Source organism: Schistocerca cancellata, chromosome 8 (genome assembly GCF_023864275.1).
Source record: "Schistocerca cancellata isolate TAMUIC-IGC-003103 chromosome 8, iqSchCanc2.1, whole genome shotgun sequence".
NCBI classification, from domain to species: domain Eukaryota; kingdom Metazoa; phylum Arthropoda; class Insecta; order Orthoptera; family Acrididae; genus Schistocerca; species Schistocerca cancellata.
The window spans coordinates 483354780-483485902 of NC_064633.1; the positions used below are offsets into that span (position 1 = coordinate 483354780).

Below are 131123 nucleotides of genomic sequence, written 5' to 3' on the forward strand. Positions count from 1 at the left end.
ACCTTCACTTACTTAAGGTTTTGCATGACTTTAGCCCCATCTGCGATCTTGCTGTTGTATACAAAACTTTTGGAAATCAGAATGTCATGTCTCTGAATTCCTCTAAACCTTGTGGTAACCTAGACAAGGCTTCTGCAATAACATTTTGTGTTCCTTTAATATAAATGATCTCGAAATTGAATTCTTGTAAATATCGAAACCACCTAGCTAATTTAAGGTGCCTGTTAAAAGAAATGACAGTGACTGATGGCCACAGTAAACTTTGGTGTTCTTACCCCACAAAAAATATTCAGACTTTTTAAATGCCCATACTACTGCTAAACTTCCCAATTCTGACACAGAGTAGGATATTTCTGCTTCTGATAATGTTCAACTAGCAAAAATGATGACCTTGGGTACTTCTTTACCTTCTTCTTCTTGCATCTGGGACAAACATGCCCCTTACCTCTGAGGGAAGGCATCTGTGCTTAGATAAAAATCCTTGGACATGTCAGGGTGGCTAAGAATGTCTGCATTGACTAATGCCTGCTTAATGTTATTAAAGTCCTCCTGACACTTATCAACGCATAACCAAGGCCAATTTTTTCATAGGAAGTTGAGTAATGCATCACTGTTCATCAGTTGCTCTGGTACGAATTTACAGAAAGACGATGCTAATTCTAAATAAGCTTTTAGTTGTTTTTTATTCCTTGGAGCTGTACAGATGCGTATGGCATCAATTTTTTTCGGATTGGGTAATATACCTTATTTTGACACAACATGTCCTAATAATTTGGCTTGTTACTTATCAAATCTAGACTTTTTTTAAACTGTCCATTATTCCATATTCTGCAAATCGTAGAAGTACTTGTTCAATCAGCCTGATATGTTCTAATCACATGGGTGTGGCTATTAACATGTCGTCTACATAAACAGTGACTCTGCTACGCAATTCTGGTCCTAAGACCTTGTCCAGTGCAGATGTAAACATGCCTGCGCTAATGTTCAGTCCAAAAGATAGCACATTGAATTCGAAACTTCTGCCACCACAAACAAATGCTGTATGTTTTCGACTTTCTTCATGGAGAGGACGCCTTGAAATCGAGTATTCTGAAGTATTTTGTATTGTAAAACTTTAAAAGCTGTTCATCCAAGTTGTCTGGTCTTATGTGTACTGGTACTAAAATCTTGTTGATACATCTAGCATTGAGAACTAATCTTACAGATCTGTCTGGTTTACTTACTGGTGATATAGGACAGCAACAGGTTGAAAATGAAGGTTGTGTAATTCCTCCTTTAATCATTTGATTGACCTCTTCCCTTACTGCCTCTAGTTTTGCCTATGGAATAGGATATGACATTACACAAAATGTTTCATGTGGATAAACTTCACATTTATATTTGTGAGTGTTGGAGAAACCAGTTCCTTTATTCCCACATATATTTAGCAATAACTGAACACTACATACATTAATGAATTGTGTAGACATGAACAACACGGAATAACTAACTAAAGCTAAGTCAAAGAATAACTATATCACTGCACGTAAATTAACACTTCATGGAATGTTTATGAAGCACTGTACACTTGTAGGGATCGATTGTCAGAAATAGGTCACTACATGACTCCCCCCTTTAATGGTAACGATACCGCAGATTGAATTTCACACGCCGTCCAACTCTTGTAACTACTTCTTTCTTGAAACCGGGTGGTGCATCACGTGTGCCAGTGGTTGTGTCAGGGAGTGGTGTAGTAGTTCTCGACGTTGGACTTGTTGTTGTAGTGACTGGTGTTCGCTGAGCGTTGTGGTGTTCATGGGGTACATCTTGTAGCTTCTCCTGTCTTCTCTGGTTTGTGTTCATCGGTAGCTGTGGTGTCTGTTGCGTCCAGAAATGCAGGCTTGATATGGTACACTGCAACTGTGGTGGGTGTACCGTTAATCATTATGCGGAAAGTATTGGTATCCCTACTGACTACCAGATATGGTCCGTCATATGGTGGGTGCAGTGGTTTACGCACAGTATCATTGCGTAAGAATACATGCGTGCACTTGTCTAGCTCCGCAAAAACGAACGAGTGTCTTCCAAGCTGGATTCTGGGCATTGTTGATCTCAATTGGCATATATGCTCTCTTTTCTTGTGGCGAATTCTGAGGCTGTGATTGTATCATCTGCCATGCTGTACAGAAATTCTCCAGGTAGGCGTTACGTTTGTCCATACACCAGTTCTGCTACTGTTGCTTCCAGATCACTTTTGAATGACGTTCGTAGACCCAAAAGTACGATAGGTAGTGTTGTAACGCCGGAAATGCATATCCTCCTATTTCCATCTATTGTACTATAAATTTGTTTTCCTTATTTTTGTTACCTGAATATATGACATTTCTGTGTCTTTACATATTGTAATTGTTTTACTGTTTGTATATATATATTTATGCTTTTATGTCGATGTATAATTGGTTTGTTTCGTAAATGTTATTGGTATTTTTACGCTGGGTCTTGCCTAGGGAAAACTGCTATCGAACGAATATGTCGATAGGTCGTGTGGAGAACCAGAGTATTTAGGATCTTTGGGAGTGTTAACTCTGCTGCGTGGGGCGCGGGCTGGGCAGAGGGAGTCTGGCTGGGGTAGGGCAGTGGAGCAGGTGTGTTGTATGAAGCTCCCGCGAGTTGCCGCACTTTCGGGGTTGGGCAGCATGTAATTGTGCTCGACTTGCGATGATAGTTTCTGACATGGTGTCGCGGACGGGAAGCATTAGCTGGCGCACATCAAGAGCCCGTTTCGTCTGGTGACCGTGTCGAGAAGAAGGCGCGCCAACATCCAGCTTCTGCAACAGCGACGGCCGACAATGAGTGACTGTCGCCACCTCCTCGATCGACGGCTTCAAACCTTCAATCAACCAACAAGGAAGACTGGAAGCACGTAAAGTTTTAGAACTGTATGTTAGACCTCAGCTTTTCAAACTTTTAAAATTGTTGCATCACAAAATTACAGCAACTTAGCATGAACGTTTGTTGCTCATTGTCCCAATTGCATTACCAAGCAGGGTCCCTTCCTTTTCCGAAATGAACCCGAGTGTCGTTGAAATTCAGACGCCAGCATTAAAGTACAATCATTCGATGTCACTGCTTTAATTTCAAAGTTCAGTTAAGGTATTCATAGCTGGCCACAATATTTAAATTACACAAGCACAAATTAAGAGTGCAAGTTTTGTTACCGTATTTTAGCTTACCTGTGACTGCAAAAAATGGCTCTGAGCTTTATGGGACTTAACATCTATGGTCATCAGTCCCCTAGAACTTATAACTACTTAAACCTAACTAACCTAAGGACAGCACACAACACCCAGCCGTCACGAGGCAGAGAACCTGTGACTGTAGCTCAGCTTGGTATGTACTAAATTTTACTATTGTTAATTGTTCAGAATCATTTAATTCAAGTTCAAAGTTAAATCTCTTATTTCTACATTGTGTAGATTCAAGTAGCTTTTGAAATGATTGTTGAGGTAGTCCAAGACTAACCGTATTTTACTGAATTTCGATGTGCTTCAGAAAGAAAGCTCACTATTAACTTCAGTCACTAAATTAACTTTCGATTTTCCGGTTTTATTAATCCTTTTGCTAAATTAACTCAGAGTGTAGCGAAATTTATTACTTCTGACAAACTTTCAGTTTTCACACTACACGTGTCAACCCACAGTTGCCACGCTTCTAGTGCTAATTATATGTGTAATAACCTTTCTTTTTCAGTTACTATAGTAATTGTCCTTAGGACTGGCGACCGTAATTTCCCCCAAATCTCAATATCTAATTACCGCTAGTTAATTGTTAACGTAACGGCTGCACATTTACTTTCTTTATTAAATTTACCCTTTTTCAAAATTAATTTCCACCAGTTTCATTAGCATTTTTCCTTTCATTTAGATGTAACCCTTTCCTCCCTCTTTACCGACAAATTAACTTCGGTGACGATTGCTTTTCCCAAATTTCCATTAGGTGCACATGGTTTAATTTTTCCCTGTCATTAAGGTCGATAAGTGAGGGGGAGGTTACAGTGTCTCTGTCCAATTCGGTGTTGCGTGACATCTCAGTGCTGCCTTTAACTGTCGATGAAGACGCTCAACCATGCCATTTGATGCGGGGTGGTATGCCGTGGTGCGTATGCGTTTCGTACCTAGTAACGTAGCCAATGCTTTGAAAACGTAGGCTTCAAATTGTCGTCCTTGATCAGTTGTAATTCTCAGTGGAACACCAAACCGGGCAATCCAACCACGAAAAAATGTTTGAGCTATAGTTTCTGCAGTGATGTCCTTCATTGGAAATGCCTCAGGCCACCTAGTAAATCTGTCAATCACCGTGAGGCAATAACTGTAGCCTTCCGATGCCGAGAGTGGGCCGATGATGTCAACATGCACATGGTCAAAACGCTGATTTGGTGGAAGAAATGTGCCTAATGGTGCCCTGACGTGCTGTGTGATTTTATTCCTCTGGCACGCCAAGCATTGCTTCACAAATTCTTTACAGTCTGTGTGCATACATGGCCATACAAATTTTTGTTTGACCAATCTGAGTGTGGCTCTTACTCCTGGGTGTGACAGATTGTGCATTGATGTAATTGCCTGTGTTCTGAATTGCTGTGGCACAAATGGACGTATCTTTCCTCTTGCTACGTCACAGTACAACTCAATGCTTGCTTCAGGAAATGTCACGAGCTGTAGCTTCAATCCTTTCTCTTGTTGCAATAGATCACGCAACTCACTATCACATTGTTGCGCATGCGCGAGGGCGTCATAATCAATGGCCTTTGTCACTGCTTCCACCTGTGCGATGTCATCTGCTACTGTGTACACTGCTTCTATGCGTGAAAGTGCATCAGCTGAAACATTTAGCTTCCCTTCCACATACACAATGCTGGTCGTGTACTGGCTGATATAATCTAAGCGTCACAGCTGCCTGGGCGATGCTTTCTCTGGCTTTACCTTAAAGGCATAGGTAAGCGTTTTATGATCTATGTAAATCGTGAACTGTCGCCCTTCTAATGCGTGTCTGAATTTTTTTACTGCCGCATAAGCGGCGTACAGCTCACGGTCATATGTTGCCCAACGTTGCTGAGACGGTGACAACTTATGACTATAAAATGCAATGGGCTGCCATAACTGATAAATTTGTTGCTGAAGTACGGCACCAATGGCAGTGGACGAAGCATCAACCATGAGAGCGAGTGGAGCATGCGAGACCGGGTGTGCTAATTGCGCGGCCTCTGCTATAGCTTTTATTATAGCGTGAAACGCGGTGTCCGCTTCGATGGTCCAATGCACTCTGTGGTTAGGTTTAGGTGCGCCTTTAACTAGTTCATTCAATGGTGCAGTTATCAGTGCATGATTGCGAATGAAGCGTTGGTAGAAATTCACTACTCCAATGAATCGTCGTAATTCTCTGACTGTGACAGGGCGGGGGTATTTGTTTATGGCCTCTACTTTACTGTGTGGCGGTCGAATACCCTGTACATTTACCAAATATCCTAGAAAGTGGACCTCTTTCTCACCAAAAACGCACTTGGAAGGATTAATTACTAGTCCATGTGTGCGTAGGCGGTCAAACACTTGTGCCAAATGCTGTAAGTGCTCCTCTTCCGACGCAGACATCACCAATAAATCATCTATATACACATAGCAAAAATCTAAATCTCTTGTAACCTCATCCATAAAACGTTGGAAGGTCTGGGCGGCATTACATAGTCCGAATGGCATTCGGGTGAATTCAAATAGACCATATGGTGTTGTCACCGCTGTTTTAGGAATGTCTTCTGCAGCTATAGGGATCTGATAGTAAGCTCGAACTAGATCAATGGTAGAAAATATAGTCTTACCGTGAAAATTTGCAGAAAAGTCTTCTATATGTGGAACTGGGTACCGGCCTGGAATGGTCCTTGCGTTGAGTTGGCGATAGTCACCGCAGAGGCGCCATCCATTCTTCTTTTTAGGCACGATGTGAATTGGGGGTGCCCAACTGCTACTAGAAACTCTGCAGATACCTTGTGACAGCATGCTGCGAAATTCCTGCTTTACCACTTTTCGCTTTTCGGCCGTTAAACGTCTAGGCCGAGCGTGAGTTGGCGGCCCTGGCATGGTCAAAATGTGGTGGACGGTTGTATGCTTGACTGGTGGGAGAGTAGGCGATTGCTGTGTGATCTCGGGGTATCCTTTCAGTAATCGTATATATGGTGTGTCGCCTGTGACTGTGCGTACCTCTACTGGTGTGATACAACGGGCTTTTCCTGTTATATGCAGACTAGTAGTCAAATCTATTAGTCGCTGGCGTCGCGGATATGGTAGTAAGTCGTAGAAGGACAAAAAATCTGCTCCGATAATAAGCTGTGATATATCTGCCACTGTAAATTGCCATTCAAACACACGGCGTAGCCCCAAATTAAGGAATAATGTTACTCGACTGTGTGTTCTAATTTTGGAGTCATTGGCGGCGTATAGATAACAGTCGTCGCAGCTCCGGCTTGATAGGCGGTTTGCTGGATATACGGACACTTCTGCGCCTGTATCGACGAGAAACTGTAGTTTTGTTTCGCGGTCTGTCACAAAAAGTCGGCGAGTGCTTGCACTGGAAGTTATCGCTGCTACGGTGTCTGCTTCATGTTTCCACTTGCAAGGTGGCGTACACTTTCGTGCATCATTACCAAATGTCTTGTGGTACCAGCATAAGTTCTGTAGTGATGGTGATCGAGTGCGACTTCGTGACCGCCGGCGGCGTGGCCGTTGGCGGTTGTGCGTTGTTTGTAATGCAGCTACCTGTGCGGTCAACTCTGCCAGTTGTGATTGTAGGGAGACTAGCGTCACTGTGGGCGAATTTTCTTGTTGCGGCGTTAATGTTGAGACACTTGTTGTGGGATACATTTCAGTTAACCTGTCGGCCGTTTGTGCCAGTGCGTTTAAATCGCCTGCACATACCGTGAGAACTTTTTGAGTATCTGACGGAAACCGAGACAACCATATATTTCGTAGCACATCATCAGTTACAGTGTTACTTGCCAGTGTGCGCAAACGTCGTAAGAGTTGTGATGGAGTGCGATCTCCGAGTTCTTCAGTGCGCAGTAGCTTCTCTAGCCATTTTGCCTCTGATTGTGACAAACGCGTTATTAATGCGTTTTTAATGGTTGCATAACGATCGGTATCCGGTGGCGCGGCTAGGATATCTTGTACTTCTGCTGCTAGATCTTCTGTAAGTGCTGCAACCACATAGCTGTACTTAAGTTTCGTCCGCTGATATTTGTGCGAGGACGAACTGGCTTTCTAACTGGGCAAACCACAGTAGACGATTATGTAACCAGAATGGTGGAGGTTTTATCGTCACTGTGTTAATTGCACTGCTGACTTCAGGTTGAATTGAGACTGGCGAATCGGTCATTATCGTGCTGAAAAGAGCGCGACGCGGCTGGCGCGGAAGTTACAAACGCGAATGTTGTGGAACTTCGTTAAACGCTGAAGCCGACGCGGATGTTACGTATTACGTCGGGGTCACCAATTGTGGGTGTTGGAGAAAACAGTTCCTTTATTCCCACATATATTTAGCAATAACTGAACACTACACACATGAATGAATTGTGTAGACATGAACAGCATGGACTAACTAACTAAAGCTAAGTCAAAGAATAACTATATCACTGCACGTAAATTAACACTTCACGGAATGTTTATGAAGCACTGTACACTTGTAGGGATCGATTGTCAGAAATAGGTCACTACATATTCATAGTCTTTGATTACTCCTGGCTCCTTAGTGAAAACACTTACACGCTTAAATGACAAATTGGAAAGTTCTTGTCTTTGCATATCATTTAGTATCTGTGATTCATTTAGTTTCTGTTCTAACATTTCGTAACTAACATCAGTGTTTGCTTCTTGTTCAGTATCAAAATTATTTGTGAAATATACAATTGGAAAGGAATATTGTACTATTACATTTGACTCTGGTTTGTTTTTGTTTCTTTTATCAGGTGTTTTGACTAAATCAATGGAAAAAAATCTGATCTTTAACATAAAAGTGGCATTTACCATTACCTATGTAATCTGTGTTTTGTATGTTCTAAACGTGTACATGCCAATACGAAAATTAACTATAAGTTTGTCAATTATAAGAAAATTGTACTTCACTGCAAAATGTTCAGTTTGTAATGGAATAAGTGCCTGATGTTTTACCAGTTTAGTGTTACTGCCTGTAGCAGTTTGTCCCTTGCAATTTTGGACAGGAAATGTTGGAAATATGCCTCTCTTCTTAATTCACAGAAAAATGCATTGGTCATAAGGTTGGTAGTTGGACCTGTATCTATAATTAACTGTGTGTCAATATTAAATATGCTCACCTTAATGATTGCCTGTATTTGTTCTTCCTGGAAATTATTCATTTTGTCTAGCTCATGCTGAAACAGATCATCCTTTACGTCACCTGGTTTGTAGTTTTTCTTTGCCCCCATTTCCTGAGAGGTCAGTAACCTGGGGCTTAACTACGACCAGTTGGAGTTTTCTGACAGCATAATGTGACTTAATTCATTACTTGGAGTAATTTCAGTTAGTTGCTCAGTGTGGGTACTTCGCCAATTTGTGTTGTTGGCTGCTTGTGTCATTCCTTCGCGAGTGCTCATGTTATTAATTAAAGCTGCTGCGCTGTTATTTTGCTGCCCATGCGTTGGCTGCAGTGCAACATAAGGCAGGGTATTGTTGCTGTGCATTGGCAACTGATGCGGCTGACTGTTTTTGTTTATGTTCAGCATATGGCCTTGTGATGGTGGATTGAAATTACTCCTGTTATTTTGAAAATTTCTTTTAAATCATTTGTTTTTTCTGTTCCCGTTCCCGTACTCGTTACTTCTGGGTATGCAACTTTGCTGTTGTGTGGACCATCCCTGCTGTGTGTTTAGATCACGTTTCACTGATTGGTTTACATAACTATGTTGTTGTTGTGCTTGATTTTCTGTTGTTCTATTCGGTACAGGTCTTGCTCATAGATTAACTCGATAGAATCAAGCACTCACAGAAGGTATTCAGTGTCGTAATCTGGCGTTGTGACAAATTTTTCTCTAATGTGTGATGGTAAACGACTTTTCAAAGTCACGTCTACCTGTGATATGGGTTCATCCAATAGCGTGTCTTGTTCAGGTATTTTTCAAAGTATGTGCGTAGACTATCATATTTGCCATTGAATGGTGCAGGGTTGAAAATCTCGCATCTGAGTCTTTCTTGTACTGCCGCCACAGACTGGTAATTGTCGAGGAAAGCACGTTAAAATTGTATATAAGTGTTGCAACATTCGGCCACTTCAGTTGCCCATAAAAGACGTCACCTAGCGCATATCCCACAAATCTGATTTTCTGTGCTACTGTCCAGTTGCATGGAAATAGTTGTCGAAAAGCAATGATAAATACTACTGGGTTCATTCTTTTACCTTCAGTAGTGAATATAGGAAACTGTCGATGTCTCAGCAAGTCCTCGTCTTAAAAAAAATGGTTGATAGACATGTGTCATTTTCTATTGTATTTATGTTGTTATTGGAGTTACCTGTAATTCCGGTTGGTATTTGCTCACGTATTGGAGTTGCGGGTGTGTTTACATTTTGCACTCTACAACTGTCACTGGTACCTACTGGAGGACCCATAACAATTTGTGAATAAATACTTACAGGTTGTGATTTGTTCACTGCAGCCTGTTTATGGTTTACATTCATATTTCGAGATCCGGTAATATTTTCCTCTAAACGATTGCGGATCCTATTTTCCATGGCTTGTAGATTAATGTTTACCTTGTTCACATTTCCTTTTCCTTTTTCTTAATAACTTTTTCTACTACAGCTGTGTATAACTGACAATCGGTTACTAAGTTCTCTGCAATGGTATTACTCTTATCTAATGTACCTGCTTCAGCTTGACTAATGATGTCACTTAGATTTTAATTGAACTTCTGTCTCTCCTTCTTATCACATGATGAGTCAACTTCTAACGTAAGCTCTTCTATAGCCAGAGGTACACCTTCATAGTTTTTGTTTAGTTTGTTAACGACAGTGGTTACCTTTTTTACTGTCGAACACAATTGATTCTGTGAGGCTTCAATGTTTGTGTTCACATCTGTGATTTTCTTTATCTGTTGCTCTGCTAGATCATGATAGTCGTTAAAAGAATCTACCTTCTGTTTTAACTACGTAATGTTACTGTTAACTTCAGAAAGTACTTCATGCTTTGCCTTGTTTTTTTTTCACATCATTAAGTTTTTCGTCAATTGCAGTGCAAAAATTTTTGGCTAAGTCATTGAACTTCGGTGAGACCATGCCTTGCAAATTTTTGAATACTTGTTTTTGTTCCTGTTTCATTGTATTTAGATCTTTTGTAACAGTGTTTTGTTTCTGTTTTACTGTGTTCATATCTTGTGTGATGGTGTTCAGATTCTGTGTCAAATTATCAATTTTAGTATTCATATCTTGTTTCATATCACTGAAATTAGTGTTCATATTTATCTAATTTCGTATTTATGTTAGTTAATAACTGCCATAGCGGTGCATCAGTTGTAATACTGTGGTTTCTGTTAGCTGTACATTCCAAGTTAATGTTTACTTTGTGAACAAGTGGTGTTTGTAACATGTTGTCAAGATTCATATTTGTATCACTCTCCAGTGTTTCACTCATAAGCGGTATACCGTTCTGGGAGATGCATGACTTTGTCTTGTTAATTGTAAACATTGTGTCATCAACATTATTATGCTGTGGCGCATCACTATCATTTGTCACATCTGTGACACTCATCTAACATACTTAAACATTCTGTGGTAGGCATACAATGCGCCTGAACTTCAATTGTTCAATCACGCAGTTCTACATCATTTTGGCTGATGGCGTTTTCGCTATTGCTATCGACAATGGACATATATTTTTCTGCATGTTGCATGAATATGCAAAAATAAAAAATTCAAAAAAATGGAAAAATTTTGTATGCTAATTATTACACTTGATGATTGTAATTTACGCGATGTCAAAGCCTGTTTTACATGTACTATGACACACAGACTATTGTATTGGAATTCTTTGTTTCACTGACAACATGTATCACATTGAAAAATTCCTGCAAAGTTTCTACATTAAAATTCACAGAAGGAATAATGAGAAAAAGGTTTCCATCTACATTAAAAGAGTCACTACGAAGCATAAACAAGCAAGCAGCTTGCGCAGCCATCCTACCTTTGCTGTGTCGAACAAAACAGTTTACTATGGAAAATTTTTACGTAACCTGTGACCAACTCTTATTTCTTTCCCCAAATTTCTCCTCAATTTTGGCCTTTTAGCTTTACTTGCTCCCCATTGTGATTAATGCATATATATAATACAGACAATTAGTTTTTATGACCAACAACAATGTCATAGAAATTTCTTAATATAACAATAGTTAACTAACCCTACTTACAACCAGTGTCCTAAAGTCGTGGCACTTAGGTCGCGAGATGCATTATAATAATAAGAAAATGGAGATATATAATAAAAGTTTCTCTTTTTCCTGTGTCGTCTTCTGAAAGCTTCTCCTTCATGTTTATCTTGCAAAAATATGACTGTGGACTTCCTTTCCTACATTTCAACTATATATGCTGGTAGCTGACTCAGGGAACACCAGTGCCTCTCAAGATGATATGATACATGAAGGAAAATCCTCCCAACTTGGCTCCACTTCACTTCAATAAAAATACAGAATCAAATATAATACAAAACACTCATAGCACGTCATACCCCAAGCAATACATCTTAACCATCCTTCTACATGAGAGAGAGTGAAACGAAATCATGTACAAAAAAGTGAATGATGTTTTTTGTTCATTTGTCTTTGCCTTACTGCGAATTCATAATTAATGTCTTTGCCGACACTTTTAGTCAGTGTTTTGATTCTGTCATTATTGCTGTTTTATTTTTTAATAAATTTTAACTTTACCATATCCGAGGGTCTTTCACCAAATATTTACACACTACACTTTGCGTAAGTGAGAACATAAACTGAAGTGTGAGTTTTCTTTAAATATCCTTTCTTGAAGAGAAAAAGATAGCTCTATTCAAGGAGAAAAATACAGATATTTGTGATATTATTTGGTGCATGCGGAAAACCAGAATGAATAATATACATAGGCTCTATGAATTCCCTTATAAATATTGTTTGATGTTTTTGCATATACATATTTTCGCCATCATAAGAATATCGGTGTTTTGAAATATAGTTTCACTTTCAGCAGATTGCCAAATAAAACTGATCGATAGTGCCTGTTATGAAGTTTGCATCAGTCATTAATAAACTTTATCATAATTACTTTCTTAATTCTGTTTCTGTATTCTGCCTTTTGCATCACAGATACTCTCTCATAATCACTTTCACCCTTCGGTACTGTGTGATGTGATGTGACATTAAGTGTACATTCCATGTAGTGTCAACACTCCAGCATTTGACATTAATGTCATTGAAAGCAAAGTTTCCACGGGCATGAATTTCTTACATGAGCATTCTCCCACCTCCATCTTTAAGCCATGTTCACACAGGCGACTATAGTACATTTAAAATTAGTTGCGACTTTTGACGTTTCGCTGACCAGAGGAGGACATAACACTATTGCCCAGGTAGCACCAATGGTAAGCTAGCTTTTCCTACCACACCACCAGTGGCTCTGCTGGTAAAGCACCCCTGTTGCCACACCATGAATAAGCAGTACCATGTGGTATCACGATTAGATGCAACAACTTTCGTCATCTCTAATTGTAAATTTGCATTTTCTGGCGTTGAAGTGTCTGTAGACGTCAGTTAACACTCTCTGTACCAGGCCTATTTTATGCACCCGTCCCTAGAAACCGGGCAATTTTACCAATATTAAAAAAATTACTGCATCAAATCTACTGTTTGGATTGTGGCAAATTTGGTACCATCTTGAAGCTGCACATTTCTACTTTAATTCTGAGTGAAAGAAACTACTTTACAATGCACAGCTTTAAGGTACAGTTATAGAAATCACTTAGATGTTTTAAGAATTTAGAAAAAGTCATACGAATAAGGGAATACAATTGTGATTTATTTTTAACCAAAATTGTGGCACTACATTACATGTTTCTGATAGTATACAGTATTACATATAAATTTCACACAGAATCATATTGTTTTTTAGTGTGGAAAATTTTAAAGCAAGGTTCCAGGCAGAGTGCAACGCCACACTGTTCACATTCGTATCGTGTCTCTTTGCGAGAAGCCTTGCCACTCTGTTTCTTGCTCCTGGAACTGCACACGTGACACACACGAGCAGCATACTTCTTAGTAGTTGCAGGTATGTGCTGCAAAAAATGTCTCTTTGTTAGCCGACCTACAGTTCCTTCATTTCTTGGAATGAATTCAAGTGTGTCGTCTTCAACAAGCTGAACTGCAAGCACTGTTATAAAGTCTGTTATTGTAATTTTCTTCCTGTGCACTGCATTGTACAGCCAAAATGCATTTGATACTCCCATAAGCAGCAAATGGAAATATAATTTTCGCCACCATTTCACAGTTCTGTGCTGGAACGGATTGTACTGCAGGCGTTGGTCTCCAATATCCACTCCAATTTTATTGAGGTTGTAATCAAGTACCTGAAGTGGTTTCAATACTACAGACCCATTTCTCTTAGTATGCGTACCAAATGTTGCTTGATGCCTTGTAGACAATGTATACACATCTCTCTTATCTTTCCACTTCATTGCCAATACATTATCTTTACGCCGAAAAGACATTTCGCCCTTTTTCAGCTTAGCAGATACTAAATCTTTAGGCAATCCTTTCCTGGATTTGTTCACAGTACCAACAGCTCCAGTGCCTTTCTCTGCCAGTTGCTGAAATAGCTCTGGACTGGAATAAAATCGATCTAAATACACAGTGTGGCCTTTGTTCAGCAAGCTGCTGTCAGACAACAATCGCAAAATAACCGCAGACGAAGAATTGTCAACAATATGCTTACCAGCATAAACTTCAAAATTTACAACATAGCCACTACTGGCTTCAGCAACAGCATATACTTTCAGTCCATACTTATGAGGCTTATTTTGCATGTAAACACGGAAACTCACACGACCTCGAAATGGGCAAATTCCTTCATCAATTGTCACTTTTTCTGAGGGACGATATGCCTGGATACATCGCTCCTTCAAATTATTATAATATGGCAAAACTTTGTAAAGTGGATGAAATCCATCTTCGCCTGGTTTTTTCTGATTTGAATTGTCAACAAGATGCAAGCATGACAGTATCTGAGTGAAACGCAAACGGCTCATGACATGGGGACAAAAGTTACAACTAAGAACAGGATTAGTGCTCCAATGGTCCGCAATTTTGGGCTTTTTCGAAACACACATGTGGAAAATAATACCCAAGAAACGCCTCATCTCACTTATAGTCACTGGCTTCCACGAACTCAAAACTGAATGGGGCTTCAGATTATTTCCTCTTCTTTTCTTCTGTATTGTCTGTGATGCATACAAATTTGTCTGTCTCTTGAGTTCATTTACGTCACTGTCAGTAAGGAACACTTTACTGCAATCCAGTACAGAACTCGACTCATCAATATCCACTAGTATCTGCCTGGGTGTCGTGTTGACAGGCAGAGGTCGGTAGGTGTCAACTGCAGTCCACTCACTGTCTTTCGGATACGGCACAGCTGCTGGATTTGAAGCAACACCTTCAACATCATTCTCGTCTTCATCTGAAGACAAACTGTCATCAATCTCGTCTTCTAAAAAGAATATCACATTATGTGTAACTACATACATCGTTTACACATGTTCAACAGATATGTGCGTACTGCACAATTACGTGGAAAATTCGGAAATACGTACCTTCAAACACACCATTGCATTCAGAATCGTCTGAATCACTCTCTACATTATCCAGAGTGTCGCTATGATTGATCAAATCCGCAATTTCTGCGTCTGATAAACCGCGCCGAAACATGATGACAAACAACTGAATGATATACAGACTGAGAACGCAAAGATAAGTTTTAACATGAATTACAGCGCTGCCGTGACATCTATGGACGCATTTTGTTAATAAACATCTGAAAAACGTATAGCGCTGGCCAAACCCGTAGAAATAACGTTGCAGTGTTTTGAATGAAATTAAATGTAGCGGCCCGTAAATTTTACGGGCTTGGTGATTTTCGCGCGATCCCAGGCCCGTAAATTTTACGGGCTTGGCGCTTAGAGTGTTAATGTGTGCAAGTGTTTTGTGTTGGCACTGCATTAATAATAACAGTGCAATATATCTAAATACTACATTTGCAATACAAGTGTCGTCCAAGAACACGTTCACTGACTGGGAAGATAACTTTATGCTAAAAAACATTTCCTGGAATCCGACAAGACTAATAGATGAAACGTCATACACTCAGTTGTGATGCATAAAGAGTCAACAATGCCATGGAGGAAAGTGGTTATTTGGTTCCAGGAGCAAAGAAATGTTCCATGAGATGAAGCTGAAGGTGAAGTTAATGGAACTTGTAGTGCTGCACAAATCAAAATTTCAAGCTACCATGTCGATGAACTGGATAATGTTTAAGGACATAGTTTAATCAGGTTTCCTCTGTATCACGCGCATTTAAATCCGATCTAGGCTATATGGTGACAAAAAACAACAAGAAGTTTACGCTCACTGAGGCTGATAAGAGAAGCCACATTGACAAAAGAAGCCACTGCTAATGTTACGCGACAGAAATAGTTGTGAGTTGTCAGCCATAAAAAGTAGGTAGTTGGAGGGACATTGATTCATGAAGGAGTGTGACACGCTTTGAGAAATACATAACTTCTTTTACCATGTTAAAATCCGATTCCTTTATCAAAACACAGCAGAGTTTGGAAATATTCATCTCACTAGTGTTCTAATGCAGCTGAAATTTCGACAGAATCCTGAATAGTGTGTTATCAACCTAACAGCTGAGTGCGAGTCAGGTCAAAACACTTTATGAAATGGCTCATTCTTGATATAAAAATAAACATGTAACTTCTTTACTGATATTGTTACAAAACCCACATCTGTTCCCAGTTCACCAGCTATCGATGGGCCTCAATAATTACGTTAATTCGTCGAAAAAAAATCTGTAGGAGCTTGAAAATCGTGGAAGCATGTATGTTTCGCATAATAATCATGTGGCAAAACACTGTCGTCTTTGAGCGCTATCATTTGCCAAAATCTGCTTTCGGTGTCTCAAACCATTTACGAGATACAAGGCATTTATGAATATTTCATTTTAGTTTTTTCATTAATGCACAAGTTCCTTATGGAGTGCTTTATATACATTCCATATTGTCGAGTTTGGAAACAGCGATATCGTTCCAAGTTTAAAGAATAACTCAATATATTATCTATATTTCATATGCAGCAACATGTAAGCTAACATGCACCAAACACAAATTCATAGCGACACTAGTTTTCACTGCATACTAAGAATTTCTTGCAGTAATTTACCTACTATCGAAATATCACAATAACTATGACCATTAACCAAGTAATATGCGATTCATCATGAAGCTGACGGATTAAACTTCAAGATGTTCGAGAGTGAGAGCATATTACCGAATGGTTTTTTCAGAATGGGTTGAGAAAGATCGCAGATTGGCCAGCTTGCTGTTCATGCATTCAGGTGATCCTGGCAGGTTTCACTGAGAGTAGGCCTTGCAGTACATTCTGCTCAAGTGTTGAGGCGCCCAGTACAGTACATGTTCACAACTACGCTCTCCTCCAGTGACTCCGTACTGAAGTGTCAATAGCCGCAACTTATTTTAAACGCACTGTAGTGTGGCTCCACAGCTCGTGGCTTTCTGTAATGGCATTGTGAACTACAGTTCACACAGGGGGCCACAAATTCTACATAGCTGCACAGCATTCAGTATGGCGTCAACTGAAATCCTGTGGGTGAGTATGAATTTTATAGTGCTGGTTATGGCGTTAGAGCTGTTACAAGAGTTAAATACAAGGAAGATGAAACCCAAATTTTGGATCCGAAAATAGATTTCGCACAGGGATAAGTCAGGAGCCACATCACATTTATAAAAGAAAAAACACTCGACGATGAAAACGCTGGTTGCAGTGACAAACTAACCAACTGGCCACGTCACACTAGGGAGCTTTTTCGTGCGTATAATCCACAATTTATAGAATGCTTTGTCTCACAAATCAAGAATTTTATATGACTCGCTTTTTTTGGTTACTTGCAATAGGTTTATTCATTTATTCATCCAAAAATCTTTTAAGATTGTCGGCTATGTCATTGGTTTGCAAATATTGCCCCCCCCCTTTCCCTCACACACTGCTGCAGAAAATCAAACATTGGGCTCTGTACTTGTAGTTACAGAAGCTGCGAAGATGTACCTCCTGACCACTGTTTTCACTTTTACGGTAATAAAATGAAAGCACACTGAGATGGTATGTGTACAGCAACAGTAACTGCGGCAGGATGCTTGTGTTTCGAAATATCGCCACTAGAGAGCAGTGGTGGAACTAAAGAAGCGCAACAAAGGGGTACAGCCAAGCTGAACTTTTTGTGGCATTACAAAATTTGCGTCTCTTAAATTGCGCCGCTAAAAACAGGGAGTTCACACATGCAACTGCATTGCAATTGTAGTATGCTATGAACTGTGGCAACACTTATGTTGCATGTGTGAACCTGACCTAAGAACCTCTCTCTTCGCACTTGAATTACTCTTCTTGAGGAAGGTAAGGAGGAGTCTGTTGTCATTAGACATTTACTGCACTTAGGATGGGTCGACGTATGCTGGGACGTTTGGAACTAAATGGATAGTTGTGTGTAGTAAGTACTGATGATTGCCGGTCAGAGACACGCAGTAGGCTACATGAATAACAGCGACACGTTGGCTAGGGGCCTTTTCTTGACTGGGCATGATGACGCCTAGGACTGCCAGTCAACGATTGACAGGGCGAGTGATTGATGATGATGATGAGATGATGATGGTGATAGGTGTCCATCACAGTAAGGAGGAGAGTCTGCTAAGTCCTCCTGGTGTCTGGGTGCTTGTTCTTGTCCTTCTTCTTCTTCTTGTATGTGTCTACTTGTGACACTTTGGCATCTGTCACGTCCTCCCAGCTGGCGGCTTCGGCGTCTTCAGCGGTCCTCGCCCCTTTTTCTTTGCTTGCATTCTCGCCTTGTTCTATCGAGGCAACGAGAACTTTCCACTCAACAGGAGTGAGCTGAGGGCGGGCGTTGTAGGACCTGAGAGTGTCCAAGTGGATGGACACTATCTTCTGCAGCTGCATCTTGGAGAGGGGGCAAGGAGCTTCCTCCATGATGACCTGGGTTGCCTTGGTCTTCGCCGCAACGGTTGTCTGTACGGTTGCGTCTTGTGTTACCACCCCTGTGGCTTCTATATTACTACAGGCTCCAGGGAGGTGACTGTCTGTGTATTGGCGACCTTCTTCTGTTCTTGATAGGGCTGGCTGGCCAGTGCATCACGGAGACTATGCACCATCTGCCGAGCCTCAGCTAGTTCGGCTTGGAGTGTTGCCCGTTCTTCCGCCATTGCGGCTTTGAGGGCAGCAATTTCTTCGTTGTCGGCGGCGCAGACCCTGGCACACGCCTCGCTGTCTGTGTCCGGAGGATCAGCCGCGTCATCGACCACCCCGGACGCAGCGGCCGCGGTTGTGTACACCTTCTTGCGTCTTCGACTTGTCTTCTCACCGCGACCCCAGCTCTTAATACAACTGCAGCCTCGGTAATTCGGTGCGTGAGCTCCGCCACAGGTGGCGCAGCAGCGTGTGGCGTCCTTCTTTGTACAGTGGCACGAATCGTGTGCTTGCGCACACCGAAGGCACGCCTCTGGATTCCAACAGTACTTGGCAACATGGCCAAGTTTTTGGCAGCGGTAACACTGCTTCTTCCGCTCCGTCGTCTTTTTGCGTCCCACATCAAGCATCATTGGCGGCAGCTTTGCCTCCCTTTCCGAGTCGTCCAAGCATCCTGGGGAGCGACAGCGTGGGTAGCAAGCGAGCGCTTAACGTGCAGCGATCCGACCACCTCCCGGCTTAAGAAATTAATGCTTGTGGGAACGTGGCTTGACGCTCTTTCCCGTTCCGCAGGCGTCTGCTATGAATAGCATACAATGGAAAGTATCTTCTGTCATGGGGTTTAAAGTCTTATGCAGAGTATAGATCTACCTAGGTGTTGATTCAGACATTTTTTTCCCAATCTGGACTGTGTACAATAGTGAGTACTGAAATATTATATTAATCTTGCATTAATACATCTAACATCTTTGAGAAACACAATTTCATCGCAGGATTTTAACATATCTGCCTTGGCGAGTTCTCTGTAATCTGTGTCGTTGTCGGCGTCATTTCGGAAGAGGTGCTGTGAAAGGTAATACAATATATCGAGTGTCTTTAGAACAGATAAGAGTAATGAAATCCGAACCTTCAAGTCCTAAACGAGACCGAGATAGGTAAGTGTTAAGAATGTCGGCTGTACGGTATATTCCTAGTGGAAAAATTTTGAACCGCGCTAAGTTGCTTAAAAATGGCGGCTAAACATGGCTTTCACGAGTATAGTTTTGGCGCGTTATACATGGTGAACCGTGGGTGGCGGCTTAAAATATGTAATTGTTGTTTTACTTTTTGTCGAGGTAAATGGAAATAAGTAGCCAAGTGGATGTTTAGTAAAATTATTTTACATTTTATATTGATTGCTTTGTGGCTAACCGCCCGGCGCGACTCCATTTTCAAACATGACTTGTTTTGTGGAAAAAAGTTGCGGTTTTCGCTGTTTGGTCATCATCATTCTTAACATTTTCGTTGTTTATGTCAATGAGGGCGCAGTCAGTAATTTCTGTTCCGAATATTTTTTTGTTGATCGCGAACAAAGAATTTCGGTACGATCGATCATTTTGAGGCTGTTTGTTGAACGTTAGAAACTCTTGAATTGCAGATAGGCCTACTCAAGTTTGTAATTCAATTTTTTTACGCAATCTCTTTCGTGTTTTGTGGTTATCGCCGAAGTGTGGCCGTCTCTTGTGTGGTTTCTCATTGTTTTGAAATAGATGACCGTTCGTGAAATTAACTTTCGACAATGGTTGACAAAGGTCAATGTTGCTTGTTGTCGAAGAAAAGTGTAGGAATAATAATTGTAATTTAATATTTAATTCGTTTGGCTGAGGTAACATAGTAACATTGAGCGCACAATTTTTCCATCGAGTTCATGTCCTAAGTTTTAATTTTCTGTAATAATGGTGTCTGGAAACATCAGAGTTCGTTGTTGAAATGTGGTTGGTAAATTATCATTAGACTCTGTACACAGTGAATAATCTACTCAAGAGTTCAAAGTTAAATCTGGGATTCATGTCTTAGGTATTAGTGTTGGCTAGTGAACTGTTAATTTGACATTAATTAAAAACAAAATTACAGGTACCGGAAATACTGTTAAAATTGTTTCAAATACCAAATATGTTAAAGCTAATTGTGCTATAAATATTCTGGTTATGTAATGTGATACTGGACAGGTGTGGGAAATTTGTGGAGTTCTCAGAGTAGAAATGTGTAATTTTTGTATTAGAAATTGATTTCAAGTAACCTAGACCTTGAGCTAGGCTACTGATCTGTAGCCAGAGTATTCATTCTGAAAATTACTGCCTGATTTATCCAAGAATGCTTTTAAGTTTGACAGTCAATTCAGTCAGCTATTTTCACTCTGCTGCCTCTAGTCTGTGGGCCTGAAAAAGTCAATATTGGTTAATGACAGTGCATTTCTGATGATTCTGGTGGTCCTGTCAACTAAGTCGCAAAAAATTATGAAACACCCTTATGTACAAGCCCTCTCAAATTCCTTGATTTTGAGTGTGTCATGTAAGTGCGTACTGATTTTAAAGATGGTTGCATGAATCTCACTGCTAGTATCTTCTGTTTATCTGGAGTTACAAATGGAAATCTTTATTAAAAAATATTCATTCATCACGTTTTATGTGAATTCGACTAGGAAAAAGGCTTTTTGTCACTCACCTAAGGTTTTGATGAAACTAGGCATTTTTGGTTTCCTTATAAAGGTTAATAACCATACCAAATTTTAGCATCCTGTTTCCATTTTATTGTGCTTAAAAGTTTTGAAGTTGTCCTTTTTTTATATTGATAGCACACATTTTTTCTAACCCCTCACATGTGCGCACAAGTATGCCCCTTTGCACGCTAGTGCACAGGGCTAATGGGCTATCATACCAAGAAAGGTTAACAGTGAAGTTTCAGCAATTATAGACAATTTTCTAGGAGGGTAGTTATACTGTTGTGTGAATTGAGCAATAAAATTGAAGGAACATTGGCTACAGCTTGCAGAGGAAGAAGACAAACCTGTTGATGGCATTTGTTCCTGATGTTGGTAACAAATCTATGAAGATTTGCAGAGTACTCTGGAAACATAATGTCTGATGGGTGTTTTGCTAGACAACCCATACAATAACATTGTTGGAGTTCTGTTAAGGAAGGCCTTGGACTTTGTAAACTAAGGCTGCCATTGTCAGAGCAAAGGTGTCACACAGATAACAACCAAGTCAGCAGTGGTGGATCACTGCCTCTCTTCAGTGGACATGAATTATAATGGCACCCTGGCTACATGAGCTGGTAAATAGACAGGGTTCCAGTCTAAGAAGGCTTGGGGCCCAAATACAATCTGTACTGAAATATGATCATTTATCCTAGTGAACATACCCCTGTGGTGGCAACACACACTGAGCACTGCAATCTGTTCCCGCAGTCGTGTGGCCTGTTCTTACCAGTGGAGCCACCCATGATAACCATGGGCCTGAGCTTCTACATCTACATCCATACTCCGCAAGCCACCTGACGGTGTGAGGCGGAGGGTACCTTCAGTACCTCTATCGGTTCTCCCTTCTATTCCAGTCTCGTATTGTTCGTGGAAAGAAGGATTGTCGGTATGCCTCTGTGTGGGCTCTAATCTCTCTGATTTTATCCTCATGGTCTCTTCGCGAGATATACGTAGGAGGGAGCAATATACTGCTTGACTCTTCGGTGAAGGTATGTTCTCGAAACTTTGACAAAAGCCCGTACCGAGCTACTGAGCGTCTCTCCTGCAGAGTCTTCCACTGGAGTTTATCTATCATCTCCGTAACGCTTTCGCGATTACTAAATGATCCTGTAACGAAGCGCGCTGCTCTCCGTTGGATCTTCTCTATGTCTTGTATCAACCCTATCTGGTACGGATCCCACATTGCTGAGCAGTATTCAAGCAGTGGGCGAACAAGCGTACTGTAACCTACTTCCTTTGTTTTCGGATTGCATTTCCTTAGGATTCTTCCAATGAATCTGTCTGGCATCTGCTTTACCGACAATCAACATTATATGATCATTCCATTTTAAATCACTCCTAATGCGTAGTCCCAGATAATTTATGGTATTAACTGCTTCCAGTTGCTGACCTGCTATTTTGTAGCTAAATGATAAAGGATCTATCTTTCTGTGTATTCGCAGCACATTACACTTGTCTACATTGAGATTCAGTTGCCATTCCCTGCACCATGCGTCAATTAGCTGCAGATCCTCCTGCATTTCAGTACAATTTTCCATTGTTACAACCTCTCGATACACCACAGCATCATCTGCAAAAAGCCTCAGTGAACTTCCAATGTCATCCACCAGGTCATTTATGTATATTGTGAATAGCAACGGTCTTATGACACTCCCCTGCGGCACACCTGAAATTACTCTTACTTCGGAAGACTTCTCTCCATTGAGAATAACATGCTGCGTCCTGTTATCTAGGAACTCCTCAATCCAATCACACAATTGGTCTGATAGTCCATATGCTCTTACTTTGTTCAATAAACGACTGTGGGGAACTGTATCGAACGCCTTGCGGAAGTCAAGAAACACGGCATCTACCTGTGAACCCGTGTCTATGGCCCTCTGAGTCTCGTGGACGAATAGCGCGAGCTGGGTTTCACATGACCGTCTTTTTCGAAACCCATGCTGATTCCTACAGAGTAGATTTCTAGTCTCCAGAAAAGTCATTATACTCGAACACAATACGTGTTCCAAAATACTACAACTGATCGACGTTAGAGATATAGGTCTATAGTTCTGCACATCTGTTCGACGTCCCTTCTTGAAAACGGGGATGACCTATGCCCTTTTCCAATCCTTTGGAACGCTACTCTCTTCTAGAGACCTACGGTACACCGCTGCAAGAAGGGGGGCAAGTTCCTTCGCGTACTCTGTGTAAAATTGAACTGGTATCCCATCAGGTCCAGAGGCCTTTCCTCTTTTGAGCGATTTTAATTGTTTCTCTATCCCTCTGTCGTCTATTTCGATATCTACCATTTTGTCATCTGTGCGACAATCTAGAGAAGGAACTACAGTGCAATCTTCCTCTGTGAAACAACTTTGGAAAAAGACAGTTAGTATTTCGGCCTTTAGTCTGTCATCCTATGTTTCAGTACCATTTTGGTCACAGTGTCTGGACATTTTGTTTTGATCCACCTACCGCTTTGACATAAGACCAAAATTTCTTAGGATTTTCTGCCAAGTCAGTACATAGAACTTTACTTTCGAATTCATTGAACGCCTCTCGCATAGCTCTCTTCACACTACATTTCGCTTCGCGTAATTTTTGTTTGTCTGCAAGGCTTTGGCTATGTTTATGCTTGCTGTGAAGTTCCCTTTGCTTCCGCAGCAGTTTTCTAACTCGGTTGTTGAACCACGGTGGCTCTTTTCCATCTCTTACGATCTTGCTTGGCACATACTCATCTAACGCATATTGTACGATGGTTTTGAACTTTGTCCACTGATCCTCAACACTATCAGTACTTGAGACAAAACTTTTGTGTTGAGCCAACAGGTACTCTGAAATCTGCTTTTTGTCACTTTTTCTAAACAGAAAAATCTTCCTACCCTTTTTAATATTCCTATTTACGGCTGAAATCATCGATGCCGTAACCATGGTGGGAGGGATGGGGTATGTAAAATTGTGCCTAGTATAAGACAAATGGGTTATCAGGACTGCTGGAAGATGGAAACAAGTCGGATTACTAAAATATTGCATCATTTGGACAATGCCAGCTGGGTTAATGCTTGTTTGTCGGCGGTTGCATCTGGATTAAAGCTTATTTGTCTGAAGTTACCTCTCGATCCTCTACACCAGCATAATTCAGTGAACCCTAATGTGGCAAAATACCTGTAGTCCTAGGATGGTAGTCAGTGCTCCATGACTGGAGGCAAGAATGTGGCCAATACAAACTGTAAGCTGCCTCAAAGGTGACATTTTTCATTATGGTTGGTTAAAACTGCTGGTCAGCTGACTTAATGCAGAAAATGGAAAGTATGGAAAGAAAACATTTTAGACCTTCATAGAGACAAACAAAACTAGGCTCCCCTTGTTATTGAAGTGGGCTCTCACACTTGGAGCTCAATCCTAACTGTGTGTTCCTGTTTGTACAAAAATGTTCAATAAGGGATATAAAAAGTGTTGAAAAATGTTGCTGACAATAAACATGCTTAGGTGTTTGCTGTAGTTCTGCATTGAGCAGAGGTTATTTAGTAATAAAGTTCTGAGAGTGCACTTTCCAAGAGAATTTGGGCAACAGTTGCTGTACTCCCATATATATCTTCCCCATTGACCATTCGAAAATCAGAAATTAAGAGCTTATTCTTCCTTTGTGCGTTCATGAGCGAGTGGAATGGGGGGGGGGGGGATTTTACCCTGATTTGTTAATGCTGTCCAGAAGGAAATGAAGTGGCTGAACACTACTCGAGAGTCTAGAAGCTGCATTATTTCGTTGATGGATGTGCTGCTCAATATAAAATAGAAAAAAGCTATAAGCTTGTGTGAACACAAATTTTTCCATTGATATTGAACGTTCTCTTTTTTGCTGTTAGCCACTATAAATCTGTGTGATGGATTAGAAGGAACTGTAAAACTAATTGCGAAAAGTTTTATTACGAAAATCTAATCAATGAGACGATGATGTACAAATAACAGCATCTGGTGTTTACTACTTCTGCAAGGCTAATATTAACAATTTTTTTTTTCCATTTCATAGAGAAAATCCCACAGAAGAAACTCAAAGAGCAGATTTTTGACAAACTGCACAATACCTGGTACCAGCAATTTTCACAATAACAAACCATTTCCCCGTGATTCATTAGAAAAGGAACTTGTTCTGGAAAGCCTTCCTTGATTTTCTCTTTCAATGAAAATGTGCCGCAGTGGGCATGTACCTCTCAAGAGAGGTGGCAGCTGTCTATTATGACAGGTGGTGTGTGATGCAGATGTTGATCTGATTTTTCTCCACCCACCTGGACTGTCAGTGTCATTCTTGTGATTCTTTTGGCCTGTGAAGGAAGATTTGTTTTGTGCCTAACATTTTATGTACTGTTGGTGTACCTGAATGAAGCACATTAAGAAGAATGTATTACTTTTATGAAAAACCTATAAAGGTAACGGAATCTAAATTCTGACAGTGGATTCAAAACATACAGTTATTAAAACTTTTCATTGGAGAACTGCAAGAATCTTTCGTGCAGACTTTTTCAGTTATAGTTACAACTTTTGGTTTTGTATTTCTATTGTTTTAACAAAACAGACATTAAAGCTTAGCAGTCTACAGAACGTGTGACCTGAACAATGTCACAAATACTTAATACATATAAATAAAAAACTGATCTGATAATTACCAGAAGTTGAGTGGAGTTATTAAATATTTTCTGGTGAAGACACAATCTTTTCCTGGTATCTGGTTAAATGATAGTGATGTTGAAAATTAGCTAAGGACTGTTTTTTTTTTTTTCCCCTCAAAGTAATGCAATTCAAATGGAAAGCTTCAGACACAGTGTGCAAGCTGTTTGAAAACTTTACAGTAGTCTCCTTCAAAAATGTATGAAATACATGAAAGAAATTTTGCATTGGTTATTACTGCCTTGAAGAACTTACTAGGAATTACCTATGTTTTGTGTGTCCATTTAAAGAAAACACATTACTATTTTTATTTTATTAGAATGTCTACGACCTTGAGTATTATTTAAGACCAAAACTGTGTTCTCAGTAGATTGGAGAAACGTGTGTTTTTAATGTCCTTGTAATTTTTGAAGAAAATTTAAAGTGGCCTGCACTATTTTTTAAATTTCTTCTGTAATTTTATGGCTTCAGAAATCCACTCTTGTTAATGGTATGCCTCTCTTAACTTCGGAAAGTGCTTCAGATTGAAAGTTTAATGTGCACTTGAGTCAAGAGTATTTCTGTAAATAAGTACCACTTTGCATGGACCTTCTTAAAGAGTCAAATTATCATAGTCACTATATTGGAAATTCAATATGAAGAAGTTTGTCTGGGGCATAAATAATTTCCAAAGTTCTTACATTATAGGTATAAACAAATTTACAAAGATTTCATGAAATTCTGAGATGGTGAGTGATATGACCTGGGTGATTTGATGATACTGGTACTCCGCACATTGATCCACTGTAGGTGATTAGTTGCATTCTCTTATTTTTTCATATTGCTCCAACCAGGACTTCCCATTATTGTTATACATTGCCCTTTGTAAAAGTTGCTTACATTAGTGGTTTGTGTATTTTTGGCTTACATCTGTGCTAGAATGATTTGCCCCAAGTGCTGATTGACTGAACTTTTACATACTAAACATAAATGTTGATCATTATATGTACAGTGTGGTTTGTTTTTCCAGCTATTGATGTTGTACAGAAACAAATTATCTGCAGCTTCATTTCAGAGGTCAATCAGACTTAGCGAAACTTAAGATAAGTAGAAGTAGCTTGAGTGGTTCTGGACACGCGAGTAGGTGAATAATTGAAAATGGGAAGTCTGTTGAATGTATTTATTATTTATTGAGAGTAAAACAAGACTTGCATATGAAAGTCTTCGATTTCTCACTTCAGTGATGGTGGGAAATCTTAAAAGGGTGCCAAAGTTTTTTTATAGGATATGTAAAATGAGTGTCACATTTTTAAGAATAATAATATTAATTTGAGTTCGCACACGCACATGTGCACTAGGGAGAGGGGTGGCTGCAATTAGCATGTATCTATCTGTATCTATGTATATTTCCTTTCCAGGTCTCCATTTGGGCTAGACATGGACAGGAATGAAGAAAATGACAAAGATCGTAACAAGGAAAGAGATCGTGACAGAGCTCGTCGTGGAGACAGGCCGACCAGATTTGGCCCACGTAGTAGCAGTACAACACGGGACAGAGAACGTGAACGTGGAAGGAAATCCACTTCTGATAGACGAATCTATGTTTCCAACATAGCTTATGAGTACAAATGGCAAGAATTAAAAGATTTATTCAGACAAGAAGGTGAGCCTTAGTTCAGTCCGTAAACAATGCTTTGTAAGTACAGGGCTATTACAAATGATTGAAGCGATTTCATAAATTCACTGTAGCTCCATTCATTGACATATGGTCACGACACACTACAGATACGTAGAAAAACTCATAAAGTTTTGTTCGGCTGTAGCTGCACTTCAGGTTTCTGCCGCCAGAGCGCTCGAGAGTGCAGTGAGACAAAATGGCGACAGGAGCCGAGAAAGCGTGTGTCGTGCTTGAAATGCACTCACATCAGTCAGTCATAACAGTGCAACGACACTTCAGGACGAAGTTCAACAAAGATCCACCAACTGCTAGCTCCATTCGGCGATGGTATGCGCAGTTTAAAGCTTCTGGATGCCTCTGTGAGGGGAAATCAACGGGTTGGCCTGCAGTGAGCGAAGAAACGGTTGAACGCGTGCGGGCAAGTTTCACGCGTAGCCCGTGGAAGTCGACGAATAAAGCAAGCAGGGAGCTAAACGTACCACAGCCGACGGTTTGGAAAATCTTACGGAAAAGGCTAAAGCAGAAGCCTTACCGTTTACAATTGCTACAAGCCCTGACACCCGATGACAAAGACAAACGCTTTGAATTTTCGGCGCGGTTGCAACAGCTCATGGTAGAGGATGCGTTCAGTGCGAAACTTGTTTTCAGTGATTTTGAAGCAACATTTTTACTTAATGGTGAAGTGAACAGACACAATGTGCGAATGTGGGCGGTAGAGAAACCTCACGCATTCGTGCAGCAAATTCGCAATTCACCAAAAGTTAACGTGTTTTGTGTAATCTCACGGTTTAAAGTTTACGGCCCCTTTTTCTTCTGCGAAAAAAACGTTACAGGACATGTGTATCTGGACATGCCGGAAAATTGGCTCATGCCACAACTGGAGACCGACAGCGCCGACTTCATCTTTCAACAGGATGGTGCTCCACCGCACTTCCATCATGATGTTCGGCATTTCTTAAACAGGAGATTGGAAAACCGATGGATCGGTTGTGGTGGAGATCATGATCAGCAATTCATGTCATGGCCTCCACGCTCTCCCGACTTAACCCCATGCGATTTCTTTCTGTGGGGTTACGTGAAAGATTCAGTGTTTAAACCTCCTCTACCAAGAAACGTGCCAGAATTGCTAGCTCGCATCAACGATGCTTTCGAACTCATTGATGGGGACATGCTGCGCCGAGGGTGGGGGGGGAACTTGATTATCGGCTTGATGTCTGCCGAATCACTAAAGGGGCACATATCGAACATTTGTGAATGCCTAAAAAACTTTTTGAGTTTTTGTATGTGTGTGCAAAGCATTGTGAAAATATCTCAAATAATAAAGTTATTGTAGAGCTGTGAAATCGCTTCAGTCATTTGTAATAACCCTGTATCTTTCGTGTGTGTGTGTGTGTGTGTGTGTGTGTGTGTGTGTGTGTGTGTGTCCTGGGGAAGGGCCTCCCATTATTCACTGTTGTCAGTGACATGTTCTTCAATATTTGGTAGTTTATATTTAATGTTGCAGAAAATGTTTAATATTGCAAGAAATGATATTTTGCTGATAATTTTGAGAGTAAATTTTAATGTTGTTAACAGTGTAACTAACCTCAAATCTTATTCAGAACATTTGTTGACATTTTTATTACTAATCATCATTTGCATTTTTATTTACTGTGATAAGTCACAAGTGATAACGCTTGCACAGTCTTGTCAGAAGTACGTAATGGTTAAATGTATGTTGCCTGATCTTGTACTAACTCTACATTGATTTTGCTCACTGTCTGTCATGCGTAGTTACAACTTGTCTCAGTATTCTTGAGCAGTCTTAGAATCCTGCACTTTTTATGTCATAGTAGAGGAAAAGGTATAAACATGGAAACCCATGTTTGTGTCATTAAGGTACCTTCTTTTGTAAAAATTCTACATTTTATATCTTCACGAACAACTATAACAAGTTTAAGAATTAATAAGAGGCAAAATAATTATCCATCATTCCTATTCGAAAACATTTATAAAAAGCTTGTAAAATGGAACATAAAAAAGTGGTGGGTGCAAATATGGGCATCCACAAGAAGGTGCAAGAAATCTTTTGAAATATTTTAATGAAATGGGTTAAAGCAATACAAAGTGGTACACTACTCTACAAAAAGCAACTTTTGTACTTTTATACATGAATTCTGAAATTAACAGTGAACACAAGTAGCTCCTTTAGTGTTTGTACAGTCTTAAGTGTAAGCAGATGGCAGTTACAAGAGTCGAGGGGTATGAAAGGCAAGCAGTCGTTGGGAAGGGAGTGAGACAGGGTTGTAGCCTATCCCCGATGTTATTCAATTTGCATATTGAGCAAGCAATAAAGGAAACAAAAGTAAAGTTCGGAGTAGGTATTAAAATCCATGGAGAAGAAATAAAAACTTTGAGGTTCGCCGATGACATTGTAACTCTGTCAGAGACAGCAAAGGACTTGGAAGAGCAGTTGAACGGAATGGACAGTGTCTTGAAAAGAGGGTAAAAGATGATCATCAACAAAAGCAAAACAAGGATAATGGAATGAAGTCGAATTAAGTCGGGTGATGCTGAGGGAATTAGATTAGGAAATGAGACACTTAAAGTAGTAAAGGAGTTTTGCTATTTGGGGAGCAAAATAACTGATGATGGTCGAAGTAGAGAGGATATAAAATGTAGACTGGCAATGGGAAGGAAAGCGTTTCCGAAGAAGAATAGATTTAAATGTCGGGAAGTCGTTTCTGAAAGTATTTGTATGGAGTGTAGCCATGTATGGAAGTGAAACGTGGACGATAAATAGTTTAGACAAGAAGAGAATAGAAGCTTTTGAAATGTGGTGCTGCAAAAGAATGCTGAAGATTAGATGGGTCGATCACATAACTAATGAGGAGGTATTGAATAGAATTGGGGAAAAGAGGAGCTTGTAGCACAACTTGACTAGAAGGGATCGGTTGGAGGGACATGTTCTGAGATATCGAGGGATCACCAATTTAGTATTGGAGGGCAGTGTGGAGGGTAAAATTTGTAGAGGGAGACCAAGAGATGAATACACTAATCAGATTCAGATCAGGCTGCAGTAGGTACTGGGAGATGAAGCAACTTGCACAGGATAGAGTAGCATGGAGAGCTGCATCAAACCAGTATCAGGACTGAAGACCACAACAACAGCAACAAGTGTGCCCATGTTTGGCACAAAATACATTTAATCCACACCTCTCCTGTCTTGAGAACTTATTAATCAAAGAAGATGCAACTTGCTTCGCTTGAGTCTGGTGTATCGCCATCGTTCACATCAAGGTCGTTATTGCTGTCCACAAGGTGAGGGCTGCAGGAGCCTTTGGATTTTGCACCTCTGTCCACTGGGCTGCCTCTATCCCCAAAGAAATTCAACCGACCTGCTCTTGATAGTACTTCGTCAAGTGACTTTCTCAACTGATCTTTGTATAATAATCCTGTGATGTGGCAGGTGGTTGCTGATGTGGCAGGTGGTTGCTGCTTTTTGTCCCCGCATTGTTTTTCCCTTAATATGTTGAATGGTGAAACTGCATTTGTTGAAGTCCCTCGAACTTCCTGTTTTTGTGGCTTCATCAACTGGCATAGCTAGAGCTTGATTTGACTGTAGATGAGGATAGTTCAAAGAAGTAGATGTCAGTTGATTCAGAGATGAGGAAGTAAAGGAGCATGTGATTCAGAAAATTAGGTTTTTTTTGCAACCAACGTACCTGTTATGAAATCAGTGTTGGCTAAGTTGTAACGGTTCCTAGGGTATAACCCAGTTACTTTGAATCTGTTTATTGCTATTTCAGCAGATTGGGTGTGAAGGTAGGCTTGGCCAAAAACCTCCATGACGTAAGGTGTGGGAAGGTGCCCATTGTGATGCAGCCATACTCAGTGCCTCTCTGTAGTATGTTTTCAGAGGTCCCATGAATGTCTTCGTGCAATGTCAAGGAAGTGAGATAAGTCGTGGTGTTCTTTCACAAAGTTGATCACATCGGGATTTCAAACATTGCTATAATGACCATCCAAAATAAGACCTTTGTTCAGTTGGACATGTTTTCTCAATGAATTGAATGAACCATCTGATGAACAAATTGTTTTGAATGCATCCTGAAGGATGGGCCTTACCAATTGCACCAGGGGGGGGGGGGGCAGCTGCTTATTAGAGCTTGGGACAAGTCGGTTCTAGGGAAAATTATCATTGGCAGAACATAATGTCATGAAGCACTAATGCATGCGATACCTGTGCTTGTAGCCGCTCTTTCTGCAGATGTTAGAGCTAAAATTTGTTTCTTCCCTTTCATCCCTACCACTTTGCAATTTTGCTTTGGGCAGTGGACAGGCCTGTCTTGTCTACATTACACACTCGGTCTGCTGGATACGAGTGTTTGTTGAAAGTGTCTGACAATAAATCAAAGAAAACAATCACATTCTCTTTATTGAAGCCTAAGGGCCTGGCATGTGAAGTCCCACAACATTGTGAATGGACATAAATGTTCTTGGAGCACCTTTCACAGAAGCCTCCTATACTTTCACAGCTGCCATGGCACATACCATTTGAGATTCATACCACTGATGCCTCTGGTTCTTACATTTGTAGTACTCCTTCGTTTTCGGCATGCAAGGGTGAACAAAAGCATTAGGGTCTATTATCACAGTTTGAAGATTCTATTTTGATTGTTGCTGTGTGAGTTGTGTATATGAACTTCAAACAAAATTTGACTAACCACATCCCCATAAAATTATTTAAATGTCCTACGTTGTTTAAGAGAAGAGATGGTGTAATTATGGGATTTCCTTAAATAGGGGCCCATTTTTACACCAACCATTCTTAAGCAGCATGGCCACTATCACGTCTAACCTAAAAGCGTGTGTAATGTAAAATGTGCTTCTAATAGTAGCTTAGGACTCTGTTTCGGATATCACTGAGAAATTGTTTTAAAGTAATCAGAAGGATATAAAAAGAAAAAGATTTCACATACCTACCAAACATTTGCAGTCCTGAACAAATACCAGTTCACAAAATACCTGACACTGTAACTACACTGCTTGAAGTGATTCTTCCAACTGTTCACTGCTACCATCTGTCAACAACAGGCACTGTTTTCAGTCCTTTCTGTCAGACTGCAGTACTTCCCATACTCTTAGTAAAGGGTGCCCATTTTTACACCTTTCCTCTATGTAATGTAGGAACTGAACTTTCTTCAACAACTTTAATGTCATTCAGTAAATGATCGAGCCACACTAATTCACTTCTCTTAACTTGCAGCAACAAATTGGGTTTCTGTTGATGTGTATGCCTTAAATTTTTGTCTGTAACACATTAGCTTTCTAATCATTTCTATAACCCTCAAAGTACAATGTACATATGTATTTTGAGCTCCATTTAGAGATGTCATTCACAACTCTGTAACATAACTCTTCAAATGTTCTTGAGTATTGTCTCCTTGAATTTCACATCTTGGCTGACAATGACTGAAGGCGTTCGTGGAAGGTGAGCACAATAGCCGGACACCAAGGCCAACTACATAACTTCTGCAATGTTCTGCTGGTTCTTTACTGTGATACTGGCTGTTAGCCTGATGCATAACCAAGAATTATTTAATCTTGCTCACCTTATTTCAGCACTCTGTTATTGCTGGAAATTAATCCAACATTGTCTGTAAAATATAACAATGGAAATAATAAATATTATTGGATAGATAAATATACTCTCCAAGTGGTGGCAGGAAAACAAAACATGAAAAAGGTCTTACATATGTAACCTATTAGAGCCAGTGGCTCCTCCTTCCGGCAGAGGAGTAGAGGGGGAAGGAAGAGGGTTGAGGGAAAAGGGCTAGATAGATTTAGGAAAAGGAGTAGAGTTTGGAGAAGTCGCCCAGAACCCCCGGTCAGAGGAGACTTGCTGGAGGGGATGAGAAGGAGAGTGTGATTGGGGAATGCATCAGACAAGGTTTGAAAACCTGAAACCTTAAAGACGGAGCACTGCCTTCAACATCATGCATGAGTTATAGAGTGAATAGCTAAGTGCATTGTGTGTAGCAGAGGTGGGAGTAACTACTACTTTCATAATTTCATGTCAGTTTTCCACATCTCTCATTTTCTGACCTGTCTATTTTTCGCTGTCCTCCCTCACACCTCTGTTTTATACAATGCACTTACATTCTTAACTCTTACTAACTTATGCACGATGTTCTAACAGTAATCTAACATATTACCTGTTTTCCACCTTCAAAGCTCTTGTCCAGTTCAGTCCCCAACATGTCTCTCCTTCTCATTCTATCCTTAAGTCTTCCTGACCTGGGGTTCTGGGGGACTTTTCTAAAGTCTATCCCTTTTCCCAAACTCCTTAACTCCTTGAGTCCTTTCCGTTCGCCCTCTTCCTTTCCCTTAAACCCTTCTGCTGGAACTTCTTCCGAAAGCTTGCAGAAGTAAAACCTTTGTGCGTGTGCTCTGCTGCTGCTGCTGCTTGGTGAGTAGGTTTTTTGTTCGTACAATCACATTATATTGTGAAACAAGTACGATACTTATGATAAAAAGGTGTATTGTATACTGTGCTCGTGTGATTAGGTGATATAAATGTGCTGTATCATGTGGAACACCACATACATTGATGTTGACTAAAAGTGAAAAAGTCTTTTTTACAGATTACAATTGACTTGGAGTATAACAAGTTTTCTCTTGTCCCCATGACATTACAGGCATTGTCACTCTTCCCTATGGTACTCACCATAACTCCCAGGCAGGAACCAATGACACGTACAAATTTCTCGACCAGCAGGTACTGCCGATCTTGTATGATGAGTGTAGTCCTGGCTTCCAGATGTAGTGCATCAATGTTTCATGATACATGTGCATAAATGAAACACATCCAAACCTTAGAGTACCTCAATCCTTACAACTTTGTAGTGCTGACCATGTTCAAAAATGCTTGTCCAACACATCACTTCAAGAATAAAGGAATGTTAACCGTACACTTCCAAACAACTGACATTGAACCAATTCCATTTGTCATGGAATCCATACAGAACATAATCCCAAATACTTCCAGATGATCAAACTTAACTCCTTTAAAAATATTGTTTCTTTGTGTTATACTTAATGGCTCATTTTTGTTAAGAGTATGAATGGTAGCAGGTATAGCTTCAGCTTACAATGCTTCGGGAATGCGTGTTGCTGATGAAGCCATAAACATATCATCTAACAGATAATCCTGTTCTCTCATTCAGAAACTCCATTTAATTTTAGTGGCTGTAGTACAGTGAGAGAATTTTTCTTTTTTTCTACCCAGTGTGTGTGCGTTTACATTGGTTATCTTCTTCGCCATCATGTTTGTAATTCTTCAGTGCTCACTTGTGCCTGAGTTCCCACCAACTCAATAAATATTGGTAACTTCTGTTTAACTCCATGTTTTTACTTTTATGTGTGTCATTCCAAAATCAGAAAAATGGGAAGTAAAAACGAGAAATTACCAATAACCAGCCAAATCTGTTCATTTCATTGGATAGAATTCGTAAGTGAAGACTAATTCACTTGGGATAGTTGGCTTATCAACTCTGTTGTCTAAAGCCAGATGGTAATTACCTAGCATACAACTTGCACAAAATTTGCATTAACCTACACGTAAATGTAGAGCTGTCAAGAACAATTGTACATGGTATTTATTGTAGTGTTCAAATCTTTTGTCACATTTGAAGTGTCGGTAGCTTCTTTTACAGCAAAAGACTTTCCATGTTAAATCAGTGCAATTGCCAGATGATAAAGTTCGTACTTGATTTCAGATAAAGAAACAGCAGTTGGCAAGTTGTCTCCGTAAAACTCGCATTTTACTAACATTTTTGATATGTTGATCAGTACTTCTCTCTCCAGCCTTTTCTAACAGAAAATAAATTACAGGCACCATATGGACAGTACCACCTAACTTCAAAATATCATCTAATCAATCTTTTTCCATAAAAAGTTTCAACATGGGCATGACCACTTCCAAATGCTTCGAAGTGTTCATTATTATTAGCGTTGTCCTACTTCTTCGGTACATGAAAAGGATTGTATGAAACGTGTCAGTCTAGATTATTTGTTACATTGATGTGCAGCATAACTATCAATGTATCACATGTAATACACTAATAAATTCAAAATTGCAATTGAATCAGATCTGTCTTTCTGGAATTACATCTGTCGATGTTTTCACATCTGATAACACTGTACAACCATCACGGTTAGAAGAGGTGTTGAGTATAAATCTGTTTTGCAGTCTTCTGAAATGTACCACAAGAAAAATGTTTCTTCACATTGTGGTTGCTTAACTTTGTCGTTTTTGAGGGTCTATGATTCTGCAGCAGTGTAGAAAATTGAAGCTTCTACATCAATGGAATCAAAAGATCAGCTTTTTGTGTGACATATTTTGATACAAACTTATCAGAGACGATAACAAATGTGAAATTAAACAAAAAAAATTGAACTTAAAATTATAACCTTGGAAATCTTGGAGTTACTTGGTCTGATACTCCGTGTGTATGGACATAAAAAATTGGCAAAATATGTTGACATTCCAGACTCCGGGTTGGGTTAACTATGTATGTGCATAATTAAGTTTGTACGGAATCCTCAGCATGTGAGTCTGACTTGCACTTGGCCAATTTTTCTTCTTCTTGTGGTAGTTCGTATCGAGTCATGTAAATGCGATCAAATTCGTTAGGCAATGTCTGAAGTGAATGTTTACAAACCAGCTTCTATTGTTTTATTGAACATGGACATCTTTGTTTGAACTTCATCAAAGTTTGCCAAATGATCTCCTGCACTGTCTGACCATTCCCACTCCATATTATGAAACTTAATGTTGCAACAAGTCATTATTTTCTGGAGATTGTCTATTGTAAATGCAGTACAACTTTTCCCGTACACCTTATTGCAGTTTCACATGTGGCAGGTTGAAGTAACTGTTTTGTGTCTACTGATAAGATGTTTCTCACTTTTTAATTTGCTTTCATCAAAGTAGGTAGTTGTCAGATACTCAAATTTGCTACTTGTTTGATTAAAATGCCACTTAAGTTATATACTGTCACATTCCAAAGTAACCTTCATGAGGATATACTATCTTGGCCAATTCTCCTCACCAATTTTTGATTTTTCTTCAGTCTCAGTGTTTTTTGTGGTTGGCAAATGTCAGTTGGACTCTACACAAACGTGTTAAATTACTTCATTTGTTGTCCACAACAATGTTATTGTGTCAAAGGCTTCTGTTTGAATTTGTTCCTCAGATCAGTGTTTAGCAGAACCACAGATCTCTGCTACCATGCCGAGAATAAAATATTAATGATTAGGCTGCTTAAACAGATTTATTCAGTGCTTCAAAACACGTTATTCTTAGCAACAAACTCAGCTCTCTTGAGAACTAAGGTGTTCCACAACAACACAGATGTTATGTATATAATAAAATATGAAATTGTGATTTATACAGTCCTTCGCACGTTCATTTCAGTGGGATAACAGTACAAACTTCAAATTTTTATCCTCATTCATCAGTGCTCTAATTTTTGTGTGGGTTCAATTAACAGTAATTACAGGGATGTGCATAATATTAAGAAAGTCAGTCCCCCCCCAGGGGGTCCACATCTCATGTGGATACATGCGTGGTGAGCACGTGGCCCCGAGCTAGTGCAGTTCTCCTTCCTTTCTGGGCTGCCCTTTCCCATTCCTCTTTGCCCCAATCCTTTCCCCTCCCCCTCCTTACCTACCTTCACACTCCCTCTTCTTGGGGTAATGTATCGAGCCTTTGTCCGGAGACAGACTTTTGAACACTCCAGGATCCTGTTTCCTTTGTTTTTTCCCAGGTCTTATGCTTTCTTCCTCTATTGGTCTTTCCCTACGTTCACTCTTCTACTTGCTTTCACGCCCTTACTTCTGTCTCTGCCTCATGCTCATTGCCCTATTCTCCTTGTCTTCTTTTCCTTGTCCTATTCTCCGCTTCGGCGTTTGAGACTTTCCTCTATCCCTCTCTCTTTCCTCTCTTCTCTCCTCCCTGTGCGTGTCTGAAGGTCGAACCACGTGTTCGCATGCATAGCCGGTGACGGGGTAACTCGTATTTCCTCGCCCTGGGTCGACAAGTAAGGCACGCACGCACCCCCTGGTAAACGCCAGGCCCAGGGAGGGGTGATTGCCTGAGCTGTTACCTTCTGAACGTCCCGATTGGTCCCTCCGTTCGTTTCTTGGGAGGTATGACCTGAGGTGTGGACAAACACCTAAGGCGGGAGTGCCCTCTGCCCTCTGAAGGGGGGGGGGGGGGGGGCACAAGGATGGAGCACGCCATCAGAGACGCTGGCAATCATGGGGATTCATCTGAATTCGATTTCTCCTTATCTTCTTCTCCTTCTTCTTCCCTGTCTTTTACCCAGAAAAGAAAGTCAGCTGAAATTCCTGTTCAGAAAATTCTACCACCACCACTTAAGTTTCTTGTTGTCACAAAGTCTGACGGTCACGATTTTTCAACAGTCGACCCTTAACGTCATTCAGAAGGGTGTAGATGCGATTGCAGGACAAGTGAAGCCTTGTACTCAGTTGAGCTACGGTACCTTGCTGTTGGGAACAAAGTGCCCCCTCCTTGGTCCCTCCCTCGCTTGCGACTTTGCTTGCATTTTTCCTGCAGCTCCAAGTCCTCCGTTCCACCTGCCGGTCTTCGTCAACAATTCCTGGCTCTTCTTGCCTTGTTTCACAATGCAGGTGTAGTCTACATCGATGGTTCTGTGGTCAATGGATGCACTGGGTTTGCTTTCATCCATGGCGACTACGTTGAGCAGCATTCCCTGCCTTGTGGGAGCAGTGTTTCCATTGCGGAGCTGGTTGTTCTTTATCGTGCACTCGCTCACCTTTCCTCCTGCCCTGGGGAGTCATTTGTCATATGCAGTGACTCCCTGAGTAGATAGCAAGCACTCGACCAGTGTTTTTCTCTGGACCCTTTGGTGCGCGGTATTCAAGATGCTATTTTTGCTCTCGCCGAGTGTGGTCACTCAGTGACGCTTGTGTGGACCCCAGGCCACATAGACATTCCAGGAAATGAATGTGTCGATTGGTTGGCCAAGCAGGCCACCACTTCGCCGCCCCTGGAGCTTGGTCTCGTGGAAAGAGACTTCCGGTCAGCCCTACATCGCAAGGTCCGCGATGTTTGGAGCTCTGAATGGTCTGTCTTGAACAAGCTCCGCATGGTCAAGTCGTCCACGTTCGTATGGAACTCATCCTTGAGGGGCATGCGTAGGGACTCAGTTCTCTGCCGTCTCTGAATTGGACATACGCGGTTAACCTACAGCTATCTCCTTCATCGTGAGAACCCGTGCAGGGCTGACAGTGGTCCATCTTCTGATTGACTGCCCCCTTTTAGCCCCCTTGCAGCAGTCCTTTAATTTACGAGCTGCACTTCCTTTAATTCTTGGTGATGATGCCTCTATAGCTGACTCAGTTCTACGTTTTATCCGTACAGCTGGGTTTTATCACCCGTTCCGGTGTGGGCGCTCTCGCATGATTTCTCAGGCTACACCCAATCCAGCGACTTTTAATTGTGACATGGATACCAAAATAGTGTCTTCTGTGGTAACAAGTTGTGTTGGTACCTCTTATCAAAGCTTTCCAGCTCGAGGTTCTTTGTTTGTAGTTGAGTGGTTGACCTTTTACCTAATCCATCAACTACTGTAGTCTGTTTACTCTTGTGAAGTATTTGCTCTGCTCCTTCTTTTCAAGTGTACTCTATTTTGTGTTATTGCGGTGTTTTAGCTCTGTACCCCTTGGTGTTCCCTCCCTCTGGATGCAGAGGTTACGCTTTTACTGTATAGGCCTTTTGCAATTATGTCTGTTTGGAACGGGGGACTGATGACCTTGATGTTTAGCCCCCATCAAACCCCAAAACCAACCAACCAACCAACCAACCAACCGAGTGCCCGTTCCAGGCCCAAAAATTACTTAGAGCCACTCTTACACACACTCCCTGTACGGGTGGAGGCCCATTGCACCTTGAATTCGTCGCATGGCGAGGTGTATACCAGGCCACTCGATGGACTAACTGATTAGGAGACCCTGTCTTTTCTCTCTGATCAGGGAGTTGCGGCTGTCCATCGGGTCATGAAAAGGGTCGACAAGGACATCATACCGACCTGAACCATATTCCTGTCATTCGACAACGTGCAATTGCCTTCATTAATTAAAGCGGGTTATGAGACATTCCTGTTCGGCCGTATGTATCTCGCCCTACAAGGTGTTACCAATGTCAGCGGTTTAACCATAGATGGCAGTCTTGTTAAAGTGTGGCTAAATGCGTTACCTGTGGCAGGGACGCTCATGAGGGCGACTGTCCACCTCCGTCCCCTCGTTGCGTCAACTGCATGGGCGACCGTGCTGCCTCCTCTCGCGACTGCCCTGTCTACAAAGATGAGAAAGATGTACAGGAAATAAGAGTGAAAGAGAAGATGGCGACCTCGGCTGCTCGCAAGTTATTCAATAGCAGAAAGCCCACTGTGCTTCCGGCAGGGATATACAGTATCGTTCTCGCCTCTCCTCGGCCTACCAGGGAGGTAGCTACACAGCCATGCGATCTAACGTTTAGCAGATTCGGTCATCTGATCGGCCAGTGCCAAGATCACCCAATCAATGTCTCCTCTTCCTCCCACCTACCCTAAGGCTCAATCATCCTCATCTACTACTGCTAAGACGAGGTCCTCTAAATCAGATGCTTGAACCTTCAAAAAAGAACATACGCAAAGATTTCTTGCGTACCCGAACTTCACAGCTGTCAACTGTTCTTTCGATCAAATGTAATTCTTCAAAGAAGGCTCATAGTAAAAAGAGTTCTCCATCTCCACCGAAGTGCGTTTCTTCTCCTGTGCCGCCCAGCGGTTGCCGTCCCTGGCCATCTTCAGTTTCGCTAGGCCACACCGCTGGTAGCTGATGCATCTGGCCTTTCACCGGCGGAGGAGGCTGCCCCTCCTGAACAGCTCAGGAAGGTGGCAGACACAACTATTGAGTTGATGGACTGTAACTCACCACCTATAGATTGCAGCAGCAGTGCTCCCTCGAAGCCAGGCCCTCAGCGTCAATCGAGGTGACCATTTCTTGTTTCTTTTTTCTTTTTTTTCCTCGTTTTCATAATGGCACTTCTTCAATGGAATATTCGTGGCATTCAGTCCAACTGAGAGTAACTAAAATTGCTCCTCTGAGAGGAACTAAAATTGCTCCTTCGAATGCACTATCCGCTTGTCGTAGGTCTCTAAGAATTGAAGTTACGTCCATGCGATTGTATTGACCTGGCACACTATACCTCTGTGCATTCTGACCTACCCTCTGTGGCAGGTATTCCGGCTCATGGAGGGGTCATATTGCTGGTTCGGGATGATGTCTACTACGATCCAATCATATTGCACACAGATCTGCTGGCAGTTGCCGTCCGAATTACTCTCCCCACTTTCACATTTTCCATTCGTACTGTTTACACTCAATCGTCTGCCTTTACTAGGGCAGACATGATACAACTGATTGCTCAGCTTCCTACACCATTTTTGTTGGTTAGAGACTTTAATGCCCACCATCCCCTTTGGGGCTCTCCAGCATCCTGCCCGAAACGCTCCCTCTTGGCAGACCTTTTCAACCACTTCAATCTAGTCTGCTTAAATACCGGTGCACCTACCTTCCTTTCGGATGCAATGCATACCTATTCCCACTTGGATCTCTCATTATCCACTATCCCATTTGCATGTCGGTTTGAGTGGTGTGCTCTGTCTGACACTTGGGCAACCATTTCCCCTGCGTAATCCATCTCCTGCATCACACCCCTTCTCCACGTTCCACTAGCTGGAACACATCCAAAGCCGACTGGGGGCTTTTCACCTTCCTGGTGACCTTCCACGAACCTGACTTCTCCAGCTGCGATAGTCAGGTCACACACCTCACGGACGTTATTCTCACTGCTGCTGAATATTCCATCACTTGTACTTCATCTTCTTCTCGTCAAGTCCCAGTCCCCTGGTGGACTATGGCATGCAGCGACGCTATTTGTGCTCGGCAACGTGCTTTACACACCTTCCACCGCCACCCTACAATGGCGAACTGTATCAGTTACAAACGACTCTGTGCACAATGTCGTCGTGTTATCAAGAAAGCAAAAAGGCTTGCTGGGTGGATTTCAGCAGCTCATTCAACAGTTTTTCTCCTCCTCTAGTTGTCTGGGGTGGCCTGTGGCGGTTATCTGACACCAAGGTCCACTCCCCAACTTGTGGCCAGACTGTAGTGAATGACGTTCTTGCGGATCCTGAGGATGCCTCAAATGCCTCTAGCCGCTTTTTCGAAGAGGTTTCGAGCTCTGCCCATTACCACCCTGCTTTGCTCCCCCAGAAACAAGCAGTGGTACGGCCACCTTCTTTCCAGTCTTTGAATCGTGCCACCTTCACCGTGCGGGAACTCGAAAGTGCACTCAACCGGTCCCAATCTGCACCGGGGCCCGATGGTATCCATATTCAGATGCTGAAGAACCTTTCTCGTGCAGGTAAAGGCTTTCTTCTTCGTGCCTGTAATCGCATCTGGGCTGAAGGTCATGTTCCCACACACTGGCGTGAAGCAATTGTTGTTCCCATACCCAAACCAGGAAAGGACAAACACCTTCCTTCCAGTTATCACCCCATCTCCCTTACCAGCTGTGTCTGCAAGGTGATGGAGTGCATGGTAAATTTTAGATTGGTTTGGCTCGTTGAATCTCGATGCTTCCTTACCAATGTTGCTTTCGTAGGTGCCGTTCTGCTGTTTGACCACCTAGTTACATTGTCGACCTTCATTATGAACAACTTTTTGCGTAAGGGCCAGACGGTGGCTGTGGTCTTTGATTTGGAGAAGGCTTAAGACACCCCGCACTATGCATGCTTGGGGCCTTCGCAGCTGCCTCCCTCTTTTTGTTAATGCATTTTTAATGGAGCGAATGTTCAGGGTACGTGTGGGTTCTGTTTTGTCAGATGCCTTTTGCCAGGAGAATGGGATGCCCAGGGCTCTGTTTTGAGTGTGGCCCTTTATGCCATAGCTATCAATCCAATAATGGATTGCCTTCCTGTTGACGTTTCAGGCTCCCTTTTCGTGGACGACTTTACGATCTACTGTAGTGCTCAGAGAACATGTCTTTTGGAGTGCAGTCTTCAGCGTTGTCTAGACCGTCTATATTCCTGGAGTGTCGTTAACGGTTTCCGTTTTTCTGGCGAGAAAATGGTCTATATGAACTTCTGGTGTTACAAACCATTTCTTCCACCATCTTTACATCTCGGTCCCGTTGCTCTCCCATTCGTGGAGACAACAAAATTTTTAGGTCTTACATTTGACAGGAAACTTTGCTGGTCTCCACGTCTTACTTGGCTGCTCGTTGTACCCGTTCCCTAAATGTCCTCAGTGTTCTCAGTGAAACGTCATGGGGAGCAGATCGGTCCATTCTCTGATCAAAGCTTCATTATGGGAGCTTTGTCTACTCTTCCGTCCATCTTACGCCGTCTAAACTCAATCCACCATCAGGGGTTACATCTGGTGACTGATGCTTTCTACACCAGCCCTTTTGAGTCTGTATGCCGAAGCTGCCGAATTACCGCTAAACTACCGACGTGATATGTTGGTTTGTCGGTATGCCTGCCGACTGATGTCAATGCCCGACCACCCGTCATATTTCTCTTTCTTTGAAGACTCTCTTGACAGCCAATACGGGCTGTAAGTCTCTGCCCTGTTACCTCCTATAGTTCGCTATCATCGCCTGCTTCAGCAACTTGATTTTACCCTCCCTACGACTTTTCGAGTGGGTGAGAGCCCGACACCACCTTGGCTCCAGGCTCAGGTTCGCGTTCACCTTGAACTCGGCTCGTGACTGCGGATTCGATATACCGCTCGGGGTTTGTCGAATTTCGTTAGAGACTCGCTAATAACGTCTTTATTTACACGGATGGCTCAAAGACTACTGCTGGCGCCGGATGTGCCTGTGTCGTTGGAGATGATACCTTTCAGTATCGGCTCCTTGACCCGTGTTCAAGCTTTACAGCTGAGCTTTTTGTTCTCTATCAGGCTGTTCAGTATATCCGCCACCACAGTCATTCTCTCTATGCCATCTGCTCGGATTCTTTGAGTGCCATTCAGAGTCTGCTTGATCCATATTTGGACCACCCTCTCATGCAACGAATTAAACGGTCCCTTCAGTCGCTAGCTGATACCAGCGCTCGTGTCCTCTTTTTTGTGGATTCCTGGCCACATTCGTGTGCCTGGGAACGAAGCTGCTGATGCTGCAGCCAAGGCTGCTGTCCTCTTGCCCCGGGCAGCTTCCTTTTGTGTCCCATCAACTGCCGCTATCATCGCCTGCTTCAGCAACTTGATTTTACCCTCCCTACGACTTTTTGAGTGGGTGAGAGCCAGACGCCACCTTGGCTCCAGGCTCAGGTTCAGGTTTGTTGGCACGTTTCATCATTGTGGCATGAGGCTTAGTCCTCTCCTTGAAAATAAGCTTAGGGCCATCAAACTGATCCTGACGGCTTGGACGACCTTCCCACACCCATCCCGGCGAGAGTAGGTCATTTTGGCCAGGTTGCGTATTGTGCATTGCCGATTTAGCCACTGCTACCTGTTGTCTGGTGACCCTGCCCCGCAGTGCCCCTGTGGTCATCGATTGACGGTGCACCATGTTTTATTGTCACGGTGCACCATGTTTTATTGTCCTGTCCCTGTTTTATTCACTCTCGTCTAGATCTGCCGTCTACCTTACAGGAACTTTTAGCTGATGACGCTCGAGCAGCTGCTCGTGTCCTTCGTTTTATTACACTGACGGACTTGTCCAAAGAGATCTAACTCTTTTATTTTGTTTCTCTGCGTCCTTGTAAGTACTTTCTGATGTTGCCCCCTTACGTTTTTCTACGGCGTTAGTGCACTAATGTTTGTGATGGGTGCTAATGACCTTAGTAGTTGCTAAACAAAGATCAGTACATGATACAGTTTATAAAATTTGGAGTATGAAACAGTTTCATAGTGTGAATATTGAGAAGATCGGTTGTTAAGGAGAGTCTTTAGTTTTTTAAACACTTCAGTGCTCTCTTGTATTGGTTGTTATGGCAATTTCTTTTATTCAGTGGATGTTAATGGTTTTACAGGAGAGGTGATGGTCTGCTTCAAAAGGTTTTTGTAAAGATTGAATGGTATCAATTTTGTTGTTTGTATCTAAATTAGGTACAGCGAGGGTATTTTACTGTTGTTTTGTCATACAAAGATTAACTGAAGACATTCACTCAAGTATACAGCATTGTTGTTCAGTAAAGGGTAATCATGATATGGTAACCAGGGACATTTACGTTCTCAAGTCATAAGTTAAGTCAAATAAGTTTGACTGTCAGACGGAACCAGTTTTGGGGAGAAACTGATTAGGAAATTAATTTTCCTCTGGATCTTTGTGACATTAAAGAAGCGATAGAAAACTCCTCTGACATTTGGAAACTTGTAAGATCTAATGAGGTACAGACAGCTTGTGATAAGGCATTGTACTAGATGTATTTGGATACCATATTTACTCGAATCCAAGCCACACTTTTTTCCGGTTTTTTGTAATCCAAAAAACCGCCTGCGGCTTAAAATAGTGCAAAGTAAGCGGAAGTTCTGAAAAAATGTTGGTAGGTGGCGCCACAACTAACATTTGCCGTCGAATATATGTAGCGCTGCACAGACATGCTTTACAGGCACAAAGATAAATACCGACGCCAAAACCTCTGCGTCAGTAAACAAATTTTAAAAATAGGTGGAAGACGAGCTTTTTTTTCACCGCCCCGAGTTTTGACCACTGCGTTTTCATACATTATCCAACGAAGTAAATGCAGATTCCGTAATGTTCATCTTCGAATGTAGCAGCATTTCAATGTACTACGAAAATCCGACTGGCAAGACTGTTTGGGATGTTTGTCAATATGGCCAACTCTACGTTCTGAATTTTTTCCTACCTGCGAGAAGAGATAGTTGCTAATAGGTTATGAACTGTGAATCACATGAAGTATTCTCTTCACCATAGGAAAAATACGAATATAAACATTTTGCCGTGTATTCTTTTGTCTTTGCTGCTATCTCATTTCAATCCTGTCTGCCTAATAAACTACGAAACTAAGTGAGACAACAGCAAACGCGGAAGAATATACATATCATGTCATGTTTATATTCGTATTATTCTTATGACTAATAGTGATACAGTCAAAATGAAGCACGGCAATTGACTAGATTTTTAAATCTAAGATGATTCTAATTTCTGTGCAGAATGTTATGTACTAAAGAGGTGTCTGCAAGGATTTTCAAACTGAGAAAAATTTTCACTAAACTCTTGTTCAGAACTTCTATCATATGCAGTATATTATTTAGTTCTTGTTGATCATTATCAAAGTAAGCAGCAGTGTAAGAAACAACAAATAGCAGTTTCTTGCCATTATTTCGCTAATGAGACTTCTTTTTTTTAAAAAAAGAAATTGTAAGAGACGGTAGCATGCACAAAAGCAAGCCATGGCAAGAGCGGCGACAGGCCGTAAACACTCAGTATCAGAATACGACAAACATTGCATGACACAGTATAGTAATGCATTTTCAGCTTAGAGTGACGTAAAAACCTATAACTAAGAGAACGGCGCTTATCATATCAAAGAAAAATAAACAATCAATTCAAACCAGACGAAGTACGTGAAAAAGTAAAGGTACCCATATAAATAAGGATGGAGCGCCTGACGCATAGCAATGGCTACCTGGTAAAGCTTAACTGCGAAGCTTAAGACTCGAACTAAACTACTGTAGCTGTATCGTCATTCATTCGACCTAAATTGTGTCTCATATTACAATGGACCAACTTTGTTTCGATTTGGAGGTGCGGCCTAAAACTTTTCTCTCTCCTTGAATTTAGAGTCTCAAATTTCAGGTGTGGCATAGAATCGGGAAAAATTTTTTTCCTTGATTTCGAGTCTCATTTTCTAGGTGCGGCTTAGATTCGAGTGCGGCTTAGATTCGAGTAAATAACGGTATTTGTTTCCCTGTATACTCTCATTGACTCAAGTGTTCAGTTATGGCATACCACTGGGAAGTGATGGAAAACCCCACTAGGTCTCTTGAAAAACTTACTTACGAAATACGAGCAAAAGTTAGATACTGCACTTCTAATATGTCTAGTGGTCAGTCATGTCTGTGTTCAGCCATCTAAGTGCAAGTGTGTGTGTGTGTGTGTGTGTGTGTGTGTGTGTGTGTGTGTGTGTGTGTGTGTGTGTGTGTGTGTGTGTGTTCAAAGTAACAGTTCTGAAAAACCAAGAAGTGATTTTTGATACTGAAGTTAGTAAGGTATTTGCCACTGTGCAGCTATTTTTTGTAACACTGAGCTGCTTGAATGCTCTGTAAACAGGAGTGGATCATGATGTATTACATGTCATGATTTCTAGAAATTATATGGAATTATATTAATTACTAGAGAAAAAGGTGCTATCCAAATGTAAGTTAATGAGTATTTGTATCTATTTCAGTTGGAGAAGTTTCATACGTTGAACTCTTCATGGATGAAAATGACAAACCGCGGGGCTGTGGAATAGTAGAATTTGAATCGCCAGAGTCTGTGAAAAAAGCTGTGGAAAAAATGCACCGGTTTGATCTTAAAGGCAGAAAGCTGGTTGTTAAAGAGGTATCTCATTCTATACTGTTTAAAGTGGTTGCAAAAAACATATTTTAGATTTAAATCACACTTTTTCTTTAGGAAGTTAATGGACATAGCTGAACCACATTTGCTTCTGTGCTTAAATTTTCTGGGATAGAATGTGTTAAAAATGTGTCAAGTGTGTGAATGTTTCATTGATGTACATTGGCAGTAGTGGCTGTAGTGCATTCTCCATTTTGTCATTATTTCACGTTTCATTTTGGACCAATTCATATCTCTCTCTCTCTCTCTCTCTCTCTCTCTCTCTCTCTCTCTCTCTCTCTCTCTCTCTCTGTTCACTTCATTGCCACTTAACATTCTATACTTCAAACAGGGCTATGTTTTGTGATATTACAGTTAGGGTTAAGTTTTTTCACATTATTCTGTGTTCTAATCTCGTCACATGAACACAGTTGGTTATATCAAATACTGCTTTGATCATTACACAAAAGAAAACATTGGAGACACACATTAAAAGCAGGACTCACGTATAACTTTCCTTAATGTTTCAGGACTTTGGTGTTGACAGAGACAAATATGGTCGTCCAATTAAAGGTGGTGGTGGCGGTGGTGGTGGCGGTGCTGCTGGTGGAGTAGGTGGTGGTGGCACTGCAGGCATGGGCCAGGGAGCAGGTAATTTAGCTCGAGGGAGAGATGATGTCCGTGCCAAGTGGGATCATCCTGCTCCACCACTACCATTGCAGACAGCATTTCCAGCATTGGGGTCTCAGCAGGCTGCAAATGCTGCTGCAGCTGCTGCTGCAAGTAGCAAGTGGGGAAATACATATGGACTTAGTCCGGAATTTCTGGAGTCTCTCTGGATAACTGGCCCTTTGAACACGAGAGTTTTTGTTGCCAATGTAAGTAGCGCAAATAATTTTGTGGCATTAAAATAATGGATTTTGTTGCATTTAATTAAATTTTGTGTGATTAAAATTACTTATTAGAAATTTCACACTTTGAAACTGATTTGTTCCAGTCAGGACTAATACCACATACTTACTCCATGTGACACTAACAAAGAATCAGTTTGCTTTCAATCTGCAAAACCTGCTGCTCTTTGTCCAGGACAAATTTGAAATACCTCCATTTACTCAGATAAGGATACTGTAAAGGTGGTATAATGGATAGTGTGCAGAGACCCTGGTACATCCTCAATCTCTGTGCTCTGCTCATCATAGAGTAAACCTGATGTAAACATTACGCCATGTAATCTTCTGCGTTTGCTTGAATCTCATTGGGTTTCGTTTAATGTGGAGTGGAATCCAAGCTGTGACCAGTACAGTGAAGTATGATCATAAATATAAGTTTTATGTCGCGTTACATGCACATAGACTGCGATAATGTGGGACAACAGCTTTACTGGCGCATTAAATTTGGACAGCACTGGCCAGCCAGCAGTCCAACTAACTCAAATTACGTGAGCAGTTGCAGTTCAGATGTAAAGGGACAAGCAATAAAACAATATGGCTTTGAACGTCATTTAATTTCTAAAGAGAATGAAATAATGTTTGGAGAAATTCCAGTACTACTGACCAGACAGAAAGCATAAAATGCACTTGTTCTCACCTGACACAGTATTCTAATTACAAACTAGAGTGATGAAAATTCCGAACTTAAACATAGGGTAATTTTTCTGAGTTAGCTGTGTGTAATGCCAAAGTGTACTACAGGGATTTTACTGTACTGTTGAACACTGAAGCCACTGAAGGTATTGATTACAGTTCTTGCTTATGCGATTCTGAGAAATACATTTTATTCTGGAAGTGTCACCTGCTACGTTGATAAGGAGCCTATCAACAACAGAATCCATGAAGCCAACCAGGCACTGCGTTTTCTCATCTTTTATGATGAGTCGTTCTATATCCTGCCAGCGTTCAGCAGTGACTTGTGAAAAACCTATTTGCCTTAGTTCCAGTTGGTCTGGCGGCTTAACTTCTCTGGTCAAATCCCACAACTTGGCTCCAGATCGGTTGTGGTGGGTTCATATTGCAATGGTACAATAGCAAATGTTAAAATGCAGCATTTGTATGATGTGCTCGTTGCTGTGGGAAAGATGAAGTTCATGTTTATACAGTACTTACCTACCTCTGTAATAAAAAAGATGGACATAGTCCAAATAACGAGGATTTGTTTCCCATTTTTGCCTTAAAAAATTAAATTGTGTGTTCTCAATCAACACAACTATTATGAACAGTCTTTCGTAAAACATCGATAATTAAGAATGTGTATTTGAAGTGAAAACAGGAATTCCATGTCCAATACATAATTAGAAACAAGAAGTCGTGCATAATTCATAAAAAGTGATGAGTTTTATGATTAAGAGATGTAGATATTTCGAATCGAACAAAAAAAATCATACTGGAGAGTATTGAACCAACGAACTGTTAACTCTTCTTTGTTAACATTACATTATGCTCCCAACTGCACTACACATATGGTGTGGGGTTATGTATCAACTGTGTTTCATGCAGTGGCTGGGAAAACTTCAAAGCCGATTATCTCTGTAAATTTATGAAAAACATTAAGAACAGCCTATTTCTCGGCACTTTTAAAATAAAAACTATGTAGCTAAAGTGTGATTAAGAGAAAATTGATGGCTGTTAACACATTTGAATATTGGTTTCACTTAAGGGAAGTTGGAACGCCCTATCCCGACAATGTTAAATTTGTGATTTGGTTTCCCTGTATTTCAGGAACCACTGTAGCCATTGAAATGAAACTTTTACAGGACATAAAACTGTTTGTTCTGAGTCTGCTGAAGTACAATAATTGCATTTTTTAATTACATGGTTAAAATTTTGTGTACTTTTATGAACATTATCCTAAATGATTTCAATTGTGCACAGACATGTTCTTTTAGTTCAGTAGACTCAGGATATGTATGTTAAAATTTGAATACTATAGTCGAAGTGGTTTCTGAGATTTAAGGAAAAATGAAACAGAAAACGTAAATTTTCAGGAACAGCTTCTGAAGTTTCAAAAGACTGCAACTCACTTAATATGTGCTTACCGTATTTACTCGAATCTAAGCCGCACTTTTTTTCCGGTTTTCGTAATCCGAAAAACCGCCTGCGGCTTAGAATCTAGTGCAAAGCAAGCGGAAGTTATGAAAAATGTTGGTACGTGCCGCCACAACTAACTTCTGCCGTCGAATATATGTAGCGCTACGCAGGCATGCTTTGTAGGGACAAAGATAAATACTGGCGCCAAAACCTCTGCGTCAGTAAATAAATAAAAAAAAAATAGTGGAAGACGAGCTTTTTTCTCCGCCGCGAGTTTCGACCACTGCATTTTCATACATTATCCAACGAAGTAAATACAAATTCCGTATTGTTCATCTTCGAATGTAGCACAATTTCAGTGTACTACGAAAATCTGACTGGCAAGACTGTTTGGGATGTTTGTCAATATGGCCAACTCTACGTTCCGAATTTTTTCCTATCTGTGAGAAGAGATGGTTGCTAATAGGAACCTGATGAAATTTGAATCACATACAGTATTCTCTTCACCATAAGAATAGTATGAATATAAACATTTTGCCATGTATTCTTTCGTGTTTGCTGTTATCTCATTTAAGTCCTGTCTGCCTAAAATTACGAAACTAGAGTGAGACAACAGCAAACGCGGAAGAATATACGTATCGTGTCGTGTTTATATTCGTATTATTCTTATGTCTAATAGTGATAGTCAGAAATGAAGCACGGCAAGTGACTAGATTTTTAAATCTAAGATGACTCTAATTTCTGTGCAGAATTTGATGTAATAAAGAAGCGGCCGCAAAGATTTTCAAACAGAGAAAATTTTTCGCCTAACTCTCGTTCAGAACATGTTCTATCATACGGAGTCTATTATTTGATTCTTGTTGAACATTATCAAAGAAAGCAGCTGTGTAAGTAACAACAAATAGCAGTCTCTTGCCATTGTTTCGCTAATGAGATGATTTCTCTCTCTCTCTCTCTCTCTCTCTCTCTCTCTCTCTCTCTCTCTCTCTCTCTCTCCCTCTCTCTCTTCTTTCTCTCTCTCTCTCTCTCTTTTTTTTTTTAATAATGCGACAAACAATGCATGACACAGTGCAGTAATGCATTTTCATCTTAAGAGTGATGCAAACACCTATAACAAAGAAAACGGCACTTATCAGATCAAAGCAAAATAAGCAATCGATTCAAACCAGACGAAGCACGTGAAAAAGGAAGGGTACCCGTATAAATACGGACAGAGTGCCTGACGCATAGCAATGGCTACGTGGTAAAGCTTAACTGCTAAGCTTACGACTCGAACCAAACTACTGTAGCTGTATCGTCATTCGTTTGACCTAAATTGTGTCTCATATTACAATGGACCAACTTTGTTTCGATTTGGAGGTGCGGCCTAAAACTTTTCTCTCCCCTTGAATTTAGAGTCTCAAGTTTCATGTGCGGCTTAGATTCGGGGAAATTTTTTTTTCCTTTATTTCGAGTCTCATTTTTCAGGTGTGGCTTAGATTCGAGTGCGGCTTAGATTCGAGTAAATACGGTAACTTTTTTTTTAGTCACTCGAAGCACCCAACACCACACTGTACATCTTGATCTTATCCAAGTTTTTTCTTCTTACTGGACTCGTTAGTGGCTAACTATGCTATCTGCTTCATCAATGCAAACCTTGTCCATTCGTTAAAGTTCTCTGATGCAGTTTACTCCAGGATTAATTGCCATATGCTGTAGCACTTTCACCCTACCAGTGTTGCGATCATCAAAAGCATCACTGATGCCCCACTTCAGTGTTTTCATTCCAACAAAAAAAAGAAAAAAATTTGGTGAGTGAGTTCGTATAAAATTATAGAAAGACTCATTGGGATTTTGAGTCTGACCATGCAGACACTTCATTAGTAATTCAGGACACGCCAGGTCTCCCTAAATAGGTTTTATGATACCCATTGTAACACGCCCGGGAGTACAAATGGGTGGGGTGGCTACTTTTAAACTGTTTGTCGTTTCGGATTGCTGCTTTGGTTGACCGTGCGCCCCGTCCACACCATGTACCTGATAATCCCGCAGCGGTCGTATTGTCCTGCTCCACACTGCTGTTGGCTTGCCTGAAATTATCTATCGAAATACGGGTTTAGGGGAGCCACTCGACGTTAAAACACAATACTGTCTGACATCTGGTATGAGCAAATATATTCTGAGACGATAAAAGAAAGTTACAGATTGCAGTGTTTACATTCCAAGTTGTACATGTTTATCCCAATTAACAATCTTGATGATTATCTGTGCACAATATCTCTCAAGACGAGCATACGCGTAACTGACACGACGCGGGTGATTGTTGTGATGATGCTGAAGCCGAATGATCAAATGAAAGTTTTTACGCTCGTCACACATTCAGTTATCTTGGTAATAGTCCTCCTTGACACTAGTAATGATATAACACTGTAAAGTTAACTTTTTAGTCTCTTAGCTTTCACTTGTACAAGTGTGTGCGTAACCATCGCGGCGCGGCTGATTGTTGACAATGCGGAACGCGATGACCGAATGCATGTCCTCACGCTCGCTACAAGACACTGGCACCTGACTGCACTCTTCTATGGTAACTAATTTTTACTGATTCACGTTCTTTAATTACGGGAGACCGAACACTGCGCGGATGGTCGATGCTGTGTGACACGCAACGAGAGGATACATAAATACATTATTGACAGCACTGCTTATTTTCAATTACTTCCTGACGCACTTTTCCTCTGAACCATTTCCATAGATCATCACACAGAGCTACACCCTACACAACATATCAGTTCCGTGTCCCACACTCGACTCTGCAGACACGGCTGCTTGCAAAGATAGTCTCCAACAAAGCCAGCGATATGACAATACGCTTACACCATGACTGCTGCTGGGATGGAATTTTATGGCTGTATGAACTGTATGAGTACTGGGCATTGCGATAATTGCACCATGAATCGGTCCGGGAGGGCAATGGTGGTGTATTGGCTTCTCATCAGTTGACAGTCGGTGGAAGAAGGTAGCCCATACTGCCTGCTGCATTTTCAACAAATCCTCAGTATTATTTCTAACGGCTGTCCCATAATAGTGCTGTAGTTCCATCAATCATTTCGCCTGTCAGCCTGCCTCTTACTACGGTTTTACAATCAGTTTGTTTCTCGAGCTCTGTTTCAACTTCCTCAACCTGGTGCCCATCCTCCTACCAATACAAACATGTAATGTAACCTTTATAACAATACAGCAATGCACTGCCTTCTATATAAAAAATAACCGATTTTATGAGATCTTGAAGTGATGCATGTAGGTGTAGGGTATACTCAAAAACTAAAATACTTTTTATGAAAAAAATTTCCGGTTTTTACTCCCCCTATCGTAACTTAGTAATAATATATCTAATACATAAATAGGACCTACTTCAAAGAGTGTAGCTCCAGTGTATGTGTGCTATGGCTTTTTTGACCATTCATTGTTTTTTATTTACCTCAGGTTTATTCGTATGATAAACGGATTGTAGTTTTATAATCCCTCTCCATACTTCACAGTAGGGCAGACGTAGTCAGCATGATGATATTTTGCCGACATACCCAAATTCAAACATATACATTGGCCAATAATAATGCACTTATTTGTCTCATCACACAACAGTCCTGTTGTTTAATTTGCATCCTCACAGGATCAATTTTGTTGTTCCCAGGCACTGTCTTGTGTAATCAGTGGATTGGAAGTAGACATTTTACTGTAAATGTGTACATGCTGTTGCTGAATAGTTGTTCGTAACCACATCATTTGATCATATATTCATCAGTTGATGTAGTATGTGGGTTGTTTTCTCTAGCTTTGATGAGTTTCAAAACCCTTTCCTCTGTTATCTGACTTTCACCTTTGCTGTGGTAGGTAAACCCCAATTGCACGACACATTCTAAGTAGGAATGAGCAAAGAAAAATGCAGTGGAACTTTAAAAAAAATGCTGTCTGGTGATAAAAATGTTGAATTAAGTTTGGAGTTTTAAATAGGAACATCTCATGCCAGAATTTAAAGTTCAGAATGGTTCCACACACTGAAATGAAGTCTTTCGCTGTACTATCATACAGTGAAAAGTGTACGTGTCTGAAATTCAGTGTTAGATTGTAATTTTAAGTCCTGAGGTATTTACAATGCCCAGAAGTCTACATTCAGAAATGTTTGCACTGACACATGCGTACAGATTGTTACAGGTTCTGTGCTGTTTGTCAGTTGTGCTACTGTACTGGATCACCCCTGGCCTTCTCATCACATTCCAGTCTCTCAAATCGTGACCAGTGAATAAAAAGTTTTAATCTAAAATTTCTAAGTTATTTCAGCTAGTGCTGGTCCATACCTACAAATGTCACTCTACAGCCTTACATTTGTATCTTATCTCTGACAGATATCACTGGACATACAATTTAGTAGATAAATCAAACTTTGAAAGATACATAAATTATACAAAGAAAACTTTGTATTGCAGTAAAAACCATTTTTACCATTTCCAAATGACTTGAAAATAATGGTGTAATACATGGGAAACAAATTTTGTAAGTTGTACAGATTACATACAGTGCCCTCCTTAGAATTTATTAGTTTCATTTAATGTCAATGGGCATCAAAAATACTAACAAAGGCCTTGTTTATTATCTAATAAAAGTTACTGGAGTTTAGTGTTGAAAATCTAAACTGCATCCTGCAAAAGTGACTTGAGCAGGTGTATACAGTAGCCTAGATTTATGTAGCTGTTCTACACTTTGTTAAGAAAACTGTGTGAAATACTGTTAAAGTGCATTAAATATGGCAATACACCACAGATAGATAAGTCACTGCTGTCTTTATAACACTCTCACTGTCTTCGTAAACTAGCAACCAAGTTGCAACTTTCAAATCAACCGAGACGTGCAGGTACGGTACAATTTGGTCTGTATCCCCAGTCAAGATTACAGGGGAGGGTACCATATTAAATTTTAGCCTTTTAACAAACATTTTAGTAAAACAGTAAAAATTGTTTTTATACTGACCTTTAGTTTCGGGTTTTAACATAAATGTGTTATGAATAAATGGGTACAGTAGTTACTACTTTTAACAAAGAAATCCAAAATTGTTCGTTATTTTAATTTTTTAGTGAATTTCCTGTGTGGTTAAGTTCGTAAACACAGTGGAAAGAGTTGTCATAGACATCTGCAGCAGGAATATAATTTCTAAAGTACACACTTTGGAGAAGTCTGTTTTTGCCAGCCTCCTTCAAACCTTCTGCACAATTGATTTCCTGTAGTCTTCGAAGCCATGGGTAAACCCAAATCCAACGGCTGTAAGTTGGTCATGAAGTTTTATCAGCAGAAACTACAATTGCACTTATGTAAACTTAATTTTTTTTAATATGCAGGGCAACTATCTACTAATGAGAAATTTCCTGTTGGGGGTTCAAATTCTTCCATCAAGCCAATGTAATTGCTTCTAGAAAAATTCTGATGTCAACCACACTGGTGCTGTAGTCTGTTGGCAGTGTTCTTACCTCTTTAAAATAATGTTGTTTTTTTGATTTGTCAGTCACAAATGGTTTAATTTTTCTGTGGGCATCAGCATTTCAGCAGTGAACTTTGCCTTTGTGGCAGTTTTCACCTTTGAAGGCAAAAGTTTTGTTTGGCAGGATGCCAAAAGAGATACCAGCATCATTAATTTTATAAATTTTATTAATAATTGATTGTTTCTTTGGTTTATATTGCTTCATTTGCTCTTATAATCTGCCATTCTGCCACTCACTGTTTCCTTTGCCACATAGTTTTGTACATAACATTGTACAGGTTCTTAAACCTACCAGTACACCCATTAGACGTGCTGAAGCGCTTGATCTCGAGCACGTTGGTGGCTTTTAGTGCATTTTTGTGTTAGATCACACTGTTCACTGTAATGTTCAAACGCTGTCTGAAACCAGTTCTTCATAATTCCTTCTAGTTATGCATATTACGACTAACTGGCATATTTCATTGTTTGAAGTTTGGCCCAGTTGTGCTTGTACTTGCCAAAATAATGTGTTTTCAGTGATTTTGTTCAGCTTATACACAGGTATTCCTGTAGTCACTGCTAATGCCATGATGAACTTTAATTTTTATGAAAATTTTTCTTTCTTTCCATTGAAAGTGTCTCTCTTTTGGTAACACCCGTATTTTCTAAATTAAAACAAGGAAAGAAAAAAAAAAACTTAAAAGGAGGAACTAGACACACTTCAGTCACTTAATATAAGGCTACAGACATGCTACACACACTAAATGCATAGCATGTCAGTTAAGGAGGGTAGCTCTGTTGATCAAAATTGACTCACCTCATATGTAGTAGTAGTAGTAGTAGTAGTAGTAGTAGTAGTAGTAGTAGTTTTGTCAGTGCTGCCAATGATGTCCGCCTTAGCTAGCAGACAACACTGTTCAGTGCATATACGAACCATAAAGGAAACTGCCATATATTATCAAGTGACAGATACTGGGAAGTAGATGTCCTCTGCATACAATCATTATCACAGGGTGAAGTTAACACTGATACAATATGGTTACAGTACAGGAGTAGGTTTAATAATGAATAAAAAAAATAGGAGTAAGCTACTACAAACAGCATACTGAACGCATTATTGTGGCCAAGATAGACACAAAGTCCACGCCTACTACAGTAGTACAAGTTCATATGCCAACTAGCTCTGCAGATGATGAATAAATTGATTAAATGTATGGTGAGATAAAAGAAATTATTCAGGTAGTGAAGGGAGACAAAAATTTAAGTCATGGGTGACTGGAATTAGAGAGTAGGAAAAGGGAGAGAAGGTAACATAGTAGGTGAATATGGATTGGGGCTAAGAAATGAGAGGAACCCACCTGATAGTTTTGCACAGAGCATAACTTAATCACTTGCACTCGGTTCAAGAATCATGAAAGAAGGTTGTATACATGGAAGAATCCTGGAGATATTAGAAGGTATCAGATAAATTATATAATCGTAAGACAGAGATTTAGGCACCAGGTTTTAAATTGTAAGACATTTCCAGGGGCAGATGTGGACTCTGACCACAATCTATTGGTTATGAACTGTAGATTAAAACAGAAGAAACTGCAAAAAGGTGGGAATTTAAGAAGATGGGACCTGGACAAACTGAAAGAACCAGAGGTTGTACAGAGTTTCAGGGAGAGCATAAGGGAACAATTGACAGAAATGGGGGAAAGAAGTACAGTAGAAGAATGGGTAGCTCTGAGGGATGAAGTAGTGAAGGCAGCAGAGGATCAAGTAGGTAAAAAGAAGAGGGCTAGAAGAACACCTTGGGTAAAAGAAGAAATATTGAACTTAATTGACGAAAGGAGAAAATATAAAAATGCAGTAAATGAAGCAGGCAAAAAGGAATACAGGCATCTCAAAAATGAGATTGACAGGAAGTGCAAAATGGCTAAGCAGGGATGGCTAGAGGACAGAGGCTTCTCACTATGGGTAAGATAGATACTGCCCACAGGAATATTAGAGACCTTTGGAGAAAAGAGAACCACTTACATGGATATCAAGAGCTCAGATGGAAACCCAGTTCTAAGCAAAGAAGGGAAAGCAGAAAGGTGGAAGGAGTATACAGAGGGTCTATACAAGGGTGGTGTACTTGAGGACAATATTATGGAAATGGAAGAGGATGTAGATGAAGATAAAATGGGAGTTAGAATACTGTGTGAAGAGTTTGACAGAGCACTGAAAAACCTGAGTCGAAACAAGGCCCTGGGAGTAGACAACATTCCATTACAACTACTGATGGCCTTGGGAGAGCCAGTCCTGACAAAACTCTATCAATTGGTGAGTAGGATGTATGAGACAGCTGAAATACCCTCGGACTTCAAGAAGAACATAATAATTCCAATCCCAAAGAAAGCAGGCATTGACAGATGTGAAAATTACCAAACTAAGAGTTTAATAAGTCACGGCTGCAAAATACTAATGCAAATTTTTCACAGATGAATGGGAAAAACTGGTATAAGCATTCCTTGGGGAAGATCAGTTTGGATTCCATAGAAATATGGGAACACGTGAGGCAATACTGGACGCTAAGACTTATCTTAGAAGCTAGATTAAGGAAAGGCAAACCTACATTTCTAGCATTTGTAGACTTGGAGAAGCTTTTGACAATGTTTACTGGAATTCTCTCGTTCAAATTCTGAAGGTGCAGGGGTAAAATACAGGGAGCGAAAGGCTAGTTACAATTTGTACAGAAACCGGATAGCAGTTAAGTGTCGAGGGGCATGAAAAGGGAAGCAGTGGTTGGGAAGGGAGTGAGACAGGGTTGTAGCCTTTCCCCGATGTTATTCGATCTGTATATTGAGCAAGCAGTAAAGGAAACAAAGGAAAAATTTGGAGTAGGTATTAAAATCCACGGAGAAGAGCTAAAAACTTGAAGGTTCGCTGATGACATTGTAATTGTCAGAGACAACAAAGGACTTGGAAGAGCAGTTGAACGGAATGGAGAGTCTTCAAGGGCGAATAAAAGATGAACATAACCAAAAGCAAAATGAGGATAATGGAATGTAGTTGAATTAAGTCGGGTGATGCTGAGGGAATTAGATTAGGAAATGTAAAGGAGTTTTGCTATTTGGGGAGCAAAATAATCGACGGTGGTCGAAGTAGAGAGGATATAAAATGTAGACTGGCAATGGCAAGGAAAGCGTTTCTGAAGAAGAGAAATTTGTTAACATAAGAGTATAGATTTAAGTGTCAGGAAGTCATTTCTGAAAGTATTTGTATGGAGTGTAGCCATGTATGGAAGTGAAACATGGACAATAAATAGTTTAGACAAGAAGAGAATAGGAGCTTTCGAAATGTGGTGCCACAGCAGAATGCTGAAGATTTGATGGGTAGATCATATAACTAATGAGAGGTGGTATTGAATAGGATTGGGAGAAGAGTAGTTTGTGGCACAACTTGACTGGAAGAAGGGATCGCTTGGTAGGACATGTTCTGAGGCATCAAGGGATCACCAATTTAGTATTGGAGGGCAGTGTGGAGGGTAAAAATCATAGAGGGAGAGCAAGAGATGAATACACTAAGCAGATTCAGAAGTATGTAGGCTGCAGTAGGTACTGGGAGATGAAGCTTGCACAGGATAGAGCAGCATGGAGAGCTGCATCAAATGAGTCTCAGGACTGAAGATCACAACAACAGATGCAAGTTGCAGTTGGAAGAGTTGTCGGATTCTTTAGATCTTTAGAAGTTCTTTAGAAATCATTAGACATGCGCTCGGTCTTCAAACTCCTCAGAGGGATGTTCGTTGTGCAACAGAGCAGAGCCAGTTGGTTTTGTTGTAATTTTCACCACATTCAGTGCATATCTTCTTTCTTTTTGAAGTATTTCTCTAACAATTTTTCTCATGTCTTACCATCTGTAACCTCCAAAGGCTACTCACCAATGGCAGGTGGAGGGAAGTTCATGCACTTACTGTAATTACTAAATTGTTGAAATTTTTGACCAGGTAACCAAAGGTAAGTGGATGTCTTAACTAAATTGTGCTTGACCAGTAACGTTTTATTTCCTATGTGACTTAGTTAGCTATGAATCTGAACATAATTTGCCAGTGGCTTTTGTATACGTTCCAAGTGTTGGCACTTCCTTTAGGATGTAGAAGACAGCATCTAGTTGTAATAAAGTCAGTCAGTTATTCCACTAAGAAGATCATTAGAAATTTTTCAGCACTTCCTTAAATCACAAGACAAAGGTTAGAGCAGCAGTTCTGTTTGTGGTACATAAAGGGATCAAAATTACCTCATTTTAATGTGATATTGCAGGATCATATGAATTGCAAGTGCAGAAAACCTCTGTCCGTTTTCAAAAATGTGGTTAGAACATTATTATTTCTTCTGATATTTCAGGAGCCACTTAGACAGTGGCATAAATGTTTTTGGCCTGAATACAGGGGTTGGAACTTTAATAGTGACAACTAATTATTTACAGCTTGGAAAAAATACACACTTCTTTCAAAGTTTTACTGACCTTCAAAGTAGTCACCAGCATTGTGTATAACCTGTTGCAAGCAATGTGGAAATTGTAGGATACTCTTAGCAGTGCTGGTTGTGTTGACAGTTTGAGCAGGGCAGTCTATTGCCTCCTGAATTTGTAGCAGTTCCGAAGTGAATACCGTCAAGTGTTTCCTTCAGTTTAGAAATAGAGTTTAACTCAAGAGGACTTAAGTCAGGGGAGTGCAGTAGGTGGTGTAGCGCTTAAGAGACCCATCAGTCAAACAAATAAGTAACAGGTTCCACTGTACATGATTGAGCATTGTCCTGCAAATGATCAGATCCTGCAGAAAGTGTCATCGCTTCTGTCTTTAAGCTGGTCGTAGGTTGTGTTCCAAAAATGAACAGAATAGAGACAGAAGTAATGCCACTTCCTGCATGACTGGACCATCATTTTGCAGGACAATGCTCAAGCACGTACAGTGGAAGCTGTTACTTGTTTGACTGATGGGGCTACTAAGTGCTATACCATCTACTGCACTCCCCTGACTTACATCCTCATGAATTCAACTCGATTTCTAAACTGAAGGAAACACTTCACGGCATTCGCTTCAGAACTGCTACAAATTCAGTAGGCAATAACTGCGCTGCTCGAACTGTCAACACAACCGGCACTGCTGAGAGTATCCTAAGACTTCCACATTGCTTGCAACAGGTTATACACAATGCTGGTGACTACTTTGGAGTCAGTAAAACTTTGAAACAAGTATCTTATTTTGTATGAGCTGTAAATAAATAGTTGCCAATTTTAAAGTTCCAACCTTGTATTACAAGAAATATGGATATCACAGATGTGCGCTCAAAATTTGATGGATATTTGATCGAAAAGAATCAAGAGCATTTTTTGCTCTTTATTTTAAATGATCAAGAATGAAAGTTACGTTTCATTAAGAAGTCTCAGATATGCCCATATTGGCATAGTATGTGAACAGTTTAGAACTATTTTTGTGTATTCCTGTACTTTGAATGTTACAAGAATTTAATTTTTATTTCTGCTAGAGTCTTTCCCTTGCATTTAAATGTGTTTTTTCCTTTTTCAGCTGGACTACAAAGTAGACGAAAAGAAGCTAAAAGAAGTATTTAAACTGGCCGGAAAAGTGGTCAGTGCAGAAATTAGTACTGATAAAGAAGGCAAGAGTAGGGGATTTGGTGTTGTTGAATATGAACATCCAGTGGAAGCTGTTCAAGCTATTTGTATCCTTCCGTATTTCTATTGTGCCTTTGTGTGTTCATGTATATCTGGACATCAATCTGGTCTTTTGTGCGCTAAATGTTTATTTGGCAACTGTTAGGAAAGCAGGACAAATCTCTAATTTTAGAGGCAGTTACTGTACTGGCTAGAATTATTCTAATAGGATGCCACATCCAGACATTCCATGTATTCACTTTAATTAAATTCATATTTTCTCTGGAGTTTTAAATGTAGAGAAAATGTAAGTGCAAAATATGTAACAGGTGAACATTAAGGAATTAAGACGTTTCTCTCTTGTGCAAGCATCATTAAATTAATAGTGACCTACTCAGCTTTGAAAGAGAGAATAATATAACAGGATTGAATATTTCATCTCTTATGTTTAGATGTGACACATTTACAACATTATGTACAGTGGACAGTTAATGAAATTTCTTTAAATGGCATGCACATACCAGCAGAGTACTTTCAATTATTTGTCAAAGAATGAGCCAGCACAGATGCATGTGGCAAAATTAAAATACTGAAAAAATTAGTATCTCTAAAACACGTAGAATAGTGCACCATTCAGTGAAGATTTTGGAAGGGCTTAGATAGCTTGAAGTCATTGCCAATCTGCTGTTTCTAAATCTCGGTTTAGTTTGTCTTTAATTCATGGTGTATTTCTCATAATAGTTGTATAATTTCCTTAATGATTTCTCCAGCTATGTTGCATAATCAGATGTTGTACGACAGGAAAATCACTGTAAGGATGGATCGCATAGAACACAAACAAGAAGGACCATTGAAACTTCCTGAAGGTTTGAGAGGCCTAGGAATGGGGCTTGGTGCTGGTGGAGCTCCGCTTCAGGATGTTGCAAGTATGGAAAATTGATTATTTTTTTTAATGTGTTACAGATTGAAGTGACAGTGTGTAATTCATGTTACTAATATACATGGAAGTACAAGGTATGCCTTTCCATTTGTCAGTTAGGGACTTAAAAGTGTAGAATCTATTTTGGACAAAAGTTGGACCCACATTTTTGTTTATAAATAATCAAATATAATTATATGAATGTGTGGTGTCGGTTTCAACAAATGATCATTTCTGTTGAGAAATGCATAAACATTTTACCCCATCAGTCAACAAAGTGCTTGTCTGATTAGTGTTTTTTGACACTGTCTCTTTTTCCACTCAGTTCAATAATTACAGAATTTGCAGAATATTAATGTTTTTCGGAGCATTCATAGCCATGCAACCCGTACTTGACAATACAACAGGTTGAACCGACAAGGCACCTATTCATAGAATTAGAAATTAAAATAACTGTTTGGATGTTAGGGGAAGAACTTTGAAGTACTCAATATGTTGACAGGTTTTGTTTTCGTTTTGGTGTGGACACAGTAAATAGTTATGTCATGAGTGTGAATGAACTAGACTTAAGACTGCCAGAGAGGGAGGACTGGTGTGGGGAAATGAGCCTGTGCCTTGTCCAAGCAGGGCAGCAGTCTGCACAAAGCATTTCCGCCACAGCAGAACTAACACATCATAGAGATTGCCATCCCTTCTGGTGTTGAGTTTTAATGAGCTCTGTGATGACTGGGATTGGTCTCTCCAGTTAGTTCAAAGCACAACACAACATTCAGTAACAGCTACCATGCAAGTTGGTAGAGCCGTAAACAGGGTAACTAGACCCAACCTCTACTGTTATTTGACGCAACTACAGTTAAAAAGCTGCTACTGGAAACTACCATGTTAAAAGCAAGTTGGTTGGAATGTAAGTGACTATTGTACCAGCTTTCAAACATAAGCATTCCTTTGTTAATACTAGGTCCTGTTGCAGATTTGTTACATGGTGTATATCTTGGAGGCTATTCTACAGTCAACAATTTGCGTGGCACTTGAACATAGTGCACTGATGCATTGTTGCATTTGTGCACTTTTATTTTGCAAGCATGTTCTCGCGCGTGTTCTTTCCAAATTTGAGTTCGCCAGATGCCCAATATTAGTAGTTGTAAAATTGGTTACATATGCAATATTTGTAGAAGAAAATAAGGCTATTTAAACTGATTAAATGTTCATCTGGATGAAACTTATGATATAGGGTCTGTTAGGTAACACCATTTCTGCATTATGAGACTGAATTTGCATCTGTATTTGCATTGATTGAAATGAAAAGTTTTTTCAGGTTCCTAGTTGTAATAGAACGTACCTTAACATTAATGTCAAGAAGTTTCTTATTCTCAAACTGCAGATTTGTCTATCTTCTTTCCTGGCAGATTGTAGTCAGTCAGTTTGAAATTGTAGCTAAGTGGTATTTTTCATCTTCAAAGATATCAATTTGATTGCGGATCAGTAAAAAAATTGAATTTTGTAGTGTTTTTATACTAATGTAAATTGTCTGTGGCTCGTGGTCTAGTGGCTAGCATTACTGCCTCTGGATCACGGGGTCCCAGTTAGATTCCCGGCTGGGTTGGGGTTTTGTGCCCGGGGACTGTTAGTGTTAAGTGTTGTCCTCGTCATTCCGTCATTTGTGAATGTTGACGAGATTGGTTTGTCAATGTAGGGACTTCGTATGGGCACTGATAACTGCGCAGTTGGGTGCCCCACAAACCAATCATCGTCTAATATAAAGTCTGTTTTTCTGAGTAAGGTTGGTTGTGCTAGAGTGGAGGTAACCGTATACAGATTGTTTATTTTTCTAAGCAAGTCTTCTTTGCAACAAATTGGGTAAAATAGCAAACGGAAAAACACAAACTTATACCCTCTAACTCCTTTCTGGTACATAATTCATTAGGAAACAAATGACTTGTGTGTTGATTACTGAAGAAAGTGCATCCCCTTTTGTAGAATGTTTAAGTGGAGCAGTTACTGTGCCTTTAAGTGGACAGGAGGTAACAATTTAAGAAAGTTTACCTGAGTCCACTTCTTATGGTCATAAGACAAATAATGTATAGTCTTGGTGCTCAAAAAAACTTAAAAATTTTAAGGGAAATGTGATCTACATCTACATCTACATCCATACTCCGCAAGCCATCTGACGGTGTGTGGCGGAGGGTACTTTAAGTACCTCTATCGGTTCTCCCTTCTATTCCAGTCTCGTACTGTTCGTGGAAAGAAAAATTGTCGGTATGCCTCTGTGTGGGCTCCTAATCTCTCTGATTTTATCCTCATGGTCTCCTCACGAGATATATGTAGGAGGGAGCAATATACTGCTTGACTCCCCACCAGACCTTTGATTTGATTTTGGCTGCGGATGTCTTGCAGCACAGCATGGACATTCCTTGGCCATGAAGTTGCAGTGGCTGAAATCTTTCCACGAAAATACAATATATGGCTCAAATTGTATTTATCAAACTTTCCACTTTATTTTTAAAGAGGTTATCCAGATCAGAAAACGTGGAGGAGACTGATTCTTTTTCCAAGAACTTTTCACATTGCGAGAATATGCAAATGACCAATGTTGTGGCTTGTTGCTGTGACCAAGGTCGAAAAGTTGACTATTGTGTTAATTAGGTAGGCTGCACAGTTGTGATGGTAAAGCCCATCTCACACAGTAAGATTCTGTGCAAGTTTGCTAGATGATGCGCATGGCTGCTGGCAAGCAGTTGGGGGTGATGGCCACCTTGCAAGCTGAACCTCTTACACGGTTATGATTTGGTGTGGAAGCTAGCTGGTGGCTTGACACCGTGAAGGGCAGGGGGCATGGGTCGGCCAAACTGTAATCTTTCTCAGTTGATTGTAAAGAAACTACTCAGTATAATAATTTGCATATCTTATAGCTTTGCACATCAGCTTAATGATGAATTGCTTGTAATTTGGTTAATTATCATATTTCTTGTGATATTTTAGGATTAAGTAAATTACTGCAAGAATTTCGTAAGGTTTGCAGTGAAATAGATGCTGCTTTGAAATTACGTTCAGTGCATGTTAGTTCATGTTGCTGCATACCAAATGTAGCTAAATTTTTCTTCAATTTTTGAAGAATATCCCTATTACCAGGCTTGAAAAAATGGATCATATATAACGTACTTCGTCCTGAACTCGTGCATTAGTAAAAAAGTTAGATTAAAGTATTCACAAAATTCCTCCTATCTTGTAAACGGTTTGACATTGTAACAATATTTTGGCAAATACTAATATACAAAGAGGAGAGTATTTAGTCATCTGATTAGTTTGTGGAACTTCCATATTTACCGTTCTATTAAAGTGACCACAGATTTTTCAATTAAATGATTTAATACTTCATAGCACTATCAACAGCTGTTGAAATGAGTTACTATGGGTTTGGAACAACAGACATGAGGAAGTTTAACTTTTTTATGCTAATGATGGGTAATTTCATGAACTACTGACGTGTCTTAAATGATGCTGCAATTTCAACTGAATTAGAATCTTAGTGGCATAAATATTTACAAACTGTGCTGTGTTTTGGCAGGAGAAGCATATTTGAACGTGGCAACAAGGGAACTTAAGTATTACTTACAACTTGCCACTCATAATGTTTCTCTGAAGAAAATTAAAGGCAATAAGAAATCTTGCGAAAATAAATTGATAATTTTGTTGAAACTTGAAAAAACAGGCCCCGAGTAGACTGCTTGCCAATTATACAGGGTTATTACAAATGATTGAAGCGATTTCACAGCTCTACAATAACTTTATTATTTGAGATATTTTCACAATGCTTTGCGCACACACACATACAAAAACTCAGTTTTTTTTAGGCATTCACAAATGTTCGATATGTGCCCCATTAGTGATTCGGCAGACATCAAGCCGATAATCAAGTTCCTCCCACACTCGGCGCAGCATGTCCCCATCAAATGAGTTCGAAAGCATCCTTGATGCGAGCTCGTGGTTCTGGCATGTTTCTTGGTAGAGGAGGTCTAAACACTGAATCTTTCACGTAACCCCACAGAAAGAAATCGCATGGGGTTAAGTCGGGAGAGCGTGGAGGCCATGACATGAATTGCTGATCATGATCTCCACCACGACCGATCCATCGGTTTTCCAATCACCTGTTTAAGAAATGCCGAACATCATGATGGAAGTGCGGTGGAGCACCATCCTGCTGACTGTCGGCTGTGGTACGTTTAGCTCCCTGCTTGCTTTATTCGTCGACTTCCGCGGGCTACGCGTGAAACTTGCCCGCACGCGTTCAACCGTTTCTTCGCTCACTGCAGTCCGACCCGTTGATTTCCCCTTACAGAGGCATCCAGAAGCTTTAAACTGCGCATACCATCGCCGAATGGAGTTAGCAGTTGGTGGATCTTTGTTGAACTTCGTCCTGAAGTGTCGTTGCACTGTTATGACTGATGTGAGTGCATTTCAAGCACGACATACGCTTTCTCGGCTCCTGTCGCCATTTTGTCTCACTGTGCTCTCGAGCGCTCTGGCGGCAGAAACCTGAAGTGCGGCTTCAGCCGAACAAAACTTTGAGTTTTTCTACGTATCTGTAGTGTGTCGTGACCATATGTCAATGAATGGAGCTATAGTGAATTTATGAAATCGCTTCAATCATTTGTAATAGCCCTGTACATGATTTGTTGACCACTACGAGCAGAATAGACACGTAATAATTAGGCAGTAAAGAAATAACTAATCAGCTAATTCAAACTACTACTTTGAAACAATAGATGACGATTGGTTGGCGACATTGAGCAGTCTAGTACTCAGGGATGATTTTTTGTGCACCAGCCTGTACTGCTGAAATAATATTGTAGAAGTTACTGTATTTTCTTTACAAAATGACATCAGACACTACATTATGGGGTGCGGGCTTCATTTGGTTGTAAGTAGGTCTGCCTTCCGTAACAATGAACATGCTATCTTACCTTGGATCAAAAAAGACAGAAAATGACACTCATGTGTGCTGTGCTGGCTTCCTTTGCATGTGGAATAATAGAAAAACTTGCCTTTTTATAAGTATGTCTTCTGCTGTTATCTGAAAAGATGCGTGTATTACATATCATGTAACTTTTATGTAATTTACATAATTATAAAAGACATTGTCATTACCGGTTGTGGACACTTGAATGGAATACGAAAAGAACAGAAGTCCAGAGTTCAAAAAAGGTTCGAAACATCCAGAATGGGCGTGCGCAGCGAATGAAACGAACAGCTTGATACTGAACTAACTATGAGCAGTCAGCAGTGGAACTGCTACGAGTGGCTATGCAAAGGAAGAGTCCGGCTGAGGTAAGACTGAGACAGAGGCAGACGGGAACGGGACCAATGCTGGAATGAGACCGGCCAATGTTGAAGGAACGAGGCAGACTGTTTCCCGTTCGTGGGAACTATAAGTAGAAAGCCACAACCAAAGTGAACTATGAAAGACTGTTCTTAGAATTCGTTCCTTGCTCCTTCCTTTCGGCTTGGTGAACAGTTCCTTTGGACCCTTCAGTTCGTGAACAACCTATCTCTACTGATGAAGCTGTGGTGTATGGGAAGGTGGTGTTGACTGTGGAAGGATAAAATTTGACGTAGACAAAATTTGTTGTTGGTTTGATGAATGGCAGCTAGCCTTACATGTAGAAAAATGTGCAGATAAATTAGAAAAAAAATCCTGATGATTTTCAAATAAAGTGTGCTGCTTGACAGTGTCAGGTAGATTAAATGTCTGGGTTTTTAATGTTGCAGAGCAATATGAAATGGAATGAGCAAAGGATAGTAGCAGGGAAGGTGAATGGTAAACTTTAGTTTGTGGGGTGAATTTTTGAGAGATGTGGGTAATCTGTAAAGGAGACCTCATATGGTTGAATATCTTATTGTGTTTGAAATCTGAACCAGGTTGGATTGAAGGAAGACAACATAGCAACCCTGAGGTTGGCTGTTAGATTTGTTACTGGCAGGTTCGAACAACACACGTGTTAGAGATGCGTTGGGAAATTAAATGGGAATTGCTGGAGTGGAGGTGATGTTCTTTTCATGAGCCCCATAGAGAAAATTTTGAGAACAGACTTCAGAGTGTGATTGTACAGCCACCAATGTACATTTTATGTAGGGACCACGAAGGTAAGAGATACTAGACCTTGTACAGATGCATGTAGACAGTCGTTTTTTCCCTCGCTCTGCAAATGGAACAGGTAAGGAAATAGAGGTACAGGGTACCTTCTGCCACACACCATTCTGTGGTTTGCGGAGCATTTATGTAGATGTAGATTACTGTTGTTTTAAAGTATACCTTACTATTGTTTTAAAGTGTACCTTACATAATATAAAACTTCATAATGCCTATTTATCTTCCACTTTGGAGTGATAATGAAATGCAGAGTTAGACAGTAGTATTGCCCTACATAATACTTCCAGCACTGCCAAGAGAAGTGACACAGGTATTAGTGTTGGTGTTCACGAACAGCTGAAATTGCTAAATTCAACAAAGTTTCAGCACCTGATGGAATGCCTATCAGTCTCTAGCAGATTTTAAGTCTGGGTTAGACCTCTTTCTACCATAATATGTAGCACTGGTCACACTTAACTACCAGAAGTGAACTACAAAACTTGTGTGCAATATCTTTAACATCAATTTCTTATATAAACTTCAAACATATTGTGATCCCAGATGTAATACAGTATATCGCTCATGCTAACCAGCATGGTTTCTAGAAGCATCTATTTGGTGAAATCTGACTTGCAGTTTTTTCAGGTGATGTCCTGAAACCCATGTACCAATGCAGTCAGGTACAGTATTTTTCAATTTCTGAAAGGCGCTCGAGTTAGTACCACATCTGCACTTACTACCAAAAGTGATTGTTTTGGGTATCAAGGAAATTTGTGACTGAATTGATTTTTTGCTAGTGAGGATGCAGCAAGTCAACTTGAATGGTCAGTCATCTACAGATGTAGAATGTACAGTGGGAAGTGCTGCCTGCCATGCACTTACCAGTATTTTTGTTTTGCACAGTATGGGTGTTGATGTAGAATTCTTGTTGCAAAGAAAATTGTTTTTGATTCACGTATGGAGGGAGCAGACATGTAGTGTTAGGAGGGGAGGTAAAACTGTAGATACTACAGTTCTTGTTACAGCCTCTCCAGTCTAGTATGTAAAGTAAGTGTCCCCTTGGTGCTACTAGCTGCTGGTCAGTTCTTGGATCATTCCTCTCCCCCCCCCCCCCCCCCCCCTTTATTTCCTAACATCCTTCTACAAACAGATGTTAAATTTTTAGCATTTTTGTTTCCATGTTGTTTAAATTTTTTGCAAATGTGGGTGACTACAGAACATGAAAACAAAATTATATTCTGTCTCTGTGAAGTGCAGTGTGCTAAAAGTTGAACACTTTTATTAGTCACAAAAGACAAATATAACTTACTTACAGAAATTGCATCTTTGCTAGTCTGTGATTGTAAAAGAGATTAGTTGGTTCCTGAAGAGACATTACCAGCTAAAGTACACAATCTCACGAAGCCTGTGAAAGTTTACTCCTTAGAGCGTGTGGTGTTTATTACTGAGAGTGCAGACGGTATTGTCTGGCAGACCGTACATGTGATAGTCAGACCGAACGTCTATAACTCCGCTATTTGGAAACATTGGTGGAAGCTGGACATGCATTAGATACCTGGCCTAAAACTGCATTCCATAACTCTTGTATCACAAAGGCTATCATTTCCTGGTAGAACATAAATTAAAGTTATAGAGATGAAAATGTCTGGGGCTTCAGTTCTGCCTTTAGGAACATCAAAAGCTATGCCTGCTGCAGACGAAGTTGAAATTCTCTTCTCCATATCCCCTAAACAAAATGTCTATGTAATAATGATAAACACAGCTTGTGATACTTTTACAAAAGTTTGAAGATATCATTATTGATTGAATTTCCAGGAAATTTACCAAGTGTAAGTGACCATGTGGGTGGTCTGGTTGGAGCTGTTGCAGGAGGTGCAGCAGGATTGGGAACTGGAATAGGTAAGTTCCCAGTGTCATTTGCAAAACATACTGTTGATGTGCTGGCTGATAATTGAGCTTAGGGTCGGGTACAAACCATTTATCAGAATGGTGCCGCTTGTCTATAATTTTGCAGTGTTTGCAATGAAAATTGTTTTGTTAATTTTCCAAAAGATAAGCAAACTGATTCCTTAAGACGATAGTGCAAATTGAAATATGAAAATTATATTTAAATTTTGAGTGGTGGTGACAGAGGAGTAGTAGGATGACGACTCATAGGTGCTAGTAGGTACAAAAAGAACACTACACGTGTGTGTGTGTGTGTGTGTGTGTGTGTGTGTGTGTGTGTGTGTGTGTGTGTGTTTCCATGTTTCCATTGATGCTATTCATTACAGTGGCATGGTAGTTCTGCTGCAAGTCCCTATTAGATCTAAAAACTCGGGAACATTTGTAAATTTGCTCCAATGGTGTGTTAGAGTGAAATGTGGTAGATGTCCCTCATCACAAATCCCTGTTTAATGTTTAACTGGCAAAAGTTTGTGTGTCTGTTATTGAGTAGAATGTTGTTGCACAGTTTGAATTTAGAGATGAGAGTTAGAGGAGCAATGAGAATGTGTCACATTTTGTGTGAAACTCAAGAAAACCTTAACAGAGACACACCAAATGATGAAGCAAGCCTACAGTGCCGAGTGATTTAGCTGTAATGTTAAGTGGTTCACACAGTTTAAAAATTGCCAGACACAAGCTAAAAGCAGACACTTGTTCAGGACGCCCTTTGATGCCTACTGACAATGCTCATGTCAGGAACTTCAACAAAATTGTGCATGTCAGTTCAAGGCTGACTGTCTGGGATTGCAGAAGAATGTAACATTTCAGCTGGACCATGTCATTTAATGCTTACATAGCATCTTGGAATGTATCGAGTTGCCACAAAGTTCGTCCCGTGGCTCATGAGTAAAGACCAGAAAGATCTTTGCCTCACAATGTGCGAATAGCTTCCAGATTGCACAAATGAGAATGAGATGTTCCTTAAGAGAATCATAACTGGTGACAAGACACGGCTGTTATGGTTATGATGTTTAGACCAAGGTTGTCTTCACAAAGTCTGAGATTTGGTGAAAGTAGACGGAAAAACGAGCCAAAAGGGTATTATGCCATTCTTCAACAATACACTCAGGTATCTGGTTTGCGTCTGACTGGAAAAGGGATCTTCTTGCAGAAAAACAGCACGAAACATACAGCCAACTTGTCACAGCTGTCACTTCTGTAGAGCTTCAGAAAGTTTTGAATGGCCTCCCCTGTCCCCAATAGTAACCCAATCAAGCTACTGTGGGTGAATTGGACTGGATGATCTGAAAATGGGAATCATGAGAGGGACACACTTGTGGAACTCAAAAATGAAATTTACGTAAGGGCCGTGCAGTTAAGGTGTTACATTGTTTTTGCTACCAGTTGCGGCAGTTCATTATGTGACCTTCAGGCTGCATATGCACCTCAAAAAAATAAGACATTGGCATACTGGGGCCATATGTTTCTGCATGGCCCCAGTAAGCCAATGTCAATTAAGTTTGAGGTGCATAGGGGCCAGAAGATGCAATTATGAATTGCCAAAACTGGTGGTGAACAAAATCACAATTGCATGGCTGTTTGGTGAATTTCATTGTTAAATATTTGACCAGCCTATGTACCATGTCCACAGTGGGTAAACATACACTTCTGGCAGAGGCCCTGCAGCAAGAATGGAGACTAATTTCAACCAAAACCCTAGCGAAATCAACCTATCACAGGCTGAGATTATGCGAGGCAATGGTGAAAGCAGAGTAGCTGTTTTGAGGTAGCTGTTTTGAGGTAGCTGTTTTGAGGTAGCTGTTTTGAGGTAGCTGTTTTGAGGTAGCTGTTTTGAGGTAGCTGTTTTGAGGTAGCTGTTTTGAGGTAGCTGTTTTGAGGTAGCTGTTTTGAGGTAGCTGTTTTGAGGTAGCTGTTTTGAGGTAGCTGTTTTGAGGTAGCTGTTTTGAGGTAGCTGTTTTGAGGTAGCTGTTTTGAGGTAGCTGTTTTGAGGTAGCTGTTTTGAGGTAGCTGTTTTGAGGTAGCTGTTTTGAGGTAGCTGTTTTGAGGTAGCTGTTTTGAGGTAGCTGTTTTGAGGTAGCTGTTTTGAGGTAGCTGTTTTGAGGTAGCGAGTACCCACAGCATGTAAAACCTGACGATTTTCACTAGCCGTAGAGGGGTTTCATGGCATTTTGCAACAATCTTAGAATAGCTGCATGGGCTGGTAGAGGTATCAGAGCTACTTTAAATGCTATGGTCTTTGCAACACCTATGCAGATAGTCCTCCAGTTGAGGCTGCAGCTCTGTATACCATGGCCCCAGTATCTTGGTCTGCTATCAGATCATCAGTAAACTAGTCAGTCATTTCAGTGGTATTATGGTTCTGTATTTCATTGCTCACTACTTCCTATGGTTCTATAGAAAGATTTGTTGAAGAAGCTGGTTGTTATTGTATAGTCAGTTCGCATTTCCCCAAACATTGCTATACTTGTGTTACTGCTGTATTCTGCATATGCTAAATATTTTCAGCTTATGTAACTGTGTACCAGTGCTGCTGCCTCCATTGTAACCGAAAGATATAAGGGGGCACATGTCCAGCATAGTCTCCAACCCTGAAATCTTGAATAAGAACATTGCATTTTTATTGTGGATTGGGAATTATGGAGTAAAAAGTATGAAACTTTGGTGACACTTTCTTTGCTATGCTGCAGGTGGTGCTGTAATTCATGAGTAACATAATTTAATTCCAGAACAGTATAATCTTGTGAAAAATGAATTGGATAAAAAAATCCACAAGTGTTCAGTAATTTTGAAGAAAAATTGAGTTGTTGCCTCTCACTAATTGGTGCTTGTTTGTTACAATTATTTCACAGTAAGTGCTCAAAAATTCTTAGACAATCTTCCTGTATTGTTTGGAGACCTTTACTTGGATTTGTAACAGACAATATGGTTTCCACTTGATGGTTGTCCACACACTCCACACACAATTTGTAGCAGCATGGGAAGTATTAAAGCATTTGCACAATTGTCAGTGGACTGGAGGGCATTTGCACAATTGTCAGTGGACTGGAGAATGCAGTCCAATGTCTTGGCTTGCAAGATTGCAGTATCTTTCTTGCCTGCCTGACTTCAGTTTGTGGGGTTACTTGAAGAATGAAATTTATAATGAAGTGCAACAATGCATGATAATGTGGTTCAGATTACATTGGAAACACGTTTCAGTTGTGTTGAATAATTCCATGTGTGGATAAATAAGTGCATTGAAATGGCTAGTTACTGTGAAATAATTCGTACAAACGAGCAGCCTGTTGGTGAGATTGGAGAGGACACACCTCAAACAAGCCTCTTTCACAATAAAACTGAACACATTTGTTTTTCTTATTTTTATGCAATACATTTTTCTCTAGATATCACCATTTTGGAACTCAAATGCATTATGTCACTTACAGTGCCATCTATCAGAGAACAACAAAAGTGTTACATACAGAAGTTCTGTATTTTTCCAATTGAATCTGAATCTACATTAAAAATGGGATGTTCCTATTTGATGCTGAGGTTGTCCCCAGGGTATTGAGTAGGGTATCAGTGTACATATCGTCAGATAGCATTTTTGAAAATGTTGAACATGTAATTTTCTGTTTCTTAATTGTATGTGTAGTTCTCGGGATATTTTTCTATCTCAACCTGTAATATCTTCACTGTACTATTGGCTTTCATTAGTGCCTCTGGAGTCTGGTATTTCAGGATGATGACCCTCCGTTGTTACGTAAAAAAATCTAATGTTATAAATGTGAATGCAATTTTCCATAACACCCATTGCCTAAGGGGGAGGTACTTCATGCCCACCATAAACAAATAAATATTGTCAATTGTTATTGAATTGTATTAACAACATACTTTTTGGAACTGATGTGTAAGTGCGTGTCTGAACATGAAAATACATTTCAGCACACATAGTAATATCAGTGATTTTCAGTAATGTGTGCTACCAATTTTGAGCACCAAAAAATATTTAAAAAATGAAAATTTTAAGTGTTGTCCTCTCATCTTAACATACATACATGAGAGTGTGTGGAGGGACCTGAAACTGGTAATACAGAATATGACGTTCAGTGGGGAAATATTAAACTATTAACTAGACTTCTAGTTAAGGCAGAATGGTACAATAGCCCCAGTTACGAAATAATTCATTGTTGCACCTAGCACATTTGTGAATTTGTTCTGAAGTGTGGAAATGTGGCTTGTACTATATATTCTAGTTCCTTCAATAATTGACGCTATCAGTCCAAAGACTCGTCTCCCAGGCTGAGGTGACATGTCATTGGGATAGCTCCATATGTGTCAGATCTTGTTTTGCCCTGTGTAATGCAACAACTCAGCATGGCACGGACTCGACAAATTGTTTGAAATCCCCAGCAGAAAAACTGAGCCATGCTGGCTCTCTAGCTGCCCGTAATTTCAAAAGCGTGGCTAGTGCAAGATTTTGTACATGAGCTAACCTCCTGATTGTCACACAAATGTTCAATGGGATTCACGTTGGGCGATTTGGGTAGCCGAACCACTCTCAAATTGTGCAGAAAATTCTTCAAATCAGTTGCAAATAATTGTGACTTGGTGATGTGCATTGTTGCCCTTAAAAATTCCATTGTTTGGGATCATGAAGTCCATGAATGGCAGCAAATGCAAATGATCTCAAAGTAGCTGAACATAGCAATTTCCAGTCAATGATCAGTTCAGGTGGACTAGAGGACCCTGTCCATTCCTTGTACACACAGCTCACACCATTATGGAGCCACCAACTGCTTGCACAGTGTCTTGTTGACAGCTTGGTCCCACAGCTTTGTGGCATGGTGGTGATGCTTTTGGAAAATCTTGAAATTCTCAGGGAATTACATTGTAGCTTGAAAAAGCTGGGAAATTTCAAATATTTCGACAGATTTCATAAAGTCTGTGAATTCTGTTTTTCGAACCTAGCATTAGAATTTAATTTTATTGAATTTTGTGTGTCACAAATTTTGAAATATTTAAGTATTTTAAAGAGAGAATTCTATTAGTATTATTGCATATAAATTATCAATGTTTAAAAACTGCAGTGAAAGTAGAGCTTGTGGCTAGAAAATATCAGCTGAGCAGAAAGAAAAGTCGTTAATTGAGTCCTCCCCTTGCACTTCATTAATCCATCTGGAACTTCTATCATCATCTTGCTATCCATACCTGAAATTCTCAGGGAATTTTTTTTCCCCAAATTTGAGTAGCCACCTTGTGCAGGGTTTGTGCCACAATTAAGTTATCCAACAAAGCTGTGGTTTTGAAGTAGTGTCCAACTGATTTGGTCACAAGCACAGGAGAGGCTGTGCAGGAGAAGTTGTGCATTTAGCAAAGGCACTTGCATTGTTGTCAGCTGTCAGTCCATTAATGCCGTACCAGGTATGGGGAGAAGGCAGGAGCATTATTTTGTGTGTTCAAAATGACGCTCAGAAGCAGTCAAATGGTGTCGGTGCCACCGAACTGTTGACTGAACTACAGCTGCCATTGTTTCCGATGTGATAGGATCATAGGATGGCTTGATAGTTTCTCGTAGCTCATTCAGTGTAGACTGATTCTGTTGGTAAACTTCATTTTTCAGGGTCCCCATAGGCAGAAGTAGAGACGTTTGGGGACCCTGGTGGGTACTCAGCAGCTACTCTTCGATTTGCCCTTTCTCAGGGTAGAGTTTCATCAAAGGATGATCTGACATGGGAGTGAGGCAGAACACTGTTTTGTTGTTGGTGAAAAATCTTTCATTTCCAAAAACCTCTCAGATTGCAGTTAAAGTTCATGTTTGTAGCATATGAAGATACCTCACAAGTTATGGTACATTCAAAGAAGAATGGTTCAATCAAACTGTGTAATGACAGACAGCACCACACATTACTATTCAGTAGATTAACATGTTTGTCCATGTGAACATAACTATTTTCATTTGTGGTGGTTTACAGTACTGTTCAGTCTGAGTTGCGCCTCGTCGCACCAAATAACCATTCCTGCAAACTGTTCCTGCTCGTGAAACACGCCTTCAAACCACTCGCTGTACTACATGCTGTGATTTGGCTCATTCTCATTCAGAGAATTCAGTGATCTTGGAATGTATATTTTTCACATCGGGCCTTCAGAATTAGTCTTACACTCTATTGGCTTATCCCACTTTCACATGCACCCTGCTTCATGGGTATTTTTAGGTGATGTAGTAAAATGTTGCAATGCAGCAGTGCTAGAAGCAGGACTGGTTGAGGTTTTTGGTTGGCCACACCTTCCCTTAAGCACTTGCTGAACAGTACTATTGGCTTCAGATTTATCCTGATTACTGTGTTGTTTGAACATGTTGGTGGCTGAGTTACATAACCATCACGCAATTGTCGTTGCAACTCCTCCATGTTTTTGTACTTCTCGTACCACTTCAATATGGCCTTGGGTTGCTCAGATAAATAATCGTAGTTGATTCATTGCTGCGCTCTCATCTGCTGGCAAACACACACAGAGATCTGTAGAGTGTCCGATGGACTAAGGTACTGTGCAAAATTGCAAGGTTTTTGATACTCTGGAGTCATCCTTAGATGGAACATTGAACACGACATCCTTAGATGGAACATTGAACACGATTGTGGAGTGTTAAAATGTTTTCATACTCAAGAATTTCATAGTGTGCAGAGTTTACAGTAGTGAACAAGTTAGGTACGTGCCACGTTGTCGACACATGCTGTCGAGCATTAAACAGTGTGATGCCTGATAGCTTTTTGCATCACAGGATGAACTCTGCAAACAACATACTGTAATCAGTCTTTGTGTGAGGACACTTGAGTAATTTTAACTTGATGCAGATACTCAAAACTTGATTCTAATTGTTCAGATCTGCTGAGACACTTTGTCTGGGAGGAAATATATTATTTTTTAAATTCTATGTTGACCAGGTTTTAACATTGACTTGTTCTTTGTGGATGTCCTACACTTGCTTCCTTAATTAGTAATAAAGGTTTAAGCAACTGTTACATGTGTGTCCCTTTTTGAAAGCCCCAAAAAATTGTTTTTGAGCCATGATCATCTGTTGTTTCCATTTTGTTTGAAGACAGCTTTAGAAAACAGTTGTAGAATTACTGTTTGCATGAATCTGATCACTGTAGGCCTTAAAATAAATTTAAGAACAAAATTGCGCATCTTCACACATGTAAGCTCAAATTTGTGAAATACATGATTTTCCTCCTTTACATTTAGATCTGGATAATTTGGAGGCCTTGTGTGAATAGTATTGATGGTTGTTTTACGTTCATGTGCATTAAGTGTTAACTCCAAGAAAATTTGTGATCTCTGTGCCAACATGCATGATCTAGCTTGTGCAAAATGAACCAGATGCAGTTGGTTCAAAACAGTCTTAACATGTGGAATTGGCTGAAAAAATTCTAGTATTTGTAATTTGGTCGGGAAAGCACAATTTGAGAACATGAAGGATATTGATATTTACTGATCCTGTAAAACCCGATATTAACAATCCTGTCTGTAAAGAATTCCCACTTTTAATGGATATATTTGTTCCAGTGAAATTGCAAGAATGTCACGGGAGTGTGGTTTAATGGACCTTGCTTTAAGAAAGTCAGTCAGTTGTTAGTTTGCAAACTGATATGGTGATTTCCAGACATGTTTGAAAATTTCCACTATTCTTCATTTCTGATAGTTACATCAAATTGCTGATAAAGTAGTCAGTAATTCATAATCAGTTGTTATTGCCAATAGGTTGTTTTTAGTTGATATTTCTGGACACACATTTTCACATGTAGGTCACCTGATCTGACATAACCAAAAATAATTGTAGAGTGAACAAGTTGATTTGATTGTACATTGTGGAAGTTAGGTTATGAGCAGCAAAAGAAAGAAAGCCAACATTTTTTGGAATGCTAAACTTGCTGACAAAGCAAAGAATGAGATTTGGCTCTTCCTCCTTTGTGTGGTATGTACTCAGGGTGTATACAATCTGGGAAAAACCCGGGAATTTTTAATTGTTTTCAGTTAAATTTTTGTGATTTTGACTGGTAAGAACCGATACTGTAACAAAGAATATTACTGTATCCCGCTACTGCAGAATAATATTTCAGCAATAAAACATGAACAAGTGGAAAAAACGAAAATAAAACTTAAACTGCAAAGTAAATGCGCCTTATACAGCAACAAAACAGTGCTCATACAAGCATCTTTAAACAGCAAAACTTGTCAAAGGCTTTAGGAAGAATATGCAATGATTCATAACAACAGATTGCCTCCGATGAGCGTGACGTCACAACTTTTTACATTAGATTCGTTTTAGCAGTTACAAGTGGAATCATGCGCATTCGCAGTTGAGTAGTAACTCCTCCCGCTTCTGGCTACAGAAGTGTGGCTGTTGGCTGTGTAAGCAGCAGGTTCGAATGTCTTGTTTCTTTTATGACCTAATGTAAGATCTTTTAATGTTTTACACGTACGAACATACGGCTCCCTAGACATCGTAGCTGCGCAAGCGTGGTGATGCCTGTCATCTGGTGCTTTCTGGCAACTGCAGAAACGCACCTATTTCTAACAGGTTGCGGGAAAATATTCAGAATGGTGGTTTGAAAAACGTTACTATCAAAGAAAATTTCCTTTTACTCAAGTTGAACTACGTACGAGAATGTACGTTGAATTTCTTAAATCAAAGAAAGTTTGACTCTCATTTAAAAATAAACTCTTTGATGACGAGCCATTTAGATGAATTTAGAGTCCAGAAGAACAGACATTTATGTCGTTATTAAAAATTTTAATGGCACATTTGTGTGATATATCTTAAATTGTAATACGCGCATAGAACACCCAACATTATATGCGAAAGCTTAGCTTCTCTTCCAGCATATTAATCTTATAGACCAATATTATAAGTGAAAGCTTTACTTTTCTTGTAGCAACACTGTGTGTATTAATTTAAAACATTAACTTTTCTGTTTGTGTGTTCGCACTACTTAACAGTGATGTTGCTATTGGCTGACTTCATCACGTGTCATAAGCTCTCAATACCTGGTATAATCGGCTGGTGAAAATCACGTCACATGAGCTATGACTGGCTTATAAAAGCGCATCGCAATCTCGATTTCAATGCATCGGAAAGTAACATGTGCTGTTTGGAATTTGAATTTATACTTTCATAATACGAAAATATGCAGCGTACATGTTACTGCCCATCAAAGATCTTTCCAAAATGTTCTTTTTCCCCTGTGTTTCGTTTTCTAAAGTGCCGGAAATTCTACGCTCGTGTATAAAACTGTAACCATTCTAAGGATGGATAGGTTAAACAGTTTAGAGAGAAAATTTACTGTCAGGTAACAGGGGAAAAGTACATTTTCACCCAGGAGAAAATGTATTTTTAACTGGGAAATCCGGGAATTTTTTTCTTTGTCCGCGTATACACCCTGGTACTGAAAAATTAAGGGGACATTCCTGAATGCTGAAACTAGTATCCCTGTGGCATTGGAAAGGGAAAAGTTTCAGCTTCATTCATTCAAATTTAATTGCCCATTCACTTCAAAATCCTTGTTACCTGAATTGAGGGTGTGTTCACTGCATTTAGTAATGGCCCCCTCCCCAGTTTCTCTCTGTTGTGGCTTTCTGTGCAGGGTTTGATACTGTGACAATAGGAGGCAGAAAAGAGTTGCAGTTGTTTCTTTAATTTTTCGTGCAGAGGAAGTGAGGTTAATTTTCCTTCACTACACAATCATGAGTCATGTCAGACCCCCAGAAAGTTTATTATATTAATACATTGTAGATGGCTACTTTCTAACATCGTTATGTTCAGATGACAGGTGAAAAGGAGACTGAAAACTGTACAGTTGCCCGAGGGACCTGCCCATAGATGAAATTTGCAGTTATCTCCTATAATAGTACAGTTGAAGCTTAGATATGACATTGCACCGATTGGCTCTGGAGCTAAACTGAGAGACGGTAGGTGCCATACAGAATTGGAGACCACCCTCTTACTAACAAAATGATTTTATGAAATGAGAAATGGAGACATTCCTGTAGGTGAAAATTTATTGACAAAGGTTTCAAAAATTTCCAGAGATTGGGATAGAAGATTCAAGTGCATAGTGGCTGAGAAGACTGACTGGAAAAAGAAAGATGTAACTTCTCCTACCAAAATTTATATAGAGAAAGTAAGGCATTAGACATGAAAAGAATCTAATGTTAAAATTTTGACACAGTTGATAACTATTATGAGCCTAGAAACATTTTTGATGATGGTGGGAGTGGGGTCTTCCATACTTCATTCCCAGAACAACAGGATGCCAAGGAGAATAGATGATTTTAGTGTGTGTTACTAGTGATGCCACTAATAATAAAAAATTGACGTACTGCGGGATATAAAAAAATGCTACTGTGTACCTAAAATTCCGTTAGCAGTACCTCGCTGTCTGCTGAAATAAGTTTCTTAGTTGAAATATGGAGATGGATTCAGTAAGAAGAAAGATAATTCTTATTGTTGACACATCTTCTGCACATGAAAAGGTGATATGTCGGGAACATGTGTGTTGCTTCTTGCTAAATGAACACTCCACCTGCAGCCTGTAGACGTGGGTATAATTCGGTGTGTGAACTCTAAATACAGAACAGATTTTGCATGGAGATCATTATCTTTGGGAAAGGACAGTGAAAATATTCTACAGATGACGCATGTGGAATGTTTTATCCCAGTGTGTGTTAAAAATTCTGGCTGTGGGTCAGTATCAGTTACTGAAGAATAGGAGTATTATTTCCCTGTTCGGCATTTAAGTGCTTTGCTGGGATGACAACCTGACTTCTGCATACATTGGATAGGTGAGACTTCTATCAAAGGGGTGGGGGTGGAGGGTTCCGCTGGACTAAGTTTCATTGTGGATGCTATTTCCTTATTCAGTGCAGATGAGTTGGTTTTAGCCTCAGCTGTGCCAAGTTTCATTGTGGATGCTATAAACTACTTTTCCTTATTCAGTGCAGATGAGTTGGTTGTAGCCAATATCAAACTGCTGGTGTGGTAAAACTTCTCAGTACAATATGCTGGCAGAAAATGTCAAAGCACAAATCCCCCAAAAGGAATGTTTTTTTCCCTTTCTGTGTAACGATAGTTACCTATGGTGTAACTCAAATAACCCAAGTTCCAAATATAAATAATTTGTTATTCATGCTGGATGCTTTATTTAAATTGACACCCATTCGTGGTTTTACATGAGACTACAAATTAATGCTTATTGTGTTCATGGACAGAGAGTGGCAATATGTTGCTGGGGTTGAGTTGTGTGCATTTGTGATACAGCCTGAAAACTTCCAGATTTCTGATTACAGATAACTTTGTTAGCAAATGACCTGAAATCCTATTGAAGGAAAAAATATTTGTCTGTAGACATTGTTATTTTACTGTATTTTGTTGATTGCGAAATATGTACTTCAGAAATTTATTTATTTATTTTTTTTTTTTTTTTACAGGAGCGGCATCAGCACTGTCTAATGTTGTTGGTCCAGCATCTTTGGGTAACTATTTTTCTTAACTTTACCGGAAGAAACTAAACTTAGCAAGACATGTGTACCAGTATAACAACGTGGAATGAAATTTGCCTGTAATGTCAACATTTTTTTTTCCTTGGACATATGTAAAAAGTGAATTTCATTGGTTTTATTACTTTGAAGTATGATACATTGTCTGGGATTCGCTATTGAACTCGGTGAATGAGTTAAAATTCAACCAGGTGTTACCAAGAAGACACGTTCAGTATTTGGAGCACATCTGTGTGTGTCTGTGTGTCTGTGAGTTGAGTTGCATGTGAGTAATTTGGGAAGAGGCCTCTTTGGCCAAAAGCTTAGTTATGGAAGAAACCTACAGGTCTCATATTTACATTGATCTCTGTTCATAAACCTAACTTTCTGATTCAGTGTTTTGGTATCTTCATATTTTGTACAGTTTAGTTTATGGTGAAATAATTACTAGTTTTTGTCATTTGCTCATTACCAAGGCAATTTTCTCTATGTTCTTCTGGAAAGGATTAATACGTTCTTCTCATGAAATTCTTTGAATTTTTAATCTTGTTATTTTTGCTGTTGTCTAAAGTTTGACAATTTTGTTGTTGTTGGACTTGACTCACTCACCTTGCCCACTTCCGTAAATATTGATGTCATTTATTAGATTCTAAAGATTCTCGTTTAGGTCCTCTAAGCCCATTAGAATGTAAATATGTTGAATCATTGATTTAAGTGATTACCATGGAACGTGTAAGAGGTCTGCAGCCCCCTACAAAAAGATAAATGTAGTTTTGCCTCGCACAGCTTGAGGTAGGCTACATATAAGTAGTAAAGCACCAGAGAGATACAGCTGTTGTTAGTGGAATGCAGGCAGTGTGCGGTGCAGAAGTTGCTGAGAGCACTAGTGTGCAGGACGTGGTGTAATGGCAGAAGATCGCCCATAATACATATTGTCGACTCTGTGTCCTTGACTCTGTTAAGCAGTTTACCAGTTGTGACGAAAGTTTATTTTGAAGTGTCGTACCGTGACTACATGTTCTACATCAACCGTGTGGGTCACCTACTTTCGGAATACAGTGAGGATTGTGGGGTGTTTGTGCTAATTAATGCCATAGTGTAAAGATATAAAGAGTGACCTCTGATAAGTATAATCATCATTAAGTTCTAAGGTGAAGGGATTAACTGCCTCACATTTGTGTAAAATTCAAAAATATAACATTTAATTACAGCAGAACGCCGTAGTGACTGTTATGCAGTAGGACTCTATTGATATGTTAATTCATTATTCAGCAGCACCTCCCACAGCAGTATTAGCTTTTCAGCCCCTTATCCTTAGGACACATCAATTTCTTTTATTAGGGTCTCAGTGATTAATAATGCCCAAAGCAGTCGGGAGTGTCTTAAATCTCATTTTGTTGGGAATGTCATTTTTGAAACATCTCATCCTACAGTCATTCATATATATAAAACATTGTTGCAGAACAAAGTTCTCCTTAGTTTCTGTTCTGCTCTGTTCTTCCATTGTGACACACATGCCCTGATTTTAATTAAATTTTGTCTTCCCTTCCTTTCTCCCCCCCCCCCCCCCCCCCCCTCATTTTCTGCTCTTTTGGTGTAAATCATCAGATTTGTTGGTAGTTAACTTGTCTATCTCCACTAACTTGTCTTCAGATCCAAGAGTTCTGCAATTCCCTCAAGTTCATGCAACAAGGTACTTCTGTAGTAGTAGCAGCTAGAAGTGCCCCATGGTTGATTCACTGCTGTATTGCCCTTGATACATCACTGGCAGTATCTAATTCGATGTGAAACCAGTACACCCATGAAATCACGTGTTTCAGTAAGGTTTCTGACAACCCTGCCCATGATACATATCTGTGCCTGGTTTGGGGGGTGATGTGAATATTGTGAAACCTTGGTGGAGGTACTCTCACAGGAGTCTGTCCTGGTTGGAGTGTGTGTAATTGGAGCCTGTAATCAACTTCGCAAGTTCATGTTGCGCATCATCCCAGTATTGTTCATAAAAACATTTTCTTAGACACAGTATGTTAAGTCTGAAAGAGTTGCAGGTATTGCTTCATTACACCACACGCAATATAGGGTGTTCAGCAGCCAGTCCATAATTTTCCCACAAAGAGACACTTCAGGTTCTTTATCTTGTGGCTGCTAAAGTGATGAATTTTGAGTAACACCTGCATTCCTTTTGTTGCTGTGTTAAAATTTGCTTCTTTTGCCAAAACACTTGGTTACATAATGTCACCTTACTGACATGTGCAGGCATAATTGCAACAATCCTGAAACAATGATGTATTTAGTTTACTACATGAGAAACTGAGGACAAGTAAGGTCAGTAGCTTATTTAAAAGCATATCCTCAGTGCAAAAATAGATGTGTAATGTTTTCATTTCCATTGTTCCCAAACCTACAGCAATTCTTGTTTCGCCAGATATCAAAGGCCCTTAAAAAGTACATAGTTTCTTTAAAAACGTCTATTACTTATACGGTAAATAACGAAGTTCTGTGTGTTTACAATATGGCAAAATACTACTCTCTTTGCGTGCTGTTATTTACCGAAATCGCATTTCAGTATATCAAACTGTTAGTGGTAAGTGAGGAATGTTGTGGACATATCATTCTAGCCTTACTGCTGGTGCATGTGATACAAGCAGCGACATATGATGTAATATGCACCAAACGCAAAGTCATAGAAATCCATATTTTTCGTTGCTTTTTTGAAATTTGCATAGTGTCGTAATTAAACAGAAATATCACAATAACTATGATTGTTAATGAAGTGGACACTTCATTGTGAAGCTACTAGGAACACATAAGCAATTCTTTTTAGCAAATAGTTTCAGGAAAATTGTTTCAGAAAGATTGCAGGGCGTGCACCTCAATTCTGTCAAAACAGCACATCACCAACTGGTGGAAAGCTGAAAAACAATAGTGGCCTCCTCCGAACAAACGAATGAACTCACCCAGTGCTTAGTATAAAAAGTTGTTACTGTGCACTAGCCACCATATCCTGCACGGGCTTGCTGCCTGGAGGCAGAATGTTTAATATTGCCAATAGATGTACATCAGTGAATGCACTTCTATTTCTGTGCATTCATACTAAACATTCTGCTTATGTCCACCAACGTAGCTGAATGGACAGCGTGTTGGCATGCCATGCTGGGGACCGAGGTGCAATTACGTCTGGGTTGGATATATTCTCCACTCAGAGAATGGGTGTTTGTGCAGTCTTCATCATTATTTCATCCTCATTGATGCGTAAATCACCGAAGTGGTGTCACGTCAAGACTTGCACTAGGCAATCAGGTCTACCCACTGGGAGGCCCTTGCCATGCCACGCTTCATTTCATTCTGTGTCTTGAAAGCGAGTTCTGGCTAGCAAATGTCGCATAAATAACTACTGTCAGGACAGCATGTCATGTACAATACAATAAAGATAAGTATGCATCTGGAAATAAATGGGAATGGTATACTGCACAGAGCAAAAGTTTTTCATTCGACTTATATATATATTAATTTTTTAATGTGTTCTGTGCTTAATGGGAGTTATTTTTCTTTTACAGGTTTGAGTAACAATGCAGCTTTGCCTGCCAGTTTAACTGGTGTGGGTGGCTTAGGAGCTGCTGCAGCAGGTGGCCTTATGGGAGCTGGAGGTGGTGATATTGGTTTAGGAGGAGGAATTGGGGCAGGTGGTGCATTTGGGGGAAGCAATTTAGGTGCAGGATTAGGTGCTGGGGGAGCAGGACTAGGTGTTGGTTTGGGTGGAGGAGGAGGATCATTTGGAGGAAATATTGGCACTGGAGGTGGCAGTTCATTTATGGGTGGCGGTGCTGGAGGTGCCTTCGGTGGTGGAGCAGCAGGCTTAGTGGGTAATAGTGCATACGGAGGCGGTGGACGTGATTTTGATTCTCTTAACTCTAGTCTTGGGGGTGGTGGAGGAGGAGGTGGTTATGGCTCTGGTTTAGGGGAAAGAGATTTTAGAGGGGCAGCGGATGGTGGATTTGCCAATGGACCATCAAGAGGAATTGGAATGGGAGGTGCAGCAGTTCCAGGTCATAGAGGTTCAGATACTATCCTGATCAAAAATGTGAGTTGACTACTGTTCATTTTATGTGAGTTGACTACTGTTCATTTTATGTGAGTTGACTACTGTTCATTTTATGTGAGTTGACTACTGTTCATTTTATGTGAGTTGACTACTGTTCATTTTATGTGAGTTGACTACTGTTCATTTTATGTGTAATGCAATCCAGAATAATCTTTTGTATTAAAATCAAATCACATCATTGTTGGCTTGGTGGCATCTGTAACATGATTCCACTTTGACTAATTATTGATTACATAATATTGCTTTCCCTCATTCAATAGTGGGAAGTTAACCTTATGATCAAATAAGGTTCAGATCCTTGACTTCCATATTGCTTATGTGATGTATTTGTCAGGTACTGAATTGCATGATCGATTGCATGAGATATGCTTGGCTGTAAATGAGCAGTAACTTAATTAAGAAATTTATAGCAAATGTAAAATGTGTTGTAGGAATTCCCACTCCTACCTGAATTGTCTTCAGTGGACTGGCCAAAGTTCTGACAATTGTTCTCATAAAAATTAAAGTACAAAAACAGTACCTATGAAGATGTACTATCACTTAATGGTTTAGTAGTTACAGTGATGTTGAATTATATTATTGTATTTGTTAGTAACAGGCTTTATGAAAAAGTTCCATATTATTTCATTTTCACACTATTTGTCTTTTCCACCTTTGTTACTAAGTTATTAATGGTCTCTCTTTCCAGCTTCCTCCTTCTGCAACATGGCAGATGCTTCGGGATAAATATGGGGAGATCGGAGATGTCAAATTTGCAGAGATTAGGGGTAAAGAGATTGGCTTAGTGCGTTTCAGCTCTGAATTGGAGGCCGAGCGTGCAGTCCGTATCCTTTATTAACCAATATGACTTACTCGCTGTGGAAATAATTTCTAATAAAAGTTGTGAATGTAATAATTTTGTTGCATGATAATATTAGGCATGCAGTTCCTTAGTTAACAGCAAGGAAAGATATTACCTTTGCTGTGGTTACTTCAGTACTTAAATATTCTGTTCTCGTGTTACACAGAGGGGTAGTTCATTGCCTTTTTAATGTTTCGTTCATGGGTGGTGTGGGAAGAAAGAAAACGTTTAAGTGAAGGTGCCTTTTACTCTCATATGATTGAAATTTAAATTAATCTTTCCCCTACATTTTTACCATACTAATACAAATTTTCAGTTGTAAAGAGGTTCGTATTGTACCTTCGTACATTATATTTAGTGTAATAGAGTTAATTTCTTTTGTAGTTTATCTACATAAAAATATCCCAAGTAAGGATACGGAAAGTACCAACAGTTTGATTTCTTGATGAAATAGAACGGAGAGGCTTGCACAAAAAGTTGATTCCCGACTCGTTACGGGCGGAGCAAAATGGTGAATAAGAAAACAGTTGTGAACTGTGTTTCTTGATGTAGTAAGTAAAAATTGACTTGAAAGAATGAATGGGTTGGGCCAAAAATTGAAACGCTAGAGAAAAGAAACACATCTAGAATGTCATCATACAGTTAAGCTTTCTCAACAAGGGTGAGATAGTAAGATTGAAAGAGTACAGGCTTGGCAGAGTGTCAGTATGAGTGAGAACAGGTTTGTCCACTTCGCATAGATCAGGGATGCACAGACCTCTTGCTGTATCAATTTTTTTAGCTCATCATCTTTCTTCCACTCCTAAAAGGGAGTCTCTTCTTCAGTGAGAGCCCATGAAAGTTCTTGTAGAGTCAGTTATGTAACAGGACAACCATGAAGACATCTGTCAAACATGTCCCATATATGAACAGTGGGGTTTATGTAGGGACTCGAATACGGGCCATTCTGTAACTTCAATTTCAGGCTTTATAAGACATTTCTGCTGAAGTCCACCACTTAGGGCGGTGGTGCCCGTAACGCCACATTGCAGAGATAGCCAGATACTTGTCTTCATGTGGGGTTCCAGTGCATCGACGGACTTTCTCAACTCCCCTTTTGTACTGCCTTGTCTCCCTGTAGTATGTTGACAACGTCTGTATGATACATGGACACTACATTGCATATACTTGGTTGAATACAACATCCACAAATGACAAATGCTGTTTGTGTACCTCACTAGAAAACACTTAAGACACTGGTACTCTCATCCTCCTGATTAGTTACCTGACACTGTAAAGCATAACAGATGACCTCAGCAGTTTGGTCCCATAGGAACTTGCCATAAACTTCCAAAAGAGCCAATAAATGGCAAATGATTTTAACTCTTTTCTGCATCGAACCGGAATATTTAAAATGATGTAATAAGACCATAGGTACCCTTCTATCAAAATAGTCAACATACACGTGTTCCCCTAATTCAACTACTTTTCATATCTAGCGTGTGACTATAATGGACTGACAGTGTTGAGTGCTGCAGTGTGGGCTGTATCACAGGATGCTGAAACATCATAGGTGTGTTCATTAATTGGTGTGCTTGCAGTGTATGCCAAAAAAAGCTCCACTTTCTGCCACAAGGTTAAAATATGGTGCTGTAAGCAGTCAGAATGTGGTGGGAATGTAGGAAAAAGGGGATGACGACGAAACACATGATACTGGTGTTTCTAGCATATTGGTTAGGATATGATCAGAAGTTACATCATCTGTTCAGTGTGTTCTCCCGTGTCGGTAACATGCAGCATACGTAACATGACATGGTAGACAGTTGTTCGCAGCATATAAAGTGTAAGGGGATCGATACGTCATCAAAAGCTACCTTTCAGATTAGAACAATCCTAATACATCCCTGATGCAACACAATCTTTCAGATATCCCCACAGTCTAGTCACATGAATCTGGAAGCCACACCCCTTGAAATTACCTAGAGCTGATGCAGTTTTTACCAAAGGTTTCCAGCGCTAATCTTTCACATGGCAAGTGACGTGTTGCCCTGTCTGGTGTAAAAATATACAGAGGGAGAAATGGAAAGTTGCTACTCACCATATAGCGGAGATGCATAGCTTTCGGCCATTAAGGCCTTTGTCAGCAGTAGACACACACGCATACGCGCTTCTGCAGTCTCTGGATGGGGGTAAGGAGGTGGCTGGGGAGGGGAGGGATAGTATGGTGGGAGTGGCGGACAGTGAAATGTTGCAGTGTAGATGGAGGGTAGGAGAGAAGGTGCGGAGGGGGAGGGGTAAGTAGCGGAAAGGAGAGAAATAAAAAATAAAAGAAATTAAGACTGGGTGTGGCAGTGAAATGATGGCTGTGTAGTGCTGGAATGGGAACAGGGAGGGTGCTGGATGGGTGAGGACAGTGACTAACGAAGGTTGAGGCCAGGAGGGTTATGGGAACGTAGGATTTATTGCAGGGAAAGTTCTCACCTTGACAATTCAGAAAAGTTGGTGTTGGTGGGAAGGATTTATATGGCACAGGCTGTGAAGCAGTCATTAAGATGGGGGTATCATGTTTGGCAGCGTGTTAAGCTACAGGGTGGTCCACTTGTCTTTTGGCCACAGCTTGTTGGTTGTCGCGTCTGCATAGAATGCAGCACAGTGGTTGCAGCTTAGCTTGTAGATCACATGACTGGTTTCACAGGTAGCCCTGCCTTTGATGTGATAGGTAATGTTGGTGACTGGACTGGAGTAGGTGGTGGTAGGATGATGTATGGGACAGGTCTTCCATCTAGGCCTGTTACAGGGGTACGAGCCATGAGGTAAGGGATTGGGAACAGGTTGTGTAAGGATGGACGAGTATATTGTGTACATTCAGTGGACGGCAGAATACCATGGTAGGAAGGGTGGGAAGGATAGCGGGTAGGAAATTTCTCATTTCAGGGCACGACGAGAGGTAATCGAAATCCTGGCGGAGAATGTAATTCAGTTGCTCCAGTCCTGGATGGTGCTGAGTTAAGAGGGGAATGCTCCTATGTGGCCGGACTGTGAGACTTCGGGAGGTGGTAGGAGACTGGAAAGACAAGGCACGGGAGATTTGTTTTTGTACAAGGATGGGAGGATAATTACGGTCAATGAAGGCTTCAGTGAGACCCTCGGTATGTTTAGAGAGGGACTGCTTGTCACTGCAGAGGTGACGACCATGGGTGGTTAGGTTGTATGGAAGGGACTTCAGACAGCTGCCACCCGTTTCATGCAAAGAAGAAAGTGTGTGTGTGTGTGTGTGTGTGTGTGTGTGTGTGTGTGTGTGTGTGTGTGTGTGTGTGTGTGTACTGCTGACAAAGGCCTTAATGGCCGAAAGCTATGTTTGTGTGAATATTGTTATTGTGCCTATTGCGGCCCAGCATCTCAGTTATATGGTGAGTAGCAACTTTCCTTCTCTTGTATTGTTACATTCCATCCTGGATTTTCCATTGTTTGAAAATATACAGTGGTGTAGAGTTGTGTAGATACAATTGCATTCACGGTTCTTACATCAGTGTCACTGTACACTTAACAGACCCAAGATGTGCCGTCATGGAAAGAAACTGGACTGAAAACCGCACCACAGTCACATAAGCTGAGTGCAGTGGATATTCCTCCCAAAGATGTGGTGAAGTTGAAGCCTATATGAGATGGTTCAGTGTATTCATGGCACCATGCAGCCTAAAATGTGTTGTCTGTCAAATGAATATTCCCCAGCTGCACCATCCATTTTTGGGCATCCCAAAAGAACAAAGGGTAAAGTCATAGTGTTGTAGCCTATCTAAGGGCTTCATTTGGTGCACATTCTGAATCTTGTAGGGATACCAGTGTAAGATGCTCCGAAAAATCTTTTGAACTGTTGACCACGCAAGAGGGAATTCCCATGACAGAATTTGAGGCACATGTTGCACTGTGAGCTAGAGTCATTCGCTGTCAGCTATAGCCTCAGCAACTTGACCAACTATTGCCATGGAAATGGGCCACCTTGGTCTCTGGTGCATCACCTAATTCACCCGTTTCCTCATATTGCTTCATCGTATTCTTCGGCCCGTTGACATGGAATATCTTCACAGCTGTTTGTGTCAGCAGTATTCTCACAAGGCATTGCAGCTATTGCTGTCATTCTGATAAAAATACTTCACCAGCATTGCACAGTCTTCCTTCTCAATAGCCATTGTGTGTTGTATGGAAAACTTCAATCCTTTTAACCCTTTACTCAGTCACTTAACAAATTAAAGTAACATACTTTGCTTAGTGACAAACAGCATACTGACATCAAAACAGTAATATTTCACATTTTGGCTGCTTACACATCTATGTTGTCTCCTGGTGACACAAAGTGGAACTGTTCCCTTCCTTTCTCCCCACCCCCACCAGCATGCTCTGTGAGTGCACCAATTAATGATCATACTTAGAATGTTTGAGTCCTACAAAGTGTACACCCTGCACTGCAGCACTTGGAATACTGCCAGTTAAATTGTAACCACTCAGTATAATGCAACAGTTGTGATTCTCACTCATTGTTAAATATGGTTCACAGTTTCATAAGGAACACTTATTGGAGCTTTTGTAAAAGACAACACGTTTTTCGCATCTAAAAATAATGCACAAACACTAGGTAACAACACAAGCCTTTAAAAAATTAAGTATCCTCATTAGTGGGCCTGGTCTCCACATTTTGTCGCTCAAAAGTTACCTGAATGCATTGGCCATAATTTTCCAAGAAGTTCTATAGATTTTGTACAGAACTTTTGTGTGTTAAACTAATATATAATTGTTACTAAGATATTTTATAAATGATTAGACTGTTTGCAGTTGTGATGGACACACTATTATTTTCAGCTGATTGCAATATTGTGGTGGCCGGCTGTTGTGGCCGAGCGGTTCTAGGCGCTTCAGTCTGGAACTGCGCTGCTGATACGGTTGCAGGTTCAAATCCTGCCTGGGGCATGGATGTGTGTGATACTCTTAGGTTATTTAGGTTTAAGTAGTTCTAAGTCTAGGGGACTGATGACCTCAGATGTTTAGTCCCATAGAGCCATTTGAACCATTTGAATTTGAATCTTGGGGTATGAAATAGTATACTAATTGCCAGTCAGAATTTTTTAAAATGATTTAAATTGTTTTCCATCTCAAATTTTTCCCATCTCTGTATTTTCTCTCCCCAAGTTTCCTTAACATTTTTACAGATATGACGGATCGCACTCGTTTGGAAGGCCGTACTATTGATGTATCTCTCTTCTATTAGGTAAAGTGGGAAGAGTTAAAAAAGTCGCTTGTCATGTCTCATTTGCACCTAGAAATATAGAATCCATAGTATATGCATTTTCTTATGTGGTCATTGTAATGGTGTGGAAGTCTTGCTCTACACAGTCTTCGGAGTTCTCGTTTTTATTGTGGCTTCTGCAAAGAAGAATTGTGAAGCTGCTTTTGAACTTTTCTGACTTGAAGATTGTCCATTGTAGTTCGTTGACTTCATGTGTCGCTGTTTATAAATGTATTGTGTGTGAAATTCAGTGGAAGAACCTTTGTGTTAGGATTTTGTACTTTTAAAAGTTGTTTCTCACTACATTGATATATACTGACAGTAAACAAAATTCAGTAGGAACATTGTATTTTAGTTGGACAATTGTATTATTGCAGTCAGTCTTAAATAAATGAATGATTTCGTAAAAGTAAAAGGTGTTTTCGATTTTTGCTGAGGTATCTGCACGATGTGTGTCTGGCATGATTGTTGTGGTTGTTGTACAAACTAGATTCTGTTGCCCTCAATTCAAGAAATGTGTTGTATTCTTGTGGTGCGCGTTGAAAATAGTGTCAGTGAATCTCAGGCATTTGTTTGAAACCTGTTTGTTTTAAGTAAGCAGGTATTTGCAGCAGCTGGATGCAGTGTCATATTGTTTTCACTGCCCGTTTCGCTAGTGGATTCATCGCTGACATTGAACAACAGGCTGTTTTCGGTTTGGTAGTTACAAACCTCATCAGCTTGACAGATGTATTGTTTCCCCTGGGAAGTTGTCTGGTAAGTTCTATAGGCAAAGGATAAATAGAATGGTGGTGATTGCACCTGCTTAATTTTTATTTTACTTTTGGCCAGTTCTTCAAGTAGTGCTCTCTGAATTTTGAGGAGTTTTATCAGTTTCCCTATTTGTGTCGATACATGTGTAATTGTTGTCTTGAGATATTGGTACTTCCATTATAAATTAGTATTAATCCCATTATAAACTAAGTTTTGCCATTACGGTGAAACAGTTGTTTGATTACAAATCTCTGCTGGACTGAAATTGAACGAATGCTACAAGGAAATGGAATGTTGTGTATTACAGTTAACTTTTAACGGCAGTTTCACTGCATTTTTGTTACTTCTCTTCCACTTCAGCCAAAGTATGCTAATCTTGGTGTAACCAATAATTGGTTTAGAGTTGATTACATGTCGGTTGCGTTTACACACACACACACACACACACACACACACACACACACACACACACAGTCACACAGTTTGGGCTGTTAAACCTGAATAGTTAATGACACAGTATGGAGTTCAATTGTTCGAAAATTGGTACAAATGTTTAAAGGTATTCAAAATTTAGTTCAGTTGTAGGGCACAAACTTCTACTGAAGGTGGAATTCTACTGAAGGTGGTAGTCTCGTAGGAAGTATCTTCGTGAGCTTATGTGCTAATTGTGTAAATCTTCATTCAGTTTTTGTGTTTTTGTTTGGATTTTTCTGGAATCTAATCTTCGCATTTATTTTGGTGCATTATTAAATACAATATTCAGCAGCTTTGTAGTATTGTGAGTGAAGAAATGTGACTGATCTTTTCACATACAATAATACATATGGTATTATTTGCAGCTTCTCATTTAAAGAATGTAAAAGTTTGTAAGAAAATTTCACACTCGCAAGAATGAGATTGAATTTAGTGTTGCAAAACAACTGTATCAAAGCTGTTTGTGTTAATGGTTTTGCTGATACTGTTAAATGTGTTGTAAAAGCTTGTGTAATTACTCACTCAAAAGAAGGAAATGAGATGTATGAAGGAATTACTGAATTTGAGTCGGTTTGTCACATAATAGTAAACAGTTTTTCTTTTTGTTGGGGTAATTTGGTAAATGGTGGGAAAAGTGTGTGGCCTGTTTATAGTTACTGTTCTGTGCCTGTTTCTCAGTGTTGCAAATTTGTGAGGTTTCAAGCATTATTTGCCAGTATTTGTGGATCTGGCTTAGAGGACTCAGATAATTGATGCACTAAACTGCAGTGCAGCGTATCATGTTCCAATAATATGGACAACGCTACTTTCCTTGCTTAATGTTGGATCAATTTAAGTTTTATGTATCTGTGTGATGTGGTTAGCAAATGGAGTTGACCAGATACTGGTCTTTTATAGATGTTATACTTTCATTTTAGTCCATTTGGTTTAACCAACAACATATTAGAGCACCTCCACTTGTGGCATCAGAGTTACTGTGCAAGGAGGTAGGTTTTGGAAGCCTACTTTCAGATGACTGCTAATTTAATAGCAACTAAAAGTTCTGTAGAGGATCTACTGAGATATCAGAAGTCATCATTCAGAATATTAAAAAATTTGAAATACGTGGGCACTCAGTTTGTCATCTGTTAACAGAAGTGCCATGTAAACTAAACTCGAATGTTAATTTGAAATTGAAATGTTAACTCTGGACATTGTGCTTTAACACTCTGTGGAACATGGAAGGTATTTTGATTGATATTTTTGGGTGGTGTTAGTTGGCCACATGTTTCATCTCGCTACATTGAGATTGCACAGTTTTAATTTGATTATACTTGTACAGATTCAACATTCCATTTTCTCAGTTTCTATGCCAGTGAATGTATGTAAAGCAATGTATACTTGAATTACTTCACTTTGTGTGTGAAGATTTTAATATATTATGAATGTTCCATGATTTTTGTATAAAGTTGTCAGTGAATTTGTCCTCTTTACAGTCTGAAATTTGGGAAAGTTCTTTGCACCATGTATGTTATTAATGTTGCCATTTGTACTGTTTTCATTTTTCTTGGCTTTTTACAAATTTTTCAGTGAGTGCTTCTGTCTACTTTGATTCCCTGTTACCTGATGATAGAGAAATATTTCTGATTTTTGTGGAATTTATTTTGTGGAACTCAGTAAGCCATGAAAATCCTTCTGATCCTTCTTGTATTAATTGCTATTTTAATTGTTAACCTAGTTGCTGGGTTCAAGGTTGTACATAGCTGGTGACTAGAAAAAGGTGTCACAGTTACTGGAAGTATGTGCAGTATGAAGGAGTAAGAGAGGTGCAGATAGATAAAATTTTGGAATGTTGTGTATAATATACTGTAAAGGCTGAGGTGTTTGTATGTTGCCGAAAAGTAAAATAATAGTTCATCCTAGTTAGGAAGCATTTTACTGCAACAGTTCCATTTCCATGACTTTGAATGATTTAGAGATGTCACTGTTTCAAGGCGATGTGAAAGTTCTATACTTTTCAAGGAAGTGTTTTACTGTATGTGTATTTTAGTGATCCTTCAGAAATGACATTCCTAAGTAGTTCAGTCCATAGTAGTTATAAAACAATGTTCACCTTTCTCATTTATCTTCGTCTTTGTAATGAGTAGAGAATGTTCTTTGAAATCATTGCTTAAGGGTATTGTATAACAAAGGAAACCTTTTGCTTCTATTTGAAAGGTGATTGAAAATTCCACTGCCTTTAGTCAGTTTTTGTAAGAGAGATAAAACTTCATGGCACATAGTGTGTTGCTTACTACACAGTAATGTTGGGCTACGTAAAAAATGTTTGACAATGTTACAATGTCTGCAAGTTTGAAAAAGTTGTCACATTTCTGGCTGTTTCTAAGTAAATAAATTGGCATGTTGTCGCAAATAAGATATGCTTTGTACTATACAAAGGTTGTTGAACTTTGAGGAACTGATGATGTTGCTTCCCTTTTTTTCCACTGGAGAGAAAACTTGGCCCAAAAGTTCTTCCTTTCCCTGCTATTCAGAAGGGGGAGAAATCACATGAAACCAAATATGAAGTGACATTTCAGCAATAAAGTCTGTGACCTTTTAATGAGGTTACTGCAGTGTATCCACTTAACATGCATAGTTAAACAAGTGCCTGGTGCTTGTGTGGTTGTCGGCTATGGCCTAAAATTTTGGAAATTTCTGTTCTACACTTGGGTGCACTGGCACACAGAACTACTTCAGAACATGTAGGGTAGCCAGGTGGAAAATGAGATCACGTGATAAGTTTGAAAGCTGTCCGATACTTATGAATCACACATTTTAAAAGAATTTAGGTTTAATACTTTCATTTCCAGTACAAAACAAATGTAATCCAACCAAGAAATCGCAAGCAAGTGTGATAAATAATAAGTCTTCAAAAAATCATAACTATTATAAAATATTTATGCAATGAAGTAACAAAATCGAAAATACCCTTTCGTCCACAGGTGAAAAGAACTCTAAATGTTTGCGTGTAATATTAATACAGCAATTCAAACAGAATCCAGGATTTTTGAATCAGTGTACATACTGTTCTGTCATGTATGTAGGCTTGGCCTATTTTAATAACTTCTACATCTGTTCCTTGTGCCATGCTTTTTTCCCCCATCAGTTTCTCCTGCTGTTGTACAAGGTGAGTTTGTTCAGAAGGTCTCTTTATCATAATTTCCATTGCTGGCAGCTGTTTTTTCGTCCGGCAGCACCATTTGAATCATCAAATGTTTATTATGTAGAGAATGTGAATTGCAGTGTAGTATCATTTACAGGAATTACCATGTTACAGGCAAGGGTCTTTAATTCACATGGATATTATTTTTAGTACTGCCTATCAGTACCATATATACATGTAATATAATCACCAATTGCTAAAGATCTTGAGTCTATTTACTGGTGTTCGGCCAATACTTCCACCATTTTATGAAGTGGTTTTTAGGAAATATAACAGACCCTTACAGTTCATTCTTTGCAATCAGGCTTTGTGGCTACTGAAAGTAGTATGTCCACTTTCCTAGTTTTGCAGATACATATTTAAAATAGTCCTTGAATGTAATACTATCCTAATGTAATGTATTTCCAGGCTCAAGAGTCTTAGTGTTGGTGAAACTGTTCTAATTATCCATGTAAATTTGAAGACCAGCTTGCTGCTTATTCACTAACCTTTCCCAATATGACCTTTCCTGCTTAAGTCCCATATTATCAAACATATATGTGTACATATCATATTTATAAATAACTGTTCATAATGTTCAGCATGTGCATCATGTTTTACATATATATTTTCTGTCACTCTCTCTCTAAAAGAGTGATTAAACTATTGTGGGTAATACATTTAAGATATTTCCTTACAACTTCTGCCAGATTAAAACTGTGCTGGACCGAGACTTCAACTGGGAACCTTTGTCTTTTGCGGGCAAGTGCTCTTCAAAATGCTCTACTGCCTACGAAAGTCAAAGATTTACAGTTAGTCTTTGTCCAGCATGCAGTTTTAATGTCCCTTGAAGTTTCATATCAGTGCACGTTTGGCTGCAGAGTGAAAATTTCATTCAAGCCATTTTCTTGTTTTGCATTTTGCTGGATTATGGGTTAACATTTGCTACTGCTTTGTCACCACTGTCAAGTTTATGTATTTGGAATCGTCCTCTGGTTTTCCTTATTTTTATTTGTGGTTTGCATTGTTTCATATGAAGTTGGGAGAACTTTCCCGTAAGGCTTCGTCAGGTATTTGGGCAAATACACACACAAAATGTGGACAGTAGACTGAATAATATATTTTTGCAGTGTGTTAAGCAATCCTCCTGTTCTCTTTTGTTTGGATCATCAGAATCATAACACTGGGTAATTGGCACATCTCTGGGTGAAATCAGTGCACCCATATTTTTTCAACAGTTAAAATGTTGATTATTGTTGTTCTACTTTTGTTCAGTGTATCAAGCACCCACTGAGAGAATATGATAACAGGTTTTTTCTGTTTGTGGAGTGTGTGCTAAAGTAGCTTCTGACTGCAAAACTTACAAATGTGAAGAGTTGCAAACAAAAATTTAACTACACCAGACTTTGATCTTCAGTACCTGCCAGCATACAAAACACTTCCGGTTGTAAAGTGATGGATTTTGTGCAGCTGGACTGATTTTTGTTGTACAAACTGTTTTACCTTGAGAATTTTGAGCCATCGGGCTGTGACAATGGAGTGAAAAGATCTCCAAATAAAGATGTAGTAATCTTTCAATTACATGGTTATTGGTTGATATGTGGCACAAGGCAGCGGATGCTTTCTCACCCATTCTAATTGTTGCACATCAGTCGACCAAAGTTAATTTTTATCTTATATTGAAACCCTTTACTGAGACGTACAGACTTGGACGAAATGTTCTGGCACTTTTATTAATGGCTATAGCTTACATTGATTAAAATAAGCCTTCATGATTTTTGAAAACTTTATAGCATATATGTCCACTGTGTACAGTAATGAGACTAGGAAGATAAATTCCAAAAAGATTCTGTACAATTTGAAAGTAGTATTACAAATTCAGGCACCATTTTACTTTAAAGGTAGTGATGTAGGTAGTACTCTGGATTCAGTATATCACTTAATTACCACCACCTATCCAATGCAAATTGTTGTTCTGAGGCTGAAGCATTTTAAATATGCTGCTCTGATCCTGGGGTGTATTTAGTACTCGCAAATGTTGCTGCAGGATATGTTAACTTCAACCCCTTTATACTCTTGAGTTGTGAATATTAAAGTATTTACCAAAAATGTACATCCAGTATCATTCGTCATATATAGTTCACTGTTCAGCAAGTTCGTGCTACATGCTACCACCAGATCTCATACTCATTGCTACAGTGTGATAGATTTTGTCAAGTGCCTGTTGGGGTTTTGTTGGCCCTGTCATTATAAAAAGATAAGTCTCTGCTACCGTGCTGGTTTCCAATTTAGTTGATTGTGGTGTGCATTTTAAAATATGTTGGATGTTCAGATAGAATAAATCTATATGGATCACACATTTTGTGGACAGGTTTTCTTCCATCTCCAGTCATTGTTGTGAATTGCCTTTCAAACACTTGTTCCAGTAACAACTTAAATTTTATTGTTTTGTCACTGTGCACAATGTGTTGTGATGTTCTCGGCAAGGTAGCAATTGCAGATATACCATCAGAAATTTATTTTCAGTTGCCTCTTGACTTGTGTTGAAAAATTCGTAATATTTGAAACAGGTTAATCTGTGATTTAAACATAAGTCATGGTTCATTCCTGTTCATGCACTGTTGTACTATTTCTGATAGTTGTCTGTTAAAATGTCATATATTAAATTAAAAAGCAATCAAATAATCACAGCCTGTGTATAAGTGTATGCAACATAAAGTACTTCTATATTACGATACATCAGCATTTAGCAAGTGAAGTTGTATATCCGGTTACTGAATTGGCAAAGGGACACAAATAAGTCTTCAGTTACATTTGAAACAGTTTAAAAGTTATCTAAGGAAATTACTGCTGTATGCACTCATTTCAAATAGTAAATGTTTACATTCAATGTGGACATCATCTTGAAAAAATGTTGTGCAGGTAGAAAATAAAAACTTAATTCAAAGAGCAGTGAGGAAATGTCTGGGATTAGGATAATGTTGTTGCACATCAGCATACTTTGTGCACAGGTGAAATGGAAAACAGATCATTGCTGCTTTCAGTTTTCTTTGTACTGCAATCTTCATGTTTCTGATACAATTCAGAAACATCGTTTTTAAAATACTTCACTTCAGCCGTTGGCAAGTGTACGTTGGGACATGTTTCTGGTCACGTAACAATTTTTATAATTGCCATTACACTGTCAGTTTTATTGTTGAGTGGACGGAATGTGAATGAAACAATGTATGGAATGTGGAGGAATATTGTATTCAGCCTCAGGAAATTAGTCATCTCTACATTCGAAATGATAAAATTACCATTGAAATAAAGGCAGTTTAAATCCAGATTGTATTGAAAGGAATGTGTGGCTGCTGATTTGTTTTACTGCCTTACGATGCTACCTGTCTTAAGCTGGTTTGTAATTAGTACTTGTCCATTCTCTGCTGAAAGATTAGAGTGGCAGTGTACCAGAAATTAACTGTTATTTGTGGTAATTGTCACTTCATGATGAATTTTACTGTTCTCTGTTTTAATGAATTTTGAATATGGAGTCGGAAAGTCCTGAGCAGCTGTTTCCATTGAAATTGTCAAAAGTTTCTGTACTTAAGATTACAAGTATCAAAATTCTTACGCGATTGTAAGTCGGTCACAATGCTCACACCTTAAAGATGTCACAGAATCCATTTTCAGTAAACCATTGATAACTTAGGTATGAGTGAGGCATTGATTCTTAAACCAGCATTGACAAAAACAATTTTAGTGCACAGGTTGGAACAGTTTATCAGTTTTTTTAGACTGTTTGCTATATTCAGAAATTAACAAAATTCATTTTGCATCAAAGCAGAATAATTCTGCAGTAAGATTTTTCGTGTTTGGTAAGTTATTGTGGGTTTTGCTTGATGTAATTTATGGGCTCGTTTAGATAGTTCATTGTTATGTAATGTAGTTGTTCATATACTGCTGCAGAAGACATGCAAAGTATTTTCAAATTTTTGCTAATGAGTTTTTTCCAGCGTCAAGAGTGCTGTGAATTTCGATGATGGTGTTGTGGCTCTCAAACTGCGTCTGATAATCTTCACTTGATGTCCTGTTCTGTGTGAGGCTGGTCAGAAGTAACTAAGTAATGCCTTTCTTATGAAACATAAATACTCTTTCCTTTTATTTATATTTAAATGTAACTCATGTATAAATGTTTATACAAGTTCTGAAGAATATCCTTAATTGCTCAGGTTTCTCTCTTGTATCTTTGTTGCTCTTTGAGCTCAGTCTTCTTGGTATGCACTTGCAAAGTGCTTATAAATTGTAAATTTCATAACTGTAGCCACCGTTTTAAGTTTTCTTTGGTGTTTTGCATGTTTTTAACAAGTTATTCTTAGAACTGTAAGAAGTGTTTTTTTTTTACATTCAGTATAGTAATAAGTCGCACAAAATAACAGCAGTCGTACGTGTAACATTTTAATAGCATAGCTCCATGTCACTTCTTATGTTTTAAAAAATGCATCATTCAATGTAGCATCTGCATTCACATAGGTGATAATGGTAAATTTTACATACATTTCATAATATTTTCACAAAGTAAAGTGTCCATTTCATATATCGAATTGTAAATTGTCTGTAAAATTTGAGTCTCCACATGCACAAAATATTTACACCTGCGAATTGCACACGAGCTAACAAGATTAGTAGCCAAGCAATTTGTGCAGCATAATACAGTAAAGGCATGACATTACAGCAAATAATCTGATGGAATTTAATTTGAACTGTAATTGGTTATGGCGATACAAAACTGTTCAAATGAAACTTATGCCGATACAGCTTTTATGTAGGATACTTGGGGTGAAATGGAAAATGAGTAATTACTCAACTACAAAAAGAGCAAAATGAAGCTATTCAGAATAGAAGGAAGAATGTTCCTTAGAGATTTTTAAAGTGGAAATTATTGAAGTAGTGTGTTGTTGAAAAACATGACTATATGAAATAAATACTGAAATAATTTTATGCTAAATTTGTTGAGGTAAACACAGATGGTGTTTAAAAAAAGTTTTGCACACTCTAATTTTTTATTTTTTACAGGAGAATGAAATTTTTTGTGAACATACGTGGAACATTGAGCTATACATTGAGCCTACTCAGTGTAGCCTCCTTCAGGTGTGACTCATGTGGCCCAACGTTCTTTCAATGATGTAAATGCACTTGGGTAAAATTCTGGGGATTGACTTTTATAACATTGCTTGACACAGGAAATAAGGTCTTTTCGTCAATATCAAATGTTTTACCATGCAGGTGGCCGGAGGGGTAAAAATTGGGCGAAGCCAAGTCCAGACTGTAGGGAGGATGAGGAACAATTGTCCAACCAATTTTCCTGATTTTCTCCTGCTTCATAAGGGCTGCATTGGGTTTGGCATTGTCATGGTGTAGTCTGATGAGCTGACCTGAAGGTGTGGTCTGTGGGCCTTGAAGGCACGTCGCAGCTTGTCCAATGACAAACCGTAATGGCTCTAGTTAATTGTGGAGCCAGGTTCCAAAAAGTCATTGAAAATTACACCACATTGATCCCTGAAGGAGACTCTCACCTTTCGTGAAAGTCTTGGTTTCTTCTTCCGAGGGGAATGCGGATGATGCCACTCCATGTATTGGATTTGGCTCTCGGGTTTGGACGAAAACAACCATGTTTCATCCTGGGGAATGATGCCATCAAAACACTGTTTCCACTCCTCAGTAACAGTCTTCACGAGACTGTCGCACACATTCCTCTTCATCGTTTTCATTTCTCATGTCAGTAATCTAGGCATCCAATGTGCACAGAATTTTCTGTACCCTGGTGACTGTACCAGTGATACCACATTACCCAGTAACAAGTCATTTCAGCAAGTCTTGTCACACATCTGTCAATTTGGATGATGTGATAAATATGTCTCCTTATCACAGCACTCACTGCCCTCCATGGTCTACTGCATCGTGGATTGTTCAGTAGAAAGGAATCACCTTTAAATCTCTGCAACCACTGCTGGATACTGCTGTGATCTACTGTGTCCTCTCCATAAACAGGGAGCAACTTCCTGTGAATCAAAGTGGCAGTCGTTGCCAGTCTTGAAGAGCAACTCATGGTGGACCATTGTCGCAACCTGATATCTACTTCACAGTCCATTATGGCTCACCTGTAAATAAGAGAAATTACTTTTATATACCAACTTGTAGCTACATGTTCAAAGTATGTTCACAAAAAATTTCATTCTCCTCCTGCAAAAAATAAAAGAAATTAGAAGACCGTGCAAGTCTTCCTGAACACCTTTTGCAGCTCTGCCTAGAATACATAAAGTGATTACTTCCTCATTTTGAATACCAAAATGTAATGCCTAAAAAGAACGATGTATCAAAATATACCTGAAATTATGTGCAAGAAGTTGTGGCATAGTGAATTGAGAAGTTGCACAAAATATTGAATAGCAGTTGCAAGAAGTATAATTAAAGATGTGTCAGCAGTATAAAAAGGTGTCTACTTAGACTTTCATACTTCCGGTATGAAAGACTGAAGTTTCGATAATGTATTACAAAATTTCATGTAAAGGGGCAGTGTGTTAAAATCCTTAGCCACTGTCTTAAGTTTGTTTTCCATAGTGTTCCTAAATCAGTTCAGTGTTCCTAAATCAGTTCAGTGTTCCTAAATCAGTTCAGTGTTCCTAAATCAGTTCAGTGTTCCTAAATCAGTTCAGTGTTCCTAAATCAGTTCAGTGTTCCTAAATCAGTTCAGTGTTCCTAAATCAGTTCAGTGTTCCTAAATCAGTTCAGTGTTCCTAAATCAGTTCAGTGTTCCTAAATCAGTTCAGTGTTCCTAAATCAGTTCAGTGTTCCTAAATCAGTTCAGTGTTCCTAAATCAGTTCAGTGTTCCTAAATCAGTTCAGTGTTCCTAAATCAGTTCAGTGTTCCTAAATCAGTTCAGATGAACGTTATGATGATTTCCTTAAAAAGGCTGTGCAACTTAATGGTGAAGGAATAATCTTCTTCTCATGACTTGTGTGTGAGGTAGCTGGTTAGGGAGCAGATTATTCTGGTAACTGTTCATTTGAGAGCAGTCACAAATGGTAGTATATTGTGATTTCATTGCCATTAGTATGTCTGCACCTTTGAGTAAACATTTGACAATGGCTAGATATACGTGAATACTATTTGTGGGAGTAAAAAGAGCTGTAACTAAATATTACTGCTTCAGTGAACCATGTCACTCTCATTTTGAAACAGAAAGCACAACACAGAATTTGTCTTTAAAGTAAATAGGAAGACTGAAAAATCCAAATGTGGATGGTCAGGCAGTTGGAGGCTTCCTAAATAACATGAAATGATGATTTCCTTTAAGTATCTGGATTTGTGGTGCAATGAATTTTTGAAAGGATACTGTACAATTTTCTGAACTGACATTGTAATAATATTCTGCAGCCAATACTATGACTAATACTTATGTTGATGTGGAAAGAAAGAAAATTAGGTAACAAATTGTGAGTGCTGTAAAATTCTTCACAGGAAGAGACCACCTCTCACTGCCTTTAACATTATACATGTTTTTACTTTATCTTTAAAACAGCTTATTTTCTGGTCTGGAAATCCTGTTAAGTGCACCAATTTATTCATTCTCCACTTGTGTGTGAATCAGATGCTACAGTGATGAAAATTAACGATTTGTTTTATAATAGCAAAATGACTAATCTTAATTTTCAGTCATTGAAAAATTGTTCAGTTTAATGACAACAGTTCTCACACAATTGTAAAAACTGTTCAAAAAGTAATTATGGATGATACTGTAATTTGTCACATACATAATATAGAGTAATTAAGAACAGAATCATAATATTACTAGGAAATAGGTGCTCTCTTGTTGACTAAATACTACTCAAACAAGTATTTGAGAACAGTCTTCAGAAACACTTGATCTTAAAATTGAATGCATGGCAGAATATGACACCGTTAAAAGCTGGTGTCTTAACAAATTCAGTGTAAAGTAATAGTTCGTTAATAACAACAAATTTTGTAAATAGTCATATCAGCTTCATTTGTTTTTTTTTTTTTTTTTTTTTTTTTTTTTTTTTTTTTTCCTGGAGTCTTAAAATGTGGAGGCTTCCCAGGTGTATTGTCTCAGATTTTTGGTTGTTGAATACTTACTTTTAGCTTCATATGCAGACAAAATTTCTGTGCTTTCAGAATCCCACTTGTCATTTGTTTATGAATTTTCCACTCCATTGTAATCCTGTAGTGCGACAGTAGTAGTTCTGTAACATAAGCAGCAGTGGTATATCTACAGTGTATAGGCAAGTTGAGCTGATCCACATTGCCCACTCTTTGTAATAGTGCACTGTCACTGAGAAGATGACATTGCTTTCAGATGTTCTTTCAACCATTCTGCTGATACTTGTTGGTTTGCCTTTGAATTTGAAAATATATTCTCAACACAGACTTAATCACAAAAGGTGCATGGATTAATCATCTATTGGATGTTCTGTTTCTGGTAAGAGATTTCTCTGTGGTAACAAGAGATACCAGTATTTAAAATTTAACAGTAGTCCACAACAGCTCCTTCGAACATACCACTGCGAATTTTATTTGCAGTAAAGATTTTACCTTCCTTCCAAACTCAAAGTTGGTTTTTTAGTATTCTTGTGTTACTTTCATCTTTCATGGGTCAAATATCTTCCAATGTGGTACATAAGTAGTAGGTTTGCTACAATTCCGTAAAAGGCTATTCATGCCATAAAAAACTGCTGGTCTTGGGCTTTGATATTTTGTATATTTCATTCTCCTAGAAATTTCAGCAGTGTTCGTTCCAAAACATCAAAAGAAATACTATTTGTTGACAGACTGCAGTTGCTTATTCTCTCCTTTTCTATTTGGCTGTTATATACATTGACTAATTCTCATGTTTGTATTGAGAAGTTCAGTGGAGGAGAATAATCCATTCCTTTCTACTTTGTCACATCAGATCTACTTAATTCTGCCATGCCTCTCAAGTAAGATTTAGATTGTTTAAGGTTTAGTATAATGATAATTCTGTGAGGTGGGAGACACCTTTTAACATTCTCACGACTTTTACAGGGTGGTTTGAATTGTGGTCATCAGTTGGAGTATGAAAGGCTTCAAAGAAGACTGCTCGGCAAACAAGCTGAACCTTACTTTCTTGGGGTGTAAGTGGGAGTTGCTCCCATGTTTGAGGATACCCTCTGAGAAGCAGTAGCAGGGAAGTTCTCCAAGGAAATTTTAAAACAGCTGATCATTGACAACTGGGGAAAATATTTCATATAATGCATATAATGCAATAATGCATCGTGCACCAGTCTGCATATAAATTGTAGGTAAGTCTGTTTCCTGTTAACACTAGATACCTTGTTTCCCAAGCATGTAAACAATATTTATTGCAAAACAGCTTACTTAAAAAGGTTATACTTCATTTGTTGTGCAAATTTAAATAACAAAAATACTGCCTTATAGAATTTAGGTAACAGTATGATTTATTGAAGATGGTTTAACCAGATCAAACTGTTCCATTAAGGCCCCTAAGGTTTCACAGAGTTGACATGAATCAATATTTGGTTGTGGATGTATATGATGTATATGAAGAGCATTTATCTGTCAGTTATTCTGATTTTGTTCATATACATATATTATTTTTAATTTTGTTTAAAAGTCTGAAACAATGAAAACAAAAGGTTTGTTAATAAATAACTTCCTGATGTCATTCAACATTTTTTTTTTTATTCACATTCTACACGATGAGTTTTGGGAAATGATTCCCATTTTAAAGTGTGTGTTTCTTTGTACCATGACATTTTTATGTAATGGTTTTTGATTCGTGAAGTTTTGCTTTGTTTTGTTGACTTCATCATTATACATAAAAAAACAGATTTTAGTTGGTTACTTATTTTTATATGTTATTAGTGGCAAAATCTGGAAGAACATTGATGTGGTTCCCTTCTGGTCTATTAGTGCAGTGTGTCACAGGTGTTGAACATCACTCACAACTTTCAGTGCCCAGTACACATCGAGAATAATCTCATAAGCATACAGTTACAAAGATGTGTTCAGATGTAGTTGACAGAGAATATTACGACAGAGAATATTACAGGTCCTCCACAGATCTGTGTTTGTATGGAAGATATTTATCTTGACAATATGTATTATAATTTGCTTACATCTACTTTACATTGGTACTTCTGTGTGTTGCTACTTTTATTTAAGTATATTATCAAAGCATCTGAAGAAATTCCCTGATTAACTTTTAAAGTTTTTCATTTAGCATTTTGCATAAATACCCCAGTTTTTCTAACAAATCCATTTTATGCCCTTTATTTTGTCACTGAAGTACTTCGACTTTTGCACTACTTTTCCAAATGGGTGTCCTGTCTTGTGTGCATGTGGGTGTGGTTCAACCCAACATTCACTTCTTGATTTTTGGAAAAATTTGCAATCTTCTGCGATATATTGCCAATGTGTGGGTTGGTAGATATGCATTTGTTTTTTGTTTTTCTTCGGTGGTGCCATCTGTGTTGGGGTCTGTCTTCACCTGTTTAGGACTGTGTCAACCATGGAAGTAGTATAATCATTAACTACTGCAATATGTTTCACTATACTTACTATTGTTGCAAGTTTTCTTGGTTCATAGGTATTAAAGCGTGCGTGCACTCTCTCTCTCTCACACACACACACACACTCACACACACACACACACACACACACTTACACACACACACACACACACACACACACACACACACACACACACACACTCACTCACCTATAGCTACACACATACATAATACAGGACACCTACTTACAAAAGCAGAGCGAAATATCAGAGTACTCCACCAACTAAATAAAGGTCATGGCTTTGTTAGAAGATCTGGAGATGCACACACATTACAGAAAATAGGAAGACGAAATCTTAGCGAAAAATATGATATTGAACTGGTGAGATTCTTCAGAATCCTTGACAGTATACTTACATAAAAGTAGTAACACATAGAAATAACCACCTTTGTGAAATAGATGTAAGCAAAATTATAATCCATATTGTTGACATAAATACCTTCCGTACAAACACCTGTGGAGGCCATGTAACATATCTCTTATCAGCTACATCAAAAAACATCTTCGTAACTGATTGTTTGTGAGTTACGCTCGATGTGTGTTGTCCACCAAAAGTTGAGTGGTGTTCAACACGTGACACTCTGCGCAAATGGACAATAAGAAAACTGTAAGTACAAGCTCTTCCAAATTTCACCACCAACTACATATAAAAATCAATAACTAAAAATTGCATATTGTGTATATATTGCAGTAAAGTCAACAAATCAAAGTGGAACCTCAAACGCATTATGTAAAAATGTTGCAGTACAAAGAAATACACATTTGAAAAGGGTATAATTTCCCTAAACATGTCTTGTAAAATAAGAATAAAGGAAAATCGTGGCTAACAGCAGAGAAGTTATTTATAAACAAACCCATCATCGCTTGGCGTATATGTTCAAGAATATTATTTGCTTCCCACTGTGATTTGAGACACTTAATTTCTTCTCTGTTGTTTAGTGTTTCTCAGCTGGTGGCAGGTTCTGAAGTGTATTCTTAGAACCTATTTTATTTTGTTTATGTGTTTTTAGATGGAAATTTATAGCCTGCAGGTCATAATGTATCATTCATTATTGCCTGTGTCGTGCATTAGGCTCCTCCCACTGATGTTCACTTTGTAGGCTGTTGGTGCAATTGTATCTACTGCATTACCAATAATATAAAGTTAATAATCAGTTTTGTAATTTGAGGCTTTGAGATTCAGGAGCTCATTGACCCTGTACCCATTTCTGTGGTGCTAAAATTCCCTTTTCATCTTGATTGTATCTTATAAACATTGGTGCTAATGTTTATCATTTCCAGTTGTATCCACTGCTGTGTGGGTGTTTTTTGCCTTCTGTATAGATCTTTCACAATTTGGTGATTACCCTCCCCTCCCCTGTATTGCGACGGTCAGATCAATCAGTGTGAAAGTTTCTGTAGAAACAACTTTATTCTGTAAGTGTGCGTGCGTGCGTGTGTGTGTTTGTGACAGGTCTGTCATAGGAATTGTGCAATGAGTGGTTGGGCCAAACCATGATGGATTCATATGACAAGTACTTCACTTTTTTTCCCTTTGGTGTAGAATACTCTCATTGTTTGTGTTAGTAGGAAGGTAGCTGATGCTGGCATGCTGTAGGTCTAGGAAGGTGCAGTGCAGTGACTGGTTCTATTTAGTACATGACAGTCAATGCTCTTGCCTGATGAATTGACTCTGCCATGATGTAATTTTTCATACAATGAAAAGTCCAAGTTAGAATATTGCCAATGCTATGAAACTGTGCCACTACAGCCAAAATCCAACTGTTGTGTTCAACAAAAGCAGCAGATTGGAGTGGGGTGAGGAAGGGGAAGTATAGCAGGTGGGGCATGCTAGGTTCCAGGTGCGTCATTGTGAGGATATGGGGAGAGGGAAATTGGGAGTGGAAAATCAGAGTAACAGAAGGGTAAAAGACAGTTAGAGGTGTGTTGATGAGAGTGGCACACAATGAGGGTGAGGGAGAGCAGTTAGGAAGAGATGATTGGACCAAGGGGGCAGGAATTATTGCGTGGACAGTGTTGGGACAGTAGGTTACCATACATTGAGGTTGAGATGATTTTGGGAGTGAGGGATGTGTTTCAAGGATAACTCCAATCTATGCAGTTCAGAAAATCTGGTGGTGGAGGGGAGGATCCAGATGGCCCAGCTTGTGAAGCAGCCATAGAAATCGAGCATGTTATGTTCAGCTGCATGATGTGCCACTGGGCCACCATGCTCTAGGCCACAGTTTGGCTGTGGCCATTTAGCCTGTACAGGTGGTTGCTAGTTAAACCAACCTAAAAAGCTGTAAAATCATTGCAGTAGAGCTGATATGACATGATTAAATTCACAGATGGCCCGGCCTCTGATAAAGTTTTATAAGGCTGTGACAGGGTTGGAATATGCAGTCCTGGGTCAGTTCATAAGGCAGATCTTGCTCCTGGTTATTCCACAAAAATGTGACTGCTGATCCAAGAGTTTGGGATTGGGAGTGGCATAGGGGATGATCGAATATGTTACAGAATTTGTGGCCAGCCTTTAGCCCTACACTCAAATTTAACCATTTTGGCCTTTTCAGATATCAACTCTCCATCTCCTGATACCTGCAGTGAAAAAACTTCGCCACACCACTCTCTCCATCCACAGCCAACCTAATTAAGACATTGAATCCTGCCTCTCCCAGTTCATACCACCATCCAACCATCACCTCCACCCCCTCCTACCTAACTGCCGCTTGGGACCTTCCAGGATTTCTTTACCTCCAACTTCACATCACTGTCCTTGCCCATGTTCCTTCCTAAGGACACCATCTGGTCAGGAGAAGACAGGACAACCATACACATCCTCAAGGCAGATCCTGACATAATCATCATACCGTCAAACTTTACACACTGTCGTCGATGGGTCACAATTACTACCTGATAGAAGGCGTCTGCCAATTGTCTGACTCCTCCATCTGTAAACTCTTGACAGTGATCCCATATGAAAAGTGCTACATAACCTCAAATCCCTGTCTAAAGCCTTAGGTGTTTCCCAGAATCTCTCCCATAAATCCATTTCCCTGCTCACCCATATGACAACTCACATCCCCATCTTGCACATGTTCACCAAAACCGACAAACCCAACAATCCTGAAGACCACATTGTAGCTGGTTATTGTGCTCCCAGTGAAGGAATTTCAGCCTTCATTGACAAACACCTCCAACCAGTCACCTGAAATCTAGCCTCCCACGTTGCATGTACCAACTAATTCAGTCACCACCATCCCCACCCCCTTCACTTACTGGATGCCTACTTGTCACTGTTGACACCACTTCCTTACACACTAGCATTTGTCTTGCCCATAGTCCCCAAAACAATTACCTCATTCCACATACAACTTCATCCTACCACCACCACCACCACCACTACTACTACTACTACTACTACTACTACTACTATTGAAGGGAAAGTATAAAAAATTCAGCGAGACAGCCATGGGCACCCTCATATCCAACTTTTTATGGGCCATCTAGACAAAAAACCAGCCTCCAAAAACTGCAAACTCCTGGCCTGGTTCATGTTCATTGACATAACTTCATGATCTGGACTCAGGGGCAAGACACTTTGTCTTAATTCTCTCACAACTTCTACACCTATTCTCCCACCCTCTTCAACCAAATGTGCCTCCATCCACACCTCTGTCTACATTAAATCCACCAACCAAACATATCTACATTTAGATAGTTGCCACTCTTTACTCATCCATACAGCTTGGTCTCTGTGGGACAGCATACCTGCAGTAACAATAACTCCCTTGCCCAATATTCAGAAGATCTCACAAAGTTCTTCACAGACTGGAACTACCCCCAGACCTAGTCCACAGACAGATTTTGTGTGCCATATCCTCACACACCCCAATCCTATCCCCCCCCCCCCCCCCCCGAACCAGCTAGACAGGAATGCCCCCCTACCTCCTTCCTCACCCAGTACCACCCCTGACTGCACCAACTGAAACATATAATTTGTCAGGGCTTTTATCATCATGCCCTGTAATGAGGGACGTCCTACCCAAGAACACCACGTAAAGGGGTGTTCTGTCACCCGACCCACCTCCACAACATCCTAGTACATTCCTATGTAATTCCTAATCCCTACCCATTGCTACAGTGATCACATTCTTGTGGAAGACTCAGGTGTGCAACTGTGGCACAACATGCAGTTCAACATCACATGCTTAATTTCTAAGGTTGGCTCACAACTTGGGCTATCTGGATCCTCCCCTCCACCACCATCTTTTCTGTACTGCATAGACTGGTGTTATCCTTGCGACACATTCTTCACTCATGAAATCATCTCAACCTCAACTTAACAGTAACATACTGTCCCAACACCCTCCAACCAAATGTTTCCAGCTTCTTTGTTCTATTACTACTTTCCAGTCCATGTCTCCTCACTGTCATTATGCGTCTTATCAAATGTGATGCACCTTTCATGCATGCACACACGCAATGGGGGAGGGAATCCTGATGCTGTGCCTGGGAGCCTTGCCTTGCACCGTCTAGCCTCTCCCAGGAGGCAATAGTGGCCATGTGTGCAGGTGGTGTGCTTGCATGTATGAATGTTGCATCTTTTCCTTTCTGAAGGAGGTTTGATTGAAAGGTCGATGCGTAACAGTGTTCCTGTTGTGCCAGCCTACGGGTCATCTTTACGTTGAGTAGCAATCTGCCTTTTTCCTAATATTGATGCAATTTACATTTAAAAGTATGTAATCCCAGTCAGTTGCTTCACTAGTTTCATCGTCTTAAGATCAGTCTTTGCTTAAACAATGGAAGTTCCTTTTATGGACCCATCAACAATGTGGTTGATTTTCATTTACAGAAAAACGTTACTGTCATAGGTAGTTCTGCTGTGGTAGGGCCACGCCATTCAGTGGATGTTCGGGCTTTTAAGATGACACATAGTAGGGAAGGTTAGATCTAGGGCCTAAGGCAATCACATGAAATTTATTAATCCATGGATGTATGCATAGATGTACCCAAGAAGTTCATACATTCCCTCAAGTGGCTTTCTGGAAAAGCTAATGCGGAGGATTCCTTGAAAGATACCAGTGCTGACCACTTTTTAAAAAAGTATCATTTTTTGATCGTTTTGGTTTGTGGCATTCGCTCGGGGCAGACGTCGCAAGACACACGTTTTAGGTCGTTTGTTGAGCCTTTTTTTTGCAGAGGGCAGCTAACCCTCTGGGCGAACATGCTGAGCTATCGTGCCGGCGCCACTCAGCTCCTGGAGGCGGGCAAACGTTAGCAGCTGCCATCCAGCATGGTTGTCGTAGTTAGTCCACCAGGAAGCTGAAACATGCACTTCAATGAAAAAAAGTAGGGATCGGTATTAAAAAAATAAAAATATCAAGTTCTACATAAAAGCGTATGTTCCAGAGTACTTCCAACATTACCTTTGTCTCCTCATACAGGCTGGTTGATCTTCATACAATTTTAGTCTCTGTTCCAAGTAAAACACTTGCCTCCATAAGTAGTGTATATCCCTCACAGTTTCCTAACAAAATGTGTGTTCTGAACAATGTAATGTAAAAATAAAGTGCCAGGTTTGCCATTCTGTAAACCTGCACAACTTCTTTAGACAAAGCTTATTAAATGAATTTTTTTGGTGTATTTACTCTCACAGTTTCTTTAAAATGTAAAGATTTATATACATGCCAAAATGCAGTTGCCTACATTATTCCAGGCAATAATGAAAAGTGTCCGGATGGAAACAAGCGTGATGGTAAATTACCCTCACAAAGTTTCCTGATACAGTGAAATCCCGCTTTCACACTTTTCAAGGGACTTCAGAAAAATGATGTAAAATGTGGGAAATAGCATTTCAAACTGTAAAAGTTACATATAGGATACCCCCTTGCATTTTCCCACTATATGTATGAGATATGTACATAACAGCCTTCAAAAGACTTGTCAGGGACTTTATTATCTAATAAGGGTTTATTATCTAAAAAAAAAACTGCTGATGTAACTGGAACTGATAACTGTCTGGGAAGTGGAAACGTTTGACTTGATTTCAAACCCCGTAATTGATGTTTTTGGAGATCCTGCAACTGTCCTTAATTATTTAAATAATGAAATATTGCACTAGTCACAAATTTTTTCACGCTTAATGATGCGTTTTGGGAATTATTCTCATTGTGAAGTGCAAATATGTATATCAGTATTCTGTGTGGTGTTCGAATACGTGTTATTCTGCCTCTCGTGCACTGTAGTCGTCTTTTAGAGGTTATCAAGTGCTGTGCCTCCTCAGTTACGTAGGACACACACACACACACACACACACACACACACACACACACACACACACACACACACACACACACATTCCAGATGTGGAATAGACATAATTGTACTTTGGCATGCATCATTGTTGGCGGGCCACTTGACTGAAACTTGTACTAGGTTTTGTCTTGGTATCCTGTTTAACGTGGTCCTCCAGACCGTGGTGTACCCTCAAACCACTGCCTCTCGCACATTCGTGTGTCTGAAAGGTCCCAAGCTCTCACAAAAATCCTAAAAGGGTGTGAAATGCTGTGCGAAGGGGTTGGTGTCAATCAGGGTACTTTGGTATAGCCCTGTTGCTTCTCAACCATTTTCATCTGCTGGGCCATCCATGAACACCATCTCAGATTGCTCCCGACTTGAATACTGGACCATTCTGCTGCTCTCAGTACACTGCATCAATCACACAGCTTGCAACACCCAAGGAATACATGGTGCGTGGTCAGTGGAACTGTCATTTGTCAATGCCAGCTACCGTGGCAATGATGTGTTCCTGGACACATATTCATAGGAGTTTTTTCCTCCATCCAGTTGACAATCCATCCCGGCAGTTTTGACGGTTTCATTAATGTTCACCCTGTATAGATGAAATTACTTATAATTAATTTTTGTAGATTTGTTCCAGAACTTTCATTCCTCTGGTGTCTGTAATTATATAAGAATGTGGAATTACGACAGTGAAATTTTTTATTCTGTACTTAATTGCTTGCAGGGATTGATAAGATATACTGTATAAATTGGAATTGATTACACCAGATTCTGGAAGTGATGAATGAAATAATTGCTCAGGCTAAACTCAGCTGGAAAAGTTATCTGCAATTTCTGAAATTGGGCTAGAAGTCACACTTAAATAATTTGGACAATCCCAATGACTTCAATCATGTGGTAGCTCTTGCTGTAATGTGAAGTTTTGGGGCCAAAGGTATGTAAAGTATCTTACTATTATTAGTAGCACCTTCACTCTCATTTTCAGCATTTGCAATTTGGTAATGCTACATTAATTGGCTTCCATAATTTAACACCAGTAAACATCTGGAGATGTAAGAGGGCATACTGAAATGCAATCCCTCCAAATTTTTATGCGAAAAGTCTTAAAAGCCTTCTGAATAAAAAAAAGCATTATTTACAACATAAATCTTCATATCCATGTAGTCATTTCGTACACAATGGAAAATTGATGTTGAAATATAAACAGCATTATGAAAAGGATAAATATCTATTTACTGTACAGATAATTCATTGAGTTGCATAGAACATTCACGAATCAAGCACACTTCATGTGCACATGACACCAGGAGCAGAAAAGGAGAGAAACAAGAAGGGGAAAAGACAGATGGGTACATCGGCAGATAGCAGTCCATGAAGGTGAAGGTGCTGAGAGGTGAAATCTGTGGAGGGGAGAGGTTGTGGAAACTGTTGGGTAGGGGGTTTGGGACAGTAAGTTACTGTACAGTTGAGGCCGAAATGATTTCAGGAGGGAGAATGTTGTAAAGATGACTCCCATATGCATAGTTAAGAAAAGGTGGTGGTGGTGGTGGTGGTGGTGGATTTGGTGGTTGTGGTGGACAACCCAATTTCTTCCAAGTTGTGAAGAGACATTGAAATGAAGCTTTTTTTTATGTTTCCCTGCATGCTGTTCAGTGTGGTCTATTTTGTTCTCAGGCACAGTTCGGGAGTGGCCAGTCATGGTGGACAGCCACTTCGTAGTAATACCAATATAAAAAGCTGTGCAATGATTGCAGCAGAGCTGGTATGACATAGGCACTTTTACAGGTGAACCATCCTTCGATGGGGTAAGATAAGCCTGGGACACTACTGGAATAAGAAATGCTGCGTGGTTGGATTGGGCAGGTCTCGCATCTGTTTTTCCCACAGATACGATTGCTGTGGCAACGATTTGAATTTGAAGTAGGATGTTGTGGTTGGGTGTGCAAAGGAACAACACTTCAGGAGGGGTGGGGAGGATGCCCCTCATTTCAGTGCATGATCAAGCCCTGACGAAGGATGTGGTTCAGTTGTCCCTTTTCTGGTGTGGTATTGGACGTAGAGGCAACTCCAATCCTTCGTAGTTTGTTCGTGGTGGTTTGGAGGAGTGTAGGAACATGGTATGGGATGTTTTGTGATCTAGGTCAGCAGGATAGTGCCTGTGTGAGAAAGGCTTTGTGACAGCTTCAGTATATGGGCAAGGAAGTTGTCACTGCAGATATGCCATCTCTGGGTGGCTGAGACATAAGTGAACATAACCATGCAGTATACAGCTCTGCTGCAATCATTTTACAGCTTTTTATATTGGTATGATTACCAACCAGCTGTCCACCAGAAGAAAGACTACTGCCGAACTATGGAGAAGAGTAAAGTAGACCACGCTGTAGCACAATATGCAGCTGAACATAATGTGCTAGATTTAAATAATGCTTCACAACCTAGACGATCTGGATCCTCCCCCATCATCACCAGCTTTCCTGGACTGCACAGGTAGAAGTTATCCTTGCAACAAATTCCCTGCTTTCAAAATTATTCTAGCTTCAACTTAAAATACCTACAGTTCCCATACCCTTCGTCCAAGTTTCCTGCCCCCTTTTCTGCTGCTCCCGTTTTCCACTTGCCATTTCTCCCCCCTTCTGCCTATACCATAGCCTCAGGCACTACACTTGGTAGCTTTGTGTTCTTCCCCTCCCTACTCTGCTGCCATCTAGCCCTTGCACACTATGGAAGATAGTGCTTTTACGTCCCCACGTGTACTGTGCTATTGCTCCACCTTCTCTGCCCCACTTTGAAAACGGCTGCTTTCGTACAGTGTGAAACCTGCATTCTGGTCGTTGCAGCCAGAAAAAGGTCATGTATGTCTGGGATGTGCTTACTAGTGTGGATCCATGTTTTCTTTTCCTGAAGAAGGCTTCGGCCAGAAGTAAAGTCTTTGATTGTGCCGGACAGCAAGTCAGTGTGTCATTTTTACAGTGAGCAGCAATCTTGCTTCCACATAGTTACTTATCAACTTAGTCATCCTGGTGAAGAACACATCACTCCCAACAAGAGACCAGTTCGTTTATACCATCGCTGTAGAATATTTTACTTTGTTGTCAGTCACAACCTCACTTCAGCCTGCACTGCTTCATCATTGTCAAAGCGAAGTCATTCAAGATGTTATTTCAGTTGGGAAACAGATGAAAATCAGATGGGGCAATTCGGGACATGGAGATCAGTGACAGTGAATCCAACGAGTCAGATGGTTGCAGATGTTGCGGCACTTGTATGTTTACATTGTCATGCTGAAGAAGGGGTTGTACCATGTGTGGATGAATTCTTTGAATTTGAAACTAGATTACAGCGGGCTGTTCATTGTCTACTGAAATTTGAACGTTTTTCAGAAAGTAAGATCTGAATTTCTGTTGCTAATAAAGTGTCGTGCAAACATTCTAACGCACATGCGAAGAGACTTTGGCATTCCTTGCTCGTCACATGATGCTGTTTGCATCAGTATTATGCTGCTAGCAGTGTAACTTGAAAATATTAAAACATTGTTGATGAGCCCGCTGACAGATATGGTCAGTGCTCCGGTTTCTGAAAACCGGCGAGTTCCAGCAGCAAAAATTCATAAACATGTAAGTTAGGTGTATAGCCCTAATGCGATGAGAGGGAGCATAGTGTGTGTGTGTGTGTGTGTGTGTGTGTGAGTGCTTTCAAGACTGGACAGGAAAATGGCCATAATGATCCGCAGTCAGCTGACCGTCATTGGTCTCAGAAAATTTGGTCAAATCCATGGCTGAAAATTCGTGAAGATGGATGATTCACAATTTCAGAATGAGAGTTGAACAACTCTACACAAAATTGTCTGAAAAGTTGCAGTTCCACAAATTGTGCGCACATTGGTTTTCCTGGCTGCTTACTGGGAAACACAAAATGAAAATAATGGCTCGTGCTTTTGATTTTTCTCGTCGAATACCATTATGAAGGCGATCAATTTTTAGAGAACATCGTCACAGGATGAGGCATGGGTTTCTCACAAGAGTCTAAATGTCAGTGGAATAGTGTCCACAACATCCATTTACTCAAGGCCAAGCAGGCAGTCAGACATGCAAGATAATAGCAATTGTGTTTTGATATAGACATCGAATTTTGCTAGAGTTCATGCAGCAAGGAATAGCAATAAATGCAGTGGCTTACTGTGATACCTAAACTTTGACATGCACTAGTGATGTGGCCTTCTGATGCCTGGAGTTTTGTTTCTGCATGACAATGCTAGATGCCATTCTGCCATTCACATCCAAGATCTGATCACATATTTTGTGGTGGGAACAGATTGTTCTTTCGGCTTACAGTTGCTTACAAGGCTGAGCAATTTTAACATTTTTTCGCTACCTAAAGGTGGTGACATGTGCTTCTCAATAGATGACTAAGTGAAAGATGCAGTTAGACTGGATATTTTCACAGGCGGCACATGTCTGTGACTATATAAAAGAGTATAGAATGTTATGACAAATAATTCTACATCACACAATTCAGAACCACCTGTTAATAAGAGGGCTGCAAATATGCAGTTGTGAAGAATAAAGATGTAGAATAGTAATGGAATTTGTTTTATTTGGAAGGCTTTCACATAACAAGTTTAAGATGTTACTTTCAGTGTGCCTCATACTAAGTTACGGAATTGATTTTAGCTGCACTAGGCCTTCACTAGAACTATGAGTAATACCGTATTTACTCGAATCTAAGCCGCACTTTTTTTTCCGGTTTTTGTAATCCAAAAAACCGCCTGCGGCTTAGAATAGAGTGCAAAGCAAGCGGAGGTTCTGAAAAATGTTGGTAGGTGCCGCCACATCTAACTTCTGCCGTCGAATATATGTAGCGCCACACAAGCATGCTTTGTGGGCACAAAGATAAATACTGGCACCAAAACTTTTTTTCTCCGCCCCTTGTTTCGGCCACTGCATTTTCTTACATTATCCAACGAAGTAAATACAAATTCCGTATTGTTCATCTTCGAATGTAGCAGAATTTCAATGTACTACGAAACTCTGACGGGCAAGACTGTTAGGGATGTTTGTCAATATGGCCAACTCTACGTTCAGAGTTTTTTCCTACCTGTGAGAAGAGATGGTTGCTAATAGGAACCTGATGAAATGTGAATCACATGCAGTATTCTCTTCACCATAAGAATAATACGAAAATAAACATTTTGCCATGTATTCTTTCGTGTTTGCTGCTATCTCATTTAAATCCTGCATGCCTAATAAACTACGAAACTAGAATGAAACAACAGCAAACGCGGAAGAATATACGTAGCGTATCATGTTTATATTCGTATTATTCTTATGCCTAATAGTGATATAGTCAGAAATGAAGCACGGCAACTGACTCGATTTTAAATGTAAGATGACTAATTTCTGTGCAGAATTTGATGTACTAAATAAGCGGCCGCAAAGATTTTCAAACGGAGAAAAATTTGCGCCCAACTCTCGTTCAGAACATGTTCTATCATACGCAGTCTATTATTTGGTTCTTGTTGGTTATCAAATAAAGCAGCAGTGTAAGTAACAACAGATAGCAGTCTCTTGCCATTGTTTCGCTAATGAGACGATTCCTCTTTTCTTTTTTTTAAGCGGCGGTAGCGCGCATAAAGCAAGTCATGCCGCGAGCGGCGACAGGCCGTAAATATGCACTATCAGAATGCGACAAACAATGCATGACACAGTACAGTATTGCATTTTCAGCTTAGTGACGTAAACACCTATAACAAAGAAAACGGCACTTATCAGATCAAAGCAAAATAAGCAATCGATTCAAACCAGACGAAGCACGTGTAAAAGGAAGGGTACCCGTATAAATACGGACGGAGCGCCTGACGCATAGCAATGGCTACCTGGTAAAGCTTAACTGCTAAGCTTACGACTCGAACCAAACTACTGTAGCTGTATCGTCTTTCATTCGACCTGAATTGTGTCTCACATTACAATGGACCAACTTTGTTTCGATTTGGAGGTGCGGCCTAAAACTTTTCTCTTCCCTTGAATTTCGAGTCTCAAATTTCAGGTGCGGCTTAGATTTGGGAAATATTTTTTTCCTTTATTTCGAGTCTCATTTTTCAGGTGCGGCTTAGATTCGAGTGCGGCTTAGATTCGAGTAAATACGGTATGTTTCAGTAACTAATTTATATTAAAATCTTTCATCATTGGATAAAATACCCAGAGGCAAATTGTATTTTAATGCATATACATTTTCATTATTGGTGCTCTGTAAATTCCATCTGCCTCCAGCTGTAATAGTCCTTTCTGTACTGTTGGTGGCCATTGATAATCTCTGTATAAGCTGCAAGTTTGCTGATTTTACTGTCATAGGCACCTTGTCAGATGTAATAAGAAGTAATATATTGCTGTGAAACACGCATTTCCTTTCCGTTATTTGTCACTAGTTACGTGAGCCTATGTCATGTTCCTTGTTCTGGGTAAACAAACCCATGAGAAAATACACAATATGTAAATCTTTCCTACTCCCTATAGTTGTTTTGCGTCAATTGTATTACCATATATTGATAAGAAGCTTTCAGTGGCGTTCTTCATTTTGTGTGCTAAATGTGTGGAAGTGGTCCCCCCCCCCCCCCCCCCCCAAGCCCTTTCGCTGCTGCTGTGGTGTATGTTTTCCCCAGATGCTGTGAGGTGTGTACATAGGTGTGTCTTGGTTATTCCTACAGTGCTATGGACAAATGTATGCATCTTGAGCTGCCAACTTACCTCCTCTATGGGGAAGTTACTTTCATATCTTGGTAAATAAAATAGTTTTGTACGTACAATAAAAGATATGTGCAAATGATTTGGGGGGGGGGGGGGATGAAACCGTTTGTTTCGGTCTCTTGAATTATTTGAGATATTAAGATTGCTGTGACCACATGATCAGTGATGCGCAAGGACGTGAATGGGCATGTTGAGCACAACCGTCCATGTTGTATAAAACCTAATAACTCGAACAAAATGACCTGTTCTGCTCTGTTGTAAATACAATTTCTGTATCTTGTCTGTTCTATTCAGTGCAATGTATGAGCTAAAATTGACCCCACACAGTTTACCCCATGCATTTTTACCCCTGCAAAATCTTGAAAATTCAGTGCAGCGTACCACTGCTTATGATGCAGTGCAGGAAGTCTGATGAATAACGTAAAGAAATATTACACTTGTCAAATGAAGGTACCAGATGGTAAGAAGTGCAAAAATTAAATTGTTTTCCATAGTAGTTTTTGAAAAATCTGATAAGAATTTCGGATAAACCAGAACGTCATCTCTCAGCACAGCACCAGAGCATTTGGCAAGCAGTACAGCCATAACAAAAGCTGCCCTCATCACGGATTGCAGAGAGCACATCTGCAGCAGCAAAATAGTTAATCTGTCATTAGCTGTCAACATAACTGAAGTTTGTGTATACTACATTGTAGTTTAATAAGTCTTGCAATTATTTGTGTGTGAATTCAAGTTAAAAGAAATATATCATATGTAACACTGATTTTGAAGCATCTGCAAATACTATTTCTAAAGTAATAGAAAATGACTTTTGTTCCAGGTGCAGTCTTCGAAGTGTGTGTTCCTTCTACAAGGCAATAAATAAGTAAAATTTACACACTGGTAAAGCATTGTATAATGTGGACATAATTTTATAATAGTACAAGTGGAAGATTGATTAAAATCGTAGTGTAAAGACATTAAAAGAGTCACTATGGAATAATGTGTTTTCTTTCATCCAGTGCTTAAGCCCTAACTGTTCACAAGTTTCATTAAATGTGTGCTTCAGCTTTCAACAAAGTCACCACAGGCATTTCTTTATGCAAGTGACCTGGTCAGTGCAGGATTGGCAAAGAATAGACATAAATGTTCACATACTCTGACAGTTTAAAACAGAACACCAAATTTTTACATAGTTAACAGTTAGTTACAGAAACAGTTTTCGCAAATGGTATGTAATAATGTTTAACTCTGTGTCAACAGAGATAGAAACAAGTATAATGGAATGGTGTGCACTTGTTCATGAAGCAGAAAATTATTGTAGTGTTTGTATTCATAGATCAAACTTTTGTGAAAAGTGTGCGACAAATAGTGAAATCAAGGCAAGGCAGGACAGACTCCGCTAATGCATTCTAAACACTGCTCATTAGGTTTCTTGTCAAGTTCCGTTAGATGGAGTGAGAAAGTGGACCAATGTAAATGAGAACTGTTTTACTTACTCTGCACTACATGTTAAAATACAGTGAGAGGGTTATTTTATAAATAGAATAGTAGGCTGACATTAACACACCAGTGGGTTTTTAAGAACATGACACCTGTTTGTGTGTTCTATGTTTAGTGGTAAATTTGTGTGAGAATAGCTGCATTTTTCTCTTAGTTTTTGATATAAACTTAAATTTTGTCTTCCAGCTAATTCCATGTCGCATTCTGTTTTGTGAAAAAGATTGTCATGTGTGATGACCCACAGCAGCACAAATTTCTAAGGGGAGACAGAAGGCAAATATGCTCAAGAAAGGCCTTTTTGGATTTTTGTGTATTTGATGAAGGAAGCAGCTGCAGAAGCACTCAAGGAAAGTGATTACAGTGAAAGTGGTGATATTTGTGCACTTTTTGATGATGGCAGCTGGCAGAAATGTGGACCCACTTCTCTAAATAGTGTGGTGACAGCATCATTTCATTCCAGCAAGGAAATTAATGTAGTAATTCTAAGCAAGTACTGTATAACTTGTGGAAGTGGAAAATAGGATGAAGGCTCCTGTCAGAAGAATTATACTGGCCCAAGTGATGGATGGAGGTAGCAGGAGTTCTCATGGTTTTTTTATCGATCACTAGCAAGTAGAGGTGTTTGTATCCAACACAATATTGAGGGGATGGTGACAGCAAGGCTATGACTAGATATGCGCAGAACCACCATACGGTCCTTGTCAAAAATTACAAATCTGAATGCACTGTGCGTGTGTAGAAGAGAATCGGGTCCAGTTAGGTGGAAGAGGTCACTCTCTGATTGAGGACAGAATTATTATGGCTTGTCCATAAGTAGTAGTGCTGGGAATTTAGAAAACGTGAAGAAAGGTGTACGGTCCATCCTTGTCCATGAGCTTCCGTCAAATGAGAATTGTCAGCATTTTTTGTACTTGAGTGAGACTGTGCAAGTACAGGAAGAGTGCAACACATAACCACAAACATTCTTTACCTGCTGCGGTAATGAATGAAATTAAACCTAAATTTAGAGTTTTTTTAGTTGAAGAAATGTCTTAATGGGGAAAATAAAATTTAAATGAACGTGTAAATTCTGTCATTTGGAACTGGTTACTGAAAATTGTTCAGATTACAACACTCAGATTTGGTGTTGATGATGAAACCTTATGCTGCAATGATGATTTTACTGAATGTTTTGGAAGCATTGGGCATAAAATTATTAGAAATACTGCAAAATCCTCGGTGTTAATAGAGACTCCGCAAAGCAGAAGTTGCTGATTTAAAATGCTGAAAAGAAATGAGACAGAAAAGGAGACAAAGAGAAGGTAAGTCAGTGTGATTCAGATCAGTATGGTACAGGAAAATATTAATTGTAAGTAATTCTCACAATTCACTACACTAAAATTGCAATATTAAACTTCAAATTGATTTTTCTCAAAGTTATATATTACAACTTTCAGGTACCATTACTTTCTTTTCTAAATGGCTGAGAAATAAAAAAAATTGTACTCAGGGTGGTAATAAGTTATTACAAGTGAGTTGAGAAACACTGAGCCAAAAGTTTTATGATGATAGGGGTAAAAAAAGTGACATTTTGCCAGTGAAAGATTAAAAAAAAAAGTTTGAAATCTTAAGAGGTATTTCGTTCATTTTACTTTCAAATGCAGACATACAGAGTTGACAAAACATGGGATAGCGATATGGACATGGCAGTAGTTTTGTGCCCACAATATAGAAGAGGGCAGTGCCTTGGTGGAGCTCTCATTTGTTCTCTGGTGATAGACGTGAAAAGTTTTATGGCATATTATGGGTTCCACAGCATTAATTAAGAGTTCGACTCTGGGATGGTAGTTAGAGCTAGATGTGTGGGACACTCTATTTCGGAAGTTGTTAGGGAATTCAGTATTCTAATATCCACAGAGTCAAGATTGTGCTGAGAATATTTCGGGCATTACCTCTCTCCATGGACAAGGCAATGGCCGATGTTCTTCATTTAAGAGAACAGTGGCATTTGCGTAGAGTTGTCAGTGCTAACAGACAAGTGATACTGCGTGAAATGACAGCGGAAATGAATGTGGGACATACAACAAATATATCAGTTAGCCATTGCAGTGAAATTTGTCGTTAATGGGCTATGGCAGCAGATAACTGGTGTGAGTGCCTTTGCTCACAGCACATCACATCACATCCCATCACATCACATCCCATCACATCCCCTGCATTGCCTCTCATGGGGCTGTGACTATATTGGTTGGACCCTAGGCTGGGAAACATTGGGGTGGAGAGATGAGTTCAGATTTCAGTTGGTTAGAGCTGATGGTATGGCCTAAGGGTGGGGCAGACTCCACAAAGCCATGTACCCAAGTTATCAACAAGGTACTTCGCAGGCTGGTGCTGGCTCAGTAATAGTGTGGGGTGTGTTTACACAGAATGGATTGGGTCCCCTGGTCCAACTAGTCATTAACTGGAAATGGTGAGGTTAGACACCTTGAAGACCTTATGCAGCCATTCAGACTTCATGTTGCCAGACGGATGGAATTTTTGTGGATGACAATGCACCATGTCACCTGGCTTCATTGATTTCAAGAACTTTCTTGAAAATTAGAGTTAATGATTTGGTCACCCAGATCACGTGAAATATCCCATCAAACATTTGAGATATATTTCTGCAGTGGGCTTCCGATGATCTATTGAGTTCGTGTCATGTAAAATTGCTGCACTAAGCCAGGCAAAAGGAAGTTAAACACAATATTTGGAGGTGTTCTGTGACTTTTGTAATGTACATTCATTCAAAATTTCGCTTTCCAAAAACTTATGATTCTTAAGAAAAGTGTACCTATTCAGATAGTGAAATAGCATTGGCAGAATAAGGATAAGTTGTCGGCCATCTCTCCTTAATGTAGTTGGGAAGATTTTGTCAATGAGTCACTGTTCGAATTGGCCAATTTACACCCATGCATTTGTGTAATACTTCTTAGGCATATGAAACGGAGTGATCACAGGTTCAGTTATGTGTAAAGCAGGTGGTACACTTCAGTTTATTGGAAGAGCTTAGAAATAACTTGTGCGACTGGTTCTAGAAGGTTGCTTAAAGAGTGTGGGGACCCATGCCAAATAGGACTAGCAGGGGATAGTTGGCGTGAACAGAGAATGGCAGCTCGAATGGTCAGGTTTGTTTAATGTGTGGGAGAGTGTCACAGAGATGGTGGAGGAACTGAACTGGCAGACCCATGAAGATGGATGTAAACTATCCTGAGAAAGTCTCTTAATAAAGTTTCGAGAACCGGCTTTAAATGATTACTCTAGGAACAGTCTGCAACCCCCTACGTATTGCTTATAAAGGGATCGTGAGGGTAAGACGAGAATGATTACTGCATGCACAGACATTCGGAGAATCATTGTTCCTGCACTCCATGCGTGAATGGAACAGGAAGAAAATTTAGTAACTGGTACAATGGGGTGTACAATCCGCCATGCACCTCATTGTGGTTAGTAGAGAGTAGTTGTAAATACAGATGTTATTAACCTTCGAGCAGGTGCGCTCGTGCGTCAAGTATGCCAGTCGAAAATAAATTGATTTTGTGCGGTTTCATTGTTTCACAACAGCAAACCCATGCATCCAATACTGGTTCAGGTAACACAGCGATAAATGGTGATGTCATATGTCCAAGTGAGCAGCAGTAATATAAAACACAAACTGAGACAGAAGAGAAAAATATACAGTCCATACAGAAAACACTGCTTACGAACGAGCAACATCGAGGCTGTTGTGTATGGGATAATTAGCGTTCGAATGAGCAGTTGGATGGGATCTGATGCAACTGCACTGCACAATATTTCGAGTGGGTCATTACTGTCTCAACACATGTCCTTGACAACAGTGTGTTACAGTGAAAATTTATTTCATCGTTTTTTAATAAAACAGTGGTTAAGCTCATATTATGTAAGTTTCTTTTCCCGTTTAATTATACAAAGAGTAAACTGATTTTGATCATAGATGACTTGATAAGATAAAGAAAGCTATCCTATACATGAGTGCAAAGTGCACTGCACACCTGCTTGTGTTATGAAAAACTTGGGGTTAAATCGAAGATAAAAGTTAAATCTTTTTTTATGAGATAAAATTAGTGGGCATTGCTTACCTTCAGGGAATGAAACTTCAGTATTGCTGATACACCCACAAGTACGTACACTATCTTGGTTTTTGGAACTAATAGATCCTTTTTGAGGGGGAGGGGTGGCAAGTGGGAATATTAAAAAGGGCAGGTTGTCTGAGTCCTAGCAGGAGGGGCTCCACCTGCAGTGATACTTTTATGGTAGTAATACTTTTTATGTTGTAAAAGTTTGAAAAGAAATGGTTGAAAACATGGTTTTAATATACACTCTTCACCAAATAAAACTTTTTGCTAGTGCAAAATTTCTCTTTCTTCAGTAGTTTCATAATCCAATGTTGTTAGCGGTTTCTAAGCTGTCCCTCAGAAACTGAACATGAATCAGCAAATTTTAGAAAGTGTTCGCATAATGGGAGGATGCCACAATGTTTTTTTTTTTTTTTTTTTTTTTTTTTTTTCAAACATCTAATCATTGGTGTTGACAGTTTATCTGGATTGTTGGTACAGTGGGTATGGTACTGGACTTGAATTCAGGTGAGTTTATGAAGGTATGAGTTGGAATACTTGACTACTATCAAGATTCAGGTTTGCCATGATTTCTCCAAATTGTCACGGAAAATAGTGGGAAGTTTGCTCTAATCATTTGAAATGACATGCACTTAGATTGCTGTTGCAAATGATATCATCACAGAAGTAACCTGTCCAATCTTCCCTTCGTTTAGAGAAAGTCAGCTGTAACAAGCTTACCTATTCCAAAATAATGTTGCTCTCCTGCTGCAGTATTGCACCCCCAAAACATTGCTCTACGCTGATTCTGTGATTAAACTCATTGATATTTCAAAGAACCTGACTCTGAGCTCTAAACCTGTCAATAGTTTTTAGTGGAAAGTGTCTAGGTATAGTGTGTAAATGTGCATGTAAAAAGAACCAGTTCCAGCAGAATCTCATGAGACATGAATATGTGAGAAGTAGGTGCCAAAAAGTACTCCTTGTAATCAAGAATAAATAAAAAATGAAGACGAACCAGTGAATAAGGGGAGTAGACAGCAGTACAGAGTGTTAAAATGAAAGAACTACACAATACTAAGGTGACACGTGAGAAAGCTATGTGTAGAAAATGCACAGTGATTATCTCAAAAAAATTCATTGTTAGTGTTGTGGAAAATGTAAGTTCACTGTTCACTTATTTGTTGCTCTGAACAAATGTCACAAATAATAGTTTACTTCAGGACCTTTGCCTTTCCCAGGCAAGTGCTCTACCAAATGAGCTACCCAAGCACGACTCACGTCCCATCCTCACGGCTCTTCTGCCAGTACCTCGTCTCCTACCTCTCGGTCCGGCACACAGTTTTAATCTGCCAGGAAGTTTCATATCAGCGCACACTGTACTGCAGAGTGAAAATCTAATTCTGAATAGTTTTTCAGTTTGAATTTTTTTTCATGAAATCCTTTTGCCATATAAAAATATGTTTAAAGTACAAAAAAAGGCAGCTGTGCCACTAACCAATTTGTCTGCTGTTAACAGTGTAGGTAGAAAGTTTTTACAGTATTTTTTTATTTGTGGTCTCTCTGGCTTCCTCATTGCAATTGGTGTGCTTCCGGGTGGTGAACAGAAGTTGTTTCATTTTATGCATATGACACCAAGCACTCTTCTTTAGGTGATGTCAATTTTGCTGTTTACAACTTATAACAGTTTCCTGAACTCCAGCCAGGCTGTGAACTAATAGTGGTGTCTTGCCACTGTTATAGCAAAGATCGATTGGAGTTGTGATAAAACAAAAGATCTAAGGGCATAGTCAACTTCGAGATTTGGCAGTGTGAAACCAACAGTAGTTGACATCCTGATTGGAGTCCAGCAGCGAGCACACAATAGCAAAACTCTCAGTATCTGAATAAGATAGTTTGGGCAGTTATTGAAATATTTTGCATAAACTACACACTACAACTATGCAACAGTAAATCATAACATATTTTCTTCACTGAAATACTTACTGCAAACAGCTAAAAAAAAGTATTTATAATGCCTGAACATCTGTGAATGCGTTTGGACATAGACTTTGGGGAGAAGGAAATGAATAAAGTGGTATGAAACTAAAAAAAAGAAACTTTAAAGTAAACAACATAAATCCTCAGTCTACATGAAACACATCAGTGAGATCAAAATTGGCTGCTGGAAAATACTGTGCATTTTAACATGCTCAGATTCTCATTGTTGTGCTGTCCATGAAGTGCATAAAAATGTTATCAACATCTCTCCCATTTAAATGGTGGCCACCTGAGGTCATCCAGTTTGTGATCCCCGTCATGATGCATGAAAGCTGCAACTGATCCGAAGTATGCTTAGTAGAATTTGTCAGCTGATTCTGCTGGTCATTCCTCTGAATGGTTCCTGCCTCGTGCAGGAAGGTGCTAATGAAGTGGTTGCATTTTTGAGGAAGACACCCCACAATTAAAAAGTTGACTGTAGGCTTAAGGATCCTATGTTGACACAACACAGCCCTCAAATTACCTTTGTATTTCAGAGAGGGAACGTTCATTTGTATGTGATGTTACCTCAAACGTTGGGTAATGATGTGCAGGCTGTTGAATATTCTCTGTGTTGGCCTTCCAGTTGCCTCTTAAAAAAGCAGTGTGTGTACAAGACATGTTCAGAAAGTAAGTGTATTACATTTTTATATTTATTTGAAAAAATTCCAGGGTATTGTTGATAAACTTGTTAACTATTTTCCTACATAATCACAATCCTGTTCAATGCATGAGGTGAGCCATGGCTCAAGTTTCCTTTGGTATCGTTGATAAACTCCCAGCAGCTCCTTCCCCCACTTAAGAACCACCTCCTGCCCCTGCTCGTTGGTTAAGAATTTAATTTCACTCATCTGGAAATGAAAAGATGACAATCTGTAGGAAAGTCAGAACACGGGGAATGGTTAAAAGTATCACAATCAAATGATTCCAAGAATGGCATGGTGGCAAAGGCTATGTAATGACTAGCTTAGTTGTGCAACAGCATTTCCATCTATTTGTTCTGAATTCTCCTTTTGAGTTTTTTAGGGTCTCTCAATATCATTGTGCATTGGTGGTCTTCCCTGGAACAGAAATTTGACAAAAAATGGTGCCCTTTCGGTCCCAAAACACTGAGGCAATGATTGTTGCCCAAAAACTGTGTTCTTGAATGTCTTGGCAGATTTGGAATTGGTATGACACCACTGAAGTGACTACTGTTCTGTCTGAGATGTATAATAAGCCACCCATGTTTCGTCTCCAGTCACAGTATAGCTTACAAAGAAAGGCGATGAGATACAGTGGTGCGACACTGAACTAGAGATGGTTGATACACTCCTGAACTGATTCAAAGATCTGTGTAAATAGAAACTAGCTCTTCGCATCTGGAATCTCTCTCCCAGTGATGTAAGTGAGCGGAATGAAGATTCCTGTACATGCTGCTCCAACGGGAGCCCAGGCAGTTTGGTGAATTAGTCACTATGGCTTAGCCCATTATAGTAAGCAATGTCTCCCAAGTTGCAGAAAAAATGCACTTTACACAAGCCTATGGCAAGCTTTGGTGATTCACGTATGTCCTTAGTCTCAACAGCTGCCTGATCATGTGATGTGACAGCAGCACTTGTGGTGCATAAAAGCAAAACTACAGCATCCGTGACGTTTGTGGACTAACGCAATGATATGAATAGACCACTTTCCCCACACATCAGACCAACAAATTATAGCTCAAAACGCCCTTTTTAAGAATACATTCAATTTATACTCGCCTGATCTTCATATGTTAAAATTTATTTACATGTCGTGAACATAGTTCCTTTACTTAAAAACATTGTACAGTTGTTGACATAATGGATAAAACACGATCGCCTCTTTTTCCCTATCCTTGATTCATGAGCGAGTGAGCTGCAACAAATTTACTTGCAGGAGTTACATGTCCACTTGTCACACCTTTGCTGCTACTGACTCAGCATGCCTGGGCAGTAGTCCTTTTTCGTTCAACTCTGTCAGCACTATGTAGAAACAAACTGAATCAAGTTTACCACTCACCAGCTGCTGTCCACTCCTCGTTGCTGCAGACTTTGAATGAAACTGATTGGACTAAGACTCTGAAGTCCTAGACTGACCTGATTCCTTCTTTACAGAGTGTCCTCCATTAGAGGTCAGCTCACTATGGATACGGTTTTGTTACAATAGTAACTGTATATCTTATATACATGCTAGTGCAAGTATAGATTTCAGAATACACTGTTCACGCATTTAACAGTGGAATTCTCATTGCACTCCTAAACATTGTTTTGACTTCTCTATATGCTGTGTCAGTCGTTCTAACAATCATTTCTTTAGAATGAGATTTTCACTCTGCAGCGGAGTGTGCGCTGATATGAAACTTCCTGGCAGATACAACTGTGTGCCCGACCGAGACTCGAACTCGGGACCTTTGCCTTTCGCGGGCAAGTGCTCTACCAACTGAGCTACCGAAGCACGACTCACGGCCGGTACTCACAGCTTTACTTCTGCCAGTACCTCGTCTCCTACCTTCCAAACTTTACAGAAGCTCTCCTGCGAACCAGCTTCTGTAAAGTTTGGAAGGTAGGAGACGAGGTACTGGCAGAAGTAAAGCTGTGAGTACCGGCCGTACCAGGTTCGCAGGAGAGCTTCTGTAAAGTTTGGAAGGTAGGAGACGAGGTACTGGCAGAAGTAAAGCTGTGAGTACCGGCCGTGAGTTGTGCTTCGGTAGCTCAGTTGGTAGAGCACTTGCCCGCGAAAGGCAAAGGTCCCGAGTTCGAGTCTCGGTCGGGCACACAGTTTTAATCTGCCAGGAAGTTTCAATCATTTCTTTTCCAATATCTTCACATTTTTCATGCAGCCGTTTTGTCCTAGCTTTCCTGTACTTCTTATTTATTTCATTCATCAGCAACTTGTATTTTGTATTCCTGAATTGCCCTGGCCATTTTTATACTTTCTTCTCTTATTGATCAGCTGAAGTATTTCTTATGGTACCCATGATTTCTTCGCAGTTACCTTCCTTGTATGTATGTTTTTCTTTCCAACTTCTGTGATTGCTCTTTTTAGATATGGCCATTGCATTTAAACTGTACTGCCTATTGAGCTATTTCTTATTGCAGTATCTATAGCCTTAGTGAACTTAAAGAGTATCTTGCCATTTCCTAGTACTTCCCTATCCCTCTCCTTTGCATATTGATTCTCCTGTCGAAATTCGTAAACTTTACCCCACTCTTCATCACTACTACATTGTGAGCTGAATCTATCTGCTCCTGAGTATGCCTAACAGTATGTGATTTCAGAATCTCTGTGTGACCCTGATGGAATCTAACTGAAAGCTTCCCATGCCACTCACCTTTTCCAAGTGATTCTTGAACAGAGTATTCTATATTACTAGCCCCCATGACTATTAGAGTTTTGTGTCCCTTACGTACTGTATTACACTTTCAATATCCATATGTACAGGGTGTTTCAAAAATGACCGGTATATTTGAAACAGCAATAAAAACTAAACGAGCAGCGATAGAAATACGCCGTTTGTTGCAATATGCTTGGGACAACAGTACATTTTCAGGCAGACAAACTTTCGAATTACAGTAGTTACAATTTCAACAACAGATGGCGCTGCGGTCCTGGGAAACACTATAGTACG

At 39.7% G+C, this 131123-nt stretch overlaps 1 protein-coding gene and 1 long non-coding RNA gene across 4 annotated transcripts; both read left to right on the plus strand.

Moving 5' to 3' along the window:
* Window positions 1-19310: 19310 nt before the first annotated feature.
* On the plus strand, window positions 19311-92282 carry LOC126094927 (myelin expression factor 2). 2 transcript variants are annotated; one of them, XM_049909575.1, is made up of 11 exons: window positions 19311-19389; window positions 27099-27343; window positions 46855-47009; window positions 47534-47881; window positions 61072-61225; window positions 61928-62083; window positions 70019-70102; window positions 81617-81661; window positions 85222-85745; window positions 86455-86590; window positions 91791-92282. In XM_049909575.1, exons 2-11 carry the CDS (start codon window positions 27118-27120, stop codon window positions 91847-91849), a joined length of 1887 nt encoding a protein of 628 aa, XP_049765532.1. In that variant the 5' UTR covers window positions 19311-19389; window positions 27099-27117; the 3' UTR covers window positions 91850-92282. The 2 variants fall into 2 exon arrangements, with proteins under 2 accessions (XP_049765532.1, XP_049765531.1); XM_049909574.1 differs by having other exon boundaries at window positions 19338-19471.
* Window positions 92283-104313: 12031 nt separating this feature from the next.
* On the plus strand, window positions 104314-120939 carry LOC126094928 (uncharacterized). 2 transcript variants are annotated; one of them, XR_007521897.1, is made up of 3 exons: window positions 104314-105578; window positions 113882-114091; window positions 120718-120939. It is a non-coding gene; the product is annotated as an uncharacterized LOC126094928 (long non-coding RNA). The 2 variants fall into 2 exon arrangements; XR_007521898.1 differs by lacking the exon at window positions 120718-120939 and having other exon boundaries at window positions 113882-114094.
* Window positions 120940-131123: the final 10184 nt, after the last annotated feature.

What these genes read in the sequence shown, in the direction of transcription:
- LOC126094927 (XM_049909574.1), top strand. Translation starts at nt 19,431, where the DNA reads ATGAAATCCGAACCTTCAAGTCCTAAACGAGACCGAGATAG. An exon ending in GGAAGCTGTTCAAGCTATTT is followed by an intron (nt 61,226 to 61,927) that starts GTATCCTTCCGT and finishes TGATTTCTCCAG; the next exon opens with CTATGTTGCATAATCAGATG. An exon ending in ATACTATCCTGATCAAAAAT is followed by an intron (nt 85,746 to 86,454) that starts GTGAGTTGACTA and finishes CTCTCTTTCCAG; the next exon opens with CTTCCTCCTTCTGCAACATG.